Here is a 144179-nt window from a genome sequence, read left to right on the forward strand (position 1 = left end):
ATCAAGCACCTCCATCAAGAACACTGATAGTGTCGGATGAAATGGAGTATAACATTACTGATGACATGAAAAAGACTAGGGCTAATATCACTCTTTACGAATTGAGCAAATTGAAACATCAACAGAAAATAATGATGAAATAATTACATGCCGTGCCTACTACATCTTTACCCACAGCTGTAGCTTCCCACAACATGGGAAGACCTCCAACCAACATGATCAATAAGATTGATCCAAATGACATTGCCTTGATTGGAGGAAGATCAAGATCTCATACTCCTCCTTTTCTTCTCACTTATGAAATTTTCAATAAAAATGTGCACAATTGCTTGGTTGATTCTGGTGCTTCAACGAATATTTTACCCAGATCAATATGTGCCAAATTGAATATTCAGCCACAAAAATCCGCAGTGCGCATAGTTCAACTTGATCGATCTCAAGTCGAAGTGATTGGTGAACTTAACCAGGTGACCATAAGATTGTCGTCTAACCCAAAAATATGCCAGGTTATCGACATTCTAGTAGCTAACATCCCTGAATTCTATGGTTTAATTCTTAGCAGGGATTGGTCCGAAAAACTCCACGGATATTTCTCAACCGACTGGTCGCACATGTGGTTACCCTACAACGGTAAACCCAATCAAATAAAGGTTGAACGAGAGTTGCACCAAAAATACATAGTGACTGAATTGGAAGGAGAGAATGAAGCAATAGCATACAACAACAATATCATAGGCAATTACTCAGTAGATTCTTTCCTCGGCAATTTCAATGCTCACACCTCACCTTACTTAGAAAATTCAGTTTTGTCCCAAGTTGAAATTTTTTCCCAAACTGATGATTCAAAGTGTTTTAAATTTTTAGATAACTCTGTAAATACATCTTTGTTTTGGAAATTATATTTTGATGGCTCTAAATCTAATGAGGGAGCAGGAGCAGGATGCGTTCTGATTAGCCCAGACGGAAACAAGACCATGCTTACATGCAGACTTGAGTTCGATTGCACAAACAATACAGCGGAATACGAAGCCTTGGTGCAAGGCCTATACAAAGCAATCGGGTTGAATGTTAAGTATCTTCAAGTCTTTGGAGATTCTGAAATTGTCGTCAAACAGGTATGTAACACCATACATTGCCTGTCAAGTCATTTAAAGCACTATCAATCTTTAGTACAAGATCTGACTTCACATTTCATAGCATTCAATATTTCGTCAATCCCAAGACTCCAAAATGCGAGCGCAGACCTGTTAGCTAACGTAGCCTCTAGAGTTATTCCCTCCGAAGATTTTAGTCCCGATAGGTTCTCAATAGAATTAATCTTTAGACCATCCATCCCTGACAACATCACCAACTGGAGAGTATTCAACGACGACCCAGACATTGTAAATTTCCTCACTTCTGAAGGATCCTACTCAAATCAAATAATTGACGAAGACCATCATGATCACCAAATTCAACAAAATAGCACTGATAATGCTATACCTAAATCGGTGGTTAAGTTAGAAGATTTATATGATTTGAAAAGTTGATTTAAAAGGTCTGCCAATTCTAAACTCTACAGTTCAACTCTAAATTATGAATTAGTGAACCTAGGAACCGATCAGAAGCCGCAAAACGTTAATCTGGGCCACGGCCTAGCCCCTGAAGAAAAATCAGCATATATCCGTCTTCTGAGACAATACAAAAACGTTTTTGCATGGAATTACGATGAGCTGAAGACATACAACACTTCTATCATTCAACACACTATCCCTATGATTGACAATGAAAAACCTGTCCAGCAGAAGCTCAGAAAAATCCACCCCAACTTAGAAAATCAGATAAAGACTGAGCTAAATAAGTTGTTGAGAGCCATAATAATTTTCCCCTTCAGACATTCCAAATGGGTATCCAATATGGTGCCCGTTAGAAAGAAAAACGGAGATATTCGAATCTGTATTGATTTCTGGAATCTCAACAAAGCCTGTCAGAAAGACAATTTTCCCCTCCCACCTATGGAGCAAATACTACAGGCAGTAGCGGGCTCAGAATTAATGTCTTTCCTGGATGGATTTTCAGGATACAATCAAGTGCTGGTACATCCCGATGATCAGTTAAAAACCACATTCTGAACCAAATGGGGCACATACGCATATCAGAAGATTCCATTTGGTCTGATCAATGCCAGCGCTACCTTTCAGAGAACCATGGACATCACGTTTAAAGGTTTAGTCAATAAATCGGTAGTGATTTACCTGGATGATATAACAGTGTACTCCAAGAAGTGAAGCGACCATCTCAAAGACTTGAAACAAATCTTTCAAAGATGTTTAAGGTATGGGATTTCACTTAACCCAAAGAAATATTTTTTCACATTAAGTGAAGGGAAATTGCTCGGATTCATAGTGTCGAAATCTGGTATTCACATTGAACCTGACAGAATCAAAGAAATTTCCGAAATATCCATTCCCCATAACAAAAAGGCCATGCAATCTTTCCTTGGACAAATCAATTTTGTAAAAAGGTTTGTCCCAGATTTTTCACGTATTATTTCTCCTTTACAAAATATGATAAAAAAGAATTCAAATTTTAAATGGGGCCTAGATGAGCACGAAGCATTCAACTTGATCAAGCAAGCTATCATCAACGCTCCATCTTTGGCTACCCCAAATTTTTCAGAATCCTTTATCTTATACACTTTTGCCTCAGAGAAATCTTATGCCGCGATTTTAACTCAAGCAAATCAAGAGAAGGCGGAAGCTCCAATCGCATTCTTTAGCTTGAACTTACAAGGTGCTGAGCTCAATTATTCAGACGTGGAGAAACAAGCATATGCTATTTTCAAAGCGATCAAATATTTCAGACCTTTCTTACTTAAAGCCCATACCAAAGTCTTCGTACCATTTCCAGCGGTAAGAAACCTGTTGGTACAGAAGGATGTGGGTGAAAAGAGGGCGAATTGGATTACCGCTTTACAAAAATACGATCTTGAGATCAAACCAGCAAACATCGTAAGAGGTCAAGGCTTCTGCAAGATGTTAGCTGGAGCATCACAAATTCCTGAGAACTCATCTGAAGAGGTACATAAATATGAGGTAAGCCTAAACGACGCAGAATCATTATATGCAGACACCATTTATTATCTTAAGAACGGGTATGCTCCATCACACCTGGATCACACCAAGAAAAGAGCTCTGAGATTGAAAGCTAAACAATACCAGCTCATAAATGATGTTCTGTTTAAAAGGAATTACGATTCTGTACTTCTTAGGTGTCTTGAGAAAACTGAAGCCGAAAAGGTTTTGCAGGAACTCCACGATGGACTAGCAGGTGGACACTATGTTGGAGAAACTACTGCGCATAAGATCTTACGTGCAGGATATTATTGGCCCACGTTGTTCAAAGACTCATACAATTACGTAAGGAAATGCCAAATCTGCCAGACTGCTGCAGCGAAACAAAAGAAATCGTCCATGCCACTACAGCAGGTTAACATCGAGAAACCATTCATCCAATGGGGCTTGGACATAATAGGTGAGATCGTTCCTCACTCTTCTAAGCAGCATAGGTATATCCTCACGGCAACAGATTATTTTACTAAATGGGTAGAAGCAGTTCCTCTCAAGACAGTTAATTCTGAAAACATTATTGAATTCATAGATCAATTTATCATCACTAGGTTTGGATTGCCAATGGCCTTAATGTTTGATAATGCATCATACTTTTCTGGAAATACAATGACTGAGTTTGCACTTAAAAGAGGGTTCAAACTGAAGTATTCTGCCAACTACTATCCGCAAGGTAACGGGTTGGCTGAATCAACAAACAAAAACCTAATCAGGATTATTAAAAGAAGAGTTGACCAAAACCAAAAGAATTGGCATAAAGCGCTGGTTAATGCTTTATGGGCAGACAGAATTACGAAGAAAGCTTCGATCAGCACTTCTCCCTTTAATTTAGTTTATGGGAAAGAAGTGGTTCTTCCTACTCACTTAGTCATTCCCTCTTTGTCTTTAGTACAACACATCGATGAAGTATCTACTTCCTCTTTGCAATTGAGACAAATGGAGATAATCAAACTAGAAGAACAACGAGAACAAGCTAAGAAAACCCATGCTCACCACCAAGCGCTCATAAAATCCTCTTTTGACTCAAACATCATAACCAGAAAGAACTTTCTGATGGGAGATTTAGTTTTGAAATGGGATAAGGCTCATGAAGAAAAGGGCAAGCATACAAAATTTCAGAAGCTGTGGCTTGGTCCTTTTCAGATTGTAGAAGTCATAGGCCCATCGACGTTTGTGTTGTAGGATTTGGCAGGTAGAAGAGATTCTTTGCCTGTGAATGGACAGATTTTTAAAATGTATTTTCCATAAGAAGATCATTCTTCTATTTTTGTAGGATAGTTTTAGTTTGTTTGTTTTTTTGTTTTTTTTTTTTCTCTTTCTTATAAATAAAATCGGTTGTAAGCGATCATTGAAAAGGATTCATGAAAGAGCACACTAACTCTCTATCAGATTTTGATTTCACTTGTACAAATTGCAAAACTTTTCGAAAAATCTGATTTTTATTATTGACAAATAGAGTTAACTTTACCCTGAATATGATATTAGTTTCAACCTCTCAAAAGACTTTGATGAAAGCAACCTTTGGTAAAAAATTGTTTTATGTCAGCACAATGAAAGGTATCATCAATAATAAAATAAATATTCTCTGTAAAGCTATTGTTTTCAAACTCTATTATTGTCATCCAGAGCTTTCTTAAGGAAAAACAATGACTTCCTCCCTGCAAAAGGAAACCGCAGCATTCAGAGAAACTATCAGAGAAAACACTATATCTCAAAGAATAAGAGGTCTCATCACGAGCCGGCTTATCATGATCACAGATATTATAACTTGCTGACTTTGCCAATACTGTCTATCAAAACAGGGCAACGACTCAAGATTGTTGCAATCAAAAGACAAGGGGTCTCATCACGAGCCAGCTTGTTCAGCAAAAGTGTAAATCAAGTGAATGACTGTGTCATAATTTGGCCACCAAACCAAGACATTGTTCTTTAGAGAATAAAAAAGGAAAAAGTGTCAAAAATATTTTCTTTGAAGTGTTGTAAATAACCTCATGCAGGAAAAAGGATAATTGCTGGATAACATGGTAACCCTGTCGAGGCTATGGACGCTTGCGGGCAGCAGAGGCTCTACCTACGACAAAAGAGCATATTTTAAAGCCAGTACGCAGAGAAGACCTTATTTTATCTTTAAAAATGACCGAGTAATGTCTGGTATGAATGCAAGAACTAAGCCTAGGGAAGCAGACAATTGGACAAAAAGAAAGGTTGAAACAAAGTATCATTGACAGGATGAGGGGTAATCTACTCTATCTGTCCATAACAGAATTTAGACATATGAAAATTTTTTCTGTTCCGAAAGTGGAAATGTCAATAGAAAAGCAGAGATAACTGGTTCTTCACAGTGAATCGCCATTGTTGTGGTCACCAACAACCCCCCTCTTTGTTTAGTATTAGAAATAATATCAAGCAAAGGGGGACCCTTAACAAAAAATCTCAAAAATATTTTTATCAAAATTTTTGTATTTAACTCCCTAAAAGCTATATCGCATCGCAAAAAGAGAGTGAAGCGTTTTCCTATGCACATAAGTAAGCTGCAATGAAGCGATGCGACATTCATCGCATCGCATATTTTGAAAGCACCCTTAAAAGAAAACCTAAGGAATCGTCGATGGCCGATATGCGACGTCGCATAGGCAGCACACAATGAGCAAATGAAAATTGCGATATTGCGATTTGCGACCTGCGATCTTACAAATTGCGATTTTGCGATTTTCGATCTGCGACGAATGAGACTATTAATTGCTGCGATACGAATCGCATAAACCACTCATCGCAAAGTTTCTTCGGCATGATCTGTAAACCCAAAATCGAGCGCTCACCTTAAGGGAAATTAATGATTGCACGCCTGAGTATCTAAAGATGATCGTGTTGCATTTTTCGAAGAGTCAAGTCATTATGAGTGTCATGATTATGCATTCATTAGAACTTAAAGCTTTCATGTCAATCTTTTCGTCATTTCTCTTTCCTTTGCGTAAACTGTAAGGCAGCAACTAATATAAATCTATATGCAGGAAACATCTAAGGAAAAGGGGAAAGCGCCAATACTTGAAGAACAGAGAGGAGATGCCTTCGCAAGTGGATGCCGCATGCAGCAGAGCCGCGGATTCCAGAGTATCACTCCACAGACACTGATGAAAATAGACTATCCAAGACTCAGAGTCAAAGGCGCACAAAAGCATCATGTTTGCAAAAGATCCTGAAGCTCAGATTGGATAAAGCAAAAAGAAAAACGCTAAAGAGGGAGGATGCTTCAGAAAAGCCTGGAACAAAGAACGGAAGCAATTTTCAATACGTAAGATTGTTCAGGCAACGAAATCCCTAACTCATTGAGTCATTCGCACAGCCGGAAACCGAAATAGCAACAGCACAATCAGTTTGAAAGAAATCTGGGTTATACTAAGTATACACACAGCAAATACACCCAGCCAGAGGAAGATTTTCAAAAATATCTTCTAGTTTGTCAGAAAGAGGTGCCAGCTTTTGTTATTTCTACTTTTATCGCTCGAGCAAAAGGAAAAGACAACCAGCCGACTCTTTCCAGGCGAACCTCGCATTGCTTACAGCACTAAGGAGCAGATACAGAAATGGTTAGAAATTAGATTCAATTTTTAGAAATAAATTTGTTTTAGTAAAAGGGCGGTAATTTGAAGCCGTTCCCTAAATTTGTGTAATTAAGATTAGTTAGTTAGTAGTATTTAACCCTTCTCATGGAATTTGGAGAAGGGTCCGGAAATTTGTCAAAAAACTTGTCCTCAGAACATGCACTTTTGCACCCTCGGAGGTGGTTTTTGATGAATGGATGGATCGAGATTTATTTATGTTTGCATTTTAATGTCTGCTAGTGATGTTGCACTTCTGTACTCTTAGTAGATGTTAGAAGTAAGTAGAGATAAATCGTTATTTCTTGAAGTTTGTGAGTAAAATCAGTCATAAATGGTACTTTTATCTCTTGATTAATTTCTGCTCATATTCTCAGAGTGATATACAGCTGATTTGTTTATATGTTGATGTATGAATGTCTGGGTTACCATTTGGCACTTTTGTACGGTGGAATCATTTGTTTGTGCTTAACATATGAATAACTTATCATGCGATATGCTATTCACAACTGTTTTGCCTAACTTCTTATGCAGAATGGTTTATCTTAATTGATTTATATTCTTATGATAGCTGAATGATCTTTATTACCATTTATTGTATGAAATCTTTTTAGATCGCATGATGAAAGAATCCTACCCCAGGTTAGTATAGATTAGATGTGTTGTTTTTGTTAGATTACAGTAGCATAGAGTCAGTTTAGAGTTTAGAATTAGATTAGCTTGAAATTACCTCTAGATTAGCATCATCGAAATCTACACACACACACACACATCCTTTAAATTGGGAAGCTGGTCCCATCATCCCCAGTCGGACCCGCTACACCAAACGAGCAAGGAGCCGCCAACCAGGTTCCGGACTGGGTGGGTATCCCCCTTGTTGTTGATCCGATTTTGGGGCCCTCAACAGAACCATCTGGAGGCGTTCAATCCACGTGAAACCATCTTCTAGAATTCTCTAGAAATGACCACAAGTAACTTTTTTGAAGTGAAACTTGTGCCTTTTGACCTTTACAGGAGTACGCACCCACCCCTTTATATACAGAGCGTACAAGTACGCAGGTTTTATGAACTGGAGGTGCGTACACGCAGGTAAGGCTAAGAGAAACTGCGTAACCAGAGTTAATTGGCTTTTTAAGGACTTTCTCTCTTTCTTGGAGTTTGACATGAGGAGCAGAGGTATGAGACTTGCCAAGGAGGATAGTATGACAGTTGATAGAGCCATACTAACTGTAGATAGTCATGGTGACAAATTTTAGTGTAACAGATTGCCCCCTAAAGTGCGAAGCCTGTAGTAGATTTAGGGTTTCATATCATCTAGGAAGGGTGAAGTACTTTATCATTTCAAGGATTATCTTGTGGAGAGCCCGGTTGGAACCTGCAAGTATTCAACACAAAATACATGTATGAGATCATATCATCGCTGAGGTAGGCATTCCCATACTCAGATCAAAAACTTTAACTAACAAACTAACTACTGCTCTAATACAGGAATGATTTCACAGTACATCATAATCATAGACTCATGTAGACACAGTATGGACGCAACCATCTGTTTATAGTTAGTCTACTATACAATGAATACAAAACTCCTCGCAGCCTGGATGGTGGAAACTAGATCCAGGGTCTTCATTTCTACTTCTCGAAATAGTACGATTCTATCCATGCAAATAAATGAGTTGATGTCGAGCATGGTAGAAACCACCTGATTACCAGTCAATGATGTAAACTGTTAACAAGTGTGAGAGAGACCACCAGTGATGTCAATGGTTCTCAAAGTACCCAGTAAAATCCATGAGATGTGAATGAATGTGCTGATGTCGAACATGTCATGGAATCCTTTGATCGAAAGTCAATGATGTAAACTGTCGTCGAAGGCGAGAAATCTGCCATTGGTGCATGCGGATCTCAAGGTACTGATGATTTCTAGATCATCTTTCTAGATAATGTGCTGATGTCGATAGAAAGCGATCCATTGTAGGCAAGCCCACAACACGAAATCATAAATCAAGTTGAAGAAATGTAGCTGTAAGGACTGACTCAGGGATGGTCAAGATGGATGACAGGTATTTTGCAGATGAATGGTTTATTTGCATCAACCTCTTGAACACATAACGACACAACAGATGGCTTGGTGACATTTGACCCAAAGTTAATACCCAGCTGAAGACTTTCAATGTGGTCCAATCAACTGTGAGGCAAAGGATTTCCCAACCCAGGTGAATGAAAAGTGTCGTGTTCAAGAGTGGTGATAAGGTTTCTTCTGAGACAAAGGATAGCAAATAGGCTCATTTTCCTCTCTTTTCCCCCACCATTTCTGGCAAGTACCTCTTTATTTTTTACAAGCTTGAGGAGGATAACATATGCTTGATTATAAGCTCATCCTTCGGATGAGTCCAACTTAGTTTAGATTCGAACCCTAAGAAGGAGTGGTCCGTTCCTGTTTGTAATCAAACAGGTCCTTTACTGTGAAATTTTAACAAGTCCAGTATAGGAGAAACTCGGCGTTTTTCAATTTTAGAGAGTCTGAAAAACTTAAGAAGACTCCAGGGTTGAACTTTTTTCATAAATTTGTGTCTCCCAAGCCCGAAAAAGTATAAAATAATACTTGAGAGAACCGCTTGACCTTTTACGACCAAGGAGTACTTTCATAGTTAGTGTCTTTGACCTGAAAAGTAAAAAGCGATCAAGGACACGTCGTTTTATTTCCAATATTGAGTTTGAAACGACAAAAACCCGGCAATCTTTTCCCGTTTTTACGGTTGGAAAAGGGCTATAAGGGGACTATCTTTTAATTTCGTTTTAACGAGTGTAAAAGAAATGCTCGGCAATATTTTCATGTTTTAGGAGTCAGAAAAGGGCTTAAAAGATGACTCTGATGTTTTTGTTTGTGAAAAATGACAATTTTCCCTGAAAATCCTTTATCCTGCACAAAAACCAACATATTACTCATACCTGTTTAATATAGATAAAAATTCTTTGAAAAATACCGTTTCACGGTGGAAAATAAACAAATTTAACATTCATTTACTCAAAAAACCTATAAAAAGGGTTTTTACCATTTCATTTTTACCATTTTACTATTGAGGAGAGAAAAAGGGCTTTTGGCAAGAAACTTCCCGTGGATATTGCGGAGAATTCGACCGTCGAAACCGAACGTCGTCTCATCAGGTATTATACAACATCCTCCTTTGCATTTTCATCCGTTTAGAATTTGTTTTTAAACTTTAGTTTCATTTTTTGGAGGCCTTGGGGTTTCAAGGTCCGCTTTTCGGGGTATGCAGGTGCTCCACTGGTGACCTACGTACCCCGACATTTTCTCAGTTGGGAAAATGCGGGCGTATGCAACTTGCCTTAAGAGAACCTGCGTACACACGCTCTGTCTCTAAAGGCGGGCTGCGTACACCGCGGAGTGGATTTTCAAACCCTCATTTCTCCAAAATGAACCAAAAAACTTTAATTTTATGGACTCTAACAGATGTTTTATTGTGTGTAGATTGACCACCATGCTTGATTGGCGCAAAAGAGAACACGAAGATGTTGATTTGGCCGCCATTAATCACCAACCTTCCATTGATGCTTTGAAGGCATGCGGTCTTTACAAATACTGGGCCATACCTGGCATGAGGGCCCAGGTGAGATTTCTAGAGTGGCTGGTTGAAAGGTGGAACGTCCAGGATCAGTGCTTTTACATTGGAGGGCACCAGCTCGAGATAGAGCCCTCAGATATTTACTTTCTCACTGGTTTGCCCAAGAGGGGCGAACAATTGACTATGTCCGGGACTAGGCCGGGTGGCCAGTCCATCGCTAGTCTCCGTCTAGAGTGGTGCAATAATCAAAACCAGGAGAGGGGGATAGAAATTAAAAAGATATCCCGACCTGAACTTATGGTAATTGCCTTTACAGTTACCAGACTTTGCGGAGCTGCCGCTTTGCACATTGCCACCGGGTCCCAAATGCGGATGGCGATTGACTGCTATCAAGGCACCATTTTCAACTGGTGTGATGCTGTGTTGGCCAATTTAAAGGGCCAACTAACTAGAGCAAAAGACGGGCAACTAAAGACTTTTGGTTATGGGCCTTTAGTTGTGAGTTTTTCTCTAGAGAGGGTTCCGATGCTGATCCCGCAGCAGCTTACTGTTGAGGTTGGGCTTCCTCGAGAGCCTAAGTTGATGCGATGGGTTGCGGTGATGGCCCGTTATCCTGATGAGGGCACGAAGGTTGTTCGATTTAGACCGGAGTACTTTCACTGGTTAGAGGACCAGATCTTTTCGATACAGGATTTTCCTTATGCCGGAGTTGATTTTCGTGGAGATCCGGACATGATTCTTCCACCGGGAGAACAGTGGGATGACCAAGGTACTTCATTTTTCACAAGTTTTTAAATTATCTACTTTTTTTTCGTTTTTTATATCGTCTCAAACCTGACAGTGACAATTTTCAAAATGCAGATGTAGGCCCATGGCGTCCAGCCAATCTCCGGCCTTTCGAGAGGAGACAACTAGTTGCACTGGCACCGGTCCCATAGAACGAGGCTACAGAGACCTTAGCTGAGTTGGAACAAGACCTAGAGCGTCTGACGGCAGATATACCAAAGACTACTATAGATGATATTCCTATCAGACTTCAGCGCTATGTAGTCGGAGTCCCAGGACCTTTTAGGAGGTTCTTGTGAAGGGTAGCTCGTGCAGTGCTGTCGTATAGAGATCATCACCAGTGATTGGATGATCGTTTTTGTAGACACATGTGACATTTTGGTTTTTTTGTACTTATCATTTTTTTCCGATCATAAGGTGTTTTGCAACCTATGATCGAGGACGATGTATTTTTGACACACTCCTATCTATATATATCATTATTATCGGCTTATCTTGTTAAACATGTGTGATTAAATGTTTTTAAATTTACATGTATGATTATCGCAAATGTTTGTTTAACATTCGAGAAGCAATTGCATCTGCTAATGTATTTAAAGACCTTGGAATATGTTGATATTCAATGTAATCAAATTCACGTTCCAAGAGACGCACTCTCAAAAATAACCTTAATAACACTGGATTTCTAATGGCATATACTTTATTAAGCTGTAAGACAACGAGTTCAGAATCTAACCTCACTATCAAACTCTGAATCCCAAATGAAATAGATTCAGACAATAACTCAATCACTGCACTGTATTCTGCAATGTTGTTTGTTGTTTGACCGAGGCTCACCCCATGCATAGAAACTAACTCGTCAAAGGGTGAATAGATAACCCAAGCTGCGGAAGAGATATTCCGTGTACTATGACAAGCGCCGTCAGCAAATCCAATGTATGTTTGGAGAGGCATCGACATCTGCAAACATCAAGGGTAAAACCAAGATAAGCAGAATAACGACGAAAAACACACTTTCTAAGCTAAGCACACTGTCTAAACTAACAAACACACCAGCTAGAAAGAAAAATTAACCTAACTAACCTAAACTAAAATCTCCACACCCATCATTTAAGTATAATACCTCTTTAGGTAAAGTCCATTTCTTGGTTTACCCAAAGAGTCCCCGTCAAAGTCAACCAGCTCATAGGCCCTTTTTGCTAGCTTTCGCTTAACAATGTAGGGCCCATGCCACATAGGAACGAATTTTCCAGCACCTAATTTATCGTTAGCTTGATCATACAATAGCACTAGGTCTCCTTCTGAAAAATTTCGAGGGGTCACATTTCGATCATACTGAGCTTTCATACGTTTTGCATGAGTCTCGATTTCCAATGCAGCATCGCGTCGAGTCTCATCTAATTGAGCTAATTATAATAAACGCTTCTCCTCTTCGGAAGTAGCTGGAAGTAATTCGACAACCATTTGAAGTGACGGGATTTCGCATTCAATGGGCAGCACAGCTTCCAAACCATAAACTAGTTGGAAAGGAGTGAACCCTGTTGATGTTTTCACTTAGGTTCGGTATGCCCAAAGTGCGGAAAATAACATGTTGTGCCAATTCGACCGATGAATACCAATGATTCGTCGGATCATGATAACTAAAACTTTATTGATGGACTCAACCAGACCTGTAAGTTCTGTCATCATAATGTTTCGAAAATGGCGCCCATGGTCAGTGATTATCTCTTGTGGGACACCAACCCTAGCAATAATGTGATTGAATACGAAAATTGCAGCTGTCTTGCCGTCAGCCTCGAATGTAGGCATCGCCTCAGCCCACTTAGTAAAATAATCAACCGCGAGGATGATATACGCATGCCCCCCGGTCGAGTGAGGGTTACATGTAACAAAATCGATACCCCATTTGGCAAAAGGACCAACAACAATTATAGGGTGGAGAGGAGTAGGTGGTGCGCGCATCTTGCGATCAAACACTTGACAGTTGTGGCATTTCCGGACCGCAATAATACAATCTTTAAACATGGACAGCCAGAAGTAGCCAGCGCGCAACACTTTTTGGGCTGTGGCGTACCCAGACATATGACCGCCACACGCTCCAGAGTGACAGTCATTCAAAACCCTTTCAGCTTCTTCATGAGTTAAGCAACGTCGGAAAACCAAGTCTGCCCCACGGTGATAAAGAGTATCTCCAATAATTTTGTACTGTTGGGACTGGAATCGAATTTTCTGACGTTCCGTCTTTGAAGCTTCGGGCCGAAAGGATTGGGTTTGGAGATAGATGATTATATCCCCATACCACGGATCTAAAGTGCTGATGAGAAACAAAGATTCGTCCGCAATGGGTTCCTCTGCCACAGTTTCCGTGTCAGCACGCGGGAAATCACACATCAACTCTGCAAAAACTAAAGATTTCTTAGACTTAGATTTTTCAAATTCCAAGTCGAACTCCTGCAGGATAACAATCCATTTGGAGTACTTGCCCCCTAGCAATTGTTTAGTTAAAATGTAGATCATAGGGTTGCAATCCGAAACGACTGTAGTTTTACGGAGAAGAATGTAGTGACGAAAACGCTAGACAGCTTGAACGGCTGCCAGGGCCAGTTTCTCCACATGTGAATATTTGAGCTCAGTTGGATTTAACGTCCTACTAAGATAATATATCACATGTTCCGTTCCGAATTCATCTTCCTGAACTAACACCATTCCAATAGTGGAATGGGAGGCGACGAGGTACAAAAAGTAATCCTGGTTGTAGTTGGGAGGATGCAGCAACGGTGCATGGGTCAACGCGTGTTTAAGTGCATCAAAAGATTTCTGAGCTATCTCATCCCAAGAGAATTGAGCGTTCTGTTTCAACAACCGTGTAAAACCTTTTGTAACCTCGGCGTAGTTAGGAATGAATCGACGTAAAAATTTTGCTTTCCCCTGCAAACTTTGGAGTTGGCGAAGACTCGAAGGAGGAGGCAATTTGATGATAGCTTCTACCTTCGAGGGATCGACGCGAATGCCGGCTTTTGAAACTACAAATCCCAGCAATCGTCCCACTTCTATACAGAAGACACATTTGTGTGGGTCCAACCGTATACGATAATGCCTACACCTCATGAAGATTGCGCGTAAATGGACAAGGTGATCAGCTCGATGTAATGAATGAGCGGGAAAATCATCGAGATATGGTTGCACAATGTGTTTGATGTCATGAAACGCATAAGACATCGCCCTTTGAAAAGTCGCTCCGGCATTCTTAAGCCTAAAAGCTAGTTTGCAATAAGCAAATGTCCCCCATGGACAAATGAAAGTCGTTTTTGGTTCATCGGCAGGTAGAATATTGATTTGATTGTAACTGGAAAAACCGTCCATAAAGGAAAATATTTCACTGTCGGCACAATCATCAATTATTTGATCGATATAGGGTGTTGGATAGTTGTCCTTGGGACAAGCACGATTGATATCCCTATAGTCGATGCATATTCTTATTGTTCCCTGTCTTTTGTTAACCGGAACAATATTCGATACCCAATCCGTTAACGGGATCGGATAAATGAAACCTGCTTTCAACAGCTTCTCAACTTTTGCTTTAATTGCAGACGCTTTTCGTGGGTGAATCTGACGCAAACGTTGCCAGACGGGTTTAGCATCCGGGTAAGTCTTGATCTCATGAACAACAATTGCGGGATCAATTCCTGGCATTTCCTCATAAGACCAGGCAAACACGTCGCGGAATTCTTGAAATAGGGCCTTGTATATCTGAATTTCGTCATCTGAACACGAGGCACCTATATGAATGTGCTCAACAATTCCGGGCTTGACTGAAATGTCAATGGGAATAGTGCGAGAGATGTTTCCCAAATTCAGCTCTGAAACAAGATGTTCCATTGGACTCTGAGCGTCCTTGACATATTCAGCTATAAAGATTGATGAGAAATCGTTTTCAAAACGATCATCCTCAGGTAAAAACGAAGATCTATGATGGAGATCCTCCCATGGTAAATCGTCTACACACAGGACTTCACAAAGTTGTTTGTCAGATGACATAACTTCGGGAAACATTATTAACTCCGAGGGTGATGTGAAAAGTGATTCCTCATGGACCACATTCATTTGGTCGATTTTGGTTGAACGCGGGCTTGTAAAACACTGCACGGCTTCATAAGTAATTTCATATGGACTCAAAGGCATGGCATTACCAAATGAGTCTATTTCAGATTCAGAAGGAACGATCCAAGGATCGTCGTAAATAATGGTATCTGATGTAATCATATGAATGGATGCAAACGAAGACACGGCGTTGATTGGAGGAAAAGGAAAAGTTCCCAGTAAACCGGCATCTTTAACTAATCCTACGCCAACATCTTTATAAGGGATATTCGTTTTACCGACATGCTGGATACTTTCTAAAGAGGCTGGGTCGGATGTAAAGTAAGCCAGCTGGTCTATGGTTACGATCTTGCCATTATGTGGAAACTGTATTACTCTGAAGAACGATGAAACGACCGCTGTCATAGCGTAAGACCAACTTCGACCCAAGAGAAGGTTGTAGTCTAGAGGGGCATCAACCACCTCCACATCTAGACTAATGGTTTTTCCTTCAACCCCTATAGGCAAATCCTGTAGAATTCCAAACGGATGAAACCCACGGCCATCAAAGGCCTTAAGAATTGTCAGGGATTGATTCAGTGAAGGAGAACCAAGTGATCTCCAGCACTGTATCGACATAATACACGTGGAAGCTCCCTCATCAATTATAGTCCGATGAATAGGCCTGTTTTTGGCTATCACTGGGATCTGGAAAGCCATCTGATGAGGTAAATGCGGTGTACTATTTTCTAGATCAAAGATTATCAGGTTCGGGTCTTGAACATCAACAGCTCCTATAGCCGACAAAAGTAATTTTCGTTGTGTTGGGCATGATTGCAACACTTCTAAAGCCGACATTGCTGAGGGTGAAACAGTTAAATCCTCAACAATGTTGTAATTCTCGGCCGCTCTTGCATGTGGATTGAAAGCAGACCTTCGAAGTACACCGTTGGCGGGCGGTTTGATCACTAAGTTAGGGTTAGGTTTCTCGATCTGTAGTGGATCGAAACCGGGAGATGAGATTGATGGATTTGAATGAGAAGATTCTGCTTCTTTCGATCCATCAACAGGACCTTTAGAGAGTCTGAAAAACTTAAGAAGACTCTAGGGTTGAACTTTTTCATAAATTTGTGTCTCCCAAGCCCGAAAAAGTATAAAATAATACTTGAGAGAACCGCTTGATCTTTTACGACCAAGGAGTACTTTCATAGTTAGTGTCTTTGACCTGAAAAGTAAAAAGCGATCAAGGACACGTCGTTTTATTTCCAATATCGAGTTTGAAACCACAAAAACCCGGCAATATTTTCCTGTTTTTTCGGTCAGAAAAAGGCTATAAGGGGACCGTCTTTTAATTCCATTTTAACGAGTGTAAAAGAGACGCTCGGCAATCTTTTCATGTTTTAGGAGTCAGAAAAGGGCTTAAAAGATGACTCTGATGTTTTTGTTTGTGAAAAATGACAATTTTCCCTGAAAATCCTTTATCCTGCACAAAAACCAACATATTACTCATACCTGTTTAATATAGATAAAAATTCTTTGAAAAATACCTTTTCACGGTGGAAAATAAACAAATTTAACATTCATTTACTCAAAAAACCTATAAAAAGGGTTTTTACCATTTCATTTTTACCATTTTACTGTTGAGGAGAGAAAAAGGGTTTTTGGCAAGAAACTTCCCGTGGATATTGCGGAGAATTCGACTGTCGAAACCGAACGTCGTCTCATCAGGTATTCTACAACATCCTCCTTTGCATTTTCATCTGTTTAGAATTTATTTTTAAACTTTAGTTTCATTTTTTGGAGGCCTTGGGGTTTCAAGGTCCGCTTTTCGGGGTACGCAGGTGCTGCACTGGTGACCTGCGTACCCCGACATTTTCTCAGTTGGGAAAATTTCGGGCGTACGCAGCTTGCCTTAAGAGAACCTGCGTACACACGCTCTGTCTCTAAAGGCGGGCTGCGTACACCGCGGAGTGGATTTTCAAACCCTCATTTCTCCAAAATGAACCAAAAAAGTTTAATTTTATGGACTCTAACAGATGTTTTATGGTGTGTAGATTGCCCACCATGCTTGATTGGCACGAAAGAGAACACGAAGATGTTGATTTGGCCGCCATTAATCACCAACCTTCCATTGATGCTTTGAAGGCATGTGGTCTTTACAAATACTGGGCCATACCTGGCATGAGGGCCCAGGTGAGATTTCTAGAGTGGCTGGTTGAAAGGTGGAACGTCCAAGATCAGTGCTTTTACATTGGAGGGCACCAGCTCGAGATAGAGCCCTCAGATATTTACTTTCTCACTGGTTTGCCCAAGAGGGGCGAACAATTGACTCTGTTCGGGACTAGGCCGGGTGGCCAGTCCATCGCTAGTCTCCATCTAGAGTGGTGCAATAATCAAAACCAAGAGAGGGGGATAGAAATTAAAAAGATATCCTGACCTGAACTTATGGTAATTGCCTTTACAGTTACTAGAATTTGCGGAGCTGCCGCTTTGCACATTGCCACCGGGTCCCAAATGCGGATGGCGATTGACTGCTATCGAGGCACCATTTTCAACTGGTGTGATGCTGTGTTGGCCAATTTAAAGAGCCAACTGACTAGGGAAAAAAACGGGAAACTAAAGACTTTTGGTTATGGGCCTTTAGTTGTGAGTTTTGCTCTAGAGAGGGTTCCGATGCTAATCCCGCAACAGCTTACTGTTGAGGTTGGGCTTCCTCGAGAGCCTAAGTTGATGCGATGGGTTGCGGTGATGGCCCGTCATCCTGACGAGGGCACGGAGGTTGTCCAATTTAGACTGGAGTACTTTCACTGGTTAGAGGACCAGATCTTTTCGATACAGGATTTTCCTTATGCCGGAGTTGATTTTCGTGGAGATCCGGACATGATTCTTCCACCGAGAGAACAGTGGGATGACACAGGTACTTCATTTTTCACAAGTTTTTAAATTATCTACTTTTTGTTTTTATATCGTCTCAAAACTGACAGTGACAATTTTCAAAATGCAGATGTAGGCCCACGGCGTCCAGCCAATCTCCGGCCTTTCGAGAGGAGACAACTAGTTGCACCGGCACCGGCACCGGTCCCACAGAACGTGGCTACAGAGACCGTAGCTGAGTTGGAACAAGACCTAGAGCGTCTGACGGCAGATATACCAGAGACTACTATAGATGATATTCCTATCAGGCTTTAGCGCTATGTAGTCGGAGTCCCAGGACCTTTTAGAAGGTTCTTGTGTAGGGTAGCCCGTGCAGTGGTGTCGTGTAGAGATCATCACCAGTGATTGGATGATCGTTTTTGTAGACACATGTGACATTTTGGTTTTTGTTTGTACTTATCATTTTTTGCCAATCATAAGGTGTTTTGCAACCTATGATCAAAGACGATGTATTTTTGACACACTCCTATCTATATATATCATTATTACCAGCTTATCTTGTTAAACATGTGTGATTAAATGTTTTTAAATTTACATGTATCATTATCGCAAATGTCTGTTTAACATTCGAGAAGCAATTGCATCTGCTAATGTATTTAAAGACCTTGGAATATGTTGATATTCAATGTAATCAAATTCACGTTCCAAGAGACGCACTCTCAAAAATAACCTTAATAACACTGGATTTCTAATGGCATATACTCTATTAAGCTGTAATACAACGAGTTCAGAATCTAACCTCACTATCAAACTCCGAATCCGAAATGAAATAGATTCAGACAATAACTCAATCACTGCACTGTATTCTACAATGTTGTTTGTTGTTTGACCGAGGCTCACCCCATGCATAGAAACTAACTCGTCAGAGGGCGAATAGATAACCCAAGCTGCAGAAGAGATATTCTGTGTACTACGACAAGCGCCGTCAGCAAATCCAATGTATGTTTGGAGAGGCATCGAAATCTGCAAACATCAAGGGTAAAACCACGATAAGTAGAATAACGATGAAAAACACACTTTCTAAGCTAAGCACACTGTCTAAACTAACAAACACACCAGCTAGAAAGAAAAATTAACCTAACTAACCTAACTAAAATCTCCACACCCATCATTTAAGCATAATACCTCTTCAGGTAAAGTCCATTTCTGGGTTTACCCAAAGAGTCCCCGTCAAAGTCAACCAGCTCATAGGCCCCTTTTGCTAGCTTTCGCTTAACAATGTAGGGCCCATCCCACATAGGAACGAATTTTCCAGCACCTAATTTATCGTTAGCTTGATCATACAATAGCACTAGGTCTCCTTCCGAAAAATTTCGGGGGTCACATTTTGATCATACTGAGCTTTCATACGTTTTGCATGAGTCTCGATCGCCAATGCAACATCGTGTCGAGTCTCATCTAATTGAGCTAAGTATAATAAACGCTTCTCCTCTTCGGAAGTAGCTGGAAATAATTCGACAGCCATTTGAAGTGATGGGATTTCGCATTCAATGGGCAGCACAGCTTCCAAACCATAAACTAGTTGGAAAGGAGTGAACCCTGTTGATGTTTTCACTGAGGTTCGGTATGCCCAAAGCGTGGAAAATAACATGTTGTGTCAATTTGACCGATGAATACCAATGATTCGTTGGATCATGATAACTAAAACTTTGTTTATGGACTCAACCAGACCGTTGGCTTGTCGATAATAAGGAGTTGAGCTATCATGACGCAAACCAAGGTGGCCTGTAAGTTCTGTCATCATAATGTTTCGAAAATGGCGCCCATGGTCAGTGATTATCGCTTGTGGGACACCAAACCTAGCAATAATGTGATTGAATAAGAAAATTGCAGTTGTCTTGCCGTCAGCCTCGAATGTAGGCATCACCTCGGCCCACTTAGTAAAATAATCAACCACAAGGATGATATACGCATGCCCCCCGGCCGAGTGAGGGTTACATGTAATAAAATCGATACCCCATTTGGCAAAAGGATCAACGACAATTATAGGGTGGAGAGGAGCAGGTGGTGCGCGCATCTTGCGATCAAACACTTGACAGTTGTGGCATTTCCAGACCGCAATAATACAATCTTTAAACATGGACGGCCAGAAGTAGCCAACGCGCAACACTTTTTGGGTTGTGGCGTACCCAGACATATGACCGCCACACGCTCCAGAGTGACAGTCATTCAAAACCCTTTCAGCTTCTTCGTGAGTTAAGCAATGTCGGAAAACCAAGTCTGCCCCATGGCGATAAAGAGTATCTCCAATAATTTTGTACCGTTAGGACTGGAATCGAATTTTCCGACGTTCTATCTTTGAAGCTTCGGGCCGAAAGGATTGGGTTTGGGGATAGACGATTATATCCCCATACCACGGATCTAAAGTGCTGATGAGAAACAAAGATTCGTCCGCAATGGGTTCCTCTGCCACAGTTTTTGTGTCAGCATGCGGGAAATCACACATCAACTCTGCAAAAACTAAAGATTTCTTAGACTTAGATTTTTCAAACTCCAAGTCGAACTCTTGCAGGATAACGATCCATTTAGAGTACTTTCCCCCTAGCAATTGTTTAGTCAAAATGTAAATCATAGGGTTGCAATCCGAAATGACTGTAGTTTTACGGAGTAGAATGTAGTGACGAAAACGTTGGACAGCCTGAACGGCTGCCAGTGCCAATTTCTCCACATGCGAATATTTTAGCTCAGTGGGATTTAACGTCCTACTAAGATAATATATCACATGTTCCGTTCTGAATTTGTCTTCCTGAACTAACACCATTCCAATAGTGGAATGGGAGGCGGCGAGGTACAAGAAGTAATATTGGTTGTAGTTGGGAGGATGCAACAACGGTGCATGGGTCAACGCGTGTTTAAGTGCATCAAAAGATTTCTGAGCTACCTCATCCCAAGAGAATTGAGCATTTTGTTTCAACAACCGTGTAAAACCTTTTGTAACCTTGGCATAGTTAGGAATGAATCGGCGTAAAAATTTTGCTTTCCCCTGCAAACTTTGGAGTTGGCGAAGACTCGAAGGAGGAGGCAATTTGATGATAGCTTCTACCTTCAAGGGATCGACGCGAATGCCGGCTTTTGAAACTACAAATCCCAGCAATCGTCCCACTTCTATACAGAAGACACATTTGTGTGGGTTCAACCGTATACGATAATGCCTACACCTCATGAAGATTGTGCATAAATGGACAAGGTGATCAGCTCGATGTAATGAATGAGCGGGCAAATCATCGAGATATGGTTGCACAATGTGTTTGATGTCATGAAACGCATAAGACATCGCCCTTTGAAAAGTGGCGCTGGCATTCTTAAGCCCAAAAGGTAGTTTGCAATAAGCAAGTGTCCCCCATGGACAAATGAAGGTCGTTTTTTGTTGATCGGCAGGTAGAATATTGATTTTATTGTAACCGGAAAAACCGTCCATAAAGGAAAATATTTCACTGCCGGCACAATCATCAATTATTTGGTCGATATAGGGTGTTGGATAGTTGTCCTTGGGACAAGCACGATTGATATCCCTATAGTCGATGCATATTCTTATTGTTCCCTATTTTTTGTTTACCAGAATAATATTCGATACCCAACCCGTTAACGGGATCGGATAAATGAAACCTGCTTTCAACAGCTTCTCAACTTCTGCTTTAATTGCAGCCTCTTTTCGTGGGTGAATCGGACGCAAACGTTGCGGACGGGTTTAGCATCCGGGTAAGTTTTGATCTCATGAACAACAATTGCGAGATCAATTCCTGGCATTTCCTCATAGGACTAGGCAAACACGTCGCAGAATTCTTGAAATAGGGCCTTGTATATCTGAATTTCATCATCTGAACACGAGGCACCTATATGAATGTGCTCAACAATTCCGGGCTTGACTGAAATGTCAATGGGAACAGTGTGAGAAATGTTTCCCAAATTCAGCTCTGAATCAGGATGTTTCATTGGACTCTGAGCTTCCTTGACATATTCAGTTGTAAAGATTGATGAGAAATCATTTTCAAAACAATCATCCTCGGGTAAAAACGAAGATCTATGATGGAGATCTTCCCATGGTAAATCGTCTACACACAGGACTTCACAAAGTTGTTCGTCAGATGACACAACTTCGGGAAACATTATTAACTCCGAGGGTGACATGAAAAGTGATTCCTCACGGACCACATTCATTTGGTTGATTTTGGTTGAACGCGGGTCGGTAAAAGCCTGCACGGCTTCATAAGCAATTTCATATGGACTCAAAGGCATAGCATCACCAAATGAGGCTATTTCAGATTCAGAAGGAACGATCCAAGGATCGTCGTAAACAATGGTATCTGATGTAATCATATGAATGGAGGCAAACGAAGACACGGCGTTGATTGGAGGAAAAGGAAAAGTTCCCAGTAAACCGGCATCTTTAACTAATCCTACGCCAACATCCTTATAAGGGATAGTCGTTTTACCGACATGCTGGATACTTTCTGAAGAGGCTGGGTCGGATGAAAAGTAAGCCAGTTGGTCTATGGTTATGATCTTTCCATTATGTGGAAACTTTATTACTCTGAAGACCGATGAAACGACCGTTGTCATAGCGTAAGACCAACTTCGACCCAAGAGAAGGTTGTAGTCTAGAGGGGCATCAACCACCTCCACATCCAGACTAACGGTTTTTCCTTCAACCCCTATAGGCAAATCCTGTAGAATGCCAAACGGATGAAACCCACGACCATCAAAGGCCTTAAGAATTGTCGGGGATTGATTTAGTGAAGGAGAACCAAGCGATCTCCAGCACTGTATCGACATAATACACGTGGAAGCTCCCTCATCAATTACAGTCCGATGAATAGGCCTGTTTTTTACTATCACTGGGATCTGGAAAGCCATCTGATGAGGTAAACGTGGTGTACTATTTTCTAGATCAAAGAGTATTAGGTTCGGGTCCTGAACATCAACAGCTCCTATATCCGACAAAAGTAATTTTCGTTGTGCTGGGCATGATTGCAGCACTTCTAAAGCCGACATTGCTGAGGGTGAAACAGCTAAATCCTCAACAATGTTTTAATTCTGGGCCGCTCTCGCATGTGGATTGAAAGTAGACCTTCGAAGTACACCCTTGGCGGATGGTTTGATCACTAAGTCAGGGTTAGGTTTCTCGATGTGTAGTGGATCGGAACCGGGAGTTGAGGTTGATGGATTAGAATGAGAAGATTCTGCTTCTTTTGATCCATCAACAGGACCTTTACTACCATAATCTTGTGATCGAGTCGCAATCCTTACATGAGACATCATCAATATGGGTTCTTCAGTGGCACTCGAGGAAGAACCTATCATTTTGCTATCTTTCGGAAATGGGTCCTTCAAGACAGTAGGAATTTGGGAACCCTTGACGATTATCACAACCTCGGCCCGATGAGGGCAATCTCTTGTAAAATGATCCTCTTCACAAATAATACAAGGATAGCGAGGTTTGCGCTTTTCGTCATTGGTTTCCGACTTTTCTGTTTTCTCCTTTGGAGTTTTGTCTGCCTTATTCTTCTTCTTGCCTTTCTTTTTCCCACCGTTTTTTGATTTAGCCGTAGATGACTCTACAGCGTGAATATCAGCGGAAACTTCAGCAGAAGATTCTCCTGTCGGGGAGTCTGGTAAGGTTATAATGGGCGAAGAATTCTTTGAAGACTTCTTCTTGTTATTAGTATTCACCGTACCAATCATGCCATCAGCAGCATGAGATCCCGAAGGAGCAGCAACGATTTGATTTGACTTTGGAAGATCTGGGATCATTTCGTGTAACATACCCGACTGAGTGTAAACGAAGTCAAGGTACTGCGCTTGAGCAATCACTTGCTCCTCAGTAACTACTCCGGCCTTAGCTACGTCTTCAGTAATCTTCGGTAATAATGATTTAACAAACCATTCAGCTAAGATTTGGTCCGGGATAAAAACTTTCACTAATCACCTTCGACGTCTCCATTCATGAATATGATCGGAAATATAAGTGGACGTCGACTGTTTTAATGAAGTTAGTAACTCCGTGCCATTATCATATCTGACCGGCAACTGAAAATGAGTTAAGAACGAGGTAGCTAACTGACTAAAATTATAAAAAGAGGCCCGTGGTAACTCAATGTACCACTTGGCCGCGAGACCAATGAGAGTATGCTGAAAAAGACGTAAGCGGATCGAATCATCCGAGATGGAATTTGAGGCACACTAGAGTTGGTAAGTCATCACATGATTTGACGGGTCCTCTCCAGACTTACCTTCGAACTTGGGTATGTCACTGGGCAACTTATTTGGAATTGGCGGCCAAAACGGAAGATAATTGATCGGATCATTCGTTAGGCGCGTCAAGTCTGGTAAATCCAAAGTTGCGATAAACGGAAATTGCTGATTAGGATCCCTAAAACTCTGGGTCACAAGACCAGTCCCAGGAGGAGGATATCCAGGATAACTTGGAATAGGAATCGCATTCGGGATATTGTATCCTCCCGGAAAACCAGGATTAACTGGACCGTACTGGGGTTGCTGTGGTTGTTGATAAGTGTACCCAGGATACAGTTGATACTGGTAAACTGGTTGCTAGACAGTAGGCCCGTATTGGTACTGTCCCTGGTACGGTTGATAAACGAACTGTGGTTGACTAGTGACAACCGTACTTAAACCAGGCTGTCCTACAGGCATCTGAACCATAGTTTGAATCGTGGATCCAGACAATGGTAAAGATGTCTGAGGATTAGTGGCAGAGACAGTAGAAACCGGAGCTGTCGATACTCCAGAAGTAAGTGTGGTGGATGGAACAGATGTTGCGGTAGTTGTAGCAGTCGTTTGAGATGGAGTACTAGGTGCAATGGGCGACTGAGTAACTACCAAAGGTACAGAAGTTTGAACATTAGACTAGACTGGTTGCTGGGGTGGACCAGAAACTAAAGGTTGTCCAGTTTGAGATGACAACTGTACGCTTGGCTGCAACACCTGTTGAACTTGCGATGGATCCCACACTATGTTCATTCCGGGGTATTGACCCATGACAGGTTGAGGATATTGAGATCCATAACCGGATTGAGGGTAGGATTGATAATTGAAAGGTACATTTCCCGTATCTTGAACATAAGATTGACCTTGGGGTGGTTGATAACTTTGACTCGAGTACTGACCATGGGGTAGATACCCTTGAGGTAAGTACTGATACTGGGGTTGACCTTGAGGCATAAATTGATACTGAGGTTGATCTTGGGGTACATATTGAGGCTGGGATTGACCTTGAGGAATGTACTGTACCATAGGTACATACTGTCCTTGAGGTTGCCCCCCAGACGCAATTTGTGTACCTTGAGGTTGCCCCCCAGGCGTTAATTGAGGCTGCCCCCCAGGCAGTAACTGGCCACCTTGAGGTTGAGAACTGGGAATTGAACCTGACATCATGTAAATGTCTCCTACGCCCAACGGTTTATTACCATTGTTTCCAGTTAATAACCCATGTTCAATGGGTTGAGGAGATGCTCCCGCAAAAGTACCAGAAAGTGACTGATACCCAGCAGGAACAGAAGGACCGCCGTACAGGAAAGATTCAGGAGATTGAGTAAACATAGACGACTGACCAGATATATTTACAGGAGTATAAATACCTCCGGGTGGATAAGGAGTATGAGGTGGAAAAAACTTGACCCTGAGTTGTCCAAACAATTAGTTAACGAAAGATACCAAGTAGTACTTCTAGGTGGACTATAAAAAATGGATTCACGCTCCCTTAGATCAATAGTAGGTTGATCTTCAGGGATAGGGACGCCTATATCTTCTTCTGGAGAAAGTTCTTCAATAGCTATCAAACCAGAAGGAAGATTTTCAGTGATGACTCTTTCTACCCTAGGTGAATCAGGAAAACTAGAAGTTGGAGTAATAGGTTCAGATATTTCAGGTTCTTCGCCTATATCACTAGTAGATGAAAAACTACCAGCAAGCTCGGAAACTGCAACAGCTTCAGGATTATAACCTGTTTTTAGACTTTGGTAATCAGGATGAACTACCAACGAAGACTCTCCTTCTTCAGGTGAACCTACTTTACTGCCACCAGGAGTGACAAGGACCTTCAAACCTTCGTAATGACCCGGGACGTCTTCAGGAGGTTCGCCCCGAAGTCTACGGGACTTCCTCAACAAATCGGCCACGATAACAATCTCAGGAGACTGGCCCCGAAGTCTACGGGACTGTCTCGGTAATTCAGCCACAGTTAAAAACTTTTAACTACTGCACATGCAAAAAAAGTAAAATCTCAAAGCAAACCGCCTAAAGTCTCTAAAGAGCCAAACAAATTTGAATCACATGCCTAAAGAATCTAGGGCGTCAAACCATACACAAACAGTAGCCTTCCGGACCGAAAACTCTAGTTGGTGATGAAGCCCAACATCGCCGAATTCAGTACAGAAGTGGTGGGTGGAACAGTTACCCCGGCAACCTGCTTAATGAATAGACCGGCACAAGTTCCTCCACTTTAACCGTCTCGAGTGAAGTGAACCCCCCGGAAAATCCAAGTGAGTCTAGCTGACGTCTGCTCCAGGTACAGTGGGATCTTCCCTCCACCATCACCTCGGGTAGAATCCTAAAGATAATGGTCACTAAGGTTACCAACAGCAACAAATATACCTGGGGGAACAGTCTATGACCCGATAGCACGCAAGGGCAGAGTAACAAGATCAATCCCCTTGCCGGCTCCTTGACAATAATCCAAGGTTTACCGACAAGTGACCCCAGGCTCCTCGACAATAATCCAAGGTTTACCGTTTGTAGTACGTGCGTATCTGGCGTCTTTCCCAATGAAGGAAGATTGATCCCCTCACTGGTTCGGACACGGTCTCGTGCTTCTCCTTTAAGAGGAGCTTTCCCAGAGTACAAATGAAACAGTTGGATTTATCCTACCACAAGATAAGCTACTTGTTTGGTTTTACTGTCTTGGAGAGTTAATTACTCTCCTACTCCAAGACACTAGCCTGATCTATATTGGTGTTTCAGAGCCCTAGTAAATAAAAAGTTACTAAGTTGATTTTACTTTAAGCGTTAATTTTTATGGCTTTTCTTTAGGAAAAAAGGTAGCGGAGATGAAACTGATGGTGTGTAGACTCGACTCAAATGCACTAAAAAGATGCACTTAGGATGATTTATACTACCTTTCCTTTTCAATGAATTCCCTAGCTAAGAGAGTTGGAGAATGCAAAATTGATATAAAGAGAACTTTCTTGGCAATGAAAATCAAAGAAACAATCTCTTTATCTTTTCCAAAGCATACAACACATGACCACTAATTACTTCACGAAAATTCCTTTTCTTTTCAAAGACTCAAATGCTACTAAAGAAAACTTTTCTTCAAAAGATATTTTTGGATTTTTCCCTACTTAACAAAGCATATAAAAATCAAAAATCAAATCTTAAAAATCTATGACAATCAAATCAATTTTACCTAAAAGCAAATCTAAGCGAAATTCACCTAATAAGCAAATCTAATGAGGCCAAAGCCTACCAAGTATGATTCCAGGATGTTTTACTCAGTCATGATTTAACCAAGGACTAGTTAATGCAGAATCAAAAACTGATCAAAAAAAAAAATCAAAATCTTTTGTTCTTTTTCATAAAAATGAAATTCAGAGTTTAATCAACAAACTTTTTCGAGATTCGGTAAAGAGACAACACAAAGGTAGGTTTCTCACAAGGGTGGATTCTATGAAAGGTCCGACTCCTAAGAAGACTAAAAAGACCAGGTATATCCAAGGTTTTACGACTTCTAAAGCCAAAGTCACTACAGGACCAATGCAAAAATCAAACCCTAGGGCTAGAACCTCTTATGAATTTCACTAAAACTCTCGACACTGATGAAACAAGTTTAGGTGAAGATTTATGGCAGGTAACCAGTGGATCTGGGTAGTAAAAACAACTTATAAACAAAATCTAAGAGGCAAAAAGGAGAAAATTGAAATTTTCTCAATTTTGACAGGGTACGCAAGCAACCTGTTTGCACAGGTGCGTGTACGCTCTGTGCACAAAGCTGCAGTGCGTACAGGTACTCACTGTGCTTAACGCAGAGGCTGCGTACTTCTAGCAAAACCAAGAAAAACTAAAATCTAACTTAACCCTAAGCTAAGCCACCCAAATGCACAGCCAAACAGCCAAAAACCAGAAAGAAAACGACTTATCTCAAATCAAAGTTTCACACAAAGGAAAAATCATTCACATCAATGGAGTTCCCTAGTGGAGTCGTCATTTTGTCATGCGGAAATAGTCAATTTTGCGGACAAAACTGACCTCCCTAGTAGCTAAGGCTTTCTAGTGACAAACAAGACAATTAAACACTATCTTTCCCTAAATATGCATTTAGAATACAAGTAGTCAGGTGTTTATAACATACCTTTAGTCCAACGCTTTGTAGTAGTCCAGTCTCTCTGATCCGGATGAGCTCCTCCTTCTCTTCGAAACCTGCATTCACTAACAAGCAAACGATTACATAGCACCTAAATAACTCATAAAATAAAACATATTCATCATAAAGACCAAGGAGTATATGAAACAAATCATGTATAACAACTTGTTGAGAAAAATGAGCTTAATTGTATTAAGTGGAAACAAAAGAAACCATTACAACCTAAGCCTTGGTGTTGTGCAGGTCCCTCCCAGGGTCCAGCAAGAGTTCTCCTTTACTTTGATCAGCTCACCCACTTCCAAATGAAGCTAAGAAAGGATGGGAATCTCTCCTCTCAAGCTCTATAAGGGAGTCCTAATCTCAGCAGCATCTACCCTTAGGAATGTTCAGCTTTCAACCTCCCCTCCCTCTGGCCCAATGCCTATATTTATAGTGCTTTGGAGGAAGTTAATCAGGTCCACATGAATGGGATAAGCCCCATTTTCAATGGGATAGCTCCCCTCTTCATGGGATAAGTTCCTCTTTCATTGGGATGCATGAACCATCTGGAGGCACTCAATCCACGTCAAACCATCTTCTAGAATGCTCTAGAAATGACCACAAGTAACTTTTTTGAAGTGAAACTTGCGCCTTTTGACCTTTACAGGAGTACACACCCACCCATTTATATACAGAGCGTACAAGTACGTAGGTTTTATGAACTGGAGGTGCGTACATGCAGGTAAGGCTAAGAGAAACTGCGTAACCAGAGTTAATTGACTTTTTAAGGACTTTCTCTCTTTCTTGGAGTTTGACATGAGGAGCAGAGGTATGAGACTTTCCAAGGAGGATAGTATGACAGTTTATAGAGCCATACTAACTGTAGATAGTCATGGTGACAAATTTTAGTGTAACACCTTTCATTCCCCTTCTTCAGTACCATCCTACCCCACTCCCATCCATACCAATCCGTTGACAACCGAACCCTTGTAGTAGGCCACATCACCCCAGGAGCATTCTGAGAAGTCCGTCGCCAATGGACAACCATTGTAGAGTCGGTTTCCTAAACTGTCGATAATGGGCCACGATGATCTCCAAGGATGGTCCTCAACCTAACTATTTAACTTTTTTCAACTATTTGCATGCGGAGAAAAGGCATTGCACAACATTCTAGCAACCGAACATGAGTAGTAACAACAACATATACTTACCCTCACTGTAGAATGTGATCACCTGCTCAAATAAAAGAAACATCTCCAGATTCAACTTGATCAAATAAATAAAAAGTTCCAAGTACTATGGCCCTTGATCTCAAAAGTAGTGGTTAATGCCCTGAAATAATTTTCTCCCTGTACCCTTGTCAAATCTTGCAATCACATCCAAGCAGCATGTGATGATATGATCTCGACAAACCGCAAGCTCAAGAGAAACCTTGCTAACACCCAAATGACACTGCTAGACCCTACCACCCAGTATTCATCTGAGATTCAACAGAAACTAGCAGATGCAACAGACCTCAAGTATTCACTGATCAATGTTGCAGAAGAAGCTCACGCCCTTCTACAGTAAGTTCACGACTGGTCTGGTTGTCTAGAAAAGAAGAACCAACCAGTCTACCCTTTGTGCAGTCATGTCAATCACCTTCCTAATGAAGTCAGGGGTACCAAGGGCAAGAGCCAACGAAAGCATATTCTAGCATAGGTGAACAATATCGAGAACCAAATCCAGTGGACTGAAGATGTATTATCCAAGACCAAGCAGGTACTCCGGGACCTCCAAACACCGACACAAAATCATTTGGAAACACTGCAGCAACTCAGGGAAGAAACAGATGTGCAGTGGGTTTCTCTACTGATGACATTCCCAACCCAACCTATGACCAACATTGCAACTCAGTTCCTTTCCCAAATAGCTACTCTCACAAGCACATGGCAGGAAGCACTCAACACCTACACTCAGTTTAGAAAGGCAGCCATCGAATTTGTTCCTAAGTTGGGTCCTTCGTTTGAAGGGACAAGCCAAGGGGAAGAAATGCAAGAAGGAGCACTAGAAGCATCAACAACACCAGAAGCATCATCAACACCAGGAGCACATTAGGGGAATTTTGAGGTGTAAAATGGGCCTCCTATGGAAATTATAAAATAATAGTGGAACTAATAAAATAATATTAGATCACATCATCAAATTTTAGAGGGAAAAAAAGAAAAAACATTTTTTCAACTCTTATTTTCAACTTATCTCCCTATGGGTTTACTTAAATTTCAAGAAAAAACACTCGTTGGACGCATAATTTGATTCCTCATCCAAGGAGCACCCATGTTGCATACTTTCGATGGACCATTCTACATGAAAAATTAGAAATACATGAAAAACGTGATTGCAATCACATTTTTCATGTATTTCTCATTTTTCGTGTAGCAGGGTCCATCGAAATTATGCAACATGGGTACTCCTTGGATGGTGAATCAAATTTCGCATCCAACAAGTACTCTCACTCGAAATTTAAGTAAAACCTTAGGGAGATAAGCTGAAAATATGAGTTGAAATAATAGTTTTATTATTTTTTAATTTTTTTACTCCAAAAATGGTCAATCATCCCCCATGGTTGACATCATCATATTGAATCCTATTGGTTCTTATAAATTTTATTTTGGTTGTGCATTTTTCTCAGGAGGCCCATTTTAGGCCTTAAAATTCCCCTAATGATCAGCACCATCAACGGTGCCGGAAAGAGATTGACTCGGGGACGAGTCAATGAACTGTGGTCAGGGCCTATTAGGTCTTTCACTTTGGGGAACTAAAGAACTTAGATGATAATATGGAAGGATGATGACATTTTTTGGAGATAGTCGTTAGTAAGCTGTGAGGGAGACATTCGGAAAGGAGGAAGGAACACGCTGAGAACTAATAGTTGCGAAGGAACAACGAAAGAAGGCAGCCACATCCGAGCGGAGAAGAACACTAACAGCCGAGAAATAGAAGCAATTGAATGAGGGAGAAGGTAGAGCCTCCAAGAGATAATTGGTAGTCCAAGCAAGTGCCAAAATATAAAGAAGGACGAGCGAAAGAAGAGGAGAAGAGTATTGAAATATTGTTGTGGAGCTATTCTAGCCACACTGTGTCGGTTGTCTTGGTTAATGTGGTTATGTATTGATCTCTCATAGTAGTTTTGTGATGTTGATATGAGGCTCTTGATTCATATGTAATACTGTATTGATGCATGGATTAATAGAAAATGGAGGTTGTTGGTATATTTGTATAGTGTATGGATGGTTACATGGTTTCTTAAAAGTTTTAATATGATCATATCTATATTGTGTTTGTCCTTTGTATGTTCATGATCTATTGCGATTAGATGTCTAATTAATATAGTTCAGGGCTCTTTGACTCATGCATTCCTCATGTGACTCCAACCCGATATCGGACTCCCACCCCCCATCTGACTAGGGTCACGGCACGCCTCGGGTGAGACTCCTTATCCACCCAAGAGAATGTGAAAATGTCGGTGTTGTGCTAGACTATAATGGAGCTTTGTTGGCCCCTGTGCCCAAACCCGGGGTCTCAACCCTATTAATATTTTTGTGTCAACATGTTACAAGAGGATCGAGACATATAACTTTCACTTTCATATGAAAGGATCCTAAATTCATCCACCAATCCTTAATATCAGGAGTTTTATTTCTAATGTGAATCAAACAAGCAAGTTCTTTGTTCATTCTGACGATAAGCTTATTGACTATTACAATTGGGTCAAGAGACATGTACAACTCATCATCACCATACCGATTAGGATCATTAAGCACTTCCTCAACAAGATCTTTGGACTGCTCTGAGGAGGTGCCTTCCCCTTATCACCATTTTGATCAAATAATTGTAATTTGTAATTTTATTCCACCATCCTCAGCTATAAACATTCAAATATTTGAATTTGATGAAACAATTTAGATTAATAAAAAAACCAATTAAATGAGTTAGCTCAATTAGAATGGGCATCATTTGGTTGAGAACTGTCATGAGGTGACTGGCTAGTGGGCTATAATATTTTTTTTTAATGAATTGACTTGCATTGGTTGTAGATTAGGAGACCTAGTTAGTATTACTAAGCGATTTAATGTTATATCTCAATCAGAAGCCTATCTTTTGTGGATCGTGATCTTTTCATATGGATAGATGAGTTAATTATCGCACCAGTTGAAACCATCATGTAATTGAAATGGGAACATGAAGATAAAAAAATTTAATCCCTGAAACTTAGAGGACTAAACCCTTAACTATTCATTTGGAAGGTTGATTGCTGCATCACAACTAAGGGAGTAGTTCAGGGAGAAGAAAGAAGGGTATTATTCAAGGAAACAGAGTCATCAACTCTTTTATTAACAAGAACGTTAGAAGTATTGTAACACAATATTGTGGATGGAAAATCCTAAAGTTCATGTATATTGCACTATAATAATCCATTAGTCCACAAACTCAGAATTGGAGTTACTCCAATCCTTCACTAGGGAAATGTTTATAAGTATCTCATCCCCAAGAATAAAATGGGTGGTTGATTTAACAAATGTTGGTACATTAGAAACAAGTTCAATGCGTGGTAGTTCTAATTATAAAGCTTATGTAAACTAGAGATATAACCTATGAAAGCTTCCTTATTTTGTCTAGTAGTCATAAGGGTTGTACATATTTGAAAATGACTTGTATACTAAGATGTTTAAAATCCACAAAGTTTATATGAGAAAATATTAGAATGTGTCTTCTAGATTTTCCCCTTATTTAGTTTACATGGGTTTTGGTTGAGCCTCTGTAAACAATTCCTTGTATTTTAATTTAATCATAACCTCAAACCAGAGTTGGATGAAGAAAGATCACAAATATATGATGCTTTAAAGGGTGTCATTATTCATTCATTCATTCTTACATCCACATAATATTTTATCTCAATAAATTTTATCATAAAAACTATGTTTACATAATATAAAACAAGGTCGTTCAAGCTTTTTCCAACGGAAAAAACACAATATTTTATAAAGATAATCCAAATTTACATGTGCACATGCCATGAGGAATTCAACCTCTTAGTAAAATAATGTGGTACTCAAAAAATCAGGATCTAAATAAACAAGTGCAGTTATTTTTTATCCAATTTTTTTCTCTTTTTAAATATGTAGTTAGTAAGGATGTCTTGATCTTGGCCCCCTTCAATTGTTGTGGGATCTAGTCTATGTCTTGCTATTGACTTAGTCCGACAACTATGTTGCTACAAGTGGGGTTGAGCATCAACTGCGATAAGAAGAAAAGTTAAATTCATATTTATAGCTATTATTATTACAATTTTTTTATTAATAGAAAGAGTAGTAGAGTGTTCTTACCTACTTCAGTAGTGGAGGGAAGCGGAATACTTTCGGATGTGGTCATATGTTCTTTGGCCTCATCCAATACATGCTCTGGTGTAGAAACAAGAAATGTTATAATTAATACACCATTTGCATTTAAATATTTGTAATTGCATTCCATACTAAACAAATTATAACACATGAAATACCTCCAATACCAAGTTGAACATCAGTCTCAGGATGCACTCCACTATCAATAGGCTCATGTGTTGTATCCACATTGCTTCCCTGCTTTTTACAATCAAGAACATTATTTTATGGCCAAAAATAATAACCAATAGATTGTACAAGTAATCATTTATAAGTTGCTTTTATTTGCTTGAGTGTTAGGTTGGGTGTTGGAAGGTTGTGAATACGCGAAGCTTGTCCTACGTTCAACCACAAATTGATAGCCATGCTTGAAAGCAAGCTTTAGTTATTCCTCCACTAGAGCCTCTTTGAATTGTGACCCCTGTAATTTTGCATGAGAACATCAATTTTAATTCTTCTATGATATTAAATTAAAATTGTTAAGAATTTATAATTTGGATGCAATTTTTTTTATATATACTTACAATTTTAGAGACAAGTTTTGAGTAACCACCCGAGCCAAGATGATGTTGCCCATGTTTGGCTATTCTAGCCATCGTGGCTTTGGATTTATTTGGAAGCCTATATTTAAAATATTGAAAAATTTAATTAGACGTCACAATGACGATAAAGCATCATAATTACATTATTAAAAGTGCCTCATAACTTCCTAGTCTGAGTGGTGTCTTCGCTGCTTTTCACAGTGCCTTCTTGTTTGCATCTTCCACGAGTGCTTTCGACTCCATCTCTAGAATCGTTAGAGGTTTCTTATGTGACCTTGTTCTTTCCAAATGAGACCTATATTGGTCCCTCAAATATTTTAAATGTAATCTTGCCTTGGAGGTAACTCCATTTTTATTGATGATACCCTCATCGAACAGGCAAACCATCCTAATTATAAGTTCATCTTTCAACTTGGAACTTTGATTTCCAATTTGTGCGAATAGTGGGCCCAAAGATTTCCAAGGTTAGGTCACATAAACACCTATAGAATACATCATTTCCTGAAAAATGATATTAACATTATTTGAAATTATCACAGACTATACATTAATTTCAATTAGATTGTACATAGTATTTAAAACACTTCTTAAATACCTAGCAGTTTCTCTATTTTCATGGGGACATTGTCCTCATCTACCAAAACTGTAATTGGTAGTGTTCTCGTGCTAGTAACATGGGAAGATCTAGGAAAACTCACTTCAAATTGTGCAATGATATCATGCTCTGCATCCACAACATCATCTGCAAATCCTGATGTATGTTTTTCAGGAGGTGTAGATCCTACCATGTGTGGTTGAGTGGGTGTACCAGTCTCAATGAACGGTGCGTCACTCATAGGCAGAGCATTAGTGCTTCTACCAATGCCAACTCCCATAGTCCAGCATGGGGATCATACTCCACCAAAACCTCTTGTAAAATAAAGAATTTTTTATAAAGTATAAGATAATTAAAATCATAAACAAATAAATGATATAATTAAATGAGTTGCTCACCCAGTAATGACAAATTTGGCCCATCAAGGTTTTGATTTCACCTCTTATCTCTTCTACCTGAGGCTCAATCAAAACTAAAGAACTGAATTTCTTTTTTTCTTTCATTCGAAGCTTCTTTATTGTTTGGATTAGATCGAAGAACATAAAAATTTCTTCTTCAGTAAGATCTTCCTTGGGAGCATCTATGGACTGCTCTAAGGCTGGTGCCTTCCCCTTCTCACCATGTTTCATAGGAAACCACTACTAACATATGTCTAAATTTATATAGAAGCTTCACCTTATATCATGGCGAATATAAAATGTTCTAATTTATAAGAAAATTCATCATCTTGGAAGCCTCTTGGAAGAGGCATTATTACAGGATCAATATATACTCCCTATTTTATACAAACAATGTTTTGAAAAGGATGAAGGAATGCATTTGCTCAAGTTGGTCATATGCCTAATGAATATTTCATTCAGTTATTTGATGCCTAAAAATATGAAATTGAATTACTCTATAATGCTTAAAATTCTACTCTAAAATAAATCTCGTGGTTATATTATTTTACGTACAACTACATTGATGTTTACTTGCTATGAGGTTCGTGCCCTTTGACCTTTATCAACCTCCCAAAATATTTTAACCATGACATATTAAAATGTTTCCTCAACTTACAAGATGTCTGACAATATATTGTATTAAATGACAATCATAACATATAATAGACATTGCTTACAAGTTGGTTAAAATTGAATACATATCGCCCCCATAATAGCAATATTGGTATCTATTTGATTAAAAATATAATCAATGAGAAACTCTTCCCCTGCGGCTATTGATTTAATGACACATATGAATAGACAGTTTTCTTCATACCCCTCGAATATGCAATTGGCTTGCTTATGTGTGGTCACGAACTGTGTACTATTTATAAACCCCGCAATATTACCTGTTGCTTTTGGCTTTCCATTAATATACATAGATGGACATTTATTTTGATCATTGTCTTTCAGTTGTATATAATTTGCGGCCACTCCATATCTTCACATACTTTTTCTATATTGGACTATCCGTACACAATCATTGTAGTTGTAACAAGGTTTGACATACTCCATCAGTTCAGTTATTCCTTCGTAACATACCTTTATGCCATCCATGAAAAATAGACCCAAACCATGGAACGACGATGGGGCAATGCGGTATATCCTTTCATTGATAGAAGAATCAACGTTTATTTGAGGGAGATCGTTGGGTGTCCATTGTTTCACTAGATGTTTGTACCTCAATGGCACCTCAATGTCATATATACTCTCATTATCATAAGAACATGACCCCCCATTAGCGAGAAAAAAATCCATACGACTATGGAATTTTCTTCTAATATTTTCACCTCTAGTTGATCTTCGCTTGATACAAGATGTAGTAGATGTTTGGTCAATTTATTCTATCCTACTTGAACTTCCGTCACTCAACGAATTTAGATCTGGAAAACAGATGTTTGGTTGAAAATCCTATAACACCCCATAAAATGATAGAAACTGTTAGTGAGTGTCAGAAGGTATGTTGAGAAACATCTTGATGAAACCACAAGAACATTATAATAGTACAAGTGAGTTATAAGAAATTTCTTTGCATAAAATATTCATGTAATATTTTAAAACTTGAGAACTTATGAACCTATTCATCGTAACCAGTGTTGAATTAACTCACTTGATAACTTGAGAACTAAACATAATCTCATAGAATTTAATATTTTATTACAAAAAAAATACACACATACTTCGATATGTTGAAGAATGTAACTAGTTTCGATGGAGTAAAAGGAAAAGTTTTTGGATGTCGAGGTTGTTAAGGTTTTATGACTTGTGAAGCCCACAACGGTAGATTAGATGAATCCCTTGAGAATTCTATAAAATAAAGTGAGGAGAAACCTCATTCTTACCAACCCAAGTGCAATTCATCATAAGTGGAGAGCATCTAAAGTAGCCGCAACCTAAAGGAGTCTTGTCAAGTGAAGTAGGAGGCAGTTTTGGGTTTGTTTTGTCTCTATTCCAAATTTCTGCTCCCAATCCCAATATCGCTCTTTGGAAAGAGCTTCTATAGGATAAATATAGACATTTAAATACAATGTCTGGGACTTTTTGAGGCAATCGTAGTAAACCAAACTTAATTCAAATAGTATTACCACTACCAGTAGGTTTTGCAACTAAAATATTATCATCTGAGTTATAAAGCATTGAAAATACCTGAGTTTGCATAGGAATGAAGTGTCTAAACTATTGATATAGTGCTTCATATGAAGGATTTCTTAATGCAGACACATGAAGTTCGTATGAATCCAAAATTTCCTTATCTTTTTTTCGTATGAAGACAAAAGTTCCATGAGTTAATATGAAAGCCCAGTTAGAAAAACACAAAGGGAAAATTGTTCTTTTGGAGGTTAGGGAAAGAAACATAGAGAAGTTAGAGGAGGAGGAAGGAATAACCAAGAAACTTCAGGATAACTAAAACTTCAGTTGGTTCTTTTGGACATGAATAAGCAACATACATGGAAGAGGACATCATTGAGTAACATATGCAACTGGCTAGGACTGGGCAATATAAACCTCTCTTTTTATTGTTAACACAAAACTATCCATATATGTTTAAAAAGAAAATTTATTGATGTTTGGTAATGGAATCAAACCCATTGAACCTCACATTGAGAAGATAGAGGTTGCAATGTTTATAAACTTTCAACACACTTCATAACCTTCAACATTTAAACATGTAGGAAAAACAAGAACTTGTGCCCATTCCTCCTACATTCCTTGCACTAGACCTTGTGGGAAAGACTGAAACCTAAAAACTAAACATTTGTTTACAAGAAACAAATAATGCCTAAGGAAGCATGCACATGAATTTAGCCCCCTCGTTACCATACAAAATTTAGTCTAAAAAAATGCATTCCCTCAATTGGCTAATCACCAAACCTACATGGAACTATCGTTTAAGGATAATAATTAAGGGAGATACATGGGCTGAAAATTTGCTTAGGGCATATTTCTAGGAATATTATATGTTTCCCACCCAAGTGTGCCAACCAACTTAAACATGAAATGGAAACCCATTCAACAAGAGAGAAAAAATCAGATTTGGCCTAGTGTTATCTCCAAATATGAAGCCAAAAGTTCCCTATCTTTCGTTCGTATGAAGCCAAAAGTTCCCTAACTTCAGTTGGTTCTTTTGGACATGACCAAGCAATAAACATGGAAGAGGACATCATTGAGAAACATATGCAACTGGACAGGACTGGACAATATGATCACAAACCCCTCTTTTTACTATTAACACAAAAACTATCCATATTTGTTTAAAAAAAAATTATTAATGTTTGGTAATGGAATCAAACCCATTGAACCTTACATAAAAAGGTTAGAGGTTGTAATGTTTATAAATTTTCAGCACACTTCATAACCTTCAACATTTAAACATGTAGGCAAAACAAGAACTTGTGCCCATTCCTATCGTTGAAATGTAACTAGTGTCGGCCTTCATAAATTGTACTTGAGTCATGACTTGATGTAATTATTGATATACTTGTCAAAAGAAAAGATTATTTTTTTTTATTGAAATGAGTTTCTTTCCCATGATGTTATGGTCTTAGGTCAAAGCACCCATTAAGTGCTCTAGGGGTTTTGTTTTCAAGTTAAGAGTCAAGGCCATGATGTACTAGCCCTTATAGGACCCATCTGATAAGAAGGAAAAATATTTAATGTAAACATCATGTCTAGAAGCCTCCAAATGATGGGTCAGCCAACGCTCTTCATGTCAACCTAGAGAGGCCTAATTCACCTCCTAAGAAGAATATAAAAGGAACTCACTCTCCTCATTTGAGTGACACACATCAAGTGATATCAATCTGATCCACGAAAAATACAGGAGATCTGATCCAGTGGAGTAGCAAGAAAGGAAGCGAGTTTTTGTGGATGGTAGTGAAGGAGGAAAGGAAGTGAATTTTTGTTTCTATTACTTCACATGTGCGAGTTTTGGTGGAGAACCTAGGGTTTCCCCAATCAAGTTTTGGAGTGATCTATTTGGGTTTAGCTAACTCTTCACTTGGGAGTTTGGTCTTGGGTCAAGGTCAAGGTCCTGGAAGTCTTCATTGAAATTCTATAAGAAGATATTTTTATGGTTTTTCCTCTCTAGGAGAGGTTTTGGCCCTAGCTAATAGCCTAAATCTAGTGTTCTTATGTTTGCATTGTGATCTTATTATTGACATTTGTCTTGATGGTAAACTAAACTAAATAATGATGATAATGTCCTAACATAAATCACAAGAAAATGTCAAGAGAGAACTAAAATAAATAAATACCCTAATTGTTTGGCCTAGATTTATCAACATGGTATGAGAGCTAGGGCTTTGAACATAGGGCAGAAAGAAGGCTAGTTTCGCATCATCTCTTCTCAAGGAAAGTGAAAACCCTAAGCCGAATTTGTGGAGGCAACTAGAACGAATTTCTAGGTACATTTTCTAACCCTAATTACAGAGACAAAATCACATTACATAGTGCAAAAGTGAGATTAGCTAGAGGGCATTCATGCCTTGTGAAAAAGTATCTAAGGGATAATTTAATAGTCCTCTTAAGTCTAATCCTTCTGGAAAACAGATCGAATACTTTTGGAACCTCCATTATCCCTTAATCACTATATCAAGGCCGCAGATGTATTGTAGCAAAGCGAGAGCATAAGGAGCACTTTTTTTCAAAGACGAAAGGTTTGTCAAGAAACCCTAAGGAGGCTTCACTAACTGGTATAGGAGAAATGGTCAGAAGTAGCATCAAAAAGTCTACAAAACCTCTAAAATATCTTCGCATATTCACATCTTTGGTATGAATATTACAGTCACTATAGATCAGTAAATCTGTTAGAGTTTTGTAAGGCATTCAAGGCCTATCTATTTGTCAACCATGATAACTCTAGACCCTTGTTAAAGATCTGAAGTTTCTATGGTATTAAGTGACATATTTATAGCCCTAGAAAGGACTCAAGTCCTCTATCAAAGGTTCACAATTTTGTGGTATAGTCTTGTGCATAAATTCCTCATTGGAAGAGGCACCAAGATCATTTCTACACCTATGCATATATTAGTTCCAAGATCAAATTTGTTGAAGGGATATTTTGAGTATAAGATAAAAGTACCAAAGTTCTAAAGCATAGTCTCACTATCAAGCAAAACTCATACCCTACATCTGTACAAGATATATAAAGGTCTTCTCTATACTTGTGCATGAGGTCCGAGCATAATTATCATGCAAGTGAAGGCTAGAAAAGAAGGAGCTTGGTTCTCCTCTTGTTCTAAGCATAAACACATTTCAAAAGACTCAATTCAAGCCTCAGTCACCAAAGAAGAGGAGCCAAGACTCCTATTACATTTCTATGCATGAGGGAGACCTAGAATGAAGGAACATTAGGCTTATAATCTCATACAGTCCCTTGTAGAACAAAAGGAGAAGCTTAAGTGTTTATACACATATAAGAGAAGGCTCATCACCTTTGTTGTAGTCCTGGATAGTGGCATAAGAAGACAAAGAGTCTGTGCATAAGAGTGACGATTTCTAGGCACACATACATACACAGTCCAAGCAAACAATGAGCCAACCTATGGTAACACTGAAAGGGTACCTTTATTTTGAATTTACAGTAATGAAAAATAAATTGGCATCGTTGTTGAGTGTATTTTTGTAAATAATGGTTAAGGGTCTATGTTTTGAAAACCCTAATCCAAGGGTATAATAATAAAATTGTCACATTGAAAGAAGGACTAATTATAGGCAAAAGGTATGGTCACATATTTGTGATAGTGACACACATCAACAATCAAAACGTACCTATTTGGACACCTAATTAGCTCCAATCTTTGATAATAGGCGCAAACCCATCTACAGAAGAACGAGGCCATCCAAGACAAAATGCCAATAACAAAATGTTGAGATATCTAGCATGCTTACTAAATAATTTGGGGACCGTCCAACCATGAGTGTGAATGCGGTGTTGAGCTCTGAAAGGAGAGTGAAGCAGTGCTAAGCTTCGAAAGGTGAGTGAAACCTTAGCGCCTTGGTGCCCTCATATGCAAATCAACAGGAAGCAAAAAAATGTGGCCTTAAAACTATTTTATTTTCTTATATTGGACCGCAAATACAAAACAAAAAATTAAAATTAAATATAATATTACATATAATTATATGATATTATATTATATTAACAATTTATAAAATAATATAGCATAAAATTTAATTAAATTAAATGTTATATTTAATTTTACTTTAATATAATCTTAATCTTGGATATATATCATATTAATATATATAATCATCTTAATATATAATCTTATATGATTTTTGTTGAAATTAATCATGTATTTCATGTGCTACATGTGAATAGAAATTTAATGGTGGCATTGATGCTATTATGATGAAATCCCATGGTATCTTGTGATTAAACCTCTGAAGAACCCCTAGTTCAGCATGGCTACACAATGTGGAAAACAACAATCCATTCATTAATATTATTAAAAATTAAGAATATAAATATGATGACGCCCAACCATATGTCAAGTGTCCAGGTTGAATTTAAATGCACATGAATAGTTCTCTTAGCTATTTAATAAATTGAATAGTACAATGAATCGAGATAATACATTGTTTGAATATAAGAGATCTGTGTTGGAGGGTTCATGGAAAACTAAAAGAGGATCCATTAGTTAAGCATTGTCATAATTTGTTTGTAAATGTATACAAAATAATTTTCCAATAAAAACCATGTTCTCATTTCTAAGTAATGTCAACTATAATAATCATGGAAACTATTGCATTCAAGGAATCTTGGTGCTTTTTTTGAATGGGAGGATTATTTTTCAATCCATGAGAATGGAACACGATGATGTTGAGCCTAAGTTGTCCACGGTGAAGGCTATCGATGAGAGGGTTGAGGAGAAAGAATCTAACGGTCACACAAGTCTATGTTCAAAAAGGAGTTTATATGGTTAAGCATTGTCATAGTTGATTTCTAAATGCATACAAAAGAATTTTCTATGAAATACCATGTTCAGCTATCGATGAGTGGGTTGAGGAGAAATAATTTATCGATCACACAAGTATATGTTCAAAAAGGAGTTTATATGGTTAAGCATTGTCATAGTTGATTTCTAAATGTATACAAAAGAGTTTTCTATGAAATACCATGTTCTCATTTCCAATTAAGATCAACTATGATAACCAATGAAATATTGTTTCCAAGGCATCGTAGTGCCCATCCTTCAAATGGGAGGATTTCTCAGGCCACATGAAAGGAACATGTGATGTCCAGTCCAATTTGTCCACTATGAAGGGTGATGCATGATGAGCAGGTCAAGGACAAAGAAGACATTCACTAAGTGAGTAAGAATATGAACTCATAGAATAATCCAAAATTGTATCTTCAATGCTTGGATATCAACAATTTACTAGCAAGTTTTCCACTATCTGAGCTGAGCACACAAGGTCACATAAAAATCCTAGAAAAACAAGATTTGAAGTTAAAAAAATGCAAAAATCCATTTATTCATAATTAGAATCAACAAAATACCATTCAAGATATACAAATATTTAAGAAAGAAGTGAGAAACCATCATCACTTGAACTAGATCTATAGATTTCAAGACTTCACTAAAACAAAAACTCCATTCAGATCATAAATAATTTATTAAACTCAAAAATAATTCAATAGGACAGGAATCACCCGCTCTGATACTATGTAAGAGTATTATATTACTCACAATGTTATGTAAAAGTACATAAATGACCTCCATTATATAGCAACAGAGGAGGACCAATGTTGATTAAGGATAACCAAGACCATGATTAAGGATAACCATGTGAGATACAACTCACCATAGTTAGCTCATAGGGAAATGATGCGTTGAAAAATATCAACTCTAACACTTTGTAAGGTAGTAATTTTGCACAACATAAATTTCGAATTAAGTATTTGGTTTAAAAATAATATTTACACTAATAGACGTGGTCTATATTGAAATTGGGCTGCATGGATTTAAAAGCTTTAAAATATAATAAATAATGAATGGTCTAGATTAGACAATCTCAAAATATTCTTCATGGTATACATGATCTAATGGACAATATAAAAGTTTTACAATCCAATGGACAATATGAAAGGATTGCAAATTATTTTTCAATTTATTAAGATTTCTCATGTCTTTAATTTATTAAAAGTGATTTATGGAAAGTGGAAAACATTATAATTTATCAAAAAATAATTTAAGAAACATGACATTGGTGTCGCTCTGCTTCATTGGGCATGGCGATTGATTGCTAATCAATGGAAATACCTCAATGTTGAACACAATCTTCCACACGGAAGCCTAATTGCAATATAATTATAATACCTCTCATGTTTGTGAAGCTTCGACTAGCCTGCAAATTGAATTAAAGTTGGTGTGAACATTAACAGGGAATCCATTTTTCCCTTGATTGCTAGCAAAGTGGAAGCTAGTAATTAGGTTCCATGTAACCAAGGTTTCATATTAAACAGGTTACTATTTTCATTGAAGCGAGTTGTTAAGGGTTTGACATTATGAGCCATTTTTCAAGCTATATACAATCGAATTGGACTGGGTCTTGAACCAAGGTCAGGTAAACAATATCTAGGTCGTTGGCATTCAGTTATTCAAATATATAAAGTTACGAGACAATTATATGCACCAAGTTTTAGAATCAGGGTCGGGTGAAACTGATAATGGAAGAAGACTTGTTTGCGGTGTTCTGTTACTTTTTTAGTATCTTAAAACATCACAGATCTGTTTACATTAATCGTTAGACGACTGAAGTATTGTCACATTCAGTTGGAGAATCCAAGCTTTTCCCTTGGAACTTTTCGTTCTATAATTTTGTAGGGTGAAATACCAAATGTTTGCACAGATTTTACCGGTAATGGCCCCTTTCGATCTGCAGTCACCAGGAAAATGTTTTCATATTTATTTTTTAATTTAAAATTTCAGAATGTATAAGTTGGAGACGAAAATATTTTCATATTTATTTCTTACTTTAAAATTTAAACTTTTAGAATGTATAAGTGGGAGAAGTAATTTTGATTAGAGTTTATTGTTAGAGCATATTGTAAATATAATTATAAAAGGTAGAGATGTATGTGAAAGGAAAATTTTGATAGAAAGACAATAAAAGGAAAATACTAAATTAAGTTTTAACCAAACCTAATAAACATAGAAAAATCATAATAATGGCTAACGATATGTCTCACATTTATGTTTATGTATCAAATTGTTGTTTTACCGCATAAAATAAAATGATTTATTTAATACAATTCATACTAAGTTTCCATCTTTTTCAATTATTATCCATTTTGTACTAAATTCAAAGAGAGGCTGAAAGTTTTATGTGAAAATTGTATTTACCAAAATGGTGGTGTTGTATTTACCTAATGTTAAAAAAAAAGCAAAACAAATATGATATATTATTTGAAATGTATAAAAATGATAAACAAAAGTAATGGCAACGAACACTTCATGTAAAAGATATTACCATGTTGTAGGTAGCTTTGACTTGTAAATTTTTTAGTTTGAATTTGATTGCAATAGTTATTTGTACTATTTAGTGGAGAAAATTGCAGTATGACGTATAAAAATTCTTTATTCCATTAAAGCATATAATTCCTATGCTGAGTGCAATCGGCTTAACTATCAGTCCACGAAAATAAAAATAAAACTTCTTAGTTAGCGGAAAGCCTAACCATAATAACAATACATAGGGCTAGCTTAGAATGTATACAATGGAGTTTCCAATTTTGATTCTGAGGTGAAGGAATTTTTAATTGTTTCTGAAAACGAGAGGGTTATTATATTTGTGCAAACCTAATGTCATAGGATCATTGAATAATGATACTTACATAGGTTCCCACTCATGAATCTTGTCAAACACTTTTATGGTTTATATGTTATTGCAAAATTAATCCAATTGAGAGGAATTTGAAACAACAATTATAAACACAATTTTCTATAACAATTCGATTAATATTATTCGATAGAGATAGGAAATACCATACTTGACTCTCAATAATGAATTAATTTCTTGATTTGTTGCAGTCACTCTACAACTAACGATTCAATGTTAGAGGTGGCAAAGAAGTTGTGGGATTTGAATTTGTTCTATGTTAATCAATATTATACCTTTCATATATGTGGAAGTATTGGTGTTATTTATTAGTCCCTGCCCTAGGGACTATAGCGATCGATAGAGGGTTGACTGCATATTAATTTTCCGTTGACCAAAAACATTTAAGTGCACAAAAGCTTTTAACCAAAGTTTTAATACAATAAATAAACCTTATTGGTCGATAAGGTTTGGAGTCTTATTGCCAGACTCACGCGTCCCCAACAATTTACTTTGGGCGTTGATTTATGGTCATTTATGCAAGTAATTGTAAATACTTGATATTTTGACTCTCTAGCTAACATGTAACTATAAGCTTTGGATAAATGAACTTATCAAATTTCCAACTAATTCGTGATAAAGTAGCTTTCTTGAATATTTCATATTTCAAAGAAAGCCTAAAATAATTGAACCTGTAATTAAGTTTAAAATTTAACCATTAGATGTAACAAGAAAGTCCACCAATGTTATTTAATCACCAAAAATTAAAGTTATTGATATTATACATTAATTAAAAAAATTCATTAAATTACAAATTAACCAATATTAAATTAACAAAAAAAGCATTCAAACATCCTTATTCTCCTGTCAAATCGGTAGGGACTTTCGGTGCTTGCAACTCTTGTTCACTATTCATCCAATCGATAAAAATTGAGGTTCATCAAATAGAGGCTTAGTTAATTACAACACATATTTGACTTATTCATGATCGTTGTAAGTGAATCCTCGACCACTTACATGTATTTAAATTCCTTCACAGTTTAACTGAATTGAAATCTAATGTTTAGGGTGAATGGTTTGCGTGGTGAGTAGCCATGAGATGTATTAAACACGTAGTCAATAATTAACCTACTGGTAATTAATAAACACACTCGTAGTTGAAAAGTTGTTTATGCCTCAACATAGTCTCAACAGTCACTAGAATCAATTGTGCCTTGTAGGGGAATCTACGAGAATTGGCACATTGCGAAACATTTAGGTTTGTTTATACCATTGTGGTGCTTATTAATCTGTGTGCTTGGGCTAACAAGAAGCAATTGTGTCATTTTAATTAATCTTAATGTGGTTGTTTTAATATGAATATGGTCGGTTTTAATATGAATATGAATATGAATATGGATATGGTAGAGTTTAATTTTAAAATTTATTAAAGTTGATATGATTAATATTAATATTAATTTTTATCAATTAATATTAATAATATTAATTTTTTCAATATTAATATTAATATTATAACTTTAGTATTAATATGATAGTATTAATATTAGTATTAACATTACTATTATAAACTTGAAGTTTGAACTTGTTCCATATTAATATTAATATTATAACTTTAGTATTAATATTAGTATTAACATTAATATTATATGCTTGAAGTTTGAAGTTTTTGCATATTAAAGTTAACTCTAATATTATAAAAGTTTAATGGTAAAATTTAAGTTTTTTTTTAACCGAAAAGAGTAGGAATTATGTATTAATTCATGCCCGTATGTGACCAAAAATAGGGAGATTTACAAAAATAGTTCAGAGCCACCTATGGGCATCATAATTTTCATTTTGTTCCAACAAGCCCGACTTTTTCATCCCCAAAATTACAAAATTCTCTCTAACTTCTTGATTACTACTATAAATCCTACATAACTAATTCCACAAACATTTACATTTATAGTTTGACAACAGAAAACGGGCAAAAAAAGGCACATGGTACTGACTACGCCTCCATTGGCGTCGGGTTGTTAAGATTGATTCCAGTATTTTCTTCATCTGCCCTCGGACTTTTCTCATCCAGCTTGAGCTGAAGGTGCTCAATATGTAGACGTGGAGCGTCAACTTCGTCTTCCAGTTGAGGAATTCTCTCATTTTTATCAACTGTTATTCCTGCATCTCAAGAGTCTTCTTCTATTGTTGATGAATACACCTTTGAATTATTTTCAACCCTTCTTTTATTTGCATATGCTCTTTACCACAAAGACCGTAAGCATGGTGGAACCTCCCTCGATCATTCACAATGCGCCCAAACGTTCTACCCGAACAAGGCCGACAGCGGCCCCAAGAAATTGTAACCGAGCTACTCTCCTGTGCTAGACTCAAAGCTTCCATATTGACCATGGGGGAGTGATTAAAAAAACTTTGTTACACCACCAGCCATGGTGACCAATTCAAAAAACTCCTTGCCACCCTCAGCAATGACCAATTCATTCGCACAACTACCCGGTGAAGCCACCACCGTGTAAACTACACAAACTCTGTCACAACCCAAACTTCCCAGACTACCCTGACCCATCCACTGCTTCCTTAAGCTGGAAACGCGAAGGATAACAACAAATTGATTCTTGCGACAAAATATCATACCATTATTGTTTCTTATATAGAGAATTAGGGTATGTATCCTGATGCAGAGTAGTGGAGCGATACTCATTCCTCTTAAATCCCAATGCTCTTCCATAATTCTTCTGATCTTGTAAATGACCTTCAACTTGTCCAACCCCTGCTTCCCTCACGCGAACTGACCACCCTAGACTAGATGGATTAATTTACGCTCACACTCACAATAATTTCGCATGTTTGCATCTCGATTTCGTCGGTTGCCGTGACTGATATGAGGAACAATTACCAAATATCCCATGCATAAACTTTGCCATATTCCAAGTGGAGTACCAGCCCAAGGACAACAGTCATGTTGCATCGTTGTTGAGAAATGGAAACAAGAAATTCCAGTTTAAATTTGTCCTTGAATTTAAACTGTGAATTAAAATCGAATTATATTCTCATAACAACTTGTAAATAGTTAATTAAGTTTAATTAACTTAATTAGCTTAGGAATTTTGAGTTGGAAGTCTTTTTGAAGTCATGTAAGTGTTCTCCCTAAATTTTAGGGGTCTAGTATGAGTTTAGATTGAGTTGTAATTAGATAACTCAGTTTACTGAGTTATAGTCAGTTAAACTAGTTCTAACTATTTGTTGAACTAGTAGAGGATTAGCAGTTAGTTAGTGCACTGGTGCATCCACAAGTGCTACTCCAGATAACTAAAGATTCACTCATCAGAAACTCATGCATGTCAGTTCTGAGAAAGACTCGGTTGAGACTACAGTGCAGGGATAGTGTACTATCAGTTGTATGATTTACTGAGTTGTAAATATCCTGCATGCAATCAGGAAGAGGACCTAATTAAGATTGCACAATTTTGGAAGCATGAATTCCCTTTAAATACGGGTTATTCATCCTAGGAATTAAGCAAGGAAATAGGGGCTTGGCAGGAAGTGGAAATTGGATAAGTGTTGACTAAGAGTTGTCTTGTGAGGTAGAGAATTGAGCATACTTGTGCAGAATTGTTCTTGTGAGAACACGCTTTGTATCTTCACTCATATTTCTTATTTAATGCAATAAATATAGGCAATCTTTTGAGCATCATATATCCCTAGGAAAACTTATTGTGTTATGTGCCACTGATTTGTCTTCTTCTTGTTCATATTGTTTTCATCAATCTATTGGCTTCTGCTGGTTGAAAATAGAAGTAGATTATTGTCCCTTGTTTTAGTAGATTACATGAGCTTATGAATCTATAGGAAAATCTACATGGTATCAGAGTTGAAGACACTATACTAGAGGAGATTTCGAATTTTTGAGTTTTGGGTTACAGGTGAAATTCGAATTTGCAATACATACTTCAGGATCGACAGATGGCATTCTATGGTTTGTGGCTCAAGTATGCCTTGGAAGGAAACTCAAATTATATAGCCTAAAGGGATAGAATGGAGGTTTTGTTGGAGGATAATTTCTTGAAGGAATTCATTCATCAAGACATTCCTAAGCAAACAGCATCAGATGCACAGAATCTGGTCGAATGGAAGAAGTGTGTGGCGAAGGCGAGGCAGATAATCCTTGGGGGAGTTCGAGACCACATTGTCTCGAGTCCCCATGGAAAGGAAACTCCGTATGCTATGTGGAAAGCATTAACAGACTTGTATAAAAATAGAAGTGACTAAAGGAAATTGGCACTAAAGGACAAACTGTGAAAAATCAAAATGGAGAAAGGCAGGACTATTCCAAAATACTTGACCAAGTTCACTCAATGTCATGATGAACTTGGAAGTGTTGGAATCGTGGTTGTCGAGGATGATATGGTGAGTCTTGCTCTTTTGGGACTCCCAAAGACTTGGAATAGTTATTAAGACTCTATTAATGGTTGAGAGAAGCTTCTAGATTGGGAACGACTGTGTTTGGTTTTGATTGACGAGGAGATCAGGAGGAACACCAGGGATGGTTCTTCATCAAAAACGGATAATGAAGAGAATTGTGCCTTAGTGATTAAGGTGAAGAAGGGGAAAGGGAAAGATTCCCATTCTAAATTGGATTCTTATCACGGAGGCAAGAAGAAAGACATGACGAAAGTGAAATGCTTTCATTGTTATGAGTTGGGCCATTTTGCTACAAATTTTCCACTCAAGAAGTCTTGAGGAGGAGCGGTGGGTGAGGCTTTGGCCTATCAATTCGAATTATACTTTTCCCTCATTGCATGCATGGTGTCATCCATGATGGGAAGTGTATGGTACTTAGACAATGGAGCTTCATTCCACATGATTGGTGACAAAGAGTTATTTAGTGACTTGGAGGAGAAAGATCTCCATATGCATATCGAGATGGGTGACGACAGGAGGTATAGTGCTACTGGATTGGGCACGGTTACTTTTCAGAGGGAGCATGGGACTCCACTCACCTTGAAGAATGTTATGTATGTGCCCGAGCTGAAGAGGAACTTGGTATTCGTTGCCATGCTTGAGGATAGAGGCTATGATGTGATCTTCTCGAAAGGGAAGGCATTCCTTCGACACATAGCCACAAGTCAGGTAAACAAGATAAGGACTCAGGTGAAGAATCTCTATAAGATGGAGGTAAAGGATTGTGCTACTTTGAGCATGAAAGTAGATATGGTGCAGATCCTAGACGTTGGCAAGTTGTGGCACAGGATATTGGGCCACTTGCATCATATGGCTTTGAAGATCATGCAACAGATATCCACCAGTTTACCAAAGGTACACTAGAGAAAGTTGATACATGTAAGGGGTGTACTTTGGATAAGTACACCAAGTCTTCCTTTCACGACAGAGACAGTCAAGCAGAGGTTATTCTAGAGTGAGTCCATTCATATGTGTGTGGACCATTCTCTACAGCATCCATGGCCAAACACAGGTATTATGTTATATTTGTTGATGACTTTTCTTGAAAATGTTGGATATTTTCTATGTAGAAAAATGATCAAACCTTCACAAAGTTTTGTGATTTTAAGCATTGGTGGAGAAAGATTTGGGCAAGAAGGTTAAAAGATCTATGAAGTGATAACAGTGGTGAATATGTCTCAAATGAGTTTAAGAACTTCAGTGCAGCAAAAGAGATTAAATGTGTAGAAAATCCTATAGATTCACAAGCTCATGTAATCTACTAAAACAAGAGACAGGAATCTACTTCTACTCTTTACAATGGAAGCCCATAAAAATCGAGCAAACAATAATCAATAAAGGAAGAGAATAAAAGGCACATAACACAATAAATATCCAAGGAAAGCCACAACTCAAAACCCCACTATTTGTTTTGTATTAATCTAGAAAATCAAGATGAAATTACAATGCTTCTTCTCTCAAGAACAATCCCAACACTCAGCAAAATCAATCTCCAACTCATAAGAAATCTCAAGGCCAAAGCTTATCCAATTCAATAACTCTCTAAGTCTCTATTCCAATGTGTAATTCCTATGAAAGATAGCTTGTATTTAAAGGGAAATAAAGCCTCTAAAAATAGTGCAATCTCTCGAGGATCAGTCCCTGATTGCATGCACTATCAGTGCAACTCAGAAAAATATAAAACAAATAGTACATTGTCCCTGCACTCTAGTCTCAACTGGGTCTTTCTCAGAATTGACATGCATGAGTTTCTGATGAGTAAATATTCAGTTAACTAGAGTAGCACTGGTGGAGTTCATTAGTGTCACCACTAATTGTTAACTCACTATTAGTTCTCTAAATAAGTTTGAGAACTAATTTAACTGAATTGACTCATGAAACTGAGTCTTCTATTTTACAACCCATAATTAACTCACACTGGACTCCTACAAATTAGGGAGAACATATACATGACTTCCAAAAGACTTCCAACTCGAATTTCCTAAGTTAATTAAGTTTAATAAACTTAATTTAACTATTTTAAGTTGCTATGAGAATAGAATTCGAATTTAATTCATAGTTTAATTCAAACACAAATTAAACTGGAATTTCTTGTTGCCATTTCTCAACACTCCCTCTCAACAAGAAATGGATTATCAACTACCTTCATCCTGTCTCTGTGAAACTCGAATTTACATATTGACAATGCCTTTGTGAAGATGTTGGCATCTTGCTTCTCCGTGGGAATGTAATCTAACAACATGACCCGCCTCAATACACAATCTCTGAGATGATGATACCGGATATCAATATGCTTGGACCAATCATGAAAGACTGAATTTTCAAAGAGTTTGATATAGCTCTGATTATCACAATAAATCATTTTCGAATCCATCTGCTGACCAAACAAACCAACCAGGATCTTCCTCATCCAGATAGCCTCACATGTTGCCTGACTTGGAGCCATGTACTCTGCCTCTGCCGAGCTGAGTGCAACCGATCTTTGTTTCCTGTTGTACCAAGAAACTGTCTTTGAAACAATACTAAAGATCCCTCCTAATGTGCTCTTCCTGTTGGATGGACTCCTTGCCCAATCTGCATCGGTGAAGCCTTGAATCTTCACTCCCTTTGTGTGTTTGTACCATAACCCAAACTAAGTAGTGCCTCTGAGGTATCTTAATACATGTTTAGCCACCTTCCAATACATCTTGGTAGGCCTAACCATCACTTGACTAAGTTGGTTAACTGAATAGCAAATATACGGTCTTGTGTTCACCAATTACATGAGTGAACCCACAAGCTTCCTGTAAATAATAGCTTCCACTACTTCCCCTGAAGTATCATCCTCCCTCAAGTTACCAGCTAGAGGAGTCTCCATGGGTTTACTGCTCTCCATGTGGAATCTCATGAGTATCTTGTTGGTATACTGCCCTAAGATACAAACAACTCCCCATCTCCCTAACATACCTCCATGCCAAGAAAGTAATGCATGAGCTCCATGTCCTTCATCTCAAACTCTCTTGCAAGGTCCTCCTTGCAAGATTTGACGAGCTTCTCATCACCTATCAGTATGAGATCATCTACATAAAGTACAATGATCAACAACTTACCTTCCACCACTATGTGATATAGGTTTTCATCCACTTCACGATGAAGTAGCTATATATCCTCGTGTACCAAGCACGGGGTACTTGCTTCAGCCCATACAATGCTCTCTTGAGTTGGCACACTTGTGATTCACGGTCCAAGGTTTCAAAACCTTCGGGCTACTCTATGCACACCTCTTCCTCAATCATGCCATTAAGGAAGGCAGTCTTCACATCCATATCATGGATCTTCCAACCCATCTGTGCGGATAGTGCCAAAATAGATCTGATTGACGAGTACCTTGCAACAAGAGAAAAAGGTCTCATCATAGTCAATCCCCTCTACCTGTGAAAAGCCACAGGCCATAAATCTAGCCTTATGCTTCTCCACACTACCATTTTCATCTTGCTTTACCTTGTAAATCCAACGGGAGCTGACAACTGACTTGTCCTCTCGTCTCGAGATCACATCCCAAACATTTTTTTGAACTATGGAGTCATACTCCTCCACCTTCGCATCAACCCAAACTGGTTGCTGCACTACTTCCTGAAAGGAAGATAGTTCTGTCACAACACATGCACCCATAAGTGCCATGTATCCTGTGTACCTCTCTGGTGACCTCCTCTATCTGTGTTGAGAAAAGGGTGCTCCCACATTCTCCCACGCATTATCCAACAATCTGTCAACCTCTCTAATGCACTTTCTTCCTTCTCTAAAAAACTCTGCCTGAGTGGAAGTCTCCACTCTCTGAACCTCTGCATGTGGCTGCTCCACATCAATCTGAGGCCCCTCAACCTTAGGAGCTAAAAGCTCCTCATCCGCATGTAGCTCAAGCTCCCTCTCAAGGGATACTCGCATGGCCTTCTCCTCATCGAACTTGATATCCCTGTGAACCATTGTCATCTGAGTGGTCGACTTGTACACCCGATAGTTGTGGGGTGTATCAGTGTACCCCACAAATATCCCCAACTCTGTTATTGGCTCAAGCTTCTTATGTGCATCTTTGGTCACATGGCAATAAACCAATGACCCAAAAATTCTAAAGTGACCAACATCTGGCCCCTTACCGGAATAAGACTCCTCTAGTGTCTTCATCTCAATTATCTAATGTGGACTATGGTTCTGAACATAAACCATTGTGTTGCATGCCTCAGCCCACAAGTGTAGTGGTAGGCCCTGATCATGCAACATTTCCCTGCTGCCCCTACTATGCTCTTGTTCTGCCTCTCGACAACCCAATTCTGTTGAGGGTTATGGGGTGCCGTCAACTCTCATTTAATCCCTTCCACTACACAGAAGTTCTTAAACTCATTGGAGACATACTCACCATTATTATAACTCAGTATATCTTTAACCTTCTTGCCAGACTCTTTCTCTACCAATGCTTTGAACTCACAAAACTTTGTGAAATTTTGATCCTTTTTCTGCATAAAAAATACCGAGCATTTACAAGAATAGTCATCAACAAATATAACATAATACCTTTGTTTGGTCGTGGATGTTGTCGATAATGGTCCACACACATCTGAATGGACTCTCTCCAAAATAGACTCTGCTCGACTGTCTCTGTCTCCAAAGGAAGACTTAGTGTATTTTCCCAAAGTACAACCCTTGCATGTATCAACTTGCTCAAGCATACCTTTGGGAAGACCGATAGAGATTTGCTGCAATATCTTCAAAGCCCCATGATGCAAGTGGCCTAATTGCCTGTGCCACAACTCACCGATGTCGCGACTCAACATCTTTTCCACTTTTGAACTCAAAGCATCCAATCCTCTACCTCTATCTTATAAAGATTCTGAACTCGAATCCCAATCTTCTTTACTTGACCCGTGGCTATGTGTCGAAGGAACGCCTTTCCTTTCGAAAATATCACATCATAGCCTCTATCCCCAAGCATGGCAATGGATACCAAGTTCTTCATCAGCCCTAGTACATGAATAACATTCTTCAAGGTGAGTGGAGCTGCATGCTCCCTCTGAAAAGTAATAGTGCCCACACCAGTAACACTATACTTACCATCATCACCCATCTCGATATGCATCTTGAGATATTTCTCCTTCAATTCACTGAATAACTCTTTGTCACCATTCATGTGGAAAGAAGCTCCACTGTCTAAGTACCAAACACTTCCCATCATTGAATACACCATGCATGCAATGAGGGAAAAATCCATTTCAAATTGGGAGGCCAAAGCCTCACCCACCGCTCCTCCTAAGGACTTCTCCTTGGACTTCTTAAATGGACAATTTGTAGCAAAGTGTCCCATCTTGTGACAATGAAAGAATTTAACTTTCATCATGTCCTTCTTCTTACCTCCGTGATAAGAATTTGATTTGGAATGGGAAAGTTTACCTTTCCCCTTCCTCCCCTTAATCACTAAGGCACGATTCTCTTCATCATCATTCTTTGATGAAGATCCATCCCTGGTGCTCCTCCTGATCTCGTTCTACATCAAATCCGACCATAGTCGTTCCCAATCTGGCAGCTTCTCCCGACCATTGACAAAGTCTTGATAACTATATCAACTCTTTACCAGTCCAAGAAGAGCAAGGCTCACCATATCCTCCTCAGCAACCGTGATTCCAACACTTCCAAGTTCATCCTGAAATTGAGTGAACTTGGTCAAGTGTTATTGAATCATCTCGCCTTTCTCCATCTTGATTTTACGAAGTTTATCCTTTAGTGCCAAATTCTTTTGATCACTGCTATTCTGATGCAAGTCCATCAATGTTTTCCACATAGCATGTGGGGTTTCCTTTCCATGGAAACTCAAGACAATATGATCTCGAACTCCCTCAAGGAATATCCACCTTTCCTTCACCACACACTTCTTCCACTCGGCCAAGTTCTATGCATTAGTAGCTACTGGCTTAGGAATTGCTTGTTCAACAAATTCCTTCAAGCCATTGTCCTCTAGCAGAGCCTCCATCCTGTCCCTCCAGGCTATGAAATTCGAGCTTCCTTCCAAGGCATACTCAAGCCTCAACCGATGGAACGCCATCTATCGATCCTGAAGTATGTATTGCAAATTCAACTTTCACCTGTAACCCAGAAACCCAAACTTCGAAATCTCCTCTAGAGAGTTGATTTTAAATCAGCGATATCTCCCTCATCCGAACTCTAATTTGGCCGATTTTTTTTTGAATTTGGGTATATTTTCCAAAGGAATCAATATCTGCAATTTGTTTCTGAAATTTTTGCACAGAAATTCTCAGATCTTCTCTACAAACTCACAGCCCAAAACCAATCTTGCTCTGGTACCATGTAGAAAATCCTGTAGATTCACAAGCTCATGTAATCTACTAAAACAAGAGACAAGAACCTACTTCTACTCTTTACAGTGGAAGCCCATAAACATCGAGAAAACAATAATCAATAGAAGAATAGAATCAAAGGCACATAACACAATAAATATCCAGGGAAAGCCACAGCGCAAAACCCCACGTTTTTTTTTGTATTAATCCAGAAAATCAAGATGAAATTACAATGCTTCTTCTCTCAAGAACAATCCCAGCACTCGGCATAATCAATCTCCAACTCATAAGAAAGCTCAAGGCCAAAGCTTAGCCAATTCACAAGCTCTCCAAGTCTCTATTCCAATGTGTAATTCCTATGAAGGATAGCTTGTATTTAAAGGGAAATAAAGCCTCTAAAAATAGTGCAATCCCTCAAGGATCAGTTCCTGATTGCATGCACTATCAGTGCAACTCAGAAAAATCTAAAACAAATAGTACATTGTCCCTGCACTCTAGTCTCAACTGGGTCTTTCTCATAATCTAAATGCATGAGTTTCAGATGAGTAAATATTCAGTTAACTAGAGTAGCATTGGAGGAGTTCATCAGTGTCACCACTGACTGTTAACTCATTATTAGTTCTCTCAATCAGTTTGAGAACTAATTTAACAGAACTGACTCATGAAACTAAGTCTTCTATTTTACAACCTGCAATTAACTCACACTAGACTCCTACAAAGTAGGGAGAACATATACATGACTTCCAGAAGACTTCCAACTCGAATTTCCTAAGTTAAGTAAGTTTAATAAACTTAATTTAACTATTTTAAGTTTCTATGAGGATAGAATTCGAATTTAATTCATAGTTTAATTCAAGGACAAATTAAACTAGAATTTCTTGTTTCCATTTCTCAACAAAACGGGAGTTGATGGCACCCCATAACCCTCAGCATAATGGGGTGGTCGAGAGGAAGAACATAAACATATTAGGGGCAGTGAGGGCAATGTTGCCTGATTAGGGTCTCCCACTACACTTGTGGGTTGAGTCATGCAACACAATGGTTTATGTTCAGAACCATAGCCCGCATCAGATACTTGGGATGACGACACCAGAAGAGGCTTATTCCGGTAAGAGGCCTGATGTTGGTCACTTTAGGATTTTTGGGTCATCGGTATATTGCCATGTGACCAAAGATGCACTTTAGAATCTTGAGCCGACAGTAGAGTTGGGGATACTTGTGGGGTACACTGATACACCTCACAACTATCGAGTGTACTTGTTGACCAGCGAGATGACAGTGGTTCGCACAGATGTCAGATTCAATGAGGTGAAGGCCATGCGATTTTCCCTTGAGAGGGAGCTTCAACTACATGAATTTGATGAGCTTTTAGCTCCTAAGGTTGAGGAGCCTCAGATTGATGTGGGGCAGCCACATGAAGAGGATCTGGGAGTGGAGGCATCCACTCAGGCAGATTCTTCCAAAGATGGGAGAAAGCACACCAGAGAGGCAGATAAATTGTTGTCAAATGCTAGAGAGAATGTGGGAGCATCCACATCACAGCGCAGACATAGGAGGTCTCATAACAAGTACACTGGATAAATGGATCTTATGAGCGGATGTGTTGTGATAGAGCAATCTTCCTTTGAGGAAGTAGTGCAGCAGCCGGGCTATGGTGGAGGATTATGACTCCATAGTTCGTAACACTGTTTGGGATGTGGTCCTGAGACCAGAGGATAAGTCCGTGGTGAGCTCCTGTTGGCTTTGAAAGGTAAAACAAGATGTCGATGGTAGTGTGGAGAAGCATAAGGCTAGATTTATGGCCCGTGGCTTTTCACAGGTAGAGGGGATTGACTATGATGATACCTTTGCTCCTGTTGCAAGGTACTCGTTGATCAAATCTATATTGGCACTATCAGCACAGATGGGGTGGAAGATAAATTAGATGGATGTAAAGACAACCTTCCTTAATGGCACGATTAAGGAGGAGGTGTACATAGAGCAGCCTCAAGGTTTTGAAACCTTCGACCGTGAGTCTCATGTGTGCCAGCTCAAGAGAGCATTGTATGGGTTGAAGCAAGCACCTTGTGCTTGGTATACTAGGATAGACAGCTACTTCATCGAGTTGGGCTTCAAGAAGAGTGACGCAAATGCAAACCCATACCACATAGTGGTGGAAGGTAAATTGTTGATCATTGTACTTTATGTTGATGATCTCATACTGACAAGTGATGATTAGTTGATCAAATCTTGCAAGGAGGACCTTTCAAGAGAGTTTGAGATGAAGGACTTGGGGATCATGCATTACTTTCTGGACATGGAAGTATGGTAGGGTGATGGGGATTTGATTGTGTCTCAAGGCGAGTATGCCAACGAGATACTCAGGAGGTTCCACACGGAGAGTTGCAAGCCTATGGAGACTCCTCTAGTTGGTAATTGGAGGAAGGAGGATGCTACTTCAAGAGCGTTAGTGGAAGCTATTGTTTATAGGGAGCTTGTGGGTTCACTCATCTACTTGGTGAACACACGATCGGATTTATGCTATGCAGTTAATTAGCTTAGTCAAGTGATGGTTAGACCTACCAAGCTATATTGGAAGGCGGAAAAGCATGTATTGAGATACCTTAGGGACACTACTTAGTATGAATTATGGTACAGACGGATAGAGGGAGTGAAGATTAAAGGCTTCACGGATGCAGATTGTGCGGGGAGTCCATCCAACCAGAAAATAACATCAGGAGATATTTTCAATATTGGGTCAGCAACAGTTTCTTGGTAAAGCATGAAACAGATATCGGTTGCACTCAGTTCAGCAAAGGTAGAGTACATGGTTGCAAGTCAGGCAGCATGTGAGGCCATCTGGATGAGGAAGATCCTAGTTTATCTGTTTGGTCAACAGATGGATCCGACAGTGATTTACTGTGATAATCAAAGTTGTATCAAACTCTCTGAAAAGCCAGTTTTTCATGATAGGTCCAAGCACATTGATATTCGATGTCATCATCTAAGAGATTGTGTATTGAGGTGGGTCATGTTGTTAGAGTACATTCCCATGGAGGATCAAGATGTTGACATTTTGACAAAGGCATTGTCAAGATGTAAATTCGAATTTCACAGAGACAATATCGAGGTAGCAGATAATACCTTTCTTGTTGAGAGGGAGTGTTGAGAAATGGCAACAAGAAATTCCAAATTAAATTTGTCGTTAAATTTAAACTGTGAATTAAAATCGAATTCTATTCCCATAGCAACTTGTAAATAGTTAATTAAGTTTATTTAACTTATTTATCTTAGGAATTTCGAGTTGGAAGTCTTTTGGAAGTCATGTAAGTGTTATCCTTGAATTTTGGAGGCCCAGTATGAGCTTAGATTGGGTTGTAATTAGATAAATCAGTTTACTGAGTTATAGTCAGTTAAACTAGTTCTAATTGTTTGTTGAACTAGTAGAGGATTAACAGTCAGTTAGTGCACTAGTGCATCCACAAGTGCTACTCCAGATGACTGAAGATTCACTCATCAGAAACTCATGCATGTCAATTCTAAGAAAGACCTAGTTGAGACTAGAATGCAGGGACAATGTACTATCAGTTATATGATATACTGAGTTGTAAATATCATGCATGAAATCAAGAAGAGGACCTAATTAGGATTGTGTGGTTTTGGAAGCATGAATTCACTTTAAATATGGGTTATTCATCCTAGGAATTGAGCAAGGAAATAGGGGCTTGGAAGGCAGTGGAAATTGGCTAAGTGTTGGCTAATAGATGGCTTGTGAGGTAGAGAGTTGAGCATACTTGTGCGGAATTGTTCTTGTGCGAACAAGCTTTGTATCTACACTCATATTTATGATTTTGAGCAATGGCTTTCCCCCAGGAAAACTTATTGTGTTATGTGCCATTGATTTGTCTTCTTCTTGTTCACATTGTTTTCATTGATCTGTTGGCTTCTGTTGGTTGAAAGTAGAAGTAGATTCTTGTCTCTTGTTTTAGTAGATTACATGAGCTTGTGAATCTACAGGAAAATCTACAATCATAAGCTAAACGCCACTCTAAGGAGAGGTGCCACGAGGCACCAAGAGGGTCCAGGGGATATGAAGGTCGATGGGATAAGGGCGAGGAGAGAAGGGAAGAGGGGGACAGTGAAATGGTTGCCTAGGTGGCCAAGGTGGAAGGTGAAGTAAGAAGAGGAGGATGAGGTGGAAGGGAGGGGGGCGGAGGTGGGGGGCAAGGGAGGAGAGGAAGAATGGAGGAAAGGGGAAGAAGGGGGGAGGCGAGCCAAGCTAGGGGAGATAGGGCAAATTAACTCTATTATTTCAATCCTATTATAACTCTTTTTCCTACAAAACTCAACCTTAACTATCAAAATTTTGAGATTCATATCAACCATTAGGGTAACCAATCCCACAATGTCATTCACCTTGCTAATTTCTTCTTTCATCCTACATGCCAAACTGGATTCCTTGTCATCTTCCTTATTATTACCTCTTAGGATATGGGAAACCTTAACTTGTTCAAAGAGAGGTATCATTCCCTGGGTTCTCTTTATGATCTGGTTCAATTTAATGTTTTGAGTGATTGAGTTGTAGTTCATATTCTTTATAATCAACATGGAGTCCTCTAGGATATGTATATCCCTGATTCTTGTTTTTGGGGCCCTAGAGAACCCTAGGAACAACCCACAAGCCTTAGCTTGATTATATATCTTCATTCCAGACCCCAATATCTATCTTCTATGATTCCTTCAAGATTAATGAGAATCCCTCCCCCTCCTGCTACTCCAGGATTTCCTTTTGATGCTCCATCAAATTGGAGAGCCCATTTTTTCGATGATCACATCCAATCCACAAGCCCTTCAGAAGACAATCTAAGAATCCAGGAAAGGTACAAAGGAGAGGCTTTTGCATAGGGTTGGGGAGATGGGGGGACAACCCAAGGAGTGATCCATGTTGTTTATACTTGATCCAGAAAGGGGTCTATTGTCGAGCGATGCAGTTCCATACAAGATGAAAGGGCTTTAAGAGTTGTGGTACTAGCTGTCATGTGGGACATTCTGAAGATTTTTTAATTCCTTGTTAGCCATATTTTCCAATAGACATACTTGGGTAGAGCGGTCCATATCTCCTTGAAGGTTCTTTTGGCTTGAAGGGTTACTGAATATAATTTGGGCCGAGAGTAAAATAATTGAAGGAGATAAGAAGGCCAATTTGTTCTAAGGAAAAGCAGACCAAGAGCCACCGACCAAACTTCTTTAGCCACCTGACAATGGAGAAATATATGGGGAATAGACTCTTTAGACTTTTCACATAAAGGACATCTAGATGGCCCAACGTAACCTCGTTTCTGAAGGTTCTCGGTTGTGAGAATTTTTTTATGAGCTAACAACTAGTAGAAATAATTTACCTTTAGAGTAACATTTGATTTCCAAATTTTATTCCAAATTGAGGACTTTGGAGGGACTTGAGCATTGAAGAAAAGGTGGGAGTATCCTTCTTTAACCTTAAAATTGGAGTTTTTCCATCCCCACTTTTCCACCATTGAATACGCAATAGGGGAGCAACCTCTTAATTTTTTGATAAGGTTTTCTCTTAATGGTAACACATCGATTGAGATGTTATCCAACTTCCACCCCTTCCATAGACCCTGGAGATCCCACTCCGAATTTTTTCTAAATATACCACTCAAATCTACCCCAAATAGAGATGAAGAGGATTGAGGGTATGGTCCAAACCCAAGGGTTGAAGCCCCAAAATTGAATCCAAAAAACAATCTGTTGTGTATCCTGTTATCACTGTAAAACTTCCTTGAAAAATTTGGATAAATTACATGGTTTCTCAATTTTTGTGTCAGTCATGGTCAAGTCATTTTTATGTTTTAGAGGTTAAGTCATAGGGTTAGAGTCTCATGTCCATCTTCAAATAAAGTTTGACAACCTCATTCCATGTCCTAGAAGCCTCACCATGTGTTTAGAAGTCATATCTCACATAATTTTGGAGATATTTTGAAATTAGCTACGAATCCACGTTTTCGTAGCACAGACAGTGTAAAAATTTTGTTTTGCGCTATGAAATCAACGTTTTCGTAGCGCGCTACAAAACCCTTGAAAAAGCCAGTTTGAGCATAAAAAACTATGTTTTCTACTTTTACTAGTCAACTTCCAGAAGGTTTCCTGAGCAGCTGAGAACTCAATTTTCAAAAATGAAGGAGGCTTTTCTTCCTAACATACTGAACTACAAAAAACTCTTTCAGTTTCTTCAAATTCGTTCTGAGGTGGGAGGAATTTATGGCTAAACTTACGCTACGAAATTGCTGAAAGTCAAGCTTTGTCTTCTAGTTTTAGCAGTATTTTTCAAGATCAGTTTCTGGTTACAGGAAAATGTATTTTGGAATTCTGAGGGAGGTTTCTCTTCATAAACTCTCCAGCTACAATAACCTATCTCACTTTCTTCACAAGTGTTATCAGTTGGGAGATAATAATCTTTCTTTGAAACCCTAATTTCAGAGAACGGATTTTTCCTGTTTGACACGTGTTTTTCAAGGACAGATTCTGGACAGCTGGAGAAGTGTTTTAAAAAACCAAGAGAGGTTTTTGTTCTAGACAGCATGGAATAAAAAAATTCCTTCAGTTTCATAAAATATGTCATGGATGAGAAGATAAGGGCTCTGTCCCACGTGCCATTTTCAAGGATCCTAAACCTAAAAACGGGGAAACATGTTCCCTAATTTCTAGGGTTTGTCATCAGCAGTCAGATGACAATGTGGGAGGCTTCATCAAATTCGACTTCATGAGGTTGCAGCTGTCAAAGAATTCATTTTAATTTTTAGATAAGGTTGTTGTAATCATAATAAGGAGTTACACTCCTAGTTGTATTAGGTCTCTAGGACTGCTAGTTAGCTGTCAAATGCATTTAAAGGTTTGTTTTATGGTTAGAATAGGTGTCGTTGATGGCAAATTCGAATTCTCTTGATGAGGGATGATGGAATCCTCATTGTAAAAGCTATATATGAAGCAAGGGATGAAAGGAGCAGGGGTTGGAAAATGTTATAGAAAAAGACTACTTTCGTAAATGTTGTGCAGGGACTGATATATACAGAAGTAGTTGGACTTTTCTGAAGCTGAGATTCTTAGTGTACTTCAGTGAGCTTTATCTTTTACCTTTGATATATTTTACTTCCATAGTCTTAATGCTTATTACTCAGAATTCATGGGAGAACATGCTCTGACTTCCTTTAAGTGTTAAACTATGGTGAATTGAGTTCTTGGGTCATATCTTTGGATGTTTTTCTTCAATTTTTTAATACTTATTACTCAGAATTCATGGTTACCCATGCTCTGACTTCCTTTAGGTATTAAACTCTGATCAATCACTTTAAGTTCTTTCCTTTTGAATACCTTGATGTATCATTACTCAGAATTCATGCCCACATGCTCTGACTCCTATGAACTTCAAGTTATTGAGACTTTCCTGAATGTGTCACTCTTTCATTGAAGTATATACAAGCCTCAGTTTTATAAGAAGAGCTATTTGTTATCCTTATCTCTGTCACCGAATCCATAGCCCAATGTTAGCAAGTCTCCATCTTTCAACCTATAAACATATAAAATCCCAAATCATAGAGTTAGCCATCTATCCATATCTTTAATCAATATCATTAACCCTTTGAGAGAGCCCTCTCAGGCTGAGGAGGCTAAGCCTTAGCTAAAAGATTGGTTTGAAATAGTTACACTGAGATAGTTTGATCAGCAGCCTATCAGGGTCCTATTTTGGTGATAACATATCCTTTCCCCAAAATTTTACATAAATTATTCCTTATAATGTGTAATGAGGATCTCATTAGTTTCCAGTTTTTAGAGCCTTCAGCCGCCTCCATTATCACATCTCTATGGTTATGATGTTTTATATACTCTACTATCATCACCTGCATCCAACATTGATTCGGCTTTTTGGTCATGATCCAGTAGAGCTTAGCCCCCATCACCATATTCATCATCGTTGGGTCCCTTATTCCAAGCCCTCCATGTTGTTTAGGTGCTCTAACAGTTTTCCAATTTACAAATGGTACTTTTTGGTTTCCTTCTTTCCTCCCTCCCACAAAAAATTCTAATATAAATCCCCAATTGATGCAAAACGTACTTGGGAGCTTGCAGGGCAGATAACTGATACAATGGGATTGTTGAAAGCACCGACTTCACCAGGGTTTCCCTCCCCACATCGTTGAGCTAGATTCCTCCCCAATTCACTATTTTAGATTTGATTTTTTCAAGGACTCTTTTCCAAGCATAGGGAGCAGGTCGTCTTAGGAAAATAGGAACCCCTAAATAATTAAAGTCTTTCCAGTCCCTTACTGATCTGAACCCCATAATTTCTTCTATTTTTTGCTTTCCGGGGAGAGCTTTTCCAACGGTATATATGACTTTTGTTGTCATTGATGACACCTCCCGATGCACTTAGGAACCTATCAAGATTTCCTTTGAATCACCTGAAAATGAAAACAGAGGCACCTCCCAGCAATATTTTTTCATCCACAAATTGTATGTGATTAATACTTCTGATTCCATCTTTATATCTGATCCCCAAAAGTAGAAGAGAATCCTGATCTTGTTCCAATTTTCTACTCAGCACGTCTTCCATCATGATATAAAGAAAGGGGGAGAGAGGGAAGCCTTGGCACAACCCCCTTGAGGCTTTGAAGAAACCAACCACTCTACCATTAACCAATGGTACGATCCAAGGACTTGAAATACAAAGGGCCATCCACCTGATGAATGTTTCATCGAACCCCATTTTTCCTATAAATTTTAACATAAAGTTGTGCCTGACTCTATCAAAATCATTTTCCATGTTTAGCTTTATTATCATTTGTTGAGATTGCAACAAGATGATGGAGCTTAGTGAAATGAAGTCGCCTTCACTAAGTGGGCCCGCAGGCTATTTTTGGCGCAAGTCTATTTTAGACTATGTCTATTTTTAGACATATGGATCATGGTCGATGAATTGCAGATTGTTGTTTATGGATGATTGGTCAAGTTGGGAAAAATATATGGACTTCTATTTTTAGATCACAGCGAAGTGACTGCTCAGTGTAAATATAGAACAGTCAAATATTATTATCCCTTAATAATATTTAGACTATAAACTTTTTCTTATTCTCTTGAAGCACTTCAGGATGAGCTACGGATGTGGCACATGCAGATCCCAGAAGGAAATACGTGGTTACCTATGGGATGACTGATCTTTACATGCGGGACTTCAGTTAGAACTCAAGTGAGTTGAGTTTAGTGGACTCGAGGTGCAGTTGATGGAGTTGTGTTCAGTTTAGCTTTGCTAAACTGATTGTATTTAGTCTAACTGGCAAATAGACTAGAGATGAGTTGGGTGAATTAGTTATTAATTAATTCACAAGTTATTAACTCATAATGCAACTATAGAATACATCAGTTAACTCAGTTGCATGTCAGTGCATGTTCAGTTCAGCAGGGACAAGTGTTAGAGGATCAGATTGCTATCAGTTGTGACTATAGTTGTGCATGAGGATTTGCACAATCAAAGGGATTGAGTATGCCAATGAATTGGCCAACACCAAGTGATTGTAGCCTGTGGTCACGTCTTTTCCAGTGTGAGTGATTCTTTGGAGGTAAAATATGAGTTTGGTAAACCATTCTCATGAATCCTTGAGCAGGTATTGAGCTGTGGAGGCAGGCAAGCAGTGGAATAGATTTGGAGATCAGATCTGAGCTGTATTGTGTGTAACAGGTGGAGATGGTATTGGATTGCTTGTGATAAGCATTGTACTTTGTAATGTTACAAGTTCTCAATCATTAATATACAGATAGTGTGGGGTTTTTAGCGAGATGCTTTCCCCGGGTTACATACTGTGTTAATGTGTGAATGCTCTTGATGTTTTATTGTTATTGATGCTACTATATTGATGATCAACGTAGAGGAGCTTATGTATTGTGTATGTATTCCACAATAGTACATGATCAGGATAAACTCTGTTGAATATGTGTTTATTATTCAAAATTTCTACACCATTCCTTGATCACCTCTTCTCCAGCTCAAGTCAATGGCCTCCTTGAGAAAAATAATATTATAAAAAATTTCCTCCCTAGAACAAACCCCCCCAGTTGGCTGATACCAAATTAGCTAACATAGGTTTGAGCCTTGGGGCCAGAAGCTTTGAGAAAAATTTATAAGAAACATTGCAGAGGGAAATAGGATGGAATATGGAAAAGGAGGAAGGCTTTGGCTAGTTGGATATTAAGGCTAAGAAGGAATTATTTATTCCCCCACCCATAATGAATCTCTTAAAGGAGTACCCAACCATTCTAAAAATATCTTTCTTAATTACCTCCCAAAATTTAGGATCACAGCTGGCCGAGAACCCATCTGGGCTAGTGGCCTTATCAGGGGGGGAGGAGAAGAGAATTACCTTAATCTCCTCAACCGATGGAATAGAGACCAATTCTTTGTTCATGTCCATTGAGGCCATAGCAGGGATACCTTCCAGGAAATATTCTGCATTCCGAACATCATGTACTGGGTCCTTCCTATAGAGGCTTCTGAAATGCTCCACTGCTACTCTCTTTATTTCTTTAGAATTATTTATGGTATGCCCTCCAAAATTGATCTGAGCTATGTTGGTTTTGGTTTCCCTGAACTTAGCTTACTTGGAAGAGCTTTATGTTCCTATCCCCAGTCAATAGCCAATTGTTTCACGATTTCAGTCTCCAATACTCTTCTTCCCTTCTAAGATTAGTGTGGAGGGCCTTGAAGGTATCAATTTATTTTTTGATGTATGATAGGTTTACCTGAGAGGTTTCCATTTTTCCCTTTATTGAGGCTAAGTTTTCTTCCATTTCCTTTATGTCACATTGTCTTTCAGGTTTATTTTCTTTTAGCCATTTTTTAATGTCTCCTTTCAACCTTTTTATTTTTGTTACCGAAATAGTGACCGGGTTGCCCTCGACCCACCCCAACCAAGAGAGGGAGAGCATGTCTAGGAATCCAAGAGAGTCCAACCATAAAGGGAAGAATCGAAAGGGGATAGGGCCCAAGTTAAGGGACAGGGAGATCAAGAGGCTAATCAGACAATGGTCTGAGCCACACCACAGAAAAATGGAAGACTTTAGGCAGATGCTCAAAACTAAAAGGATGTTTGAGGTTATAAAATAGTCAAGCCTAGCATCAATGTGACCCAGGCTGGACCTTTTATTGTTCCAGGTATAGATAAATTTTAGAGGATTGGCATTAAATACGTTTAGGTTTAGGATAAGATCCTCCATATTCTCCTAAAGGGCGTCTCTTACAATTGAGCCTCCCCTTTTCTCATGTATGCCCATTGTGGTATTAAGATCTCCTCCCAAAATGCACTTTCAACCATACTCTGAACCTTTTAACCCAATCAAATATTTCCAGCATTCTTGTTTTTCTTGAAAATTAGTAAGCATGTATATGTTGATCACGGTGAAAATTTGTTGCATCTCTATATTATTCAAAGAAGTTTCTATCTAGTGGGTGGTTTTTAAAGAGCTTACCAGTTGAAGTTTCTTTGGATTCCACATTGTACATAGCCCTCCTAATGCTCCTCTCGAAATTACTTCTCCCATATTATTGTAGCCCTAGATTTTATTATGAAGTGAGTGGAGGTCAGACTCATCCAACTTTGTCTCCTAAAGGAGAGTGACTATTGGTCTTTCCTTTTGGATTAGAGACTTCACTTCAGATATTCTTTTCCCAGATCCTAGTCCCCTACAGCTCCAGGAGATTATATTCATAAATCACTTTTTTGTGGATATCGCCCCCTTGACAGGGCCCATATTACTTCCTTTCTTTCCTCCTTTGTTCCCCAAGTCAGCTAGATGACGAGGTATTCTATGTTGAAATCCCATCTCTTTGTCTTTTTCCATTTTTTCTGTCCTTATTTCTTTGTTTGATTTCCTTCATGATATTTTGACCTTCCTATCCATTTGCTTGGCCCTTGTTCCTTCTGAATTTTCATCTGTTGATCTCTGAGGTATTTCCATTCCTAGTACTTCCTTTGATGATAAAAATCCTTCTTCTTCCTCCTCTTCGTCCGAGGATTCTTCTATACTACTAATTGTTTCCACACTAGAGGGTATTTCCTTTTGTTTTTTCGAGGCAGAGGAGGGAATGGCAGTCACAGTGGCATTATCCGTGGTGATTATTTGGTGGGGGGGGGGGAGGGAGCTTCATACCTCAAGAGCAGAAGTGAGGACATGAAATCGATTTTCTTCCTCATGTTCTGAACCACCCACCATTGACGAACCCAAGGGGGGGGGGGGGGGACTCTGACTTGGACTAGCATCCTTAGAGGTCGATTTGTGACTCAGAGTTGGCCCATTATTCTGCATAGCGTTTCCTTTTTTTCATTGTACTTGCTATCATTATTCATTTTATTCTCCTGGTTTTTTTTCCAAGCTATCTTGGATCTTTGGGAAGCTTTTAGCAAAGTGTCCATATTCATGACAAAGCTTACATTTAAATGGGAGTTGATCATAGTCAACTTCCTGCACATGCATCAAGCTATCCATACAAAGATTTACTGTCATTGGGATACCTTTCTCTAAGTCGACCTCCACACAGATCCTAGCACATGAGAAAAGGTCATCCTTCGATTTGGAACAGTCAATATACTTTCACAGGGAGTTCCCTCTCATCCTAAAAGTTTCATTGTTCCAGCAATGAAGGTGGAGATACGGAAACTTCACTTAGACTGGAACCGAGGAAGGAACATCACCTTTCGGAGTAAATCTTGGACTCCAGTGATCCAAATACAACCCCTGGACCCCCATAAAGTATGGACCGCTTCTGAACACTAAATATTTGCATGTTCTCAAAATAAATGTTATAGAAACCTTTGCGAGATAAAGAAGATATTACCTCATCTTTGATGAGAGGTCCTAGTTCTTCTCTATCCAGGATTTAACCATCTGCAGAGATGACCAAAGGCCCATGAACTGGCCAATAAGCCCTCGTTCAACGAGCTGCAAAGCACAATAGCATGCTTGATAGGTGCTAATCTCTATTTATGGGATCTCCTCAGCCGACTTCACAAAATTGGACGCACCTTACTTTTGAAACTTTGGAGCTGACGCCACCAAGGAATTGAACACAGTGATATCGGCCAGCAGTAGCTCCGCCTGGGACAACGCTGCCATCCTAGCCTAGACCAGAAAGATAGGCACTCCGAGACCAACAAGAACAGAGGGAAAACATAGGGGAAGGGAGGGGGAACTTCAACAAGAGGATGAGAGGAGCCCGACTCGCATGAAAAGGTAGGGCAGAAGGCCCTCAATAGGAGGCTGAGAGATCAGCCGCAGGTAAAACCAGAGCATTGTGCCATGCCTTAGGTCTACCAGTAATGTATTATATCACTTGAATGGTTGTTACAAAATAAATTTAAATTTTACTAATTATTTATTAATAATATTTAAATAATGAAAGTTTAATTATTTGTTTATAAAGTGTAAGATTTATATTTAATAATATTTAAAATGGTATAATACTTTAATATTAATAATAATAATATTTATTGATAATACAATTTAATAAGCTTTAGTCAACTCTATTTACTAATGTGGTTGTGATCGTGTTTATAACATTTGAGGTTTATAATATTGGGTTTAATTTGAAGATTTATAATATTGAGTTTAATATTAAGCTTTATAATATTAATGTTTATAAAAAAAATTTGGTATTAATCACATCAAGAAATATTTTTCGATGTGTTTCGAACCAGCAAGTATGGTTCAAGTCCTGACGATGAACACACTAGCTGGTTCGAAACATGTGGGCAAATATTTCTTGATGTGATTAATACCAATTTTTTTTATAATCTAGATATGGATCACAGAAGCCTAAACTCGATTAATATTAATGTTTATATTAGACTTATATTAGAATTTAATATAGGGTTTATAGCATCTATGCATATATATTGTATTCAAACTATTCTATTAAATAGTTAAAAGGATAGTTGGTGAGTTTTGGAAGTCTTAGCTAATGGGAAAGCTAGTCACTATAAGATTTACATTTAATTATATTTTGTGGATATTATTACAGAAAAAATCATTTTATAGTTTCTAATAAATGAAAATTATTTTATTTTAAATATAATTTTGTCAAATTTAAATAGAAAAATATAAATTTTCAATAATAAGATTATATATAATTTTATTATTGGATATAATTAATGTTCTTAATTACATTATGTTTTTATAGGCATTGTTTTTTTAAGAGACGTATATAAAAGAAAAGAAGCTTTTAAGAATGGCAACATTAATTAGGGATTAATGGAATAATAATTGTGAGATGCTTTCAAACATTAGTCTAACTAAACTTACATAAGGCTAATTCAAGTATCAGTACATTATTAGTGCTCGATTAAGATTTGATAACATAATATTATGGCTCTATTACTATGAGAGCTTATTGTTTAGGATTTTTTATTATTCAAGTTGAAAATATATGAGAAGAAACATGAACACCACCGCTAAAAGTACAAGGAGGATCATAACAAGGCCTTGGAGGAAATGTTAGGGGACCATAACACAATCTTAAAGGACACACCATATGAGCAAGCCATTGAATTACTGGTTTTAAATACACAATTAACAGTGATATTAGAATTAAACCCAATAAATTTTTAATATTTCTTTATAATATTATATAAAATATTTAGTTTATATTATTATTATTATTATTATCCAATTTTAAGGTCACAGTCAAGCCATACACCAAATTGATGTATGATACCCCTTGTTTGTGGGACAAGGGACCCACCTCTCGGCAACAATTTGATTGCTAAGTTTACGAAGGCATACATACTCTACCCCCCCTCTGGTTTTGAACCTGTGAGCTCTTAGGAGGAAACACATGCTCTTAACCACTAGGCCTATTTGGTTTATAATATTAATTTAAAATATATGGTTTATAATGTTACGATTTATAATATTAAGTTTAGTATATAGGGTTTATCATATAGGATTTATAATATTGAGTTTATAATATAAAGTTTAATATTAGGATTTATAACATCGAGTTCTATAATATTCGTTAAATTGAATAATAATTAATAAATTGATATATTTTTAAAACATTTATATATAAATATTTTAATTAATATATCAATTTATTAATAATTAGTTTATCAAAACAATACATACTTAATATATTATTATTTAATATTTAATATATTATTAATATTTATTTATGACACACACACACACACACACACACATATAACTTTAATAACAATACTAAAACATTAAAATAACATTAATAATATACTTATCTACATATTTATATTGTCTTAACTATAAATTAATCGATACATTAACATATGATAACTATGGTTTATTATTATTGACATGGTCAACTAAAGTCAACATGGGCATCATAGTTAGCAATAGTCAAAATGATTACCATGGTGAACCATACTTACCCTGGGAATCATGATCTATCTATAGGTGATCTATAGTGAACCATAGTGAACTATATTGAACCATAGTGTATGGCCATGGTTGACCATGGTGGCTTGTAGTGGATGGTTAGGGTTAACCATATTCAAACCATGGTCAACCATTATAAACCATATTTGAGTTTATTTAGCATGGTTGACCTTCATCAACCATGGTGATTGATGTTCAACCATAGGGTGCTTCACTTAATAAACCTTTGGCGTAACACGTGCGTTCGTGGTATACTAAACAATACCCTTAATTTGACTACATATTGGAAAATACCTCTAAAAATCATTATATTTAACCCCCTATCAATATGAACCTAATACACCTTCCCAATTTAAAAAAACCCTTCTTTCACTAGATATTGTAGGTATCCATTCTTTCATTAACATTTTTATACCCCTTTCTGTTTTTCCATTGACTTTGAGCTCCATTTTTTTATACACAACATATAAAAACCCTTTACCCCCTATTATATGCTCAATATATTATGTCATTTTCCCCTCAATATATATCCCCCAATATGAACACATGTGGTATGGTATTGCTCCCCCAGTGAAACCCCCATGTGTTCAACCATGCACATCCTAGGTCAACCATGGTCAAACACAGTCATATTTAGTAAACCATGCTCGCCATAATCAACCTTTAAAAACCATGGTCAACCCATGCTCAACATGACCAACGATTGTTAATATGGTCAAATACAATCAACCTTGGTCACCATGACAAAACATGATCAACTATAACTTTCCATTATCAATATATACAACCATAATCTATCATTGAAAACTATGGTAAACCATGGTCAAATTAGTAAAGCCATGTTCACCCATGGTTATCCTGGTGAAGCCATGTGACAAACATCACACTATGACAAACATTGTTGCATTATGACATAAATTTATTAAACGTCGCAATATTAGGGTTTAATATTGGGTTTATAATATTAGGTTTAATATTATGGTTTACAATATTGAATTTATAATGTATGGGTTTATAATATTGGGTTAACCATAATCAAACCATATTCAAACATTGTCAACCATAGTTGAATCTATTTAGCATGGTTGACCTTTTTTCAACCATGGTTAGCCATGTCTAACCATGGGTAACCTAGGTTAACCATGGACAATTGTGATCATATATAGTCAACCATAGTCAAAGACTCCACCCATTTTATCAATGAAATCAAGGATATTAAACTCGATAAAAATTACATTTTAGTTAGCTTTGATGTCACTGCTCTATATACTAATATTCCTATTGATGAAGCCATGAAGGTTGTCCAAAAAATCACTAATCCTAACACTTCAAAACTTGTTGAAATATGTCTCAAATCTACCTTATTTAGTTTCATGGATGAAATATATGAACAAACTTGTGGAGTAGAAATGGGCTCCCAACTTTCCCCAATCACAACGAAATTTTTCGTGGAGTTTGAAACCAAATCCCTTGGAAGTGCTCCCTTAAACCCCAAATTATGGAAAAGATTCGTGGATGACACCTTCATCATCTGGCAGCATGGTAGGGAAGCTTTAGAAACTTTTAACAACATCTTAATAGTCTTTCCTCATCCATAAAATTCACCATGGAAGTAGAAGTTAATGACAACATTCATTTCCTTGATATCCTTATCACTCGTAATTCTAATGGCTCCATATCTCACCAAGTCTACCGAAAAAAGACCCATATAGAGAAATATATTCATGCCTCTTCCCACCACCATCCTAACCAAAAATTAGGGATTCTAAACACTATTACAACAAGAGCAATCAGAATCTCTAACAAAAATCACCTAGATAAAGAAAAAGCCCAACTAATAAATGCATTTTTTTAAAATGGATATAAAAAACATCAAATCATCAAAGCGCTGAATAAAGTTAGCATAAAAACTTATCCTAAAAATAAAAATAATTTGGATGACTTCAATGGCAAGGTAAATCTTCCATATATTCTTGGGATCACTAATAAAATCGCTCATGTTCTAAAAAAACATAGAATAATGACCACCTTTAAACCTAGAAATACAATCTGTAGTCGCCTCAATTCTATCAAAGATCCCATTGACCCCAAATGTTGAAAATGAGTTTATCTGATTCCTTCTTCTTGTGGTATTCCATATGTTAGGGAGACGGGTCGATCAATCAAAACTCGTATCCTTGAACATGCTGCAGACATAAAACATAATAGATTAAAAAACTTTGTTCTTGTTGAACATTCCAATAATATTAAACATCATATATGCATTGAAGAAGCCTGCATCCTTGCCAAAATTGACCATTATTTCCACAGAAAATTCAGAGAAGCCATCGAAATCAATAAACATCCTAAAAACCTAAACAGGGTTGAGGGATGGAGCATAAGCAAAAATTGGATCCCTACATTGACATCCAAATCCAAAACTTTTTAATCCCTGCATCATCATTTTTTTGGTTGATTTTTACCTGCTCTATTTGACTCTAATCCCTCATTCATTTAGTTTAATTCATTAATTAATCTTATTGTATTTTAAATTCTTTGACTATTCATGAAATTCAAATTATTAATTTTTAGAAAATAATAAAAATATATTAATTATGTATATAAACACTCTAATTATTTACTCTCATTATTTTATTAATTTCAACCATCACTGATCTCTCATATTTATTCCAATCCTTCATAAATATTTTAATTTATTTAATAAAATTAATATTTACAATTCAACAATAAAAATGATTTATCTAAATAATAAATATAGTATAAAAACATATGTAATATTCTATAATTCTAATTGTTTTATTAATTTTAACATATCACACAAATTTTATAATATTCTTAATAAAACCTAAATTAATTTCATTGTCAACAATATATATTTTTTTCCATTAAACCCCAAAATACATTTCCCTATTTATCATACCAAGGTTGAATCAGTTTTCCACATGCTTTTATTTCCTGATGATGAACCTCATTTCCTGATGATGAACCTCAGTCGTAGGTTTGAAACGTCGATTTAAATATCTTATTGAATGAGATGGAACCGGAAAATTAATTACAACTAATGAATATGACTAGAAATCTTAAATCTGAAATCATAATTAACCTTTAAAAATCATGGTTAACCCATGCTCAACATAGCCAACGATTGTTGATATGATCAAATATGGTCAACCTTGGTCACCATGATAAACCATGGTCAATCATAGCCTTCCATTATCAATATAGACAACTATAATCTATCATAGAAAACTATGGTCAACCATGGTAAAATTAGTCAAACCATGTTCATCAATGATTTTGGTGAAGCCATGTGACAAACATTATTGCAATGTTACATTGTTGCATTATGACATATATTTATTGAAAAACACAATATTAGTGTTTAATATTAGGTTTATAATATTAGGGTTTAATATTAGGGCTTATAATATTTGATTTAATATAAAGGTTTAATTGTTGACACCTAATCATTGGGATTGGGTTAATATATGTAAATAATGTAAATAGTAAATAGTGGAGAATAGGAATATGAAGGGATATTGGGAGGTGAAGCCCAAGAGTCTCTCCCTCCTTGTATATATCCATGAGCAATCTTAATGCAAAGACAATTTGTTTTGAGGAGTTACCTCCCGGCCTGACATGGTACCAGAGCCAGCCCCATTTTAGCTTCCTTCTGCCCCTGTAACTCCTATTCTTGCAATTATTTCCTGTCATATTTTGTCCTCTGTCCCTATTTTCTTTGTGTTTGGACAGAGTGTTCTTTGCCTTCAGCATTGAACAATTTTATGTGTACATTGCTTTGGGTGTTGGAATAAAGTGGAAGTTGTATGTGTGTGAACTATGCTACAAATTGTTCTCGGTGTGTTTGAGTTTGATCGTTCTTGCAATACGTTGGAGACCGTGTAATGCATGGTGCATAATCTTGGTGTGGTTACTCAGCGTGGTGGGGTTGTTGGTGTGTACAACTTTTGGTTCTACGTTTGCAGACAGGTGTGTGGTTCATCGAACCATCATTTGCATGATCTAGTGTGCGTTGGAATACCTTGGTGGTATTGTTGTGCATTGGTATGCGTTCTATTTTTATCCAAATGTTGTTGCAGTTTGGTAAGTTCTTTTATTAATGGCTGAAATCCACTAACAACACGTAAGTTGAAGTTTATGATGGTCGATGGGATGTTGTCCATACATTGAATGTTTTGGTATTGTAATATGTTGAATTATATTTCTTTCTTGTATTAGCATGTGTTGGCCAGACAATCACAATTCATTTGACTATTGGTATACTCCCAGTTGAACATTCCCCTCCATACCACCTCCTCCTTTGTATGCCATCACTGCATCTATATATACATCATGTTACATCTCAGTGTTTTATATTTATACAATATATATGATATATCATATGTTATGGTTGGATGAACCCCTGACTCCCCATAACATCGTGTGATACCAAGCTGCTCTCCCCATTGTGCTCCCACTCAAATCCACCAATGGAACACTAGCGTGACTGCGATATGTTGGCATTGTGGTAAACCCATCTCTCCACCCTCCACCGTTCAGTTAATACACTTCTCCTCTCACACATCTATGTTGTTTGAAGCCTGGTCCATATACCACGATGGTGTTGAATCATCCAAATACCAAGCTAGTGCCTCCACACACGTATCATACCGCCTCCTACCATAATATATAATGCTTCCACAATTTTCTTATATCCTCGTTGCCACAGTTTCGTATATCCTTGCTGCCACAGTTCTCGGTTAACTCCTCCCCCACATATGCCCTTCCCCATACACCAACTCCCAAATATAACCCTCCCCCAAATATACCTTTGTTAATATATCAAACTCCATTTTTTTTACATAGATTATCACTAGAAGTACAATTTCTTACATTATATTGGCAGCAAAATACATTTTTTACACAGTACACACAATTAAAATGCATTCATTGATATCTATTGTTATAATAGTTCTCTCGGGAAAAGAGAACTATCCTGAATGGTCACGGCAGATAAAACACACTCTCAATTTCAATGAGTTGTGGAAAGGAGTGTGTGTAGGAGAAGGAGATAATGAACTTGCAAAGCCCACCTCAGATAAGGATATCGCCATTTGGGAAAACAAGAACGACAACACATATGCCTTGATTGAAACATTTGTAAATGAAGAGGTGATTCACCATATTTCACCATTTTCAAATTCTTTTGAAGCCTTATAGAAGTTGAAGGAACTCTATGACTCACACTCTGAACTTGAAGTTATCTAATTGATGACTAAATTATTCAGCTTTGAATTGAAAAATGATGATCCTCTTGCTTTAGCATCAGAAGTAAGATCTATTATGCATGATATCAAAACCACTGATGTTTAACTAGACATTCCTCTCATAGCTTTTGTCAAGGCACTATATCCCACGTCTTATTCAAATTATCTTGAGTCATTGCAAGCAAGTGGAAACCTCAAGGACATTACCTTTGACTCCCTTGTGAAGAAGTTTGTTGAGAGAGAGAAAGATTTTGGAAAGAGCATAGCTCCTCAATACTTTGAAGAAGTTGTGTGTCTTGCACATAGAGAGAATAATCATGCTCAATATTCTTCTAGAGGAAGAGGTGGTCGAAGAGGAAGAGGAAGAAGAAATTTCAGAGACAGGGGGGGCAAACACTCTCAAGGAGAAAAGTCTAATCTTCATTGCATACGCTACAATAAAGATGGACATGATGCATCTACATGTAAGTTGCCTTGGGACAAAACTGAGCAGGAAATAAATCAAGGCAAAGGTAAAATCAATGAAAAAGAGACAGGTAAAGCACCTGAAACCGCTCACTATGTTGTGGTACATTGTAATATTGGAGTAACTTAAGATTTATTTAATGCTTCACTTGCTTCTTGGAAAAATGATTGGTTGCTTGATTCAAGAGCAACTTGCCACATGACCTTTAGAAGATATTGTTTTTAAGAATTCACTGATAATGTTGATGGAGCAGTATACTTTGCAGACAAATCAAAACTCAAGTCATCAGGGCATGGCACCATCAGGCTCGAATTTCCTGGTCTTCCAGACTTTCTTCTACATGATGTTTTATATCTCCCACAGCTGAGGAGAAACTTGTTGTGCTTGGCCCACATCTACCAGAAAGGACACTCCATTCATATTTTTGATGGCAAGGTTGAGGTTAGAAAAGCATCAGATCACTCATTTGTCATGATGGGGATAGAAGAAGAAATACTTCTGAAGTTGCAAGGTAACTTTGCTCATGCAAAAAAATTCTCATACAGTTCTCATTATGATGAAGTTACATTTCCATCGAGTCTTTTATGGCATGCTAGATTTGGACACTTGAAATATGACAACCTTAGCTTGTTGAAGAAAAATGGTGTTACTAGTTTGCCTACAATTCTTAGGAAACTTAAGCAATGTGATGCTTGTATTCTAGGAAAGCATCGCAAACATTTTTTTCATGATTCACATTCCAGAGCACATAGAAAAATTGAACTCATTCATTCACATTTATGTGGTCCAATGCTTGTTCCTTCTGCAACTGGAAATAAATATATGATGACGTTTATTGATGACTACACCAGAATGTGTTGGGTTTATTTATTGAAGAACAAATCTGATGCTTTTCAAACATTCAAGAACTTTCACACATGCATTGAAAATGATGCATAATCTCATATTTGTTCTATTCGCATGGATAATGGAAAAGGATACACTTCAAATGAATTTGAAAATATCTTCGCCAACATGGGATCAAACATCAAACAATTGTGCCTTATAATCCCCAACAGAACAGAGTAGCTGAAAGAATGAATAGGACAATCTTAAATATGGTACGGTCCATGATGTTTTTCAAGAATGTAAAATTGATGTTTTGGGTTGATGAAGTTCTATGTGTTGTGTATGTAAAGAATAGATGTCCATATAATATTATTAGAAACAAGACTCCTTACGAAATGTGGTATGGAAACGTTCCTTCGGTAAAGCATTTCAGGTTCTTTGGTTCCACCTGTTATGCCTTGATACCAAAGGTACATAGAAACAAACTTGGTGCAAGGAGTCGTAAGTGTATATTCTTGGGGTATTCAAATACCTCCAAAGCATACCATCTCTATGATGAAGTTAATAAGAAGTTTTGTGTATCTAGAGATTTAATATTTCTTGAATCTTCCAAAGCTGACAATGTTTTTGAGCAGCAGCTTGATCGTTTGGATAGGTTCAGACATGCAAAATGGTTTCAAGAATTTGATAATCAGATTCCACATCTTGAGGTGGGGATTCCTATATTGGATCAATCTATGGAATCTTCTTCTGAAGCACTCTCTCCCCCACATGAAGCTCCAGCCATTGATGATACTTTGAGTGATGTGACTGATAGAATTGGGAGACTCAATCTTGACTCGGCTCCAACTCCGTCAACTAAGCAGCCTGGGCCATCTCAGAAAGGTCCTCCAAAATGGCTGACAAAGACACTTGAAAGTGTTCAATCTAATGAGGTTGGAAAGACATGAACACAAAGTACAACTAGGAAAAACGGAGGTGATGTAGATGATTCTGATTCACCTGTTGATATGGATGTTTCTTATGATTGTGAACTGAATTTGTCTAGATATTTTGAACCAACTTTCTTCAAAGAAGTCGCTTCTCATGATGAAAGGAAAGAAGCGATGCAAAAGGAGTATGATTCCTTAATAAAGAATGGCACTTGGAAGTTGGTTGATCCTCCATTGGGAACCAAACCAATTGGATGCAAGTGGGTCTACAAGAACAAGTATAAATTTGATGGCTCACTTGACAAGCACAAAGCTAGGCTTGTGGCAAAAGGTTTTGCACAGAAGGAAGGGGTCGATTATGAGGAGATTTTTTCCCCTGCAGCAAAATGGGCTACCATTCGGACACTCTTTGCCTTGGTAGCTCAGAACGGTTGGAAAGGGCATCAAATGGATGTAAAAACTGCTTTCTTGAGTGGAGAACTGAAAGAGAATGTTTTTATGTGCCATCTAGAATGATTTGTTGTGAAGGACAAAGAACAAAAAGTATGCAATCTTGTGAAATCCTTGTATGGCCTCAAGAGAGCACTGTGAGCCTGGTATGAAAAGTTAACTGAGCATCTTCTGAAACTCAATTTCAAACATTGTGATCTTGATGATGCAACTTTGTTTGTCAAGAAAATTGGAAAAATAGTTGTATATCTTCTGGTGTATGTAGATGATATCTTGATGACAGGGAACAATGAAAGCTACATTGCATCCATAAAGAAGGAATCGAGGAAAGGTTTTGAAATGACTGAATTGGGCTATGTTCACTACTATCTTGGTATTGAAGTAACTCAACATCCGAAGTTTATATTCATATCTTAGGAGAAGAGCATCGGAGATCTGTTGAACAGGTTTGGCATGGCTGAGTTCAATCCTTTGACTACTCCAATGGAATAGAACTTGAAGCTCACATCCATTGAAGGAAAAGAATTTGAGGATGTAACAAAGTATAAACAACTTGTAGGAAGTCTCAACTACCTAACTACTACAAGACCGAACATTTCATTTGTTGTTGGAATCCACTCCAGGTTTATGCAAAAGCCTTGTGAGGGACATTGGTCTGCTACAAAAAGAGTTCTAAAGTACTTGAAGGAAACTCAAGACTTTGGACTCAAGTATACACATGTGGGCGACTTCAGCTTGATTGGATACTCTAATTCAGACTTCGATGGAGACAAAGAAACTAGGATATCTACTTCAGGTTATGCTATGAGTCTTGGATCAAGAGCTATCTCCTGGAGATCATGCAAACAATCAATTCCAGCAGATTCCACAACAGAGGCAGAATATGTGGCAGCAACTGAGGAAACAAAGGAAATTATGTGGCTTAGGAAAATTATGGAATATTTGTAGGTGAAACAACTGCATTCAACTTCACTCATGATTGAAAACACCTCTGCAATAAATTTGGCCAAGAACCCAAAGTTTCGTGATCGAACGAAGCACATCAATACAAACAACCAACTAATTCAGCATCATGTTGAGGCCAAGACAATCCATCTACGCCATTGTACCACTAATGAGCAGATTGTGGACATCTTCACCAAAGCGCTTGGAATAGAAAAGTTCGAAAGGTTCATAACGATGCTTGGACTCAACAACATCCCTTCAGATTAAGTGGGGGAATGTTGACACCTAATCATTAGGATTGGGTGAATATATGTAAATAAAGTAAATAATAAATAATGGAGAATAGGAATATGAAGAGACACTAGGAGGTGAAGCCCAAGAGTCTCTCCCTCCTTGTATATATCCATGAGCAATCTTAACACAGAGACAATTCGTTTTGAGGAGTTACCTCCTAGCCTTACATTAATATTCAATTTAATATTAGTGTTTATAATATTGCGTTTACATTAGGGTTTATCATATTGGGTTAGGGTTTATAATATTTGGTTTAATATTGTGGCATTGGAATGATACATAAATTTATCCAACATAACATTGTGATAAACATTGTCACAATGTGATAATCAATCTAACAATCATTATCACAAGGTTACATTACATTGCAATTAATTCAACGCCGCATTGCGACTGTTGTAACCTGTTTTAAATTTGATGTACATATTAAACATAAGTGTAGAAAAAGAAAAAAGAAGATATTGAAAAGGAAAAGAAAGTGTGAAAGACTTTTTTATTTGATTAAACTAAGATATGATAGTTAATCAAAGTCTTTGCATTACTAATATCTCGTATTTATAATGTTTATTGAAATAAATTGAGTCCGATGGTGGGACCCTGCAGTGGTAGTCGGAGGTGTTAAAGTGCAAGCAGGTTCATGATGTGTGAAAGGTGTAAACAATGGGACCCGCCCAATGGAGAAAACCCAACAACACAATCGAGTCGGAGGTTAACACAAGCAGTGCCCCCACAAAGACTTTTTCTGGGCCTATTGACTTTCGGATGAACGGTGTAGATTCACTGTGGGAGCACCACCCCGAAATTGGTCCCGTACAAAGTAGTCCACCCGCAGTGACGACAACAAGCGAGCTAGCTCATTCATCTTTCATTCGCCATGTCACATCTCTTGTCCAGTTATCATCCAAACTGTCAAATCCTCCATTTAATTCGATCTTTTCCCACAATGGAATTTAATGCTATTTTTCCCTCATATGATTTTTTTTCATTCCTCTATAAAAACCTTTTCTTGGCTTTGTTGAGTACAATGTTTTGTTGTTCTCTACCAAGAAAATCGATGTCCAGCTCACATCTGAGTCAACCTCATCACCAGTACCAGGTATTTAACCATAATCAACCGCTTATCTCTTAAAAATGTCCAAGAAATATGTTTTAGCTAGTTCATCCTCACACATTCCGCTCATGGATACTGAAAGAGACATTTTTTATGTTCCTTTCCCTATCAACCATCAAGAATTTTACCAACATATTCAATTAAACCAGTCCAATTCCCCAATTTATGCTGCTATGACAAAATTTGGTGTGTTGGCTACCTTTTTCCTTCAAACAAACATGTTCCCTAAATTTATTCATTGGTTAGTTTCAACAAAGTATCCTCAATGGTGTTTTGTGATAGATAGTCCAGGAAAGAGTGTTTTTCAGGTGTCTTCCCTTCTGATTCAACAAGAAGTGTGTTATCCTTTAGCAGAGTCTTACTTCTCTTTCTCTGAAGAATCAATGACTACTTACTTTGAAGAATTATCTAAACCAAAGTTTGTTGTAATTCACTTGTATCTAATTACTAATGGAAAACAATTCCATGTATATTCCACTCACTTTCCCTTGGATAATTTTGTTGAAGATGTAAGACCAGTTCTTTAGGTATTGGCCATAATTTTAGGGAAATAGGACATTACAGTAGTTGATAGAGCAGTCTTAGGAATGTTTGTTGTAATGATGAAGCCTGGGGTTGTATTAGATATACAAACTTATTGGGAAAAATAAATCAATGTCTAGTTCATGAATTTCACTCTTACAGGTTGTTTTAGGTTTCCTTCACTTGTAACGCATTTATTCATTTATGCCAATGTTGAGAAATTCATGCATCTAGGGTTAAATATTATGGTCGTCCTCAAGTATAAGCAATCAGTGTTCTTCTCGACTGATTGCTTATACTTGAGGACGACCTGTTCTTCTCGACTGATATAGTAAGAATTGATCCCAGAAATGAAGGTTTGTCCTATTTTGCCTCCTCTTTCCTTTTTTTTGTATATTCAGTGATTAATAGTTCACCTGCACCAGCTTTGCACCCTAAGGCACAATATTTCCTTCAAGTGAGTAAGGATGTCAAAGTTGGAGATTGGTTTTCTTTCCATAATAATATTGAAATAAGGTTATATGGAGCTGAGGTTGAACCCTACAGATTGCCAACTTTTGTTACTATGAGGATGTTTGCTCTTGATTTATTATACATAGTCTGAATGTGGATCAAGTACATTTTGTACTTGTAAAGAAGGGACTCTCTTTCATGTTTCCTAGGATTGTTGGACCATTCTTTGTTAATACTAGGCAAGAAGCAAATGAAGTCCATAAATTGTTAGAAGGAATGAATTTGTAACTTGAAGAGAAATGGGCTTATGATCCATATCATATAATTTCAAATAGGATGATAGAAAATGGATATGATCCTTATGTACATGAATCAAAGCCAGAAATTGAAAAACTGGAAAATGGAGGAAAATCAACCCCCATGGAGAATATAGAGATTGAGACACCTCTAGCTACTGAAAAGAACCTGAAGAGAGGCAGGTTAGAGGTGGTTGATTTAGAAGAAGAGGAGGACAGAGTAGAAAAAAGGGCAAAGATGTCTGAAGAAGCTATTGCATCAGCAACTCCCAGCATACAATTGCAGTTAAGGGAAACTTTTTCTACTCCTTCTTCTTCGGTTTCAGGGGAATCTTCTTAGGATTCAGTTTCTATGATCAAACAGATTTTTTTGCAGGTGGAGGAGAGAAATAAGAAAATCAAGGAAAACATGGAAAACATGGATTTAGAGAAAAGTTAGCTAAAATTTTCTCTTTCTCATCCATCATCATTGTCAGTGACATCTGCAGCAGGGTTCAAGACTATCAATTTGAGAGTGGATGCAAAGAGAATTCCATTGCCTGATAAAATTAATCTGCATATGCAAACTGGGCAATTAGTTTTTCATGATTTGTATAAATCTGCTTCAGCTGCTTCCAAAGCTGAAAATATGCTGAAGAAAGTGGTAAACCAGCTGAAGTTGGAGAAAGCAAACTCCAAAGGTTTTAATACCCAAAATGAAGAGCTGAAGAAGACAATTGTAAAAATTGGTGTTAATCTATAAAACATGTCTGCATTTCAGAAATTGTTGCAGTGTTGATATAGAGATTCAAACACTGAAGAAAAAGTTGAAGTTGATTTCAGCAAAACATCACATGGCTTTAGAGGTAGCATGAGTTTAAAAAGAAAAATAATTACTAGGCCAAGAACTTTTAAAACAAAATGAGGAGATAGTGAAGTTGAAGGAGGTGAATCTTTCTTTACAACAAAAGATTGATTCGCATGTATGTACAATTGTGGTTGCAACAAATTCTGAAGACCCTGCTGAGAAGTTGACTCAGGTTAGCACTGAGTTGCACATGCTTGAGAACGAGTTGAAGAAGAAGCAGATGGATTTAGAAAATGTTGTGAAAATAATTAGAGCAATTGAGCAGGAATTGTTTATGACCAAGGAGACTGCAGAAAAATAATAATAATAATAATAATAAAAATAAAAATAAAATAAAAAATAAAAAAAAATAAAAAATAAAAAATAAAAAATAAAAAATAAAAAATAAAAATAAAAATAAAAATAAAAATAAAAAATAAAAATAAAAATAAAAATAAAAAATAAAAATAAAAATAAAAATAAAAAAATAAAATAAAATAATAAATAAATAAATAAAATAAAAAAAATAAAAATAAATAAAAAAATAAATACATAGAAGGGACTTCTAGGCTGCTCAACAAGAAATCAAAGAACTGAAAGAAAAAGTGAAAGGGAATATGTCCCTGGTACAAGCAAGAGAAATCTTGTGGAATGATATAATCAATATTGTAAAAAGTGTTTGGCAATTCCTAACCATCATTGAAGAGGAGAATATCATTGTTAGAGACTTAGAAGAAGTCATACTCAATAATAAGCAGAGGTTACAGAATAGAGCCCAGTTTGCTAAGAAGTTAATTGAATTCTTAAACTCAAAGTCTACATAGGAGATAAAAGATTTTTGGGATAGAAGATAGAACAAAGCAGGTAATGGAGATAAACAAGATGATATTAAAGAATACCAACGGGAAAGCAGCAGAGAAGAAATTGATGGAGATCAAAGAAGAAGTGATGAGTTTTGATATTAATTTTGATAAAAGAACAAGGGTTGGTTTGCCATCCTGTTGGGACCAGCAAAATAATTTGTTATCCTAGGAGTTATATGAAACATTACTGGTAGAAGAAAAAAGTAAAATTAACTCTACACATGAAAATACTGCATTTTTAAAGGGAGCTACAATTGTAAACTATCTTCATAAAGATTTTCAACTTGTCTGGATGATGAAGACTTTGTTTATTGAGAAGCCTACATACAACAGAATCATAGACTTCAGGATAGCACATGTCAAGTTTATAAATTCTCCAAGCACAAGTATAGAGATGTGGAGGAAGACCAGGGAATGGATGTCAACACAAGCTGCTACCACGGAAGCAAAACCCTCTATTGCTCCACAATCTCAGATCATTTGAGATGAAATGTTTACTTTAGAGGTTGTTTATTTTCAAATCATATAATTTTATATTTCAATGTAATGTCGAATAGTCAAGTAGTTAGGAGGCTGACAGTTCTGATAACTATCTTTTGAAAAGTTTGTATAAATGTATCTCAAGAAGATGAAAATGGGTTCCAAATTTTTGCAATACCTCAGAGAGTACCACCTTGTACTTTGATCTTCATTTTAATGATAAAGAAAGCTTTCAGTGATTCCAGAAATTTTTGGGTATGATTTGTTTTTCATGTGTCATATTATGTATGTTTTTCTTCATTGAAAGAATTGAAGTAGTATGTTCTTTATTTACAATTGATGGATATAATTCTCTGTAAATTTAGAGTTTAAAAAGATCCTTAAGAACAATGCTCTTCTTCCTAAGTTTCATTTCTAATCAAACACATTTTCCTCTAAGTTTAAGATAAAAGATTCTGCAGATAAATCCTTTTATTCTGAATCTTTCACCAACACTTCTCACAAATTTCAATCCATTTGTATCCAACATTTAAAGGCCATCCAAAGTTGTATTTTATGTACTGAAGATTAAAGGGTTTAAAACTTAATAATCTGGGGTTTTCAAAATAATGAGATAGACAAATAACAAATCTATAAATTTTAATAAATGTCTTAGGCACTAATTTCTACTCTACCACGAATTGTCTCCCAGATACAACCACGTCACTACAAAATTAAAGTTTGATATTATGGTTTATAATATTGAGTTTAATACTAATGCTTAATATTGGGTTTAATGTTGCAGTTTAATATTGCGTTTATAATATCAGATTTAATATTAGATTTATAATATTGGGTTCAATATTTAGTTTATAATATAGGATTTAATATTACAATTTATAATATTGGTTTTAGTATTAGGTTTAATATTGAGTTTATAAAATTGGATTCATAATATTGAGTTTAATATTAGGGTTTATAATTATGTGTTGATAATATTTTGTTTGCTACTAGGGTTTAATATTGTGACGTTGGAATGGTACAAAAATCTATCGATCATCGCATTGTGACAAACATTGTTGGAATGTGACAATCAATTTGACAACCATTGTCACAATGTTACATTACATTGTAATTTATTGAACATCACATTGTGATATTAGAAAATTAGGATTTAATATTAGGGTTTATAATATTAGGGTTTATAACGTTGGGTTTAATATTAAGGTTTGTAATATTTAGTTTGACATTGAGTTTATAATATTGGATTTAATATTAGGGTTTAATATTGGGTTTATAATGTTGGGTTTAGTATTGAGGTTTATAATATTATTATATTTGGTTCATTATTGGGTTTATAATATTGGGTTTAATATTAAGGTTTTTAATATTGGGTTTTATAATATTTGGTTTAATATTAGAGTTTACAATATTGGGTTTAAGATATGAGGGTTTATAATTGGTGGGCTCCAGTATTGTAGCAATAATGCTACAACTCCTGGGGCTTCCTATCTCTAATTTTATCAACCCGGTAGTTCATACAAACTTGGAAGCGACGGTGCTGTATGCACAAGTACTAGCTCTTGTCGCAGCTGTCACTTGGTCAGCTGGCACAAGTCCGCTAGGGCTCAAGCCAACTTCTATATGCTCTCAGAAGAAGCTTGCTAAATGATGGATGAAGGCTATCTCAAAGGAAACTAATCTACTTTGCAAAAATGAACTGAAAGCCAACCAAAACATGGAAACCCTAGTAAACCCTAATCTGACTAGCTTAATCTCTATGATGCCATGGTGAGAGTGAAAATGTCTAAGAATGATGCCATTACCTCTAGTAATATGAAATGCATGAACTTAAACTACTTCTATTGAAAATAACATTTTTTTTGTGTTTTTGCTTAAGTGGTTGGAGTGATTATGATTTTGTTTCTTATTAGGGTTTGGTTGTGCAGAGGTGGTGCGAAGGGAAGGAAAGCTTGGGAAAGGTCAGGGGGGCTAGGAGAGGTCCCAGGGGATCCCTAGCATCAGTCCACAGAAGTCCACAACATTCAGATGCTCGGCAACCAAGTTTGCGGGCTCCTACAGGATGTCTGCAGGGGATCCTATAGGAAACTCAGGAATTCTACATGAAGTCTGCTAACTTCTACAGGATGCTCTACCGTGGGAGTTTTGGGTGATGGTGAAGTGATGGAGCAGTATGGGTGGGTAGGTAAGGTGGAGATGGAGCTGTGATGGCTCAGGGACAGAAAAATAAGATGGAGAAAGAGTGCATGAAGTTGGTTGGTGGATAGAAGGATGGAAGCAACGAAAGGTCAAGAAAATGGAGCTACGTGGACAATGGAAGAGTTGGAAGGTAAACGAGTTGAACAGAGGTCGAGTAGGTGGCTTGAGGCATGGCTAAGAAGAAGAAGAAGGAAGTGGAATGATACTGAGCAGTGTAAGTAAAACAAATTGCTTATGTCTTGCACCAAAAACAAGAATCCATTAACCTGTGCTAGCTGTGCTATTAAACCTATGAACAGCAATGTAAACCGTGAAAAGAAGTCGTGCATGGAGTTGTGATGAAGAAGTGTGGCTCAAGATCAGAGTGCATGGATGGTTCTATGATTAAAACGACTGTGTTGCAGCTTGCATAAAAGTGGGAAAAGACTGCGTTTTTTTGGTGGTTGGTATAGACTGCACCCCAATCCCTAAACAGAGATGGCAGTGAAGGCACTATCAACCTTTTCTTGGAGCTCCAGTGAATTACAAACCTCCTATTCTGATCTAAAAAACTGAAAGTGATTTAACCATAAGCTAATCCTACTCAATCTCATTAACGAAATCAAATCAGCAGACTGTGTTCTTGAAATGCATATCAAACAAAGAACCAAAGTGCTGGAAAGAAAGGCAAATAACACTACAAGAAGAGGAGATCCATTGCTCTCAGGTTGGGCCCTAACCTGAGAGCTATAGCTCCCTTAAAAGCTCATAATTAGATCCAAATCTGCTTGCCTTTATTCATAATCAAAAGTCTAATGTCATGCCAAAACTGGCTTACAAAAACAAACACCGAGCTGTGCTCAGAAATTACAATATCAGTCCAACAGTTCAAAAAGCTCCTAAAAAAGGCTACGGCCTTCATATTTATACACAATGAAGATCAAGCTGGCTTCCTCCATTTGTGGAGCTTGGCTATCCAACTGAAAGTCAAACTGTTGTAAAACTACTGATCCTGTAGAACGTGTTGGCTGCCTTTAAGCTCGGTGGGGAGAGCTGTTGGAGCTCGGAGTTAAGGTGAAAATCACGAGGGAAGTCATTTAAGGTTGTAGACAACCTCCCTATAAACCTGCAATGCCACCTTTGCTGTCTCCTTGTCTCCTTCTGCGTGGTCTTTTGCTCTCTTTAATGCCAAATACCTGAAATCATCATGTATTAGCCACATAGATATAATGCCTGCCCTTCTTCCTACAAACAACACGAATATACTAAGAAATGAATGCATAAGTGATAAAAGATGAATGGTTGAGCAAGGTAAGTAGGCCAATATGAGCCCAAATTGTACCAAAAATTGGGGCTCATCATCACCCCCCAGCTAAAATATTTGCTCATCCTTGAGCAACTTTGCTCCTGCTCCTTGTCCTTGGCCGAGAACTAGGGCCTGGAACATGCTCTTCCTTTCCTGTTTTTGGTGGCCTTGCCTTTTCTTCCCCCGGTGGTGACGAGGGTGGCGCTTCTTCCATCTTTTCCGTTTCCTTGAGCCGGGCTTCGGAAGCCGATTGGCCTATCCTTCGTGTCCAGGAAGTTATTTTTGGGCTTCCCCTCTCGGGGGTGGCCGATGTTTTGGAGGGGGATCTCTCACTGGGTGAAGTAGGGACACCCCCTAAGATGGTTTGGCTGCTGGGTGGAGGCTGCGGCTTGCCCGTTTTTATTCTCTTACTTCTCCTAGCTTCAAAAGGTAGAGGGCTCTCCCTCTCTCTCTTCTCCTTTGGCTTTGGTGGTGTACTGAGGGCGGCCAGCGCAGCTGCTGCCTCCCTTTCGAGAATGCCAGCCTTCTCTTCCTTGTGTTTTTCTTTCCCAGGGCTCCCTGTAGAGGGCCCCTTCCTTTCTGCTTTCGGGCTTCCTGTAGAAGACCCTGATTTAACCACTTTCGGGCCTCCTGTAGAAGACCCTTTCTTTACCAATTTTGGGCTTCCTTTGGAAGACCTTGCTTTAACCCCTTTCGTGCCTCCTGTAGAAGACCCTTCCTTTACCAATTTTGGGCTTCCTGTGGAAGACCCTGCTTTAACCAATTTCGGGCTTCCTGTAGAAGACCCTTTCCCAATAATTTTCGGGCTTCCTGTAGAAGACCCTTTCTCTGTTTTCGGGCTTCCTGTAGAAGCCTGTTTCTGCTTTCCTGTAGACACAGGTGTCTCCACCTTGGCTTGCTTTGCTGCCTGGGTTTTGCTTTTTGGTTTGGTTGCGGGTGCTGATGAGGTACTTGGGCTGACGTGGACCATCTCAGCTTTGTCCGTTCTGCTCTACAACCTCTTCTCTCTTGCTGACAAGATGGGTGTGTCACCTTTTTCTTTGTCATCCTTTTTCTCGTGCTTCCTCTTTTGTTCTCTCTTCTGCACTGTGGTCGGGTTCTTCTGGCCTGTTTCTCTCTTTCCCTCGGCCACTGATTCTTTTTCCTCACTGCTGGAGGAACCACTTTCTTCAGTCAGCATCCTTATGTCTCCGTCTCTTGTTAAATTCCTGAATGATTCCCATGAGAGGGGAACCTTATATGAATGAAGTGCATCCTCCACAAGAATTTTGATCAACCCATGGTGGGCTACCTGATCTGGTATGCCTTCTTTTAGCTTTGTAGCACACTCAATCAAAGACTGTAGCAGGAAATAAGGAATGCTCAGTTTCTTTTCTACAGGAAGATCAATCTGGTGCCTCAATTCAGTGAGCAACCGAAAGTGATACCCGTACACGATGCTATAACGGCCTTCACAGGTTATATACTTCATGATTTGCAGGCTAACTTCGTTCCATGGTGGCAACAAGCTAGTTCTTCGCACCCCATTTTTGTCCTCCGAGAATTCCTCCTCAGGTGGAAAGAATTCTTTCTTGGCCTGCTGGCTCAACTTCCGTTCTTGCTTATCCCATGGCAGAATTGGAAGTTCAGTGATTCGACTGATATATTGCGGGGTGAGCTTGAGGCTTAGGCCCCTGAAATTTACTGTGGCCAATGTCTTGGATTTCGGCCTCAGAGCCTGCAAGAATTCTTCGACCACTTCATCGTCGTAACCCTGCAGCTTATCAAAAAAGGATATCCATTGTGCTCGTGTGAAGAGCTCCACCACCTCCTGATTTTCCCTTAACTTGGCTGAATCAGTGGGTTCTCGTCTAATAAACCCACCCGACATGATAAAACAGTTTCTTTAACCAGAGGTGGTGATTGTGGAAGAAATTTGGTCTACTGAGACAGAGCGTAGAATTACGCTTCTGTCATGTACATACTCCACAAAACTTATCCCTGAGGAACTTAACACAGTTTAACTACCCTGACATCCTGTAGAATGACAACATAGGCACAGCAAACAATAATTTCACCAATTTTCTATGACCATACTGTGGACGACGATTCTGCCACCTTTAAAAACCAATTGCATGAGTTCAGGGTTACCTTTTAATTTGCCACCTTTTTACGTGAGGCACCCACCTTCCTGTAGAAACTGCGTTCCTGTAGGATGACAGCGTTCCTGTAGAATGACAACGTTCCTGTAGAAAGCAGCGCGCGATTTTCGGGATGACTGCAGTCGGTCTGCGCCTTGGGTGTGCTTCACAATTGTTCTGATAGCCAAAGGCTCGGCGTATCGAACTGCAGAAAGATCAGGATAGCCGCTCGAGTTCAAAACGGTGGTTGATAAATGCATGAGTGCAATCTAGCCGATTAGATTTTGAATTCGGCGGAATCCGTAGCGCGGGGGTGAGCTGTCCCCGCCGGACCGTTGGGTGACGTCATCCCATCATTCAACTGTGCCTTCACTTGCTGCCGCATCAATTCCCACAGATCTGTCGCCGCCTCTTCGGTTAAACTCGTTTTCTCGACGGGATTGCCCTCACGTGCGTGCTGCCCATTCTTTTTGTCATGGCCGCCACCCACACATCCAACTAGACCATTAACTGGCCGACGTGGCCGGCCAAATGGCCATATGGCCGCTCAACCCATTCACCTTTACACTTATCAATCAATCAAAGTAACATTCATGCAATCTGATGGAAGGAAGGGTCGAGACACTTACCTGCATGGCTGCACACGATGTTTCGGTTCTTTGGACGCTGATGAGTCGATTTACCTGCTGCTGGCGAACTTACACAGGCCTGGAGGTCCATGTTCACAAGCTGCCGACGATGGATGGGATGCTTTAGTTGCATGCGCCCACGTTTCATTGCATATGGCCTGCGCTGTGAATGGTATCCACTCTAGCAGGCTTAACTGTTACAGGACTCCCGCGGGATGTCTTGGAACAGTTCTTCCTCCTTGGGTGCATGCTGCACGACGATGGATGGCCTCACGATCACGCTCCCGGAGCTTCTGGATGACTGTGATGAATATGGTGTGAGATCTCTAGCGTTTTTTTATTTACAATTTTCTTTTTCTTGAGAACTCATCGATCTGCTTTGCTGGTGCAGGTAACTTTGTTGCATGTCGACAAGGATGGTGGAACAAGATAACAGTAATGTGCAAGGGTGACAACAGTGGCTTGCATGCGGCCAGACCGATCCTTAGCCGTTAGATCTCTTCATGAAATGAATTCTGGGCCGTTCTGGGCTTCTACATGAAGTTTCCTGTAGAAATACAGAGCTTCCTGTAGAAAGGTTGCGTTTCCTGTAGAGAGTCTGCACCTTCCTGTAGAAAATCTGCATCTTCCTGTAGAAAATCTGCGTCTTCCTGTAGAAGACTCAAGCTGTAATAAAATTGCACATACCTTGGAGAAAATGAGTATTCTTGGAGGGGGTGCTGGTGAGGTGTCCTGACTACATGATGAGGACCCTTGGCTTTGAGTTGAGAGGCTTCCTCTCCTCCATAGAATACTTGCATGCAATTTTACATAATGAATCTGCTGACCTTGTTTTTTCCTTGTGTTTTTTTCCTTTTCTTTTTTTTTTTTTTTTTTTTTGAAAGATAACAGGGGCGCCACATTGAGGTTTTCACCCTTGCCATCTGCCTTAAGCGCCTCAAAGAGGTTTTCACTCAAGGATCTTTTTCCAATCTCCCCTTTTTTTTTGAAAAGACAATAGGGCGCCTCAATGAGGTTTTCACCCCTACCACCTGCCTTGGGCGCCTTAGAAAGGTTTTCACCCAAGGATCTTTATTATTTCTTTAATTTTTTTTATTTTTTTTATTAGATTTTTTTTTTTTTTTTTTTTTTTTTTTTTCAAGGCATGCCCAAAGCAGGGGCAGAACCCTTCTCTATGACCAACACTGCCTTCTCCATAGTTTTGATGAACTCTTGTCTTGAGAGAGGCTTCCTGTAGATCTTCAATCGATGCCCATTGACAAGCATGGGGATGGCTTCCTCATCAATGGTCCGAATAAGAACAGATCCATTGTCATGACATTTTTCCACTGAATATGGCCCTAGCCATCTGGTTCTCAGCTTCCCCTTGAAATCTTTGTATCTGGAGTCATACAACAAAGCCCAATCTCCCGGCTGAAATTGCTTGTCATGGAAATGTTGGTCATGCCACACCTTTCTCTGAAGTTGAACCACTTCTGAGTGAAGGAGGGCCTGCATTCGGTGCTCATCCAGTCCATTCAGCTGCAATAACCTCTCTTGTTGTGCATGGCTGAGATCTAGGTCCAGCTGAGCTGCCATTCTCAAAGTGTTGTATTCAAATTCAATGGACAACAAAGCTTTCTTCCCATAGACCAGCTCATAAGGTGTGAAGCCGGTGGTGGTCTTCCAAGTGGTGTTGTAAGCCCATGTGGCTTCAACCAGGTGATCTGCCCAGTCCTTTCTGTTGCTGCTCACCACCTTAGTCAAGATCCCTTCTAATGCTCGATTGGTGACTTCCACCTGCCCATTTGCTTGAGGGTGATAGGGGGTGGAAGTCCTATGCTTGATCTTGTGATGAGCTAGTAGATCTTCAACCAGGTTGGATGTGAACTGGCTCCCTTGATCGGTGACCAGCTCTCTTGGATAGCCAAACTTATAGAAGATGTTTTCTCTTAAGAACTCGGCCACCTTTTCTTCTGTTGCTGCTTTGATTGCTTTAGTCTCTGCCCACTTTGTCAAGTAGTCAGTACACACAATGATGTAAGACCTTTGCCTCGAAGGAGGGTTGATTGGGCCCACAAAGTCCATACCCCACTTCTCAAATGGCTCAAGAGTCACTTGAGGTTGGAGAGGCATCTCATCCCTTTGGGTCGGTTTCCCCATTCTTTGGCATTGGTCACACTGGCTGACATATCTTCTGACATCTTGATGAAGTGTGGGCCAATAGTAGCCTGCCTGCAGGATTTTGAAAGCAATTCTCTTTGTTGCAAAATGTCCTCCACAAGGCCCATCATGACAGGTGAGGAGGATATCAAAGACTTCCTCCTCCCTTACACAACGCCTTAAAATCTGATCGGGGCCAAGCTTGAACAGATTGCCCCCGATCCAAGTAAATGAGGCACTTTTTCTGATGATTCTGCTCTTCTCTCTTGAAGATAGGTGCGGAGGGAACTTTGCTGAAACAAGGTAGTTTTCTATATCAGCAAACCATGGAGAGAGTACTGAAATAGCAAACAGATGTTCATCGGGCATCTGGTCATCCACTGTTCCATCCTCATCTGCAGACAAATCCAATCTAGATAAAAAGTCAGCAACAACATTTTCTCTACCTGGTTTGTCAACAATGGTCAAATCAAACTGCTGCAATAAAAGTAACCATCTAATAATACGAGCATTCACATCTGGTTTATTCATTAAATATCTAATTGCAGCATGGTCAGTATGTACAAATGTTTGATAGCCAGTGATATAATGTCGGAACTTGTTCAGTGCATGGACCACAGCCAAGAATTCTTTCTCGGTTACAGTGTAATTCAGCTCAGCTTTGGACAAGTTTTTGCTAACAAAGTAAATGGCATATGGATGTTTTTGCTCAACTTGTCCTAAAGATGCACCTATGGCTTTGTTCGAGGCATCAGTGTGGATGTGGAAAGGTAGGGCCCAGTTTGGACCTCTCAGGATTGGGGCTGACACCAACTTGTCCTTTAATTCATTCAAACTCTTCTGACAATCGTTAGTCCATTTAAACTCCACATCTTTTTCCAACAGGCCAAACAATGGCGAGGCTAGCTTGCTGAAGTATTTAATGAATCTTCGGTAATATCCTGCTAATCCCAAGAAACTCCGAACATCCCTTACCTTTTGAGGAGGTTGGACCTTCTTGATGAGAGCAATTTTGTTAGGATCCACCTGTAACCCTTGGCAAGAAATGGTATGGCCTAGCACGGTCCCTTCAGTCATTAGGAATTCACATTTTTCAGGACTAAGGGACAAGTTCATATGAATACATTTGGTTAGGACTTTTCCCAGATTGGACAATGCTTCCTGGAAGTTGGCCCCGTAAGGAGTAAAGTCATCCATATAGATTTCCACTGCATCATGGACCAGCTCCGAGAAGATGCTCAAGACAGCTCTCTGGAAGGTAGCAGGGGCATTGCATAGCCCAAAGGGAAGAACTCGGTAGGCAAAGGTACCCCAAGGACAAGTGAAGGTGGTCTTATCTTGGTCTTCTGGGCTGATTTGGATCTGGTTGTACCCGCTAAACCCATCCAGGAAAGAGAAGAACTTCTTTCCTGCCAGTCCATCCAACACTTGATCTATGAAAGGTAGAGGGAAATGGTCTTTCTTGGTAGCTTTGTTCAGTTCTCGGTAGTCCACACAGATTCTCCATTTCCCATTTTTCTTGGGAACCAAGACCAGAGGGAACACCCATTCACTATCTGAGATGGGGTAAATGAATCCGGCATCCAACAATTTTTGCAATTCTTCCTTGACGATGTCCTTAAGGGCTGGATTCATTCTCCTCTGAGGTTGCCTAACCGGTTTACAATCCTCTTTGATGTATATATGATGGGTACAGACTGAAGGATGGACTCCTTTCATCTCCTTATAGCTCCAAGCAAAAGCATCTAGGTGGCTGGCCAACAGGCTACACAGCTCCTTTTCCTGGGAAGGAGATAGGGAGGAGCTGCTCTTCAATGCTCTCTCAGGGTCGAACTCCACATTCTTGACTCTGGGAGTAACCGGGTTGGTTGTACAAAGATCCACTAAGGTGCTAGCTTGGTCATCCTCCACCAATTTCTCTAAGGGTAGTGCATTGGAAGGCGGATTCTGGATCAAGGTCTCGATCAAGTCATCCTCGGTTGGGGGGTCTCTTCTAGTGGTATCTAGGGTGCACAGAGGTGCTGAGTACACCTCGTCTTCCTCTCCTTATTCCAACCAAGTGGTAAGTCATGCTCTAAGGAGGGTTGGACAGGAGGGTATAGGACTAGCTGCTTGGACATGGGACCATTTTTGATGGTCATGTTTCCTGCACGACAACTTATGTAAGCATATGCAGTAGCTAACCAAGGCCTTCCCAAAATGAGAGGATATCCAGTAAGCTTTACCTTTGGTTGCAGAACCAGGAAGTCTGTAGGGTATTCCTAAGAGTCAATAGAGACCAAGACATCCTCCACAATCCCTTCGGGAGTCACAGTGGAGCGATCTGCTAGTTGCAGTACTGTCGAGGTCTTCCTCAAGGAACCCTGAAGATTGAGTTTGAGCATGGTATCCCTGGTCATCACATTAATGGCAGCCCCCAGATCAATCAAGGTGTGAGGTATGATGGTGCCATTGATGTGGACATCTACTACAGGACTTCCAGGATCTAGGTACTTTGGGCAGATGACTTGTCCTAGCATAAGGTCAGACAGTTGTCCTATGACATTAATGGTTGAAGCATCTTTCTTCCGCCTGCCTGGGTGTTTGAAGCACTTTTCCTTAACCAGTTTGTTGTATATTGGCACATCCTTGATGGCTTGGAGAAGTGGTATTTTCACACACAACTGCTTGAGCTCACCCAGAAGCTCATCCTCCTCTGGGTTGGGTTGTGTGGTGGTTGTTAGTCTCTCAGGAAAGGGTGGAATAGCCTTTCGTTCACTTTCCTGTTTATCTTCCTCATCCTCTTGGGGAGGAGGTTGGCGATCTGGAAGAGTCTTTCCAGATCGAAGATTGATCTCCTGGATCTCCACAGCATAGGTAGGGCATGAGGTTTCCCCAGTGTATACCTGTTGAGCCTGTCTATTGTTGGGGTTCGGGTTCGGTTGAGCAGGCATTTGAGGTTGCCTTGGAGGAGCAGGAGGTAAAGGCTGAGGTTGAACTGGTGGTGGAGGCAAAATGGCAGGAGGAGTGTTGTATTGGGGCGTCCACCCCGACTGAGGTGCATTCCACTGAGGCTGTGGCTGGGCATGTGAATGATATGAATGAGAAGTAGGTTGAGTAGGGTACTGAGGTGGATAAGACCATGGAGGAGGCATGGACCATGAAGGATGAGTAGGGGGACCCCAGGAAGGCATAGGAGTCGATTGGTTGGGGCTGTAATAAGCTTGAGGTGCCCCTTGCATTCCCTGCTGATAAGGTCGAGATCCTTGTGGCCTCCTTTGGTTGATGAAATAGAGAGGTTCGGTGGGGGCTTCTGTCCCTTGGTACATGGCTTTAAACCCAGGTAAGGTTGGACATTGATTTGTGGGATGGTCCTCCTCACAAACGAAACACATTTCAACCGAATGCAATGGGCATTCGTTCTTAGGGTGTCTCCTTGTGCACCTAGGCCAGAAGACAGCCAAGGCTCTCTCAGCTTCTTCTTTCTTCTGCTGGATCCTGAATGTGCCCAGCTGCATGGCAATGGTCTGTCTCACCTCACTCTTAAGATATTCTAATTGATTTGCAAGCTCATGTTTGGAGAAAGGGACACCAGTTGAGAGGAGGTTTCCTCTACCTCGTTTCCGTGCTTCCCTGGAGTGGTTTCTAAACACAGTCTTGATGTCCTCATAAGGCAGTTGGTAAATGTCCCCCCCAGCTAACATGTGAAGGGTATCTAAGAGTTCTTCAGGGACTCCTCGGAGCAGAACCAACTTGAGGGATTCAGGGTCAAGTGTGCACCTGGCCCGCTTATAGCTAAGTTGGAACCTCTCCTCATAATCCTCTAAGGACTCATCATTTCCCATGGTCATCCGAAAGATTTCTCCCTTGGTTTCCTTAGACCTACAGTAATCCCCGTACTTGGTATTGAAAGCTTGCTGCATCTGAGCCCAAGTGGTGATACTATTCCCAGGTAATCCCATGAACCAGTGCAATGCTGCATCCTTAAGAGTTGAAGGGAAGAGTTTCAGCTTTTGCTCATCTTTAGTATAGTCATAGGTTCTACAGAGGACAGAAAACTCAAAAAGGAAGGTATCATGATCTTCAGTGGTCAGTCCATGGAAGTGAGGTAAAGCAGAGGGGCTAATGTTCTTCATTTTCATCTCTCCATTGGTCTCTCGGATGGGGAAGGCACCCTCTATTCTCTCATCTTCTCCTCTATTGTCAGCCATATCTTCAGATGGAGTGGTCTCTAACTCTTTTCTTCTATAGGATCTTTGTCTATCTCGGGATGTTCACCTATAGGTTCTTCTGGGTCACTGTCACCAAAGAAGAGAGAAGGGTGATTCAGTGATGTGGTGGGGGTGTTGGGTAGGAATTTGCCTGATTTATCTCGGTTCCTACGAGGCATGAAATGGAGAAAACTTCTTTTTGATTGCTTTTGCTTTTTTCTTGGTACCTGCAAAACTGAAACAGATTGATCTACAACTAACTATCTTACTGAACTAAAGATGTGGAATTGAATTGAAAGCAGGAAAGAACTAGTCTACTTTTCTCAAATGAAATTGCAGGAATGGAAATGCTAATCTACGCTTGCAGAATTGAAATTGCGGAATTGAAAGGCTAATTTATGAAAGCAGGAAATGCTAATCTATGAAAGCAGGAAATGCTAATCTAGGAAAGCAGGAAATGCTAATCTATGAAAGCAGGAAATGTCTATGCTACTTTTGCAGAATGGAAATGAAGTAAACTACTGAGCAGAAGGTAAGAGTAAGAAAATGGAAGAAAATCAACAATTACTAATACTCTGATGCTTCCCCGGCAACGGTGCCAAAAAGATGGTGGGCTCCAGTATTGTAGCAATAATGCTACAACTCCTGGGGCTTCCTATCTCTAATTTTATCAACCCGGTAGTTCGTACAAACTTGGAAGCGACGGTGCTGTATGCACAAGTACTAGCTCTTGTCACAGCTGTCACTTGGTCAGCTGGCACAAGTCTGCTAGGGCTCAAGCCAACTTCTATATGCTCTCAGAAGAAGCTTGCTAAATGATGGACGAAGGCTATCTCAAAGGAAACTAATCTACTTTGCAAAAATGAACTGAAAGCCAACCAAAACATGGAAACCCTAGTAAACCCTAATCTGACTAGCTTAATCTCTATGATGCCATGGTGAGAGTGCAAGTGTCTAAGAATGATGCCATTACCTCTAGTAATATGAAATGCATGAACTTAAACTACTTCTATTGAAAAGAACATTGTTTTTGTGTTTTTGCTTAAGTGGTTGTTGTGATTATGATTTTGTTTCTTATTAGGGTTTGGTTGTGCAGAGGTGGTGCGAAGGGAAGGAAAGCTTGGGAAAGGTCAGGGGGGCTAGGAGAGGTCCCAGGGGATCCCTACCATCAGTCCACAGAAGTCCACAACGTTCAGATGCTCGGCAACCAAGTTTGCGGGCTCCTACAGGATGTCTGCAGGGGATCCTACAGGAAACTCAGGAATTCTACAGGAAGTCTGCTAACTTCTACAGGATGCTCTATTGTGGGAGTTTTGGGTGATGGTGAAGTGATGGAGCAGTATGGGTGGATAGGTAAGGTGGAGATGGAGTTGTGATGGCTCAGGGAAAGAAAAATAAGATGTAGAAAGAGTGCATGAAGTTGGTTGGTGGATAGAAGGATGGAAGCAACGAAAGGTCAAGAAAATGGAGCTACGTGGACAATGGAAGAGTTGGAAGGTAAACGAGCTGAACAGAGGTCGAGTAGGTGGCTTGATGCGTGGCTAAGAAGAAGAAGAAGGAAGTGGAATGATGCTGAGCAATGTAAATAAAACAAATTGCTTATGTCTTGCACCAAAAACAAGAATCCATTAACCTGTGCTACCTGTGCTATTAAACCTATGAACAGCAATGTAAACCGTGAAAAGAAGTCATGCATGGAGTTGTGATGAAGAAGTATGGCTCAAGATCAGAGTGCATGGATGGTTCTATGATTAAAACGACTGTGTTGCAACTTGCATAAAAGTGGGAAAAGACTGCGTTTTTTTGGTGGTTGGTATAGACTGCACCCCAATCCCTAAACAGAGATGGAAGTGAAGGCACTATCAACCTTTTCTTGGAGCTCCAGTGAATTACAAACCTCCTATTCTGATCTAAGCAACTGAAAGTGATTTAACCATAAGCTAATCCTACTCAATCTCATTAACGAAATCAAATCAGCAGACTGTGTTCTTGAAATGCATATCAAACAAAGAACCAAAGTGCTGGAAAGAAAGGCAAATAACACTACAAGAAGAGGAGATCTATTGCTCTCAGGTTGGGCCCTAACCTGAGAGCTATAGCTCCCTTAAAATCTCAGAATTAGATCCAAATCTGCTTGCCTTTATTCATAATCAAAAGTCTAATGTCATGCCAAAATTGGCTTACAAAAACAAACACCGAGCTGTGCTCAGAAATTACAATATCAGTCCAAAAGTTCAAAAAGCTCCTAACAAAGGCTACGGCCTTCATATTTATACACAATGAAGATCAAGCTGGCTTCCTCCATTTGTGGAGCTTGGCTGTCCAACTGGAAGTCAAACTGCTGTAAAACTGTTGATCCTGTAGAACGTGTTGGCTGCCTTTAAGCTCGGTGGGGAGAGCTGTTGGAGCTCGGAGTTAAGGTGAAAATCACGAGGGAAGTCATTTAAGGCTGTAGACAACCTCCCTATAAACCTGCAATGCCACCTTTGCTGTCTCCTTGTCTCCTTCTGCGTGGTCCTTTGCTCTCTTTAATGCCAAAAACCTGAAATCATCATGTATTAGCCACATAGATATAATGCCTGCCCTTCTTCCTACAAACAACACGAATATACTAAGAAATGAATGCATAAGTGATAAAAGATGAATGGTTGAGCAAGGTAAGTAGGCCAATATGAGCCCAAATTGTACCAAAAATTGGGGCTCATCAATAATATTGAGTTTAATATTAGGGTTTATGATGATGATGATTAACGTCCACTAAGACCAATGTCGTTTATCACACCTTAAGAAGGTAGAGATTAATTACGATTTTTTATATTTTATTTCTATGATAAAAAAGAAGGGAGAGAAGTGCTCCAAGATCACTATAGTTTTGCTTACTTAACATGTCAGGAAGGTTGAAGATGTGGCAAATGTTCTGGAAATGAGAATGTATGTGAGTAAGAGCCGGACAATCTAAGAGAATGTGTTTTTCATCTTCAACCCTCCTTGTATTACAAAGGTGACAAATTATTTCATCCCAGGGTGTTTTGGGAATAGACCAACACTAAGTTTCACTTCGCAACTCATGAGAATTAGTTCTAATCTTGGAAATGTTCATTTTCTTCTTAGTACTGGTTAAAACAGAGAGATAATTCTGGTTAGAAAGGGAAGGGTTGATCTCCTCTTTATAACACCTTAGCTTCCTTTTCCCTTCTAGCTCCTTATCATCCCACAATTTATCCTTGAATTTGGAGGTAATAATATTTTCAATACTATCCTTATTCCCCAAGATGATCTCCTCCTTTAACCCCCAATGGTCGAGCCAAAATTGGGCATTCTTAGGCCACCCCCGCTTAAGATAGAGACGGGGGTTTTGGCTAGAGTTGGAAGCAATTTGGGAAATCTCTTGGCTTCCATGTTGTACAACTTCTTCTTGTACATCAAATACCTAAACATAACCATGCTTTCAATGGGGGAAAGGCTAGATTCGATTAAGAGGATAGGATAGGGAACATTTCCTTTAATATTGAGGTTGTAGGTTATAATTGCTTTTGAATCATCTCAATCTTCCTCCATGACTCTCAGGATATACTAGAACCCCAAAACCTCACAACCATATAAAATGACAGGGGTGACAAGAGTCTCAAAAAAGACCTTTTTTTTTTCTCCAAATCCATAGATCAGTGGACTTACAATTGTTTTCAAGCTCATAATAAGCTTTCTAGACCCTAATAATACCTTTCTCAATGCTATAATTCAAGTTGAGCTTATGATGAATGCTAATACCTAAGTATTTGTAGGAAGAAACCTACTCCAAGTAATTGTTACCATAGATGCGATTACCTTGGTTGATATTTTTAGATTTAATTATCATGACTTTAGTCTTTTCGGCATTAACTGTCATATCCATCCTGAAGCAGTAATTATGGAGGGTCTTAAACTGCTTATTGAGATCATCGTGGCTTCTGCTAGAAGAATGATATCATCAACATACAGGAGAAGAGTAATGACCATACTTGCAAGCTCAAGGCCACTACATCCTGTCGTTTCCAAACACTCTTCTAGCTTATCGATGTAAATGCCAAAATGGGTGGGGGATAGGGGACACCCTTGTTTAACCTCGATATTGCATTTAATTTATTTAGACCACCCCTCGTGGGTTTTAAGATTGGAAAAAAACATTCTCTTAGAGACAAATAACAACAATCATTAACTAAGGAGGAACCATGATTTCTTCAAGTATTTTCCATAGCTTATCTAGAGGAACAATGTCAAAATATTTTCTGAAGTCAAAAAAACAAAAGAAGAGATCAACTTACTATTGTGACACTCCTCGGTAATAATCCGAAGAGTGACAAGATGATTGATACTTGAGTGATATCTTCTAAAACTAGCTTGCCCTTTATCTCTTTTACCATGGTTTTGAAGCTAGAGGTTAATATTCATTTCCAATATGAACCCATACAATTTGGCTAGAATGTAGCTAATCATAATGGTCTTATAGTTAGAGGGAATGCTTTTGTCCCCACTTTTAAAGATATGCACAATGAGGCTTTGCGTCCAAATATTAGGGAAGTTTTACTTAACTGCCATATTCAAAAGTTTGTGGATATGAGGGAAGAGGATATACCTTCCCATTTTGAAGAATTCAGCTTAATATCCTTCCATGTCCCTAGCTTTCCCATTAGCAAGTTTCTTAATCCCAAACTCCACATCTTACAAAGAAAAGATATTGTCCTGTATAAGAGTGTTTGAGGCAACGTCCCTGGTGTCCAGGGAGTCATAAATATTTTTAAGATACTGTTGTAGTGGCTACAACCACCCTCCAAAATTTTTCCCATGCTTTGTTTTGGAGCCTCCCTCCTAAATCACAACATCTCATCTTGCACTAACCCAAGTACTTGTGCTTTAATTGAGCTTCATTCTTTGCATTATGGCTTGTGTATTCTTACTTGGTTTATTGTCTAACCCACAAGCCGATCTCTTGACTTGGTTTTCACCCGATTCCAGGCATGCCTTTGTGAACTATGAAATCCTTGAGGGCAACCAACCTTGCTCTCGAGAATTGTGTGGTCCAAGCTAACAGTGAGCCTTCAACTCCAAAATTGCGTAGATCAAGTTGATAGTCAGCCTTCAACTGGGAAACTATGCAAAGCATGAGAGGCAGCCAAGAGCCACTCATCCTAGAAATTGTGTAGAATCTCCTTCCTCAAAAGTTGCTCAATGCATGAGCCAATGAGTTGCCCAGTCCTTGCCAGAACTATGCAATCTCTCCGGGCAATACATGGCAGCTTTTTCCTAAAAAAAATTAAAAAAAGAAGAAGTGAAAAGCACCCCTAGAAAATAGGGATCTATTTTAAGCAGTCTGAAGGAGGGAATTGATTTATTTTGGAAACTGTCGCCAAGTGTCGCTTTTTCCTTGATTTTTGGCCTTTGCATCATAAACCCTAAATCAACCAACTTTATTTAATCGATGCTTCCAGAGCTCATTTTCACATTTGTTTTTGGAGCTCTAGCATTTCCGATGAGATCAAGGAACCTTCGGTATGACCATCGTTGCTTTTTCAGGTAAGTCTTGCGTTTCTATCCTTTTGTTGTTTTTTTTGTCGCTTTTGTTTCACTTGCATGCATCATCATTCACTTACATATGCATTCAACATCACACTATCATTCATATATGTTATATTTCACACTCCCCTTAGGCAAATTTGGCATTCCTTGGCCCGGATCTTGTTTTCCTAGCATGCACTACGCATTTCTGGAGCTCAAGGCCTCAACCTTGCCATTTGGAATTGCGCAGAGGCCACACAAAACTGGCTCCAACTACACACTATGCAATTCTAGGAGCCATCCCTAAGCGTTGGCCACTGAGATTGCACAATGCGCAGTACCTCCCTACTGACTGCTAGGACTGCACAATGCACAGTTCCAGTAGGTAGTCAGTCACCTCTGTGAACTAGAATTGTGCAATCCCTCCTAGAATTAGCTCGATTTGTTTCTTGGTCTGTTCTTGTAGTTGCTTTGGTTTCAAGCTAACATTTGCATGCCATGAGTGTTCTCTAATAGTTGTTGAGAAATTCTCTAGCAGTAACAATTAACATGGCCTCCAAGAGAGCTGCATCAAAGGATATTGTCGAGAGCAGTATTGGGGAAGTAGTTGAGCATGTGTCAGTGAACTTGCCAGTTTATGTAGACACTCAGTTGTTCATCGAGAAGGGCATGAAGTTGACATGGCAGCAAATCAAGGATATCTTTGCAAAGGACTTCAAGGAAGACTTAGAGGATCGACAGGTTTATATCAGTATCCAACAATTAGGCTTATACAAGGCTGCATGCAGGTACCTCGCCTTCCCATGTGTGGACATCATCCTCTAGATTGTCTCACACATAGATCTAGATACTATGACATTGACTAGTGCCAGCGGGGTAGATATTGCCACATTCAAGTTGCAGAACTATCAGCAGATGTATCATTTACCTCAGTCGGTGAACCACATGGACACACTTTTCTATGCCACCCATAGCTTTGTGAACACCAGAGATATTGTCAAGTGTTGGGTGAAAGAGCCGTCAAAGTTCAGAATAACACCCAATCATGTTTACAAGACAAAGTCTCTCAGGAAGCCCTACTAGTTCTTGATCATCTTTGCATGTTGATTATATGGTCAAGAGAGCATGGAGACCTTTCCTGAAGATTGGGTGGTTATGTTGGACCAGTTGGTGAATGATGGAAGGCCATTCAACTGGTCAGATTTGTTGGCTCTTTAAGTTGAAATTCCATGTGACTAACGCCCAGAATCTGCCCAAGGATGAGCAAGCGAGATTCTACATGTCTGTGTAGTTACTTGATGCATTTTGTGCCCAGCATCAGTTTCCTGGCATGAGCTAGACACAGACACCGAAAGGGACTCTCATCAACATTTATTACAAGTTGCTTTTCGACTGCAGCGATCGAGGAGTTATGGCGAGGTTGACTAACCATTTCATCATCTCGTTGTACAAGTTGATCTTTGAGAAGGATCCACCTTACATGTCCCAAGAGGCGATGGAGGAAATACTTGACATTACATATTGTTGTGCCTCACCCAGTGGCACCTTCATCAGGATGTTTGGCGGAGAGAAGCCTCTATATGTTCTACCAAGGCGTGCCATGGACAAGTTGGTCATGCCATAGGTCTCATATCACATCTCCACATGGTTATCAGTAGGGTTGCATAGGAGGAAGAAGGCACCATGGCCTGCTCTTCCTTTGTGGATTGGATTGTATGAGATTAAGAGCTTGAAGTATGTGGATGCCGAAGCTAAGGAAATAGTAAAGTTCGAGTTTGGCACCAAAGACATTAATCTGTGTGATCCCCAAGGTAATTGCAAGAACCATTATGCGAAGGTGTATTATCCATGGATCCACGAGACATTTCATTGGCACGAGGAGGACCCTTGGAGGTATTGTTACAATGACGCTAAGCTCCAAGAGCCAGTCAGTATAGCCATAGCTTGGAAAGATGCTTTATAGGAAGAAACAACAATAACAATAATAAGTAGCATGCAAGCACAAGACAAAGGCAAGAGAAGGTTGCTGAGAACCCAGACGCAGAACAAAGCTACAAGATGAGAGTGAATCCCATCACTGAGAAAGAAGCTTTCACAACGGAGGAAAAGAGGGAGCAATGGCTAACGAGAGCATAGCAAAGGAAGAGTGAAAAGAAAAGGTTGGAGGAAGAAGAACGAAATTTGCAGGAAACAGAGAAGAAGAGAGAAGGAAGAGAAGCATAAATAGGAAGAAGAAGAAAGAACAAGTGCAATGACGAAGTAAATAGCACCCATATAGGTTGAGGAGTCAGAACAACCGTTAGTCGAAGAAGACAGTGTACAAATGTAGGATCGGGAGCTTGCTTAGTAGATTAAGTAATTGATCGAAGTGACAGACATGGAGCTCAGGTAGGAGTCGTAGGATCAAGACACTGACCTCATGCCGAAAGCACCTGAGGTCACCCTTCAGTCTCCACCACCTCGAGTGTTAGAACCAATAACGAGCAAGCGAGGAGAGGTTGTTCTCCTTGATGATGATCTAGTGATGGATGTGTACAATCTATCATTTGATGAGTCGTAGAAGAAGATTGTATAGGTGTAGGGAAAGAACTTTCCAGATGATCACGCGTCACTTGCATTCATGAAGGAAAGGGTGATAGTGCCAGATGTCAGAAAGCATCCAGTTGCCATTGTCGATGCCACCTTAGCCTATGCAGGAGCCATGAGCTCAAATGTTAAGTTCATGTTAGCCAAGAATGAACAAATGGAAAAAAAATTACATGCAACCAAACAAGAGGTAGAAAAATCTAGAGATAAGAGCGCAGTTTCTGCAATGGCAGAGATGAGGAAAGTGATACTTGTTGAAGTATCAACACTTGAGACTACAATGTGGAAGCTCTATGACATATTCTTCACCATGCATAATGCAGTTTTCCATGTGCATGGCTTACAACAATGAAGCAAAAGGTTGGTTCAAACTCTGAGGGACATACATGCTTCCATCGCCCATGTGCAAGAGTAGACAATGTGGTACAAAGGGGCCCCACTTTACTTGTCGAAGATGATGAAGCCACAAGAAAATCTAGACAAAGTAAAGGACTGAATGTTGATCCAAAACTATGAGTATCTCGCCCCGTTTGTCAAAAACATACACGGTTCATATGCAAAATTGCATTCTCAGGAGTTACAATAGAATATACAATAGGTGGTGGATATTTCTTACAAATAGATGTTTAGACTCTTGGTAGTATTAGGGTGTGCCTTGAAGAGATAGGATAGTCGATCTCACTGGGTGGTATGGAAGGCACAAGGCAATTTAGCATGCATCAAGTCTATTAATGATATACAAATTAGTTATATGGATGGCCAGAGACGAGGCATAGATGGATTCCAACAACAGTCAGAATTCAACCAAAACAGATCTAGCTATGGGATCCTAGGATTAATTTGGTTGATACGACACTACATTCCATTATGAGCAGGATCAGGGCAGTAGTTGATTCAATTCACCTTGGGTTTGATACATGGGGAGTCGTTTAGACCTCCATTGTATGGCTAGGCAGATTTATCCTATTGTTGCTTAGGATTGAGATTGACAGTGGATGGATAGACATTGACATCCTGTAGATGCCTGGGTAGGATGATCTTGGACTTCACATATTTTTTGTCATCAGGTTCTACGAGAGAAGGACACAGTCTATGCATGATGGGAAATCTATCATAGTCAGAGTGGCGCAACATGAGTGTGATGGTACCATTCTGTGACTAGCATGGGATCAAGGCACCACAAGATTTGGTGGTTTAGCTACCCTTAGGGGTGAGTTGGTTTCTACAAGGGGAGATCATTTATAAATTCCATTGGAATTTGGCGATTCATTGATAACATGGGGAACTTCACTAGTATGTTTGGATCTTCTGCATGAGGGGATTAGGTTGGTTTGGGACCCTGGTAGCATAGGATTTGTTCATGTGATGTAGTGTGACAATGAGGAGTAGTTTAGTGACACATTTTGGGCCCTAGCATTAGCTCGTCTAGCTTGTGGATCAACAACATAGGGTGATATTGCTTGAGGAAAAGAAATTTTTGGTAGGGAAGACTGTGATATTCCCAAAAATTTTGTGCATGCAAAATCACTTAGGACTTTTACATAATTTTGGAATTATTGAAAAGGGGAGATATTATTTTGGTGAGAGAAGAAATAAATCATTAATTTAATCAAGAATGGTGGCAAATTAATATTTTATCAGAGGATGGAGGACAATTACTATTTTTGTTGGAGAATGACAGGCAAATAATATTTTAATGGGAAAGGGGGCAAATGATTATTTTATTCAAAATGGTAGCAAAAGTATCTTAGTGGAAAATGGGCCCCACCAATAAAATAATAGGGAAAAAGGAGAAACTAGAAGCTATAATGAGGTTCAATGGAGAATTATAAATAAAAGAGGGACTCAATTGCAAATCATTTTATTTTATCATTTCCATTTGACATTGTGAAGAAACTCAAGCGAGTTTCCAGGAGTTTAGAAAGAAACTCAATTGTGCTTGAGTTAGTACCCTCAAGTCCAAAATAATTGTTAAGAAGTTAGAGGCCAAATTTCAATTTAAGAAGGGAGATCGTGCTTGTAAAGACTTCAAGGCGCCTAGGACATGTGCATTTCCAAATGAGGGCCAAGACCAAGTCTATAGAAGAGTGGAAGTGTTGATCTATTCATTTTCCAGGAGTAGAAATATGTTTATGGAAAGGCCGAGTTGCTCAAATGTGATGCCCAGTCTCATTCCAAATCCATCATCTTAGATCTAAAGTCTGTAGCAGAGGTGAATTTCACTTTCCAGATTTCCTTAAGAGGGTTTCTTATGACCAACAACAGAGGCCAAATTGTTCATCATTTATCCATCTATTTTCTAACTGTGCACACACTGTTTTCGAGGTCGAGTGGGCTTGTAGAGGTCATTTTCTCTTGCTAATCAGAAGTCGATTTATTCATAATTTTGTTGGGGCAGAGTCTCATAGTAATAGTGCTAGTTGAACAGAGGTGAAACCTCTCATTTTTTTGGTCGAATTAATTTTCCGGGGACTCATATATGTACAAAATTGATTTGGAGTAGCCACTGTACCTCTCAATTGAAGTGGGAATGATCCAGACTTATGTAGGAACGCAACAGAATGAAAACATAAAAATAAAAACAGAGATACAACATAAATAAATCTTCATTTAGTTAATATCAAAGGACTAGAAGATGCTTACAAGAAAAATGGAAATAAACTAGCTCGGGCAATGGTCGCTTATCTCTAAGAAGAGATGTGGCGGCTACATGCCTCTAAACTGTATTACAATGAGGCTCAAGGGCTTTTTTATTATTGAACAACAAGGGGAAATCCTAAACAACCAAAACCATAACCCTAGGAGATGGAACGCCAATATTTTGTGGGCCTAGTTGAGTTTAGTTGGGCAGCCAACTTCCTGAGGTCGTAACTTGGTCATATGATCTCTATTTGGCGCCTATGATACCTCGTCAAAAAGATCTATCCAAATACTATAAGATTTACGGGGGGACCCTACTTATGGCTATAGGTGGCCCCTACCTATGGCTATGGGTATGACCTCAAAAAAAAGTCGTTTAGGGGGTCAAAACAACTCTGGAAGTTCAAAACCCGAAAAATTGCTAAAAATAGTAAATTGTGTTATAATCAAAGAAACTGATGAAACTGACTAGAGGTCTAGGTAGAATAGGAGGGTGGACACCTATATACACCTGGATCAAGCCCCCCCCACCCCACCCCCTTACGAATCATTGGGCCCCATTACATGCAGAGCCTCCATGAGGTTAGGAAATTTCTATTGAACTTGATCCTTGGTGAGCCACTTGCCATGGTGAAGGAGTTGGTTTGCTTTGAAAACTCGATATAGTTGGATACTTTGCTAGTGAGTGTTCTTGATCTGTGTGTCCATGACCCTATCAATTGTGGCCTACTCAATGCAGCTTGGATTGAGCTTTGTTGGTGTCAGTTGCTCAACAATTTCTGATGTGTCCAACAATGGGGGAAGTATGGCCGCAACTGGTTCACATTGAATATTAGGTGTAGTATAAGGAATAGTGGAATTTTGAGCTTGAAATAATTATCCCCTACAACCTTAATGATGGTGTAAGTCCCATATTAGAGTGGGTGAATCTTGAAGTGGGGCCCAGCGAGGCACTCCTCTTGCAAATGTAACCAAACTTTGTCGCCCACCTGGAACTTGTGTGGTACCTGATGATGATCATGACATTGTTTATACTTAGAATTTGCTTTGTCCAATATGTCATGGAACTGCTGGCATATGTGTTGAATGCGCTCAATGAAGTCGTTAGACCTGTTAGCTTCATACTAGACATGAGCTGAATCTGCCTTAGTAGTTGCAAATGGTATGGTAACATCAATGGGACATAGTGGTTGGAATCTCAATCCCACGTCAAAAGGGGCTATGGCCAGTTGAGTTGTGGAGAACTCTGTTGTAGTTTTGTTAGACATAGGGAAGGCTCTCATCCCATGTGTGTGGGTGCTTCGAGTTGTACATGCACAGGATGTGCATGATCCTTTTGTTGACGACCTCTATTTGGCCATCAGTTTGGGGGTGAAAGGTCGTGGACTTAGTGAGCTTTGTATCCAACAACAAATAGAGGCTTGAACAAAATTCACTTAGGAACTGACTATCCCAATATGAGATAATCGATTGTGGGATCCCAAAGTGTACCCATACTCGTTGAAAGAAGAGTTTGGTAGTCGTTTCTGTTGTGATACTCTTCTTGTAGGCCGCGAGAATGGCCATCTTGGAGAATCTGTCGATGACCACAAAAACATAGTCATTGCCATGCTTGGTTGAAGGAATGTGTAACATGTCCTCCATGGAGATGGATTCCCAGGTTGACTAGGAGTAGGCATGGGAATATACAAGCCTTGCTTCTTGGTTGTAGGTTTGGAAATGGCGCAGGCAGTGCAGGATCTTGTGTACTTCCCAACATCATGTTGAAGGTTCAGCTAATAAAAATACTTCTGCAGCACTACCATTATCTTCTCTACTCAAAATATCTAACGATCTAACTATAGTGCGCCTCCCAAATCATCTTGGCATGTTCGCTTGAAGGAACACATAGGTGTCCTAGTTGACATAACAGTGTGTCATGGAGGTGAAAGTCTAGAACTTGCTTACCTTCCATGAGCATTTGGTATGTGGTGTCTAATTCTGGATCACTCTTGTAAAGACGTTGCGATTCTGAAATCTTGTGTCCACAAGAGTCGAGCACAATGGTCAGCACTATGACAGGCGGTCAACTGACGTAGTCTACAACATTATTGGTGTTTCCCTTCTTGTACTTGATGTTCAAATGGAATTTTTGTAGGTATGTGGACCATTTCTGATGGCTATTGTTCTACAACTTTACTTGTGTCTATATGAACTACAGGGGTTGGTGGTATGTGTGGATGACCGTTTCCTTCCCCAAAATGTAATGGTTCCATTATCGGCAAGCCTGCATAATGGAATACATCTCTTTGTCATAGGTGGGATACTTTTATACTGTGCCTGAAATTGTGTCACTATGATATGCCATTGGATGCCCCTGCTGAGTAAGAACTGCCCCAATAACATAGTAGGAGGCATTTGTCTCAATCTCAAATGGTTTTCGCAGGTCTGGTAATGTGAGCACTGGTGCAGAGAAGAGGCGATGCTTTAATTCGAAAAAAATGGGATTTAGACTAGAAGAAATTTGCTTTCGCTCCACCCTTGGTGACTTGACTCAAAGGCCAAGTGATATGAGAGAAACCCAACACGAACCTACGGTAGAAATTGGCAAGACCCAAAAAGTTGCATAGCACTATTAGAGTGGTTGGGGTTGTCTAATCTCAAATAACTTGTATCTTAGCTGGGTCCACATGTACACCCCGCTCATCAATTATGTACCCCAGATATTGAACCTGGGTCCTACCAAAAGTGCATTTCTCCAAATAGGCACGCATCTTATGTTGTCACAAGGTTTGGAGGACCTACCAAATGTGGTGTAGGTGCTCTTCCCAACTCTGGTTGAAGATCAGGATGTCGTCCAAATACACTACCATGAATGAGTTGGTGTAGGGCTGCAAGATGTCATCCATCAGCGTCATGAAGGTTGCAGGGGCATTCATCAACTCGAAAGGCATGACCAGTCATTCGAAAAGGCCCTCCTTGGATTTGAAGGTAGTCTTCCACACATCAGAGGGTTCAATTGGCACCTGGTGATAACTAGAATTCAAATAATTCTTGTTGAAATATTTGGCCCCCTTGAGCTAGTCCAGAAGGTCATCAATCTGTGGCATTAGATACCTATTTCAGATAGTGATCTTATTCAACGCTCGATAGTCAATACAAAGTTTTTAGTTGTCATCTTTCGTCTATACCAACATGATCGGGCTCCCATAGGGTGATGACCTTGGCTTGATGTTCCATTTCTGCAATAATTCCTGAATTTGCCTCTTAATTTCATCATTCTCTTGAACAGAGCATCGATAGATCAGTTCGTTGGGTAGAGGCATGCCTGGGGTCTAATCGATGGAATGCTTGACCTAACAGTGCAGGGGTACCCCCGTGGGTGACGTGAAGATGTCCCTGTACTTCTCAATGACCATGTCCATCTACTGTTGCCATGTGGAGGAACCCTATCTGGAGGTTGTGGATGTGGCCACAATATTCTTCTTTCCATGAGTATGAATCATAAGGAAGACAAATTTCACAGTCGTGGAAATGATATTACTACATTACTTTGCAAATATCAAAGAGATGGCAGTAGGTGGTGCTACCTCTGATATCCTATATAATTTATTTCCCAAAGAAATAATAATAGTGAGAGACCTAGACTCATACACACCATGACGCTTCCACAAGTATGGTTAGACTAATAATACATCACAACTTCAAGAGGAGCAACTTCACACAATACCTCATCTATGAAAGGCTTGATGTTGTAGGGAAGGTGACACTGCTAGCTAATGCAGAGATCTCGTCCTTGGTGAAGCCACCCGATGGTATACAATTACAGTTGTGGAGTGGTTGGTAGGCCCAGATATGAGAAATTTGCATATCAAACCCAAAACCATTGCTGAGAGTAGTCAACCAATCAGGTTCTAAGCTTTGCTCTTTTTCTCCATAATTGTCAACAACAATCTCATTGAATATATGAACGTTGAGATGCATGTCATGAAAACCACAAGTTTCATGATCATCCTCTTCCTTTTCAGACATGAGTCAAAAGTTAAAACAGGAGGAATGTCCCTCACAACTTCCTCTTCGTCCTTATCATTGTCATTAGGGTCCACCAAATAGTCTATGGAATCTTCATGGAAATCCCATAATGAATCAATACTACCTATACTACCTGCACAGGTAAATCCTTACACCCCAAGTTAGGGACATCATAAGAAACTGCATCAACACATCTTCATGTGCAACATTAAAATGGCCAACATATCTATCAAGAGCTCTATGGCATTGGCTAATTGAAATACCATTAAAACCTTGAAACTTTGGAAGGTAATCATGTCAGAGACTTCACTAGGGAGTGGATTTGGATAACTAGGTATCCTATGATGTCCAATGGCAAAACGCAATGCCACCATCCTACTTGATTGTATTATTGGTCTAGGTGATCAGATTGCTCAAATGGAAGTCACTAGATGAGACTTAGAATCATATTTATCTGTGTGCCCTTTGTTGTCAAATGTCTCTCACCATACACCACATGCAGCAGGAACTGTTGTACTCAAAAGACAAGTCTTCTTTTCCAGGCAACGACGATAAAAATGTTAACACTCATAATGTTCCATTGGAGAAATTAGTCCCAGGGGGGTTCTGAGAACATCTAGGGAAGGTGCACCTGTCACCGAAATTGCTGTTGAGTTCATGCTTTTCTAACTCAAGGGGGTGTCTATATCAGATTCTTGAAATTTGTGAATAAGAATAGTAATATCTGCTTTGAAACTCAAAATTCAAAGATAATAGATTCAAAATTTTATCTTGACCAGTGCCATTGTTATCTTGGGAGTTGTGGAGGAAGAAGGAAATTGTGAAAATATGAAGATATCAGTGGGGCAAGCCATATATTGGATCCGACTAATCAAATAATCCCCGCTGAATCTAAAAACAAATGAGAGACTTCATAAGAATGAATTCTCAATCATCCAAACATTTATCATAAATCAAAGGAATGGGATATTTACTGTCTTTCACTAAGTCAGAGCTGCTTGCTTTCATTAAATCAGAGCTGCTTAGTCAAGTACATGGTTTGAAGAGCTTCATACTCCCATTATGCCCAACGGAAGGCCTAATGGATGTTTGTGGAAGAGGAAGAAGACTAAAGAAAAAATGATGCATTTCTAGCTTTGCTTGGAGCTCCTTTTATGATAAAAAGTTCTCCTTCCTGTAGGCTAAATCTAGAATCTTGCATGAATAAGAAAAACAACCTCTTCTCTCCAATCCAAACACTAAATAAGGCACATGTTATATTGAGATTCGTAGTGATAACAAGAGAATAGAGTTGCACCAATATGAAGTCTGCAATGTCGAATGCTAGTGTTTCCTTCTAGCGCCATAAATGTTGACGGTGCTGGAGTTGCCAACATTCAGGGGATCTCTCCGATAAGAAGTCCCAACTAGACCTCAAACTGTTTGGAGTAGGAGTCCCAACAGTGGGTGGTAGTGTAATGCCTTGAACACGGTAGCGTGCAGAGGTAAGTAAGATAACTTTGGGTGAGAGCAAGTGTGTGACCATGCGGAGAGTCAAGTGCGATGCATGAAACTTCTGACACATGGAGGGGAAAAGGAAGTGTGCTCCTTAGAAGCCTATAATAGTACATAGCTTGAAAGAAACACACAAGCAAAATTACATCACAAGCTAAAATGAGGAATAGTCCACAAATTAAAGTGATGGGTTAATCCAACAATACACATCCAACAAGATTCGTACAATTGCATACAAAGTAGTTCATAAGCAAATGCATAAGTTAAATAACATACATTGCTAAAGTAACCCGAATAGTCCAATTACAATAACAACATATGCATGAAAGCATGTTGGCTTTGATATTATTATTATAAGTGAAAGTTCCATCTATTCATACACCATTGACGACCACTAGCCCCAATAGTGGAACATTATAGTCAAGAACACCTACTCCTCCAAAGAAGTATACTCACTCTACGCTATGAAAAAGCAAAGGCTCGTCACAATACTCCCAAGCCTTTTCTAAGCTTAAGCCTAGACAAAAGCTTGGCTCCCCAAAAAGCTCGTTCTATGAGTTATGAGGTTCTATTTATAACAAAGGGTGGGGTGACCCTTGAAATTCCCCTTTGTGACTCTTTGACTTCCTCATGACTCTTCAACTTCTTTACATGTAACTCATTACACAACATAATGACTTTTCATGTTCCACTAATGACACTTGGAATTTCACTTACAACATATTTACAAGTAATATTACATTTTCCACATGTAATAGGCTAGAGACAACCTAACAAGACAAAAAACACTGTCTTTGAAGTATGGGGAAAGACCAACTTGGCAACCTCCACTTGGTGTTTATCTGTCACATATTGATGCCAAACTTGGTACTGCAATGTGGTGTCCCCAAACTGCTTGATGGTGTATTTCTGAAAGTGGACTTTTGCCTCCATGGCATCCGGGTAGATGGTCTTGGAACCTTTATCCAACTCATTTTGAAGCATGTGCAACATGGTGTTAACCTTGACAGGACCACCAATGTACTTCTGCATGTTGTGTGCGTTCAACTCCAAGTCTTCCTTGGTGGCCTCTCGTCTTAGTTGCTCCATGTACTCATCAATCTCAAGCCAGGCTTGGTTCTTGGGTTTAGCCTGAGTGGGGAAACCGCTTGATGGCATCCTATGCTTTCTCACCATGACATCCAAACTATTGTACAACCACACATATGAGGCCTGTATGTTGCTGATGAATGGGGCAAGCTGCTCATAGTTCCGGATCAACATTCAGACCTTTGCTTTCTCCATCTCTGCCTATGGCCTCATCTTCTTAACTAAGTCAAGCAGGGCCCCTTTGTACCGCATTGTCCACTCTTGTACATGGGCGATGGCAGCTGTAGGTCATGTACACGAACAATTGCTTTATGCATGGTGACAAATCTGTCACAGAGCTTCCGCATGTTGTCTTCAAGTGTTGATTCTTCAGCGAGGATCACTTTCTCATCTCCCCCATTGCGAAAATTTCATTATGCGTTGATGCTCGGAGTTGCTCTGCCTCTTGCCTTGCAGCTTGCAAGTTCTTTTCTAGTTGTTCATTCTCGATTGTCAGGTACTTAACATTTGAGCTTGTCGCTCCTGCATAGGCCACGTTGGCTTTGGCAAGGGCAGTTGGATGCTTCCTAGTGTCTGACACTATCACCCTTTCCTTGATGAATGCAGGTGATGTGTGATCATTCGGAAAGTGCTTCCTCCGCGCCTGTACAATCCTCCTCTGCCGCTCGTCAAATGATATATCGTACACATTCATGACCAGATCATCATCAAGGAGAACAATATCTCCTTACTTGCTCGGAACAGGTTCTGACACTGGAGGTGGTGGAGACTTAGAGATGACCTCTGGTGCTCTTGGCATAATGTCAGTGTCTTCATTCTGTGGCTCTTGTTCCAACTCTATGTCTGTCACTTCGATCAGCTGCTCAATCTACTAAGCAAGTTCCCGATCCTGCATCTGTTCACTCTCCTCCTCTGCAACTGGCTGTTCCAACTCTTCGACCTGTATGGGATTTTTTTCCTCCGTCATCAAGCCTTGCCTTTGTTCTTCTTCTTGTTTCTGCTTCTCTTCTGTTCTTTCCTCCTCAACTCCCGTTCTTCCTTTGGTTCTTATTTTGCTTGTTGTGCTCTTAGTTTTTCTATTTGCAAGCTCTGTTTTTCTCTCTTCCTCTGCTTCCTTTTGCTTCTGCTACCAAAGCTGCCTGCATGAAGATCGGATCTGCTTTCACTTTGCAACTTTGTTCTCCTTGTATTATGTTGGCCACTTCTTCTTTCCCTGATCTTGAACTGGATTGTTGCCTTCTGCTACTGCTGCTGGACTTGTTGCCATGTTAGTGTTGACTCCTTTTCTATGAATAGTAGAGTGTCCGCATATATTGGAAAGTTAACTGATGCTAACTGACGCTTGCTCAACTCCTTTCCTACTACTTCTTTCCATGGTTTCTCTTGAAGCAACTCTCTTTGATGCCATGGTACAATGACGACTGGAGAGAAGTGCTTCACGAGTGTGGTACTTGTGGGACAAAAAGGACACTAATGGCAAACAAACATTAGCTCTTGCAAATCTAACTTCATAGCATGATTAAGCAGCAATCAGGTCATCTGATGAGAGGGATTGCGCAATTTTGACTGACCTGGGGTGACTGATTGACTGTGGGAACTGTGCACCGCGCAGTCCTAGTAGTCAGTGTGGAAGCTTGATGACCGGAACTACGCAGTGCATAGTTCAGTCTGGGCCAGGGCCTGGAAGAGATTGTGCATTGCGCAGTCTCAGTGGCTAGGATGGGAGACTGGCTCCTAGAACTGCACAGTGCGTAGTTGGAGCCAGGCCAGGATAGGCTCTGCGCAATTCCAGAAGCTAAGGCAGAGGCCTTGAGTTCCCAGATTGCGCAGTGCATGCAGTGAAGTGTGAGATTAGGGCAAGGGGAGCCCAGATCTACCCATGGGGATGTGAAAATTCCTAAACTTAGAATCCTTATTGCAGCAACTGATATTACTTCTCCTACTTGTTAAACCATACAAGTTATTTACTGTGTTCTATGGTAAATATCAAAGTAAATACAACTGCAACATTCACTATTTAAAATTAATATGCCGAAAAAAGAAACTGAACAAGAAAAAGATACAACACAATGACACAATTATTTTTGGACAAATGTCCCCTGAAAAACCCAATGCGGGAAAACTGGTGCAGCAGATGAGTGTTTCTTTATTATTCTTCAGCAAAAATCTCATGTACAAGATACAACCAGCAGAATAGAAAAGGATTCTTTGTGAGAGTTTTTACAGACACTTCTTGATGAGTTTCTGATCCAGGAGAGGACTTACTGCCGTCTCATTACGTCAGCCCCTGCGTGATAACTACACTATCCTAGCATCACACTGCCTCTACGCTGTCCTCTGCGTCACATCCTCTGCGTTATCCTCCTTCTGCTCTTGACCTTCAGATTGATGTTGATACCCGCTCTCTCTCCTTCTCACCTGCAACTCTCTCTCAGATTCGATTTTCTCTTGTCAAACTTCGACTAGTGAGAAAATCGAATTTACTCGCGTAACTGAGTATCTACCTTTGTTGTGTTTCCAAATGCCCCTCAATGTCCTTATAATCTTCCAGTTGAGAACCAACAACCCATATTAGATTCTAATAAATGGCTCAGATCATTTAGACTCAATTTTCATCTTCTTCTAGAAGTGACACCCATAGTTTGGATTAATATCCATTAATTATTTTAATTTCCTAAGTTTAGACTTAGGGTCCCATTAAAAATAATTAATTATTTTAATAAAACTATCTTGGGGTGGAATTTCCCAAAACGATTTCTGGGTATTGTGGAATACATATGTCTAAGCCTCCCTGCAAAATTTGAGACTTAGAGCACATCCAATGCTACTAGAAATCAACACTCCCTCTTACCGAGGAATGTGCTCTTGCAATGCGACCTGCTGAAGCATCACCCTGTTCTATAACATCTCCCTCTGCGCTACTGATGTCTGACATCACTGCGCACCAACTACTACATCTGTACTGTTGCTGACCTTGCCACTGCCAACACTGCATCTGTACAACAACTCTCTCTCATTCCCTGCCATTGTAACTGAGAAATTACCTATTTACTGAAACGAATTCTCTACCATACCCATTTTCTCTCTGAACTGAATGAACTTAGCTCTTCCTAGAGCCTTTGTGAGTACGCCTGCTACCTGATCTCCTGTGGGAACATACTGCAATTGTACTGTCCCACGCTGAACACAGTCTCTGATAAAGTGACATCTGATATCAATGTGTTTCGACTGACCATGAAATATTGGATTCTCAGATAGTTTGATACAACTTTGATTATCACAGTAAATCCTGGTCGCTTCCATCCTTTCTTTTGAATAAACTCACAAGCAATTTTCTAAGCCATATGGCTTCGCACGTAGCTGTGCTGGTTGCCATATATTCAACTTCTGCTGAGCTCAGAGCTACCATATTTTTCTTATTTTTGCACCAAGAGATCATTCCTGATCCAACACTGATGCAGTACCCAGAGGTACTTTTCCGGTCTATTGAACTACTTGCCTAATCTGCATCTGTGAATCCATTCAATCTGACGTCATCCTCTTGGCATTATTTCAACCCATATTTGACTGTTCCACGCACATACCTCAGAATGTGCATAGCTGTTGCCCAATGCACCCTTTTCAGTTCCACCATGAACTGACTAAGGGTGTTGACAGCATAACAAATGTCTGGCCTAGTGTTGACCAGATACATGAGCAACCCAATGAGCTGTCTGAACAAGGTGGGGTCCACCTCCTTGTCTCCTGATGCATCATTTTCTTCCAGTTGGTGATCATGGGAGTAGCCATGAGCCGACAATCCTGCATTCTGAATCTCTTCGAAATTTCTGTAGCATATCTTCCTTGCCCAAGGAAGATCTCCCCATTCTTCTGCCAAACTTCCAACCTTAGAAAATAATGCATCAGCCACATATCCTACATGTCAAATTCTGCTTCAAGATTCTTCTTGCAATCCTGTATGAGCCTAGATGACCTTGTTAAAAACAAGTCATCCACATATAATACCATAATAAGTGGCTCATTCTCTACCATTAAATAATAGAGATTGCGATCAACATCACGCTTGACAAATCCCAACTGCTCCAAGTAACTATCAACCCAACCATACCATGCTCTGGGTGCCTACTTGAGCCCATACATGGCTTTCTTTAATCTGCACACATGAGTTCTCTTTTCATGCATTTCAAAGCCTTCAGGTTGTTCTATATACACCTCTTCTTCTATCACCTTGTTCAGAAATGCTATCTTGACATCCATCTAGTGAATCTCCCAACCCATTTGAGCTGCTAGGGATATAACAGATCTGATAGAGGTATATTGGGCTACTGGGGTGAAGGTCTCTTCATAGGGTGAAGGTCTCTTCATAGTCTATTCCTTCTTTATGTGCGTAGTCTTTTGCCACAAACCTAGCCTTGTACTTCTCTATGCTGCCATCTGCAACATACTTGATCTTGTAGATCCACCTTGATCCTACAACTGATTTATCCTCTGGTCTAGGTACTACTTCCCAGACATCATTTGTCACGATAGAACTATACTCTTCTACCATGGCATCCACCCACACTTGGTGTTGAACGACTCCCTGAAAGCTAGATGGTTCTTCAACCTGTGCTTCCAAGGCTTGGTATCTGTCAGGCTGTCTACACTGCCTCTTCTCGGTTCTAGGAGCTCCAACAAACTCCTTTGCGTCCCTTAGCATCTGCCATACTTCCTTGCTAGTTCTACCACTGGTGGTGGGAGGCTCAATCAACTCCTCCTCCTGGTCATGTCGTTCCATCTGCTGAGAACTATCTGGATTTCCTTCTTCTGAGGAAATGCTGGTACTAGTCACTGTACTTGATCCAGGGGTCTGTCCTCCTGCCTGTCCTCCTTGCTACCCCTACTGCTGGACTAATGGAACATCTACCAACTGACCTTCTACTGGCATCTCTTGAGATTTCCTGAAAGCTCTATCCTCCATGAACTTCGCATCCTGTCTCACTACAATCTTCATGCATGCCTTTGAGGTCTCACTATATCCTACGAGGTATGATTCATTTTATCTTGAATGTGACAACATGCCACGCTTCTGAATATCCTGAGATGACTTACTTGCGACTTCTTCTCAGTGAAGACATCTTGCTTTGTGAGGAGTTCGCAAAAATCTGTGAAGTCTTTGTCCGCATATTCTCCACCATTATCTGAACGCAATGCCTTTATCTTATTCCCTGTCATGTTTTCAACGAGAGCCTTAAACTCTCTGAATCGATCAAACACCTCATCCTTGGTCTTTAATAAATAGATCCAAGTTTTTCTAAAGTGATAATCAATAAAGGTGACGAAGTATTCACCACCACTAAGAGCTCTTGTGGACATTGGACCACAAATATCTGAGTGTATCAATCCCAATGCACATTCTGCTCTATTGTTGCTTCTGGAAAAAGATGCTTTAGTGTACTTCCCTAGTACGCATCCTCTACATAAATCATCATGCTCAGTACTAAGGATTGGAACTCTTGTAAGTTGTAACAGTCTCTCTGAGCATCCTTAGTGCTCCATGGTGTAAGTGTCCCATTCGCCTGTGCCATAATTCATTCAGTTCATTTTCACCATTATGAGTGCTACCTATCAGTGCCATTGGAGACTCGAGCTACAACCTATATAGTCTGTTGCTTCGAGCTCCAATTTGGCTCTTACTTTCTTTCCAATGAAGTATACATCACATCCCTTGTCCCGTAACTGGGACACTGAAATCAGATTCATTCCTAACCCAGGCACATGCAGAACATTGGTGGCTTGGATGTTGGTTCCTGCTTCCGTCTGAAATGCTATGGTGCCTCTCCCTACTAGAGTACACTTTGTTCTGTTTCCCATAGTAATTTGGAAGTCCATTTGTTCTTCTTGATAGCTCGAGAAATATTCTTGCACTCTAGTCATATGGGCTGAAGCCCCGCTATCAATGTACCAAACATATGCTAACGCTGAACTTGCTAAGCATGCAAATTCTTCTTCTAATCTGGAAGATAATTTAGAGACATCTTGAGTTTCCATCTTTGTGCTATTTTTCTAACGATCTCTGACGCTATCCTGCCCTAGCACTGCCTGTAGAAAACTGCATCCCACCAGACAAACCTCTTTGTTGAAGCTTCTGCTGTGTTGCTCTTGCTAACAAACCTTGATCTGGCAATCTTACCTCTCTGTAGGCTCACTCAGAGAGAGATTTCCCTCGAAAATCTAGCCCTCTGGCCTGAACTGCGCAAACCCTCTAGGGATTTGAATTGCTGCCTCTGTAGGAATTTCGAATTCCCTTCTTCCTAGAGCGCTGGGTCTTCTGGGTCTGTTCTTCTTGCTTCACCTGTTGCTTTGATACCATGTGAAAATTCCTAAACCTAGAATCCTTACCGCAACAACTGATATTACTTCTCCTACTTGTTAAACCATACAAGTTATCTACCGTGTTCTACGGTAAATATCAAAGTAAATACAACTGCAACATTCACTATTTAAAATTAATATGCCGAAACAAGAAACTGAACAAGAAAAAGATACAACACAATGACAGTGATTTTTGGACAAATGTCCTCGGAAAAACTTAATGCGGGAAAACCAGTGTAGTAGATGAGGGTTTCTTTATTATTCTTCAACAAAAATCTCATGTACAAGATACAACCAACAGAATAGAAGAGGATTCTCTGTGAGAATTTTTACAGACACTTCTCGATGAGTTTCTGATCCAGGAGAGGACCTACTGCCCCCTCTGCGTCTCACTACGTCAGCCCCTGCATGAGAACTACACTATCCCAGCGTCACACTGCCTCTGTGCTGTCTTCCTTCTGCTCTACGTCTTCTGCTCCTGACCTTCAGACTGATGCTGATAACCCCTCTCTCTCCTTCTCACCTGCAACTCTCCCTTTGATTCAATTTTCTCTTGCCGAACTTTGACCAGTGAGAAAATTGAATTTACTTGGGTAACTGTCTGCCTCTGGTGTGTTTCCAAATGCCTCTCGATGTCCTTATAATCTTCCAGTTGAGAACCTACGACCCAGATTAGATTCTAATCAATGGCTCAGATCATTTGGACTCGACCTTCGTCTTCTTCTAGAAGTTACACCCATAGTTTAGATTAATACCCATTAATTATTTTAGTTTCCTAAGTTTAGACTTAGGGTCCCTTAAAAATAACTAATTATTTTAATAAAACTTACTCCGGGTGGAATTTCCCAAAACGATTTCTGGGTATTGTAGAATACATATGTCTAAGCCTCCCTGCAAAATTTGAGACTTAGAGCACATCCGATGCTACCAGAAATCAATAAGGGAGTGCGAAAATCAAGTAGATAGGAAAGATGATGTGATGCTGGATGCAAATCTGAGTAAGTGTTGATGCATGCATGTGAAATAAGTGCAACAATTGATTAAATTGAAGGAAAATGAAGCGTGTGAATATAGTCGCCACAACAACGATCGTTGGTGCAAAAACAGGAAAACTCATGCGACATTTGGGAAAGACAATCTATAACTTGAAACAACACTTCTACAAGCTAAAACAAGTTGAAATAGTGACAGTCGTGCAAAGAAACAAGTGAAACAATACTCACCCAAGCTAAACAACAAAAAGCGACAAAAAAGTGGCAAAAGACGATAAAAGCAAAACTCACCCGAAAAAGTGACAACAATGCTCCGAAGGCTCCTTGATCTCCTTGGGAATGCTAGAGCTTGATGATCGAATGTACAAATGAGCTCTAGAGGCGTCCATTACATATAATTGAGCAAATTGGAATTTATGACACACATGCCTGAGATCAAGGACAAAAGCGACACTTGGCAAAAACTTCTAAGGATAGCAATGTGCCACCTTTGGGAAACTAATAATAGATCCCTACTTCCTAGGGATGCTTCTTGCCCTTTAGTTTTCTTTCTTTTCTAGGGGAAACCTGCCATGCATTTCCCGGAAAGATTGCACAGTTCTGGGAAGGACTGGGCAACTCTCTGGCTCATGCACTGAGCAGTTTTTGAGCACAGAAAGGCTTTTGCGCAATTTCTGTGCTGAGTGGCCCTGGGCTACTTTTTATGCTCTACGCAATTTCCCAACTCAAGGTTGGTTGTCATCTGATGCTGCGAAATTCTTGAGCTCAAGGCTCATTGTCAGCTTGGACTGTGCAATTCCCGAGAGAAAGGATGGGATCTCTCAAGGATTGTGCAATTCTCTAAGGCAAGCCTAGAACTGGATGAAAACCAAGTCACGAGATCAGCACGTGGGTTAGACATTAAACCAAATAAGCAAACACAAGCCAAGACGCAAAGGATGAGGCTCAATCAAAGCACAAGTACCTATATCAGTGCAAGATGAGTTGTTTTGATTTAGAAGGGAGGCTTCAAAATGAAGCATAAGCAAAATTTTGGAGGGTGGTTGTAGCCGCTACAATATTGGTGACACACTGGTAGAACTCCAACTCTCTGTATGGACCTTGTCTCGTGCAAACCGAGTCTAACTCTTCCGGAAGTATTGTTCAGTTCTTCGATTATCATAGCATGAGGAAAACTTTTGCAACACTTGGACACGCAACTGCTTGAGGACAAGCAATGTCGGGAAGAGGGGACTGTAATGTTCCATATGGATTAATTGCCCAAGGGAGGGATGAAGTAGCCGATCCAACTCTGTAAGCTCTAGTCTTTGATAAGGAGGGAAACTCATTATCCAACGTTTTGGGGCAACAATGGGTAAATTTTGGGATAGCTGGGATCAAAAATCCCAAATTGGAGGTTGCACATCAACCCCTCACATTAGATTATGGAAGAGAAACCCCCATAAAGAATCTATAAATAAAGTAGAGATGGAATCATTTCTTCATCATCAATTTGGATTGGAATATATCTGTTTCTTTTGAGTTGCAGCTCTGTGTAGTGTTCTAGGGAGATTTTTGCCCTAGGGTTGCTATTCTTGACCAGGCTTACAATAGATCAACAAAATTATTCGACAACAGTATTCATTTATTCAACAAGACAAGATTGCAATAGCACAAGATTTCTCATTAAAAATACCACTGGGTAGCATATAATTCAGTGTTGTGAAAATCGCGATAAAATCGCGATAAATTGAAATTATTGCGATTTTTTCGATATGCCGATTTTATCGCAATTATTATATGAAATTATCGCCAGAAATTTTTTTAGCCGATTTTTATGAAATTATCGCGGTAATTTGAAATTATCGCGATAAATTCGAATTTATCGCGATAACAATCGAAATTATCGTGGGGGTCTCCGGCAGCGAGGTTTTATAATGTTTCTTTTGGTTTTTTAAGGGATGCTAAATGTTTGAAATGCAATTTTTTTGAAAGAAACAAATAATTTTTGAGTGGGGCAGCTTAATGATCAGGTACAAGTGACATTCTCCTTAATCTTCATTTTCATCCTTTTACTTAAATTTTTAACATTACCATGAAATGACTCAGGATGTTTGAGAGTGGTTCCGGCCTCATTGGATTTCATATGGAGAAAGTAGAATTTTAGATTTCATTCAAAATCCATTAGACTTATCAGTTTTTCAGGATTTTAGGATTGGGAGATTGTAATGTTTCTAGGTGACACCACTTGCTCGGGCTACACCTGCCACTAGTAGAGGACATGGTCTACCTCCTATATCTCCTGCTTCTAGTTCTTCAGCTTCTAGAGCATAGCAGACTCCACTGCCAACTCCACCAGCACCATCATCTACATCTAGAGGGAAAGGGAAAGCTGTGGCATTTTTTCGCAAGAGGGACAGAGGAAATCAATAGGATTAGACTTTAGTTATTTTCTTCATTTTATTGTATATGACATTATGACATGATGAGATACATTATTATATTTTTTGTTGATATTTTGAGGCTGAGTTGGGACTTAGGAGTCAGGACTTACTATTCAGGGCATGATTCAATGTTATGTGTGATTTTAGCACTAGAAATGATATTAAACATTTTATATATTAGTTCATTTATCATATTTATGTGTCAATGTATTTATTTATGTTGTAGATGTTTTAGATATTAGAAAAATTGAAAAAAAATGAAAAAAATGAATATTTTTGTACCAAACGATTTTTTCCCGATTATTTCTGATTATTTCCCAATAATTATGACTTTTTCCGATTTTTTCCCTTCGCCAATATTATCCCGATAACGATTAATGCAACATTGATATAATTCTTTCATAACAGTAGATTCTTTCAACCACTAAATTATCATCTTGATTTCAAGATCAGTACCCAGTTCACCAACTACTTATACTGTGATTATACTAAGTGAACTAAGGTCTCGCAGCAACGCAGTGCCTTTAATAATTCACTGTGGGTAAAATCAGAGATTAAAACTCGTGCGATACAAACCCTAACTAGATGATCTATGGAAAATCATTGTCCAACCACACTAGAGGGTACCAAAATGCCTTGACAGCTGTCACAGTAAGCTTGCGTGGATGCCTAGCCGAGATCGAGCGTTGATTGATTCTTGACCAGTTGCAGAGAGAGTCTAGATTGGGCTGAAATGCCTTGTGTGAATGCCCTAGTCAAGCTGACTGATGTTAACTTTCCTGCAGTGATATTGTTCCTTATGTTTGGTATAGAACCCATTATAGGCCACAACTGCCTTGAATTACACTACATGGCTCAGGTTCTTGTAATCGATTGGATTTGAAAATTTGTTTTGTGCCCCCTCAAGTGACTTGCGGCTTCACTAATTTACGATAACATTATTTGATACAACTCATTGACTGGGACAGGGTTCAGAACTACCCTCGCCGCCGACCACACTGTTCTTCCACCCAAAATCGATTACAAAAAACTCGCTCCTAGACTTGATTTTGTTGTTCCTGAATAGGGCCTGTTGACCAACAAAAACTCTAGAGGAACACTTGTTCAATGGGAAATGCTTGCCTTAGAGAACTCAGAGTATCAGCCCTAGAGAGTTACAATGCCTCATACCTCGGTCTGTGCTATAAGAGGACTTGACTATTTCAGGAGAATAGTAGACTCTCTCAAGACTACGTTCTGTTCATAAACTTGCATCAGAAAGTCTTGTCTAGCCTTAGGTTTATCTTGCTGCCTCAGGACTTCAAACTGGTCATGAATTAACCTCAAGGATTTCGTCCAGCTTCAGCTGCTCCTTAGTTAGAGAAATCCCTGTGCTAGAACAAAGAAAGAAAAGAAAAAATTAGAACTAACTAGGGTGGAATCTTTCACCACTGAAATTTGTAGGGAAAAAGAGGTCTTAAAACCCTCAGTGCCTTAGGCTCAAAGAAAACAGAGATAAATAATCCAATCCAATGATGATCCAAATGAATTCAACCCTCTTATGTATATAGATTTCTTTGAGGAGATCTTCCTCCTTAATTGATTGAGTGAGATTCACTCAAAACCCCCAACTTCGGGTTCCTTAGCCCAGTTGCCCCAAAACTTGTCCAAACATTGGGTATTTTGGGGTTTTCCCCTTTATCAAGGACTATAGCCTACGGGGATTGATAGGCTACTTCGTCTCTTAGGCAATTAATTTCTTGGGAACTTTACAGTCCCCCCTTCCTGACATTGCTTGTCCTCAAGCAATGACAAGTTCCGCTGTTGCCCCCTTTGTTTCCCTTCTTCAACTTGATGCTTATTTTCAACCTCATTGAGAATCGGAAACAAGTTTGTATTCATCTTCATAACCATCAAACTTAGAGTCATTACCATGGGTAATTTCTATAATAGCCTCTGTAGATTGTTTGTCCAATCCATGCTCAGTGCTTCCAGGAATTTCCTTGGTGGTGTTAATATCTTTCACATGAGCGTCAATATCACCAATAGTCACGGCCTTGTAGGCAATATTTGGGACTTTAGAGCTGCAAAACAATATGGTATCTGTTGTTTCTTTCGGAGTGAGATTTCTTGAAAGATACCCTCTTGGAGGATCAGACTTGATAGCTTGTTCTTGTGAAACAGGAGCGAGTTCATTCTTACAACTGTCTGGCTCAGGATGTTTTGTGCTTACATCTTCACTTTGAGTGTTCTCTTCTGATGTGGCCAACGTAGAAGGCTCTATCAGTATCTTTGAATTACTCTGATCAACAAGGGAGGGTGTAGCTTCAGTTTGACAGCTCCTGTCACCTTCTTGCAAGCCATCTGCCACCCCTTCTTGACTATTACTGTCATCGTTTGAGATAACAGTATCAAATGAGAGCTGTCATTTCTAACCAACAACAAATCACAACCATTTTCTGCTTTTTCTTTATCCTGTTTAGAAGGCTGTGGAACTGCCTGCTTGGAATCTCTGAATGCATTCTCTCCTGCTTGTTCAGAAGAGGAATGTACATTCTGAGACAAATCACAATTTTCAGTACAAAAATGTCTCTAGTCGCATGCTTCCAAGACTAAATTGACATCACATTGACAACATTTTTCTTTGCTCATAATTCCTGATACAAGCATATTGTCCACATTCTCATCCATTTCGGTATATAGAGGGTTATCATGAAAAGATGAAACTGACTCCAGTGATAGACAAAATGGGATCTCTTCCTTTTAAGTTCTCTAAACCTGCACTTTGATTTACACATGTTTTATCTTCAGCTGCAGGTGTAGCAGGGTTTGAAGCACCATATTGCATGACATTTGTACTTTCAAAAACAAACATCTACAAAGGAAGCAATGCCAACTTCTGGAGTAGAATCCTCATTATGAACTGGAGATTGGATTGTGTCACTCTACTTTTGTAGTTGGAGTAAAAATACCAATTGGCACTTTGAAATTAGAATTAATTACAAAGTTGTTTATATCCAGTCTCCTGCTTGAATGATGCAATACCCTAGCCTCTGTCTGTTTTGTTAAGCCTGCATCAGCAGATTGAGAAGTCAAGGCATTCTCTTCACACCTTAAACTCTTCAAATCATTTAAATATCGTTTAAGTTGAGAACCAGCCTCTGGTGAATCAGCGGCATTAACAACTTTTGCATGCACAACCGGCCACTTGCAACTGTTTGCCCTATTTAAAAGATTCACTGAAGATGTGGAGTCTGGACCCATGTGAGGGTACACTTGTGATATACCTAGTATCATCTCTACTCTGGAAATTCATAGAACTCGCATTCCCCTTTAATTTAGACATATTGTCCTGCTGGTTAGTCTCTCTTGACTTGTGTACAGTAGTTTGTTTTCCAATCCCCACAGTAGATTCTGCGATGTTGTTGTCCTGCATACACCTTGATTCACACTCTTCTAATCATTGTATTGGAACTGAACCACTTTCTAGTTGTTTTTCAGTAGATTTTAGTTGATCCACTGGAACTGAACCAGTTTGAATGTCTTGGTTTTCCATAGATTTAGACATAAACAAGTTTTGACTTGAGCTATAGTTGAGTTTCTGCTTATTTTCTGTTTCTAAGTCACTTTGCAGGGTAGCCTGAAGATATTCCCAGGTGCTATCACTATTCTTGTTGGGAGTGGGATTGTTTGCTGGCAAATTCTCATAAATATCCACAAAAGAGTTATCTGCTGAGTACTCATTGCCAATTATAGCAGCTTCTTTTCTTCAAAAATCTGAATCAGTTACCCTGACTTCAACCATGCCAGCCAAAGTATCATTAAGCTGAGTATAGCTAACATCAGCATTTTGACAGTGGTCAGATATACTGTCATCCATAACAACAACTATATTTTTTCCATTTATGTTTACAAGCATTTCATTTTCAACACCATTGCATTCAGGATCTTCCTGTTGATTCCTGCCACAGCCTAAAGAATTAGCTTGACCATCTTCAACTTTTACCTCCACCTTATCAATGGAAAAAACTTCCTCTTGAACTTGTGGAAACAAGCTTTTGTCACACTCCTTCCCTACATCATCTTGATCATGATCACTGCCTTCAGTATCAGTTGAAACACTTGCAGAACCCTCTTCATAGCTTGCATTACTACTTGTTGTCACTGAAGAATTAATTGAGTATGTCATACGTTGTGGGCTATTTGCTTTGTTGGCATAAAATGATGTTGATGGTGCACTCGACAGTAGGGCCCTGAACATGCCTCGAGAATTTTGAATATCCATTTGGCGCAAAGCTTGGTGAAATATTGGTTGTTGATGTTGATCTTGTGGGTTTCTTACCATTCTCAGCAGCAGGCTTGTCTTCAGGCTCAGCCATTGTGTTTTTTGAAGCAGTCTCACCTACATCCTTCATATCCGTGCGTTGCTTTATACCTTCTTCAGGAATAGTTAACATCACCATCTCACTGGTAGCAAGAGTTAGTTGCTCCTTAATCCTCTTCTGAGAAATCTCAACAGAGGTGTCACTGCCATTCCACTCCATCATCATTATCATCAGCTTCATCATTATCGCCTTCTTGGCTAGCTCGAGGAGACTGATCATCCTCATCAGGAGATTTCTTCTTTGAAAACTTTGAATTCATATCATGGCTTTTCTTCTTCTTAGGGGAATATAGCCACGTCCATGCTTTTGCCTTTGCCTTAGTTTCACTTGTACTCGACTTGTTTTTCTTACAGCTAGCCAAAAAAATCGTCCATATACTTGCGTTCTATTGTGCACTCTTAACATCAGGTTCAAGGGGTTGATCCCCATCATTTTGCTTGGATGCTGCAGCCTTGTTGTTAAATTTTTCAAATTCTGTAAGAACCACTATGTTCCAATATTGCAATTGTTTTATAGCTTCCGTTTGCTGCCCTTCCAGCTTTCTGCAAGACTCTGCTTGCTCTTTGGAAAAAAAAAATTCCAGCTGCTCCATCTTCAAACACCATCCAGGCTGGCAGTATCTCTGTTTTGATATCACTGTAGTGTTTTAGGGAGATTTTTGCCCTAGGGTTGCTATTCTTGACTAGGGTTACAATAGATCAACAAAATTATTTGACAACAATATTCATTTATTCAACAAGACAAAATTGCGATAGCACAAGATTTCTCAGTAATAAATACCACTGGCTACCATATAATTCTTTCAAACAGTAGGTTCTTTCAACCACTAAATTATTATCTTGATTTCAAGATCAGTACGCAGTTCACCAGATACTTCTGCTGTGATTATACTAAGTGAACTAATGTTGGCAGCAACGCAATGCCTGTACTAATTCACTGTGGGTACAATCAGAGATTAAAACTTGTGCTATACAAACCCTAACTAGATGCTGTAGGGAAAGTCATTGTCCAGCCACATGAGAGGGTACGGAAATGCCTTGATGGCTGTCACAGTAAGCTTGTGTGGATGCCCTAGCTGAGATTGTTGATTGAGCATTGAACAATTCTTGACCAGTCACAAAGATAGTCTGGATTGGGCTGAAATGCCTCGTGCAAATGCCCTAGTCGAGCTGACTGATCATGACTTTTCCTGCAGTGATATCGTTCCTTGCATTTGGTATTGGACCCACTATAGGCCACAACTGCCTTGACTTAAACTATGTGGTTCAGGTTCTTGTAATCGATTGGATTTCAAATTTTGTTTCGTGCCCCCTCAAGTGACTCACGAGTTCACTAATTTATGATAACATTATTTGATATGACTGGCTGATTGGGACAGGGTTCAGAACTACCCTCGCCGCCTACTAACCACTTCAGTTCAGATTTCTGTTGCAGTGTCGCACTGTTCTGCCACCCAAAATTGACTACAGAAAACTCACTCATAGACTTGATTCCATTGTTCCTGAATAGGGCTTATTGACCAACGAAAACACCAGAGGAGCACTTGCTCAAAGGCCTCAGAGAACTCGTATTACCAACCCTAAATGGTTATGGTGCCTCAAACCTCGGACTGTGCTATAAGGGGACTTGGTTGTTTCAGCCTTCAGGAGAAGAGTTGACTGTCTCAGGACTACGCTTTCTTCATAAACTTGCAGCAGAAAGTCTCATCTAGCCTTAGGTTTATCTTGCTGCCTCAGGGCTTCAAATCGGTCATGAATTAACCTCAAGGATTTCGTGCAACTTCAGCTGCTCCTAGGGAATTCATTGTGCTAGAACAAAGAAAGAAAAGAATAAAATAAAACTAACTAGGGTGGAATCTTTCACCACCGAAATTAGTAGGGAAAAAGGGTTCTTAAAACCCTCAATGCCATAGGCTCAAAGAAAACATAGATGAATGAATTCAATGATGATCCAAATGAATTCAACCCTCTTGTATTTATAGATTTCTTTGAGGGGACCTTCCTCCTTAATTGATTGAGTGAGGTTCACACAAAACCCCCAACATTGGGTTCCTTAGTCCAGCTGCCCCAAAACTTGCCCAAACATTGGGTATTTTGGGGTTTTCTTCTTTATCAAGGATTATAGCCTACTGTGATCGATAGGCTACTTTGTCTCTTGGAAAATTAATTTCTTGGGAACATTACACTCTGAGGGTTTTAAGACTCTTTTTTTCTCTTGACTAGTTTCGGTGGAGGTGATCCCACCCTAAGGCCCCCTTTTCTCTCTGTCCTGTTACACCGTGTTTTCCAAGAGTACGTCAGATTTGTTTTGGCCAAGAGGAACCTCTCTGTGGTATTAATTTGGTCAACGAGATTTCAATGGTTAACCTGAGACAACAAAGGTTATATTGGTCACCGAATCCTGTTTTAGCACGACGAAGGAGCAACCCATCTTAGTTGAGGGAGCAAAGGGAATCTAGGGCTCACTTGCGGCCTGTTTACCTCCCTGAAGTCGTTTTGGATAGTGGAGCAGTGCTTTAAAGTCCTTGAGGAAAGGAAACAAAACGTAACCATTCTTGAGGCAGTTTTAAGACAATGAGGGTAGTTTTGAACTTCCTGAGTCCCTGTCCCAGTGAGGGAGACTTGTTGAAGGATGCTACCATGAATCAGTTGTAGCCGCGAGTCATTTGAGGAAGTACGGAACAATTTTTGAATCCCACTGGTTACAAAAAATTTGAGTCTGCATAGCACAAGTCAACACAACCGAGGTCTCTGGTGGATATTAGTACCAGACTTGAAGGGCGAATAACCACACATAAGGACAATGACCAGTTAGCAAGCTCGGGAAGGGCAATACTGTTAAACTTACACTATTTGTAGTGAGGGAGTGTCACTGTTGTGAAGGCTATATAACCAGGATTTTGGTGTAATAGCCCTAGAGCAAGCTGCTGAATTGGAATTAACTATGATTTATTGAAGTTTGCTAAAGTCTACTGCAGGCTATATGATTTATTCCCTTTATCTGTTTAACAATTGAAAGAAGGTTGTGTAAGCTAGTCAATTTATTTTGGGATTTTTTATAGCCCTATGTTGAAAATAATAGTGAGAAAGGTCCTTCTTTGAGTTGTGCCTTAGTCAAAGTGATCACAAGGAATCTTTCCTTAACATGCACAAGTTCCTAAAAGTTAGGACGAGTTCCTAAAAATTAGGACGAGTTCCTAAAATTCATGACGAGTTCATGAAGCAGTTTTACTCATGCGAATAGTTGGAGGCTCAGTTATTTGTCTCCTAGTGCAAGTTAGCTTTGGAAAAAAATAAGTGACAAGTCTCAAAGGTTATTTATGTCTAGGACGAGTTGCATGAGTCAGTTAGACTCAGTTAACTAGTTAATCACATGTCGGAGTTCCAAAAATAAACTTTCCAAATCTTAGATGGGTCAAAAAGCTTATAAGGAGGATGAAGGCACATAATTAATAATTGTTTTGTGAGCAGGAGTTGGTGAGACAAAGCAATAGAGAGCACAAATTTTTGTGTGTGAGAGATTGTGAGAGGAAGAGCATGCAAGAGAAGGTTTTTGTGCAGCTTTGAGGAGGAATTTCCCTTGGGATTGGCGCAAGGATTTAGGTAGAATCCCCAAAATAATAGGAGCAACCTATGCACATAGAAATAGGGAGGCAGGATCAAGCTATTTGCAAGTGTTTCAAGCCTAGTTTAGGCAGGGAGAACCATTGTGTTTTTTGTTGAGACAATATTGTATTATAAGAGATCTATTGCTCATTCTTCTATCAATAAAATTCTCAAACAAGCAAAGGGTTTTCCTAGTTGGGTTCCCTAGAACTTTTTTTGTCTTGATTATTTAGTGACTGTGTTCATTTATGTTCCTATTTCGCTGCAAATAAGTAGAGAAAATCTGTGTCCCAATGAAAAGAACCTAGTTTTCAGATTGTTCATTAGAGCAGTTGTAGATTTTCGTAGATTTTCTATATGATATCAAAGCGTGAATAAACACATTCATCACAAGTGCAAATTCATCAAAGAGGAAGGATATCTAATTTGAATTAGTTGTAGCCACTATAGGAGTCTTTTCAAGAGGAGGAGGACAAGTTATTTTGGGTTCTTTCTGTGCTTGAAGAAGGCTGAGTTTAGGGCAGTTGCAGGTACATGTTGGGGTCAAATCTGTGCATAGTCTTGGGTGCCAATTCTCTCCAGAATTAACCGTAGGTTCTGTGCAATTTTTTGGGAAGAGGTTGAGCTTTTGTATCCTAGTGTTGGAGGTCACGTAAGGGCTAACTAGGATATGGAACAGGGGCCAAGTAACTCTCAAGGTCAATGCATAAGTAGTGCTAGGTAGAAGAGAGGAATTTTAGTTTTTGTAGCATCAGATGGTGTTCTAGTCTCAAACTTTGTGGAGAGGCTAAAACATAGGAGTTCTCCAAAACCTAGAAATCATTTTTGGAAATTCCACCTAGAGATGACTCAATTAAATTAATTGATCACAATTAAAAATTTCAAGTCTAAATTAGGAAAAATGGTTAATTAATAGCAATTAATTGAGAAAGGTGAGAATTTTCTATAAACTCACACAGAACGACTTGGAGATTATTTCAACCATTGATTAAGTTCTAATCATGGTCGTTGGAGTCCCAACTGGAGATTATAAGAGGAGGTCAATGGGTAGATGGAGAACATACACACACTAGTTGCAGATACTCAATGATCTAGGCAGTTTGATTCTCTAGTGCAGGTGATTTAGCAGGAGAGATCGTGTAGCAAGTGTTGGAGGGGCAGTTCAGCCTCAAGGATTGTGCGAATTTTCTCATTACAATTGCGCAGATCAGGTGAGTATAGAAAGATCAGTCGTGAGGGCGCCGAAAGGTCTACGCAAGGGTTGGACGACTAGTTTTTCAGAGGGAGCTTGTAATTGAGATTTTGCCAATATTTCTCTTGTAGTGGATTGCCAGTTTTGGGCATTCAGTTGTACTCAAAATAAAATAAACCCTTAGCTGCTGCATCGATTTTCTTGCATTGGGTTTTGTCGGGGACTTTTGTCCAAAAATAACTGTGTCAAATTTTATGTGTGTGTGCTAGCATTTCTCAGTTTCCAGTATTTTTATTTCCGCTACGTTTATTTATTTGGTGAAGAAATTGCAGTGTGATTAATTCGATATTAATCAAAAAAATTAATACACTGAATAATCAATGAAGATAATTAATTCTAGTTGTTGCATTTCAAGGAATTTTCACATGATATCAGATTTCAGAGTGACAGTTGCAGACTAGTTGTTAAAATTGGCAACTAGGGCCAAATTCCATATGGGTCATCTTATTTATGGCAGCTGATATTTTTCTTGGATCCCTTTCATCGAGAGGTGTAGGATTGATTTAAAGATCATCCGATTCTGATAAGTATTCATGGAGTTATGAATTTAATTGTGTTATAAGACAATTCGTCAAGGTTGGCCAGCAACCAAATAAACCCCACATGTGCTCAACGTTTTAGTATAAAAGGAGATGACTTGAGAGTCATTTCTCACACACACTTCTATCTTGATTTCTCTTCACTTGTCTTGGGTTTTAGTGGAAGAGAAATCTAGGAGTGGAAGCCCTAGATGTTGGAGGAAAAGAAGGTAGCCCTAATGCTACAAGGAGGACAGCCCTAGTATCTAGGTAGTCACGTGAGAAGCCCTAGGATGCAGTCGAGTAAGAAGCCCTAGGATGCAGTTAAGTGAGAAGCCCTAGGACGCAGTCGAGTAAGAAGCCCTAGGATGCAGTTAAGTGAGAAGCCCTAGGACGCAGTCAAGTAAGAAGCCCTAAGATGCAGTCAAGTGAGAAGCCCTAACGCAGTCAAGTTTATGGGTCGCGGTGAGGGTTTGCTGTAGGTGACAACGTGGTAAGTAAGGGCTGTTCCAAGTGCGTATTGATGGGCAGATTACGCCAAGGAACCGCTGTGTGGACAACGGAGTCTTAGCCGCTGTATAAAGGGTCAAAGGAACAACGTGGAGGCTGCCCTATACAGCGTGAAGGGACTGTAGGGACAACGTGACCTTAGCTGCAATATGAAGGACCAGAAGGATAGCATGGACGCTGCCCTTGACAACGTGAAGGAGCTATAGGGACAGTGTGGCCTTAGCCATAATTAAACAAGGCCTAAAGGAATAATGTAGGTATGGAGGATTATTCCCTTGGAGAACCACAATCTTTAGAAGGCTGCCTTGTTGATTTGTATGGAGGATAAGGGTTGTAGGATGATGCCCTATCTAGTGATGCAATGTAGTAGCGCAGTGAAACAACACATGACAGCAAGGGTACATGGTGCTGCTCAGCAAGTAAGGCGACTAATACATTAGTGCTAAGGCTACATGGTGCGGCTAACTAGTGCAACAAAGTAAATAGGACAACAAGGTACATAGTGTTGTATAGATGCATAGGACAACAAGGTACATAGTGCTGTATAGATGCATGGGACAACAAGGTACATAGTGTTGTATAGATACATGGCACTGCTGTGACATGGTAGCAAAGGCACATGGGACAACAGCAAGCATGGACAACATCAAGCATGGTGAAGCATGGACAACATGGCAAGCATGGTGAGGCATGGACAGCATGGCAAGCATGGTGCAACATGGCAAGCATGGACAACATGGAAAGCATCGTGCAGCATGGAAAGCACGAACAACATGGATAGCAGTGGCAAGCATGGTGTTGCAAGCACATGAGACATGCTGTATGACAACATGGTTATGACACATGGGACAACAGTGCAGCATAAGGTGCAGCTGTATGATGTGTACAACATGGTCATAAGGTCCAACATTGTGATGATGGGTGCAACATGGTGCAACACGGTGAGGTGCAACATGATGACGAGATGCAAACTATGATAGGTGAAGGAGTCACCTTGGAGAATCAGTTGAAGCAACATGTCTTCAATTGATCTCATGTATCATCTTCTTAGAGATGATATATCCTCTTATCTGGATAAGTCAAAGTGTTGACTTCTGTTGTAAATGTACTATCTCTCTCTCTCTCTCTCTCTGTTGAACTATTGAAGAACATATAAGAAGAATTGATCAAGGGTTTCCCCAAATTGGGGTTTGTCCTTGGCTAGCGCCACATCTTGCATCCTCTTGTCTTGGCTTGTCTTCTATGATTTATGTTTATGTTCTATCTGCAGTTTACTTTAATGCTGATGTGATTGCTAATCTAGAAAAGATATTGAGCTAACTGTGAAAATTGAAATAAATTGCTCTAAGCATAGAACATACCTAAAATTAACATGGTATCGGAGCTTAGGTGAAGGCAAAGCCCAAGCAAGAGTGAAAGAGCAATCACTGAAGACAGTTGGGAAATGACAAAAGGATCAATGGATTCCTCATCCCTCTTTAAATTTACTGAGGGCGAAATCGAAGCAGAGAATATTATCAGAATGGCGCAGGGGAAGATTCTGATGGCCTACCTAAAGATCACTTCAATGGGAAGTCTGGATCTAAGGGTGGAAGGAAAGGCAAATGCCTTGTTTGCAATAAGTTCAACCATTATGCAAAGGAGTGTCCGAATGGTAGGGACACATCACTTGATGATGATAACAATCATTCCAGGGACATATTCAATGATCAGAGGAATGATAGGTAATGCAGGTCATCAAGGAAACGACTGACTCTTCAAGAAAGCAAGGAACCCTAGGTATGAAGAATCAAATGTTGTTTTTGGTAAGATAAAGAAGCGTTATCTTGTATTTGCCCTCTCCTTCAGACTCTTTGAGAATTTGGCATATTGATTGTAGTGCTTCAAGGCACTTCATCGGATAGAATGGTGCTCTCTCTAATATGGTAGAGATGGAAACAATCGTGGGATTATACTTGGAGTCGATGCCACCTATCCCCGAAATGGTGTAGGGAATGTTACCCCTCAATTGAATGAGGGTAACTCGATTCATTTATATAATCTGTTTTATGTACCTGATCACAAGAAGAACCTGGTGTCCATTTCGACAATGGAAGTCAAAGGTTTCAGGGTGGCATTCATCGATGGAAAGGTACGTGTTTGAAAATACAATTTTCAAAGATGCTTTTTCAAATGGGTTCAAGGTTGGCAATTTGTATCAAGTTGCAGGATGGTCCATTGGGGATCATGTCAATTGACATATCTCATCTATAACACCAGAGGTCTATGTATGGGGCCCTACCCGATGTGAGTCAGATGGTTACAGGGATGCCTGAATTCAAGAAGGGCATGAAGGTACATGTTTGAGATGTACCGAAGGAAAATCTTACAAGGGGACCATTCCCCTTATGTAGCAGGTCCACAGGTTTGGAACAACCTGAGGGGTTTGAGATTCATGATCGAGAATCTCATGTATACATGTGTAGAAACTCTCATTTGCAGAAGTAAGAGGGAGTTGGATTCCGGATGTGGAATGGTAAACTGCAAGCTAGTGACTACCTCGAGGATCTTAACTTTTAGAAGTTATATGGTAGTGATGACGGACCAGATTTGGGAAATGCCTCTGAGTTTCATAAACTCATTCGCATTGATGTTCTTTGTGAACTTCCGTCCAGACATATGTTTTACAGTTGGCATAATGAGCTCATATATGGTTGAGCCTCACGGGATTGGTGCCAAGAGTCTTTTGAGATATCTTCTGGGTGCAATCTCTCATGAATTGAGATACACTGCCGGAAATGTGAAGCTGCATGATTATTCGAATGCTGATTGGGCAGGCAGTGTGGAGGATCGCAAGAGCACTTCCAAGTGTTGGTTCTCTTTGAGTTCTATTCAATATCTTGGATGAGCAGGAACCAAAAGTCGGTTGCTATAAGCACCGCTGAGATTGAATACATAGCTATGAGTATGATCTCGTGTGACGCTGCCTAGTTGTGGAAGCTCTTCAGTGAACCATTTGCACACATGATGAATACCATCATGATCCTCTGTGACAACCAGGGGGGATGCGATTGTTGAGGAATCCTATATTCTATGATTGCTCTAGCAGATAGATATCAGATATTATCTTATCTGGGATATGGTACATCGATGAGCGAGGAGGCTCCATTGCATTGAGACTAATGTACAGGTCGCAGGCATTTTGTCAAAGCCCCCGGGAAAGGTCAAATTTGTGACTTTCCCGAACGACTTGGAGTTGTTGGGAGACTTATGAGGGTCCTGCATATTGCATGCATTGAGCTCTGGGAGCTCCGGGGGGCTTGGGGTACTTATTGGAGCAACCAACGACCATAGGGCGACTCACCCTCCCCTAATGGTGCGCTGTGCACAGGGTGAATGGCTCAGCCTTCCCCTGTGATACCCCGTGGTGACTTAGGGACATGATGAATGGTTCTCCTGTCGAGGCATCCTACCCATGCAGTCTGGGACTCATGGTAAGTACCTCTCATATGGCCAATGAGTAGGGAAATGGGATTAGGGACCCTAGTAGTACTATTGATGGACGCATCGTTGTATCTACCGTATCTGGGATCAATATGAGTGGTTTGAGACACTCTCTTGTGATATTGATCTGGGATCAATGAAATTGACTTCAGATCAGTAAGAATGGTATGACACACTCTCTTAATATGGAATTGACTTCGGGTCAGTAGAGAATGGTATGAGACATTCTCGATCAATCCTTCTTCTTCATGGTTCAGCAGAGCAGAGCAGAGTAGAGCAGTGCAGGGCACTGATGACAGAGATAGTACAGTCGGATAGATGGATCAATGGATGGAGGTCTCCCTAGTTGAGAGGGAGTGTTAAAATTGGCTACTAGGGTCAAACTCCATATGGGTCATCTTATTTATGGCAGCTGATATTTTTCTTGGATCCCTCTCATCGAGAGGTGTAGAATTGATCTAAAGATCATCTGATTCCGATAAGTATTCATGGAGTTATGAATTTAATTGTGTTATAAGACAATTCGTCAAGGTCGGCTGGCAACCCAATGTTGTATGAAGCGGGGACGAAACAGGGTCGTTTTTTGGAAGTCGAAGCGGGGACGCGGAAGCGTCATTTTCCAAAAATCTAGGGAGCGAAGCGTCTGCTATATATATATATATATATATATATATATATTTTTTGCATTTATACTCAAAACAAACATCCCAAATACCAAATTAGCTGTAGAAGACATGAAAACATGCATATTTTTGCATAAATCAAGATAGATATAGCATCCATTGTACATTAATGATAATTATTTGAGCATCAACCATTTAGATGCATCAACCATCTAGAATCTAGATTCTTCTCCTCTTGTCTAGCCTTTGCCTCTACCTCGATTGTCTAGGGATATTAGTCAACATTGCCCAATTTTGATCAAACTACCTAACCCAAGACTTAAAATATGGTAGAAAAAGCTTAACATGCTTGATGGATGATTTTGACCCGATTGAAACGTAATTTTTTGCTAAGGGCTTGACAAAGTTGTTCAACAATTAACACCACCAACACTAGGGTACATATAGGGCTTGGTGCTCTTGATTAAATGCTAATCGCATACCTCATACTTGATATAATCTAATGAAATGCCACAATCCAATTGATCCCGAATTCCTGAGAACTGTTAAGTCTACTGAATTTTGAATAGGATATGAAATTCTATTTTCTCCATATGAAGTCCAATGACGCTGGAACCACTCTCAAACATCTTGAGTCATTTTATGGTAATGTTAAAAATTTAAGTAAAAGGATGAAAATGAAAAATAAAGGAGAATGTCACTTTTACTTTAAGAATTTAACATTACCATGAGGGAGCATCTGCTATATTTATAATTTTTTTTTTGCATTTTTTTATAATTTTTTTTTTTGTTTGTCTTCGGAAGCTTGATGCTTCGTACGGCGAAGCGTCGTCTGAAACGCATTTCAGAAAAACTGAAACGCGGTTCGGAAAAAATCGAAACGTGTTTTAGGCAAACGCTTCCTGAAATTTCCAAGAAGCGCCGAAACGCGTTTCGGTTTTTCCGGAGCACGTTTCGGGAGGCGCTTCCCCCATGCATCCTTATGGACAACGTTTTCGGGGTTAGATCCGGGGGGGACATTTCCTGCAACATTGCAGCAACCAAATAAACCCCACATGTGCTCAACGTTTTAGTATAAAAGGAGGTGACTTAAGAGTTATTTCTCACACACACTTCTATCTTGATTTCTCTCCACTTGTCTTGAGCTTTAGTGGAAGAGACTTAACTAGGGCTGTAATTCATAGAAGTTGGTGCACCGGACGAGGTGTTTCAGTGAGTAAAGACGTCTTCTTTCAAGAGGTATGTATTTCCTTCCATGTTGATGGTTTGCTAGATTGATGGTGTTTATTTTGGGACAAGTTTGGTGGCAGCTTAAGATCAGATTGGTGGGCTGCTAGAAGGTGTCTATTGAGCCCTAAGTTCAGTCCTTGTGAAGGGCTAGAAGACTAATAGGAGAGGCCGAATTTCTGGAGTTGAACTTTGAAGGACTAAAGGGAAACCAAGAGGGCTAGCGAATCAACCCTAGTTCACAGGTGTTAGAGAGCTCTCTGGGAAGTAGGAGGGTGTACCAAGGATTGAGGTTAGATCACTGTTTATAGGGAGCATCGGATTTCGTTCCATGGAAAGGGAGGACCGTGATAGTTTTGGAGGATAATAGGATGGGGAAATTTGTGAAGTAGGCCATACCACCACCATAAGATCCCCAACAATTGACCCAAAATACAAAGAATGATATCAAGGCAAAGAGGATTATTCTAGAAGGGGTCAGAGATTATGAGACGTTCAAAACTATTTCAGAACTATATCAGAGTACCGATGATATCAAGAAGCTTGCACTTAAGGAGAAATTGAGGAGTATCTGAATGTGAAAGCATGAGCCCATCGTCACATATTTGTCAAGGTTCACTCAAGTACGAGATGAGCTAGGATAATAGAATTTTCTCCTGTTTTTCATATATTTCCTGTGTAATAGAATTTTGGCTTGCGTGGGGTGTTTTAAGCGAAAGGCTTACGATCGCTGTTTCCGATGAATTAGAAGGCTGAGCATCAGTAACATGGGGAGAATCATGCCTGCTATCATTGTCGAAAGGATGTGGTTGTCCGTTAAATAAATAATGCCATCCCGGTGTATGCCTGCAATCATTGGAAAAGCAGCGTTGTTACGGTAAACAGGGAAGATGGATTCTTCGTGGATCGTTTGGACCCAACCATTGATTAAACGTGTCCTGTGAATATTGGAACGCCCGGATAGACAGAGGAAGCCATGGATTTGGAAGTCAAAGTGTCAAGCGAGCATTGAGGAAGCGGTAGAGCCTGTGGAGAGAGGAAGCCGAAGAGCCAGCGAGAAAGAGGAAATGAATGGACAGAGGCACAGGAATGCATAAAAACAACAAAAACAGAGGAATGCATAGTGATGTTGTTGTGGTGAAGAACCAGTGTAGAGGCAACAGAAGTAGCGGAGGTTGTAGAGGCAGCAGAAGCAGCAGAGGCAAAAGCACCAGAACCAGTTTATACCAAGGTTGGGTTGGAGCCCAAGAGGTTGGAGCCTCAGAACTGAACATGATTGAAATCTTTGGGAGTTGGTGCTCCTAAAGTCCAAGATTGGTGTCTTGGTGAAACAGAGTTGGTGCTCTGGAGGTTGGAGCCTCACTGAAGTCCAAGTTGGAGCTTGGCAACTATTCACAATAAGATTTATACTTATGTTGTATTTAATTCATTGCACTGTCTTGAGTTTTAGTAAAAGCATTTATTCCAATTGTTGATTTCTGTGTTCTATGTATACATACATATCTATATATGTTTTTGGTAATCACTAGAACAAAAAGTAAGAAACACTGATTCACCCCCCCCCCCTCAGTATTTCCAACAATTGGTATCAGAGCCAGCTTCTTCATACTAGCCTAACAGCTTGAAGAAGGATCCGCAGCCATGATGAGAAATCATGAAGCATCAGGAAAACCTCCTTTGTTTGATGGCACTAACTTTGGATTCTGGAAGAAAAGAATGACTTACTACTTAATGTCCCTTGGACCTGAAGTCTGGCATTCTTGTCAAATTGAATACCAAACGAATTCAACTCTTCCAACAGACCAAGACGAGAGGAAAGCCTACATTTCAAATGCAAAGGCCATGAACTCCATCACTAGTGGAATCACTGATTCCGAGTTTACAAATATCATGCACTGTAACTCTGCCAAAGAAATGTGAGAGAAGCTAGTTGGCTTGTACGATGGAGACTCAAAAGTCAAAAAGGCAAAGCTTCAAACTCACAGAAGACAATTTGAAAGTTTGAAGATGGAAGATGAAGAAGATATTGCAGCATACCTCCTTCGAGTAGCTGAAGTAGTAAATTCCCTGAAAGGATTGGACGAAAAGGTGGAAGAAAGTACCGTTGTTCAAAAGGTATTAAGGTCTCTTCCAGACAGATTTGACTCCAAAATAAGTGCTATAGAAGAAGAAAAGGATCTAGATACCCTCAAAATGGATGAATTCCATGGAATTCTCACTGCCTATGAAATGAGGAAAGGTGGCCCTAGCTCCAAAGATGCAGCATTCAAGGCCTCAAAGTCAAAGGAAGGGAAAGAAAGTATTGACTGTAGTGATGAGTCAGATGTGGAATCCGAATTGGCACAATATGTACGAAAGCTGAAGAGAGGATCTAAGCTTAAAGGCAAGTATCCTCTTATCTGTTTTAAATGTGGTAAAATAGGTCATGATGCAGCAAAATGTCCTCATAAACATGACAGTGATGATGAAGGAAATTCTAAAAGAATGGCACACAAAAAGAAGGGGTTCAATAAGAAAAACTTCTTCTCCAAGCAAGATGAGTCTGATGAGGATGAGTTCATGGTCATCAAAAAGAAATCAGATGAGGAAAGTGATCATGATGAAAGCCAAGAAGCATTATTCATGGCACTCACAGATGATGATGACTCGGGGCTAGAAGGAAATGTGGATGAATTGTTAATAAGCGCCATTGAAGAAAACGAGAAACTACGGAACAAAATCATTTCTCTCAAAGTGGAAAACGAGGAAATAAGAAGGAGAGAATATCTCTTGGAAGCAAAGCTTAAAGAAAAAGAAGAGACTTGTGAAGAACGCGAGGCCGAAGTAGTGTCTCTGAGAAAGGAGTTGGAGCAAATTAAAAAGGGTTGTAAGAGCTCTCAAATACTTGAGACTATTCTAAAAAATCAAAAACCTCAACATGATAAGTCTGGAATAGGTTTCAAAGGAGAATCCTCAAGCACTAAGAATAGTGCGAAAAGCTATGCCGATGCACTTTCCTGCAATCCAAAAGATGAAAAAGTATGTTACCAAAAGTGCATCCCAGATTCCAAGAATGAAGAAAGAATTACTCTAAAGAAGAATGTGGAGTCGAATCATGGACACTACAGCAAATACAAACCTGTACTCCACCAAGGGCCCATCAAAAGTACAAAGAACGAGGGAGGAGTAATTCCCAGGAAGGAAATCAACTCAAACCGTGGTTGCTTCAAAACCATCTTTCTTAGACACTGCTTTCACTGTAAAAACTTCGGTCACCAAGCTAGACACTGTATGGCTCACAGAAGTGAAAAGACAACACAAAAGGACCGAGTAATCAACTCATATGCCCCCAAAAGGCAGGGACAAATCAAAACCTTCAACTCATTTGATCCCTTGACCAAATTTGATCTGATTTGCTCTTTCTGCTACAATAATGGACACTATGAACAAGACTACCCACTCAAAGGAAGAAAGACGAGTAGCAAGAACTGCAGCATGGACAAATGCGGCCTGGCTCTATATCAATGTTTTAAAAACCGGCCGTTTCGAAACCGAAACGGCCGAGTCGAACTGAGTCAATGCGTGGAGGACTGACCTGGCCAAGGAACCGGTCCGGTAGACCGAGTCATGTGTGACTCGGTCTACCCGGCCGGTTCC

This window comes from Pinus tabuliformis, chromosome Q (genome assembly GCF_031772625.1).
Source record: "Pinus tabuliformis cultivar Carrire ecotype Pingquan chromosome Q, CPIR1, whole genome shotgun sequence".
Lineage (NCBI taxonomy): Eukaryota > Viridiplantae > Streptophyta > Pinopsida > Pinales > Pinaceae > Pinus > Pinus tabuliformis.